This window comes from Ranitomeya imitator, chromosome 5, assembly GCF_032444005.1.
Source record: "Ranitomeya imitator isolate aRanImi1 chromosome 5, aRanImi1.pri, whole genome shotgun sequence".
Taxonomy (NCBI): Eukaryota; Metazoa; Chordata; class Amphibia; order Anura; family Dendrobatidae; genus Ranitomeya; species Ranitomeya imitator.
The window spans coordinates 299,027,699-299,171,877 of NC_091286.1; the positions used below are offsets into that span (position 1 = coordinate 299,027,699).

The window sequence follows — 144,179 nt, forward strand, 5'->3', positions numbered from 1 at the left end:
TATGTTTATATTCATTCAGCAACAAGATAAAAGTAACAATAATTGTGCTGCAATGACGAAAAGACGACCCAGTTTGCATATTTGTGGCATATCCATAGGATATGAAATGTACAGGATGGTTTATCCCCTATTCTCAAGATAGATGGAGGTTCTAGTGGATTTGCCGTAAAGATATAATAAACCTTTTAAAATCTTTTACATTTAAAAATGTTTTACTAGTGAAATGAACATAGCACTGTCCTAATGTTAGCAGTCAAAATATAGTGACACCACACAATGTAAAACACGATGCATTTCGACAACTATCACATGACTTCCTATGTTATACATAAAACCTTTTTAATTGTTCCCATTACTTCCCAAAAGTATTGCATACCGCACTTCCAGCAAAGATTCCCAACAAAATGCAGTTTCCCACATTACTTTATCTTTTAATCTTGGATAATTAACTCCAGGACCACGGACCTCAAATTGACCTGATTTTCGGGCTGTCGCCAGTTTATATGGAGTGTAGTTTATAAGTAAGCCACTTTCCTGTAAAGAAGGGAATATTCTCCACTAGTAAAAATGATCATTAGCAATTTCTTTTTTTGCCTTAAGCTGCAATTATCTATTAAGGTAAGAGGTCTGAACTATCAGGTACACAGAAATGCTGTGTGTACATACGTACATGCAAACATACACGCTTTAGAAATAAGTTCCTCTTTATACGAATACCGTCCAGAAATGTCTGGCATTGAGGACCATGAATTACTTCAACATGTCTAAACCGTTTTCTTTTTCTCTATTGCAGAGAAATTATTTTTTTTCTTTAAAAAAAAAAAAAAAAACCGTAGCCGCAGACATATTCAACTTTCTTTTCTACAGTTTGGGAAATATTTACCTCTTGGCTAATGTTTTGCAACTACATTCCACATATGCTTACATGTTGCTGTCTGATGTAGACATTCATGTCCTATAGATATTTGTAGTTAAGAAATAATAAATCCAGTGGAATATTTTGCTGAATTATGAAATATTATTTTTCTGTAAGAAGGAAGGTGGCACATGAAAGCTTTAAACATGAACACATGTATCAATTATATCAGGGAAAAGGGGAAATCACATCAAAGAAGGATGACCTTCATGTTTCCTCTGGTCTTTCATTAAGTGTCCACAAAGGTGATGGCTGGTCAGAGACAGTCAATTCAGACCATGACAAGATGAATTAGACATTGCTGCCACAAATTTATAACTACCAAGGCCTTTCCTGATTAAATCTTCAAGACTTGAAAGTCATTTCAGTGGCATTGCTGTTAATTTAGGACAGTATCAGCATCAGAGCAAATGAAGGAACGGTTTATACTTTTCCCTACAAATTATTGCAGTTTTGTTTAATTCAGAGGAAATACCGTAAATTCTTATATTTGATGTATCATGGATTCTGATAGAGAATGGGAATTTAAACGAAATGTGTGATCAGAAAATAACCTATTTAAATCAGGTTTTTGCTGTAAATGTATTTCGACAATATTTTTTTTTCCGTTTCACAATATTAAAGTTAGAAATCTTGCAATTTTTACACTGATGACTGGGGCTATTCTAGACTTTAAATAACTCCTTGTTGTTTCTGGAAATGCACATGTACATTAGCATCTATAGAATATTTCTTGTATCAAAGCATCTAATGAGCATAGGAGATTATAATAGGAGTGGGAGCTATGTCATCAACCATCGTGAACGGTGGATCCTCGGTTAACAGTTGTGCATAGCAGTGTTACCTGTCATTGTAATCTGGCCTCTGGTGATGATTAAGCCTCATGAACACTCTTCCTGAATGAAGAGGGAGCTTAAAAGGGTATTCACATCTCCAAGATCAGATCCCAATGTGTAGTAGGTGTAATAATAAGAATATTAGCAAAAACCTCCAATTAGAAATGTAGTATAGTTCTTCTGATTAGCTATGTCTCTTTACTCATGTGCAAGCATTGCAGGACCTTAGGTATCCATGGTTATGACACCTAGCAACTAACTGTCACTTTACCAGTGGTCTTTGAGAAGAGTCTGCACAGGTCGTGTGCACCAACTTACAAGTATCAGTGGTTGCTATGGATGATAGCAGTTTTCTTTGACCGATCTGGGGCTGGCTCAGTCGTGTCTGAAGTAGTCGGAGTCTATACTGTTTAGTTATCACCTGGACAAGGCTAGGGATTTATGTCTATAATTTTATTGCTTTAACAAATAAAACAGTTTAAATTAGTTTCAATGTGACTGTCTAATATTGAACAGAGCCACATCTCCAGTTATAAGTGGGTATTGACAATTATGAAACCACATTATGTTATTGTTATTATTTTCCACCTGAAACATGAATTTAGTTTGTTTCTCAATGCATTTCACCATTTGACTTTAAAGCTGGATTTGTTCCATGACAAAATCTGATATTTTAGCAGGAATGTGTAGACTTTTATATCCACTGTCTATAATAGACATAACAGGGAAGACTCACTAAGTAAAACAAGCCCTAGTTTTGTTGAAAATCATATCAAAATATTGATTACCTGGTAGATAGTCAGTTCTCTTAACTGATGGCATCCATGTCTCCTCTTTTGATTTTTTGGCCTGATGCATTGTCATCATTGCAGAATGACACACCTGTGATGCCTTGCCAGGTCAGCCAATCAAAAGATGAGCTGCAGATGCCATCAGGTAAGAGGCGGGTTTCAGGGCTCCCTTTCAGTGGCCACAGATGACTGCGATGGTCAATGCCAATGAGCTGGGTCCTGTGAATCTATTTGTATCAACTGTAATCACTGGCCTAGTTTTATATTTCAAACTTATCATGTCCTATATGATAATTTGATGTATTTTGTGAAATTTGCTTGTGGAAAATAAGAACAAACAAACCACCCAATTTACTGTATTATGGGCAATATGGTAGTTGACACCTACCAAAGGCATAATCATAAATCCAATTATTTTCAGGTCTCTAAATCTTTTTGCTGAAACTGCATTAACACTTAAGTTTTGCTTAATATCGGCACCTAAAATAAAAAGAGTATTAACCCCTTCCCGACCTGTGACACAGCGTATGCGTCATGAAAGTCGGTGCCAATCCGACCTGTGACGCATATGCTGTGTCACAGAAAGATCGCGTCCCTGCAGATCGAGTGAAAGGGTTAACTCCCATTTCACCCAATCTGCAGGGACAGGGGGAGTGGTAGTTTAGCCCAGGGGGGGTGGCTTCACCCCCTCGTGGCTACGATCGCTCTGATTGGCTGTTGAAAGTGAAACTGCCAATCAGAGCGATTTGTAATATTTCACCTAAAAAAATGGTGAAATATTACAATCCAGCCATGGCCGATGCTGCAATATCATCGGCCATGGCTGGAAATACTAATGTGCCCCCACCCCACCCCTCCGATCGCCCCCCCAGCCCCCCGATCTGTGGCCCGCTCCCCTCCGTCCTGTGCTCCGCTCCCCCGTCCTCCTGTCCGCTCCCCCCGTGCTCCAATCACACCCCCCGTGCTCCAATCAAACCCCCCCGCACTCCGATCCCCCCCCGTGCTCCAATCCACCCCCCCTGCACACCGATCCACCCCCCCTGCACACCGATCCACCCGCCCGCACACCGATCACTCTCCCCCATGCTCCGATCCCTCCCCCCCCGTGCTCCGACGCCCCCCCGTGCCCTGATCTCCCCCCCCTGTGCCCTGATCTCCCCCCCTTATACTTACCGATCCTGGCGGGGTCCGTCCGTCTTCTTCCCCGAGCGCCGCAATGTTCCAAAATGGCGGGCGCATGCGCAGTGCGCCCGCCGAATCTGCCGGCCGGCAGATTCGTTCCAATGTGAATTTTGGTCACTGTGATATAATCTATCACAGTGGTCAAAATAAAAAAACAGTAAATGACCCCCCCCATTTGTCCCCCATAGATAGGGACAATAATAAAATAAAGAATTTTTTTTTTTTTCCACTAAGGTTGGAGTTAGAACTAGGGTTAGGGTTAGGGTTAGGGGTAGGGTTAGGGGTAGGGGTAGGGTTAGGGGTAGGGTTAGGGGTAGGGTTAGGGGTAGGGGTAGGGTTAGGGGTAGGGTTAGGGGTAGGGGTAGGGTTAGGGGTAGGGGTAGGGGTAGGGGTAGGGTTAGGGGTAGGGGTAGGGTTAGGGTTAGGGGTAGGGTTAGGGGTAGGGGTAGGGGTAGGGTTTCGATATGTGCACACGTATTCTGGTCCTCTGCGGATTTTTCCGCAGCGGATTTGATAAATCCGCAGTGCTAAACCGCTGCGGATTTATGGCAGATTTACCGCGGTTTTTCTGCGCATTTCACTGCGGTTTTACAACTGCGATTTTCTATTGGAGCAGTTGTAAAACCGCTGTGGAATCCGCAGAAAGAAGTGACATGCTGCGGAATGTAAACCGCTGCGTTTCCGTGCAGTTTTTCCGCAGCATGTGTACAGCGATTTTTGTTTCCCATAGGTTTACATTGAAATGTAAACTCATGGGAAACTGCTGCGGATCCGCAGCGTTTTCCGCAGCGTGTGCACATACCTTTAGAATTAGGCTATGTGCACACGGTGCGGATTTGGCTGCGGATCCGCAGCGGATTGGCCGCTGCGGATCCGCAGCAGTGTTCCATCAGGTTTACAGTACCATGTAAACCTATGGAAAACCAAATCCGCTGTGCCCATGGTGCGGAAAATACCGCACGAAAACGCTGCGTTGTATTTTCCGCAGCATGTCAATTCTTTGTGCGGATTCCGCAGCGTTTTACACCTATTCCTCAATAGGAATCCGCAGGTGAAATCCGCAGTAAATCCGCAGGTAAAACGCAGTGCCTTTTACCCGCGGATTTTTCAAAAATGGTGCGGAAAAATCTCACACGAATCCGCAACGTGGGTACATAGCCTTAGGGTTGGGTTGGAATTAGGGTTGTGGTTAGGGTTAGGGGTGTGTTGGGGTTAGGGTTGTGGTTAGGGTTACGGCTACAGTTGGGATAAGGGTTAGGGGTGTGTTGGCGTTAGAATTGAGGGGTTTCCACTGTTTAGGCACATCAGGGGGTCTCCAAACGCAACATGGCGCCACCATTGATTCCAGCCAATCTTTTATTCAAAAAGTCAAATGGTGCTCCTTCCCTTCCGAGCCCCGACGTGTGCCCAAACAGTGGTTTACCCCCACATATGGGGTATCAGTGTACTCAGGACAAACTGGGCAACAATTACTGGGGTCCAATTTCTCCTGTTACCCTTGAGAAAATAAAAAATTGCTTGCTAAAACATCATTTTTGAGGAAAGAAAAATGATTTTTTATTTTCACGGCTCTGCGTTGTAAACGTCTGTGAAGCACTTGGGGGTTCAAAGTGCTCACCACATATCTAGATAAGTTCCTTGGGGGGTCTAGTTTCCAAAATGGGGTCACTTGTGGGGGGTTTCTACTGTTTAGGCACACCAGGGGCTCTGCAAACGCAACGTGACGCCCGCAGACCATTCCATCAAAGTCTGCATTTCAAAACGTCACTACTTGACTTCCGAGCCCCGACATGTGCCCAAACAGTGGTTTACCCCCACATATGGGGTATCAGCGTACTCAGGACAAACTGGGCAACAATTACTGGGGTCCAATTTCTCCTGTTACCCTTGAGAAAATAAAAAATTGCTTGCTAAAACATCATTTTTGAGGAAAGAAAAATGATTTTTTATTTTCACGGCTCTGCGTTGTAAACGTCTGTGAAGCACTTGGGGGTTCAAAGTGCTCACCACATATCTAGATAAGTTCCTTGGGGGGGTCTAGTTTCCAAAATGGGGTCACTTGTGGGGGGTTTCTACTGTTTAGGCACACCAGGGGCTCTGCAAACGCAACGTGACGCCCGCAGACCATTCCATCAAAGTCTGCATTTCAAAAGTCACTACTTCCCTTCTGAGCCCCGACGTGTGCCCAAACAGTGGTTTACCCCCACATATGGGGTATCAGCGTACTCAGGAGAAACTGGACAACAACTTTTGGGGTCCAATTTCTCCTGTAACCCTTGGGAAAATAAAAAATTCTGGGCTAAAAAATTATTTTTGAGGAAAGAAAACGTATTTATTATTTTCACTGCTCTGTGTTATAAACTTCTGTGAAGCACTTGGGGGTTCAAAGTGCTCACCTCACATCTAGATAAGTTCCTTTCGGGGTCTAGTTTCCAAAATGGGGTCACTTGTGGGGGGTTTCTACTGTTTAGGCACACCAGGGGCTCTGCAAACGCAACGTGACGCCCGCAGACCATTCCATCAAAGTCTGCATTTCAAAAGTCACTACTTCCCTTCTGAGCCCCGACATGTGCCCAAACTGTGGTTTACCCCCACATATGGGGTATCAGCGTACTCAGGAGAAACTGTACAACAACTTTTGGGGTCAAATTTCTCCTGTTACCCTTGGGAAAATAATAAATTGCAGGCTAAAAAATCATTTTAGAGAAAATAAAATTTTTATTTTATTTTCATGGCTCTGCGTTATAAACTTCTGTGAAGCACTTGGAAGTTCAAAGTCCTCACCACACATCTAGATTAGTTCCTTTGGGGGTCTAGTTTCCAAAATGGGGTCATATGTGGGGGATCTCCAATGTTTAGGCACACAGGGGCTCTCCAAACGTGACATGGTGTCCGCTAATGATTGGAGCTAATTTTCCATTTAAAAAGCCAATTGGCGTGCCTTCCCTTCCGAGCCCTGCCGTGCGCCCAAACAGTGGTTTACCCCCTACATATGGGGTATCAGCGTACTCAGGACAAACTGGACAACAACATTTGTGGTCCAATTTCTCCTATTACCCTTGGCAAAATAGGAAATTCCAGGCTAAAAATCATTTTTGAGGAAAGAAAAATTATTTTTTATTTTCATGGCTCTGCATTATAAACTTCTGTGAAGCACCTGGGGGTTTAAAGTGCTCAATATGCATCTAGATAAGTTCCTTGGGGGGTCTAGTTTCCAAAATGGGGTCACTTGTGGGGGAGCTCCAATGCATAGGCACACAGGGGCTCTCCAAACGCGACATGGTGTCCGCTAACAATTGGAGCTAATTTTCCATTCAAAAAGTCAAATGGCGCGCCTTCCCTTCCGAGCCCTGCCGTGTGCCCAAACAGTGGTTTACCCCCACATATGAGGTATCGGCGTACTCGGGAGAAATTGCCCAACAAATTTTAGGATTAATTTTATCCTATTGCCCATGTGAAAATGAAAAACTGAGGCGAAAATAATTTTTTTGTGAAAAAAAAAAGTACTTTTTCATTTTTACAGATCAATTTGTGAAGCACCTGAGGGTTTAAAGTGCTCAATATGCATCTAGATAAGTTCCTTGGGGGGTCTAGTTTCCAAAATGGGGTCATTTGTGGGGGAGCTCCAATGTTTAGGCACACGGGGGCTCTCCAAACACGACATGGTGTCCGCTAACGATGGAGATAATTTTTCATTCAAAAAGTCAAATGGCGCTCCTTCCCTTCCGAACCTTACCATGTGCCCAAACAGTGGTTTACCCCCACATGTGAGGTATCGGTGTACTCATGAGAAATTGCCCAACAAATTTTAGGATCCATTTTATCCTGTTGCCCATGTGAAAATGAAAAAAATTGAGGCTAAAAGAATTTTTTTGTGAAAAAAAAGTACTTTTTCATTTTTACGGATCAATTTGTGAAGCCCCCGGGGGTTCAAAGTTCTCACTATGCATCTAGATAAGTTCCTTGGGGCGTCTAGTTTCCAAAATGGGGTCACGTGTGGGGGAGCTCCAATTTTTAGGCACACGGGGGCTCTCCAAACGTGACATGGTGTCCGCTAAAGAGTGGAGCCAATTTTTCATTCAAAAAGTCAAATGGCGCTCCTTCCCTTCCAAGCCCTGCCGTGCGCCCAAACAGTGGTTTACCCCCACATATGAGGTATCAGCGTACTCAGGACAAATTGGACAACAACTTTCGTGGTTCAGTTTCTCCTTGTACCATTGGGAAAATAAAAAAAATGTTGCTAAAAGATAATTTTTGTGACTAAAAAGTTTAAATGTTCATTTTTTCCTTCCATGTTGCTTCTGCTGCTGTGAAGCACCTGAAGGGTTAAAAAACTTCTTGAATGTGGTTTTGAGCACCTTGAGGGGTGCATTTTTTAGAATGGTGTCACTTTTGGGTATTTTCAGCCATATAGACCCCTCAAACTGACTTCAAATGTGAGGTGGTCCCTAAAAAAAATGGTTTTGTAAATTTCGTTGTAAAAATGAGAAATCGCTGGTCAAATTTTAACTCTTATAACTTCCTAGCAAAAAAAAATTTTGTTTCCAAAATTGTGCTGGTGTAAAGTAGACATGTGGGAAATGTTATTTATTAACTATTTTGTGTCACATAACTCTCTGGTTTAACAGAATAAAAATTCAAAATGTGAAAATTGCGAAATTTTCAAAATTTTCGCCAAATTTCCGTTTTTATCACAAATAAACGCAGAATTTATTGACCTAAATTTACCACTAACATGAAGCCCAATATGTCACGAAAAAACAATCTCAGAACCGCTAGGATCCGTTGAAGCGTTCCTGAGTTATTACCTCATAAAGGGACACTGGTCAGAATTGCAAAAAACGGCCAGGTCATTAAGGTCAAAATAGGCTGGGTCATGAAGGGGTTAATCATACAATTTTGCAAAAATACAAAGTCTACGAAGGTACACAGTAGAGTAATACACCAAGAAAATACAAAACCTACTGAAAAAGCACAGTAATATATGAAATATATAAAAGCTGTTTGCTTGTCTCTCCCCTATTTTTATAAGGGTTTCTCTTATTAACTCTTCTTTCCCTTTTTCTTCTTTTCCTAGTTATATATGTTCCTTCCCTCCCCACTATTTTACTTTCCTCTCCCACTGTCCCCTACCCTATTTCTCTACCCGTTCAAAATTTTATAAAACCAATAAAAATTATTGGAAAAGAAACTGCATTGACAGTGTTTAGAGTATAGGTTTTTTTTTTTTTAAAGGGAAAGCCTAAGAGACATGTTTGCATTGTGAAATGTTATATTTTCCCATGAAATGTAGTTTACTGAAAATCTGGTTGTGAAATGTGTTTCTTTCCTGTGAACAAGGTGCCCTTTGGCTAGATGCACTCATTCAGTAAAAATGGTCTGGTGTCTTTAAGTACGTCAGCGTTATTCCTTTCCGCTGTCATGGATTGTAATTAAATTAATTACAATTAGTTCTTATAGGCTTAAATGTGAAATAATAACAATAATGCAATATAAATGTAGAATTGCGATACACAATATAAAACCACTGTCCTTAAAGATTATTTTCAGTTTGCTAATCTTCAAAAATGTAATAAGCCAATTATCTTCATTTGCTCATGTATATGACTGAACCAAACTGACATTAACAATTCCAATTTTTATAGCTAAAACCAGTCAAGAATGAAAAATTTGAAGAAAGGGGTTCTTTCAGCAAAGACATTTTCGGCTATGACTTTCTAATTGCTAGACTGAAGTGTATGTGACGCTAGGTAAGTACTATGCCATTTTGTCTCCTGAAGGTTCCACTTGTCACTTTCAGTCTCAGTGATATGCCACCAATGACTGTAATGAAGAAACACCTTTAACTTATTACCAAGATGTTTTGCCTTGCTCTATGCAAACATGATCTTTATCAGTGTTCAAAACATAGGATGATTTATCGGTACGTCTTATAATGTGGTTTATACATATAGTAGCTAGCGTATGCAATGAATAATTATCAATTCTGGCGTGCTTAATGACGTCCATACTGCTTCCTCACTTCATTACATCTGTAGTTGTAAGTGGCTGATTATATAAATACTTTCATTTCTGTAATTCCATGGCCAATGTGGAAATGTGTATGTAGTTTAGGACATAGTGGTAAGCATGTCTACAAGACAGGTTTAAATGTCTCAGGACATCAACTTCTTTAGTAAAGTATATCAAGGCTACATTGCCCTAGCCAAGCAAGTGTCATAACAGGGTGTCCCCGCCTGCATGTGAAAGCCCTTATTAACTTAGAAAGCATAGCACAAGCAGAGAGGACATCTTATAAGCAGGATACTTGGGATCCTCTTCAATCCCTTTACCAGACACATCAATACAATCTTCTTTTCCCTCTTCTAAAAATACAAGCTCTTGTGAACTAGTTGGACAGGGTGTGAAAGGAGAAGAGCAGGAGATATCAGTGTAGCAGGTCACCTTTCAGTCACCTATGACATCAGACTTGCTGTCCTGATTCTTATGTTAATACCTTTGAGCTAAAAGCAATAGTCCAGCCATTAAGCACCTTGCAGTCTGAGATAAGAAAGCTCTAAGAAGATAATAATCTCTGCATTTATCTGGATTGCAACCATTCAGCTCCTAATCATTTTTCTCTTGAACACAATCAAAAACATAGAGGAAGGCTTGATAGCAAGAATGCAAATGGATATCAAATAAGAGTAAATTGGACAGAGAGAGCAGAAACTATAGACATTTTAGAATAGGAAGGTAAAGGCGAGACAGGGAGAACTGGTGAAGAAGAAAGTGAGAGCTAAAGAGAAACTGAAAGAGTGAGAAAGAGAAGACTGCAGAGATCGGTGTGTCGTATACAGTGCCTTCCCCCTCCCTCCAATCCCGCAATGAAATCATGGCCAGGCCTACATGGGTTGAACCGGTCGGTCACAGTTTATTAATTACATACGCAGAGAAAGGCAATTACATTTCATAATGGGCTCATAGCCGAAAGCCCTGTCTGTGACCGACAGGCGAGCAGGCCAATGAGGTTTACGAACCTTTGCCCCTCTCTACACTTCCGCTGTGACTTAAAACAGAAAATTAATTGATTTTTATTTTATATAATATATATATTTTTTGGCAGTGCAAAATATTGATGAATATATAAGGGAGGCAGGGTGGGGCAACAGCTTCCATGGGTCAGCCAGGGAGAAAGAGAAAGGCACTGACCCCTGGCACCTGAATTTAACCCCTGTAGGTGTGGTCAGACACCACTTCCCCTTTAGCCCATTGGTCAGTTGGGGCATCCCAATTAGTACCTCACTTGAGGGGAGTAGTGGGAAGGGGGAATTAGGCACCGCACTGTATTTCTTCTAGCTTTAGTTATATGAGCTCCACAGTCAAAATCACGTTCCTTAGTACCGTGCCTGCCAGAAAAGATCCTAAGACTAGTTGCAAGGAGCTAGTGAAGACAGAGAGTCACGGATTTCTCAGACAATCCCTTCGTGAAATGAAAACATTTCTTAATTGCCATTAGGGAAATAGGTTAAATACCAGCTGTATAAGCTGCTAAATACTGGCAAACAGATTAACGCAGGGAAGACTTTCCGAGCAGACACATTTCAACTGTCAGTGTTTTCTGTCCTAATTTGTCCTTTGACTGGTATTACATTTCAGAAGGATGTATCACTTCCTAACACTTTTTTAAAGGGAAAACTAGAGATAAAGTTGTACATTCTGACAAACGTTAAAGGGGTAGTCCGAAACCAATATACACTGCTCAAAAAAATAAAGGGAACACTAAAATCCCAAATCCTAGATATCACTGAATGAAATATTCCAGTTGTAAATCTTTATTCATTACATAGTGGAATGTGTTGAGAACAATAAAACCTAAAAATTGTCAACGTAAATCACAACTAATATCCCACGGAGGTCTGGAGATGGAATAATGCTCAAAATCAAAGTGGAAAATTAAGGTACAGGCTGATCCAACTTCAGTGGAAATGCCTCAAGACAAGGAAATGATGCTCAGTAGGGTGTGTCACCTCCACGTGCCTGTATGACCTCCCTACAACTCCTGGGCATGCTCCTGATGAGGTGACGGATGATCTCCTGAGGGATCTCCTCCCAGACCTGGACTAAAGCATCTGCCAACTCCTGGACAGTCTGTGGTGCAACGTGACGTTGGTGGATGGTGCGAGACATGATATCCCAAATGTGTTCAATCGGATTCAGGTCTGGGGAATGGGTGGGCCAGTCCATAGCTTCAATGCCTTCATCTTGCAGGAACTGCTGACACACTCCAGCCACATGAGGTCTGAGGAGGATCTCAGGGCCAACTGCACCAGCGTATGGTCTCACAAGGGGTCTGAGGACCTAATCTCGCTACCTATTGGCAGTCAGGCTACCTCTGGCGAGCACATGGAGGGCTGTGTGGCCCTCCAAAGAAATGCCACCCCACACCATTACTGACCATTTAAAACCAGTCATGCTGAAGGATGTTGCAGGCAGCAGATCACGCCCCACGGTGTCTCCAGACTCTGTCACTTCTGTCACATGTGCTCTGTGTGAACCTGCTTTCATCTGTGAAGAGCACAGGGTGCCAGTGACGAATTTGCCAATCCTGGTGTTCTGTGGCAAATGCCAAGCGTCCTGCACGTGTTAGACTGTGACCACAACCCCCATCTGTGGACGTTGGGCACTCAGACCATCCTCATGGAGTCAGTTTCTAACCATTTGTGCAGACACATACACATTTGTAGCCTGCTGGAGTTCATTTTGCAGGGCTCTGGCAGTGTTCCTGTTCCTCCTTTCACAAAGGCTGAGGTAGCAGTCTTGCTTCTGGGTTGTTGCCCTCCTATGCCCCCCTCCACGTCTTCTGGTGTACTGGCCTGTCTCCTGGTAGCGCCTCCAGCCTCTGGACACTATGCTGACACAGCAAACCTTCTTGTCACAGCTCACATTGATGTGCCATCCTGGATGAGCTGCACTACCTGAGCCACTTGTGTGGGTTGTAGAGTCCGCCTCATGCTACCACGAGTGTGAAAGCACAACCAACATTCAAAAGTGACCAAAACATCAGCCAGAAAGCATTGGTACTGAGATCTGGTCTTTGGTCCCCACCTGCCGAACCACTCCTTTATTGAGTGTGTCTTGATAATTGCCAATAATTTCCATCTGTTGCTTCCCTGAGCCCCCCACAGCAAAGCGATGTGATCGCGTTGCTGCGAGGGTCTTACCTCCCTCCCTGCCTGCTCCAGACCCGGATCCAAGATGGCCGCGGATCCGGGTCCTGCAAGGAGGGAGGTGGCTTCACAGAGCCTGCTCAGAGCAGGCACTGTGAAGCCTGCAGCACTGTAAGTCAGATCGGTGATCTGACAGAGTGCTGTGCAAACTGTCAGATCACCGATCTGTGATGTCCCCCCCTGGGACAAAGTAAAAAAGTTAAAAAAAAATTTCCAAATGTGTAAAAAAAATAAAAAAAAAAAAAAATTCCTAAATAATGAAAAAAAAAATATTATTCCCATAAATACATTTCTTTATCTAAATAATAAAAAAAAAACAATAAAAGTACATATATTTGGTATCGCCGCGTCCGTAACGGCCCGACCTATAAAACTGGCCCACTAGTTAACCCCTTCAGTAAATACCGTAAGAAAAAAAGAGGCAAAAAACAACGCTTTATCATACCGCCGAACAAAAAGTGGAATAACACGTGATCAAAAAGACAGATATAAATAACCATGGTACCCCTGAAAACGTCATCTTGTCCCGCAAAAAACGAGCTGCCATACAGCATCATCAGCAAAAAAGTAAAAAAGTTATAGTCCTGAGAATAAAGCGATGCAAAAATAATTATTTTTTCTATAAAATAGTTTTTATCGTATAAAAGCGCCAAAACATAAAAAAATGATATAAATGAGGTGTAGCTGTAATCGTACTGACCCAAAGAATAAAACTGCTTTATCAATTTTACCAAATGCAGAACGGTATAAACGCCTCCCCCAAAAGAAATTCATGAATAGCTGGTTTTTGGTCATTCTGCCTCACAAAAATCGGAATAAAAAGCGATCAAAAAATGTCACGTGCCCGAAAATGTTACCAATAAAAACGCCAACTCGTCCCGCAAAAAACAAGACCTCACATGACTTTCAGCGTCTTTCAGTGTGTGACGGCTGCCAATCATAAAAATCCGCTAAAAAGCCCACTATAAAAGTAAATCAAACCGCCCTTCATCACCCCCTTAGTTAGGGAAAAATTAAAAAAATGTATTTATTTCCATTTTCCCATTAGGGCTAGGGTTAGGGCTAGGGCTAGGGTTAGGGTTAGGGCTAGGGTTAGGGCTAGGGTTAGGGCTACAGTTTGGGTTGGGGCTAAAGTTAGGGTTAGGGTTGGGGCTAAAGTTACAGTTAGGGTTTAGATTATATTTACAGTTGGGAATAGGGTTGGGATTAGGGTTAGGGGTGTGTCAGGGTTAGAGGTGTGGTTAGGGTTACTGTTGGGATTAGGGTTAGGGGTGTGTTTGGATTAGGGTTTCAGTTATAATTGGGGGGTTTCCACTGTTTAGGGACACGAGGGGCTCTCCAAACGCGACATGGCGTCCGATCTCAATTCCAGCCAATTCTGCGTTGAAAAAGTAAAACAGTGCTTCTTCCATTCCGAGCTCTCCCGTGTGCCCAAACAGGGGTTTACCCCAACATATGGGGTATCAGCGTACTCAGGACAAATAGGACAACAACTTTTGGGGTCCAATTTCTCCTGTTACCCTTGGGAAAATACAAAACTGGGGGCTAAAAAATAATTTTTGTGGGAAAAAAAAGATTTTTTATTTTCACGGCTCTGCGTTATAAACTGTAGTGAAACACTTGGGGCTTCAAAGTTCTCACAACACATCTAGATAAGTTCCCTGGGGGGTCTAGTATCCAATATGGGGTCACTTGTGGGGGGTTTCTACTGTTTAGGTACATTAGGGGTTCTGCAAACGCAATGTGACGCCTGCAGACCATTCCATCTAAGTCTGCATTCCAAATGGCACTCCCTCCCTTCCGAGCCCTCCCATGTGCCCAAACGGTGGTTCCCCCCAACATATGGGGTATCAGCGTACTCAGGACAAATTGGACAACAACTTTTGGGGTCGAATTTCTCCTCTTACCCTCGGGAAAATACAAAACTGGGGGCTAAAAAATAATTTTGGGGGGAAAGATTTTTTTTTTAAATTTTCACGGCTCTGCGTTACAAACTGTAGTGAAACACTTGGGGGTTCAAAGCTCTTATAACACATCTAGATGAGTTCCTTAGGGGGTTTAGTTTCCAAAATGGTGTCACTTGTGGGGGGTTTCAATGTTTAGGCACATCAGGGGCTCTCCAAACGAAACATGGCGTCCCATCTCAATTCCAGTCAATTTTGCATTGAAAAGTCAAATGGCGCTCCTTCGCTTCCGAGCTGTGCCATGCGCCCAAACAGTGGTTTACCCCCACATGTGGGGTATTGGCGTACTCAGTACAAATTGTACAACAATGTTTGGGGTCCATTTTCTCCTGTTACCCTCGGTAAAATAAAACAAATTGGAGCTGAATTAAATTTTTTGTGAAAAAAAGTTAAATGTTCATTTTTATTTAAACATTCAAAAAATTCCTGTTAAGCACCAGAAGGGTTAATAAACTTCTTGAATATGTTTTTGAGCACCTTGAGGGGTGTAGTTTTTAGAATGGTGTCACACTTGGGTATTTTCTATCATATAGACCCCTCAAAATGACTTCAAATGAGACGTGGTCCCTAAAAAAAAATGGTGTTGTAGAAATGAGAAATTGCTGGTCAACTTTTCACCCTTATAACTCCCTAACAAAAAAAAATGTTGGTTCCAAAATTGTGCTGATGTAAAGTAGACATGTGGAAAATGTTACTTATTAAGTATTTTGTGTGACATATCTCTGTGATTTAATTGCATAAAAATTCAAAGTTGGAAAATTGCAAAATTTTCATAATTTTCACCAAATTTCCATTTTTTTTCACAAATAAACCCATGTATTATCAAAGAATTTTTACCATTGTCATGAAGTACAGTATGTCCAGAGAAAACAATGTCAGAATCACTGGGATCCGTTGAAGCGTTCCAGAGTTATAACCTCATAAAGGGACAGTGGTCAGAATTGTAAAAATTGGCCCGGTCATTAATGTGCAAACCACCCTTGGGGGTAAAGGGGTTAATCCTAAATGTCTATATTTTATGATAATCTAATCTCTTTTCTAATATACTTCACTAAGCTTTCTAACTGCTTTTTTTACCTACTTTGTTTGATGACTCTTAGTTTGAGAACTCCCAGTGTATGCTGGGAAACTGAAACAAGGTGTCAGTGGGCAAAGGCAGCAGTCACTGCAGCAGCCTCTGCCCCCATAGAATCATAGAATGTTAGAGTTAGGGACTTCAAGGGTCATTGTGTCCAAGCTCCTGATCAATGCAGGATTCACTAAACCATCTCAGACAGATGTCTGTCCAGCCTCTGTTTGAAGACTTCCATTGAATGACAACTCACCACCTCTCATGGCAGCCTGTTCCACTCATTGATCACCCTCACTGTCAAAAAGTTTCTAATCTGTATCTACTCTTTTTCGGTTTCATTCCATTGCTTCTCCTGCCTGTTTACATGTGCAAATGAGAATAATGATGATCCCTTTACACTATGACATCCTTTCAGATATTTGAAATTAAACCTTGAAATGAAACATCATCAGTGACACCCTTTTCAGTAGCTGATATAGTCCCTGTTCTACTGAGCACACATTGGTTATCAATTCTGATGTTTGCTCAATATAACCTTGTCATTGTGCAATATTCTATTTAATGCACAATAACAGTGCACTCCCTCCCAGGTGCTGACGAAAAGTGACAAACCGGCATTATAAGGAGGTAAGCCACCACGCAGGTAGAACAGAGACCATCCACACCCCCGAAAGTGACATCACTTGCGGGTGCAAGGTTGGCATCTGCCCGCCTCATAGTCTCATTACAGTGTGCTTTGACAGTGCGCTCTCTTGTCAGCTGTCCGAGTTTGATTTTAGTCACAGATCAAAGTCACTTATTCAAGTCTGTGGGTCAGCGGAAAAAACAGACAATAGTTTAAATGCAACTAGGATGCCACCAGTGTGCTGTCTGATTGTCACTGACTGATAGGATAAGCTAGCCACCTTTTATCATTTTTCTATGTGTACTAGAAAAATTGTTGAAAGACAGAAATTGATACTCTGACCAAACACTGAAAATAAACTGATCCAAAACACTGATCAAAACGGTCCATTTTTCAGGTACTTTAAAAACCCCTTGGCACTTGTAGAAAGTTGAAAATGATTGTGTTTAATTTACATATTTTATTACAGCTCCATTTCTCCAGTGGTGACTTGCTATTCTCAAAGCGAATGTTTTAATTTTCTTCACTTTTGTCTAAAAGCAATCTATGCATCTGATGAAGGCCAGGGATATGACTGAAACATTGTGCATTGAACTATGAATTGCACATGTAAATAAAAACATTGATTTGCAACTTTCTACAAGTACCAAGTTCTTTTATATTGTTATCACATGGTATGGGATCCAACTTTAGCTCCATCCAATAAGAGGAATGCCGTGTTTCTTTACATCTCTTTCAAATTAGATGGTTTCCCCTGATGAACTGCATTCTTCAAGTCTTATCGCAGATTCTCATTTGGAATAAGGTATGGCCTTTGACTAGGACTATTTTCCCTGTCCCTGGTGCTGAAAAACATCCCGACAGCATGATATTGCCACCACCATGTTTAACTGTGGGGATGGTGTTCTTGGGGTGGTGTGCTGTGCTGGTTTGGCGCAAGACGTTGCATTTACCTCCATGTTCAAAAAGTTCAATTTTGGTCTCATCTGAACACAGCACCTTCCTCCGAACAATTGGGGATGTTTTTTGGCAAACTTAAAATGAGCTGTTCAATTTTTGTGTGTAAGTAAAGGATTTTTTTTTCTGCCCACTCTTTCAAAAAGGCCACTTCTATAGAGTGTACAGCTTATTCTCTTCGTATGGACAGATACTCAAGTCTATGCTTGGAAACTCTACAGCTCCTTCAGTGTTACCTTTGGTCTCTGTGCTGCCGCTCTGATTAGTGCCCTCTTTGTTTTCCACAAACTGTCTTTATATGGCCAGTTGAATAGCTCTAGATAATCAATATTTACAAGACACGATTATCAGCCTGATAATTATTTCTTACACGTGAATGTTCAATTTAAGCTACTAGTATGAATTATTCTTGAAGTTCACATACATGTTTTATGGAGTGTCTTTAATGTGTGACTATTTGTACTTGTACACAAGCCTTTCTGGTTGAGAAATGTATATATTTTACGATTATATAGCAAGCATTGAAAAAAAGAAAAGTGGAAGTTTGTTTTCCTACTACTGCTTTGTACTTATATATGTATTTTGATGTTTTAAGAAAAGAGTTTGCTGTATGAAAAAAAGGTCTGTCAAATGCATGGCAACTATATACACACTTTGTTTTGGCTTTAATTGTTTGACATATGTGTCAAAAAAGTCTACAGCTGGCATAATTTTTTTCATTCGTTTGATGGATCATTTTTCTAAAGGGAAGTTAAGTGTTTTTGCCTCTTTTATCCTTAGACAGATGAAAATATATATAATATACACTGCTCAAAAAAATAAAGGGAACACTGAAACAGAATATAACTCCAAGTAAATCAAACTTCTGTGAAATCACACTGTCCACTTAGGAAGCAACACTGTTTGACAATCAAATTCATATGCTGTTGTGCAAATGGAATAGGCAACAGATGGAAATTATTGGCAATTATCAAGACACACTCAATAAAGGAGTGGTTCTGCAGGTGGGGACCACAGACCACATCTCAGTACCAATGCTTTCCTGCTGATGTTTTGGTCTCTTTTGCATGTTGGTTGTGCTTTCACACTCGTGGTAGCATGAGACAGACTCTACAACCCACACAAGTGGCTCAGGTAGTGCAGCTCATCCAGGATGGTACATCAATGCGAGCGATGGCAAGAAGGTTTGCTGTGTCTGTCAGCGTAGTGTCCGGAGGCTGGAGGCGCTACCAGGAGACAGGCCAGTACACCAGGAGACGTGGAAGGGGCCGTAGGAGGGCAACAACTCAGCAGCAAGACTGCTATTTCAGCCTTTGTGCAAGGAGGAACAGGAGGAGCACTGCCAGAGCCCTGCAAAAAGACCTCCAGTAGGCCACAAATATGCATGTGTCTGCACAAACAGTTAGAAACCGACTCCATGAGGATGGTCTGAGTGCCCGACGTCCACAGATGGGGGTTGTGCTCATAGTGCAGGACGCTTGGCATTTGCCACAGAACACCAGGATTGGCAAATTTGCCACTGGTGCCCTGTGCTCTTCACAGATAAAAGCAGGTTCACACTGAGCACGTGTCAGATGTGACAGAGTCTGGAGACACCATGGAGAGCGATCTGCTGCCTGCAACATCCTTAAGCATATCCTACAACATCCAGCAGCTGGCGACACGCACTGGCACATTAATATGGGTAAGATTGACGGTTTATCCTATTTACCTAGCTATCTTCTGACTATACGTATATAGAAGTGGTTATAAACTATTACTACTACTCTTTATGGGTTACAGTTCCATACATCGTGGCACTTTATTCTACACATAGCACTTTAGGGATGTATGTTATACTGTACCCAGATATAGGTTACCCGCCTGTCATGCCTCTGCTGTTACTACAGTGTTAGTGTCTTTTGTATTTGCATCATCTTTGTACCTTGTTTTGCTGTTTTGCATATATGTTATATGTTCAATAAATTTACTATTTTTTGTCTTATACTTGTATATGGGACTTTATTACTCCTTGGTTGTTGTAGGATTGGCTAGTTCGGAGTGTCCTAGTAACTATTAGATTGTCCGTAGTAATATGGGATTGTGTCCCGGTATTTTACTGTATCAGTGGTACCAGTTCTCAACATCCTTAAGCATGACCGGTTTGACAATGGGTCAGTAATGATGTGGGGTGGCATTTCTTTGGAGGGCCACAGAGCCCTCTATGTGCTCACCAGAGGTAGCCTGACTGCCATTAGGTACCGAGATGAGATCCTCAGACCCCTTGTGAGACCATATGCTGGTGCTGTTGGCCCTGGGTTCCTCCTAATGCACAACAAAATCAGACCTCATGTGGCTGGAGTGTGTCAGCAGTTCCTGCAAGATGAAGGCATTAAAGCTATGGACTGGCCCACCCGTTCCCCAGACCTGAATCCGATTGAATACATCAGGGACATCATGTCTCGCCTCATCCTCCAACATCACATTGCACCACAGACTATCCAGGAGTTGGCGGATGCTTAAGTCCAGGTCTGGGAGTAGATCCATCAGGAGACCATCCGCAGCCTCATCAGGAGCATGCCCAGGCGTTGTAAGGAGGTCTGTTGTGAATTCTGTGGCTGAATTCACTCCTGTGGTCACAAGTGGTACTGCAGCTTCTGAGCTTCCTCCCTCAGGTGTTCTGGTGAGCTCGTTGGCTGCTTTGTTATTTAACTCCGCCTGATTCTGTCTTCCTTGCTCCTTGTCAATGTTCCAGTGTTGGACCTGAGCTTCTGGATCTTTCCTGTGGCCTGCTGCTCTGCTTAGATAAGTGCTTCTTTGCTTTTGTTGCTACTTTTTCTGTCCAGCTTGTCTATTCGTTTTGCTGGAAGCTCTGAGACGCAAAGGGTGTACCGCCGTGCCGTTAGTTCGGCACGGTGGGTCTTTTTGCCCCCTTTGCGTGGTTTTTTGCTTTAGGGTTTTTTGTAGACTGCAAAGTTCTCTTTGCTATCCTCGCTCTATCTAGAATATCGGGCCTCACTTTGCTGAATCTATTTCATCCCTACGTTTGTCTTTTCATCTTGCTTACAGTCATTATATGTGGGGTGCTGCCTTTTCCTTTGGGGTATTTCTCTGAGGCAAGTCAGGCTTGTTTTTCTATCTTCAGGCTAGTCAGCTCCTCAGGCTGTGCCGAGTTGCATAGGTAGTGACAGGCGCAATCCACAGCTGCCTTTAGTTGTGTTAGGATAGGTTCAGGTATTGCGGTCTACAGAGATTCCACGTCTCAGAGCTCGTTCTATTGTTTTTGGTTATTGTCAGATCACTGTATGTGCTCTGATTGCTGGCACACTGTGTCACTGGATTGCCTTCAGAACAGAGGTCATATGGGCACTTGGTGGCCACTCACACTACTGAGCATCATTTCCTTGTCTTGAGGCATTTCCACTGAAGTTGGATCAGCCTGTAACTTCATTTTCCACTTTGATTTTGAGTATCATTCCAAATTCAGACCTCCAAGGGATATTAATTTTGATTTACATTGATCATTTTTATGTTTTATTTTTCTCAACGTATTCCACTATGTAATGAATAAAGATTTGCAACTGGAATATTCAATTCAGTGATATTTAGGACATGGGATTTTAGTGTTCCCTTTTTTTTTGAGCAGCGTATATAACCATGCATTTGGGTATATCTGCTGCTGACTTCCATTACTAATAAATATACACTATCTTGAGAGAAGTTTTGGGACACACCTCTTTTTCATTCAGTGCTATTGCCACAGGTGTATAAAATCCATCTAGTAGCCATGCAGTCTGTATTTACAAACATTTGTGAAAGAATTGGTCATTCTAAAGAGCACAATTCATTTTTGAACAGTGCTGCATTAAGACGTCAAGTTGCAATGGATTTGGATATTGAAAGTCCTGATCTATAATTATTTAGAGCCTTCATCGGGGCAGCACGCAGCCTTGCAGCACTGGGGTCCTAGGTTCAAATCCCATCAAGGACAACATCTGCAAGGAGTTTGTATGTTCTCCCCTTGTTTGCGTGGGTCTCCTCTGGGTACTCCGGTTTCCTCCCACATTCCAAAACAACATACTGATAAGGAATTTAAATTGTGAGCCCCATCAGGGACAGTGATGATAATGTATGTAAAGCGCTGTGGAATATGATAGTGCTATATAAAAGTAAAGATTATAATTATTATTGAAAATGGGAATCACATTAGCTTCGAACCAGTCTCTAGGCACAGTACCAGTCACTAGCAAGTCTCCAAAAATTATATACAGGGGTACATTAATAACTGAGTTGAGTTCCTTCAGAATTCTTGGATGTAGCCTTTTTGAGCCGGGGCTTTATTCGCACTGACGTAGCTTGGAGAAATATCTACATTTAGCAAACTGAGTATATCAGTTGGGGTAATATGAGTAATGGGACTGGCTATGATTGTCACTCTTCTTTGCAACTGAAAAAGGGTTAAATCTGAGTTGCCAATGTATCAAGGATGGTGAATAAAAATGGTATCCAGAAATATGGTTTATTTGTCAACATGTTTCGAAATTACAATATTTTTCATCAGGACAAACCACAATGCCCTCTCTGCGTAAATTCTTTTAATACAGATTGAGCAAGATGAAACAAAGTCTGTATTGTTTGAAAGGATCAGATTCAACAGAGCTTTGCCTATTGTTGGGTCTTCTGGAAAGTTAAAAGATCCCATAACTTCTACTGTATCAACCTGTGTAGCGTGCGTCATCTAATAATGCTGTAAAGTGTTTACCACTATTTATAATCCCATCCATAAGATTTCATCATCACTTTCCCCCCCTTGTTCACACTTGCTTTCATATTATTGCTAACATAGTGGCATACTCTTCCCCTTTTTTTATTGTCCTATCTTTCTGAAAGAGTGTAAAACCAGGAAGATTTACAAACCATGTTTCAGTAACAGCTACTGTATATCTATGTTCCTACAGTACCAAGTCCTCAAGCTGTCCTGTTTTTTTTTTTTTTTGCTTGTCTCCTGGTATTTAAGATCATGCACTTTAGGTTTCCATACATTTTTTCATATTCTAATTCCTGAAATTATGTGGACACATTTGTCTTCACTGTTGGTTTGTAACTCATGTATCTCCATATCTTTAGCCCTAGTCACCCCCCACAGTCCACCCTACAATAAAATCTGACCCCTCTCTAATTTATAAACCTATTTATTTTCTGTCTTGTCCTCCACCCCCTTCCCTAGTTTAAGGGTATGTGCACACGTTCAGGTTTTTTCGCATTTTTTCCGCGTTTTTTCGCGATAAAAACGCATTACAAACTGCAGACATATACATCCTATCATTTAGAATGCATTCTGCAGTTTTTGTGCACACAATGCGTTTTTTTCTGCATCAAAACCACGAAAAAAACGCATGCGGATTTCTGTCAGAAATGTCCGGTTTTTGTCAGGAAATTTCTGCTAGAAAATCCTGACATGTGCACATACCCTAAAAACACCACGACTGTTCGAATTCTCTCCCCAAACACAGCAGGACCATTTTTATGCAGGTGCAATTTATCTGCAGAATACACATTGTATTCCAATGAAAAATCAACCCAGTGCTCGAGGAACGTAAATCCTCCCCTCTGCACAAAGGCTTACACCATGAATTTAACACCTTAATTTACCACTATTTCTCCTGTGTTGAAACATCCTTTTAAGGCTACGTTCACATTTGCATTGTTGTGTGCTGCGTCGGTGACGCAACGCACAACGCACGCAAAAACGCAGCAAAACGCTGTGTTTTGTGACGCATGCATTCATTTTTATAGCGCAAAAAAATGCAACAAGCAGTGTCCTCTGCGCCCTGACGCTTGCGCCCAAAAAACGCATGCGTCACAAAACGCAACAAAACGCATGTCCATGCGCCCCCCATGTTAAATATAGGGGCGCATGGCGCGTGCGTTGCCGCGGTTGTGCTCGACGCACCGCAAATGTGAACGTAGCCTACGCTGCCTCCATGGGCAGGGTGTCCAGTTGTTCTCACCTCAATATGGCGCAGTGCCTCCACCCAAATCTTGCTATTAGCTGTAGTGGGATGCAGGAAGATCGTCTTCTTCCGCCAGGAGTCGATTCTGGAAATACTTAACAGATTTATTTGCAGAGGAATAAATGGTGTTAAATTCAGAGTGCATAACAAGGAGCAGCAAAACCTGTAACATCACACCATCTACGATACAGCTTCGAAATGTGCTTTTGCAGTAGGTCTGAATGTTAATGATGACTCTTCCCCTTTCAGTGACAGCAAACACACTTCTAACTATTATCACTTAGCCCAGAAATGGCTGCAGCAATGCCAGTAACACTGGTCTGCAATGGAGCCCAGTTGCCGCGGATGTTGGTGTGCATAGAGGAACCGTTTTTGCACTTTAATATTATGACTGAAACAAAATTCCTTCAGTTCTTTTATTAACGTAACAGTAGAACCACAAGTCCCCCCATTCCTTGATGTAGCAGGTTTGGGGTCACACAGGAATCCAGCTTGGGGTGGCAGGGTCTGAATGCTGGAGACACAAGGCTATAGACTTGTTACTGTAGATAAGGCAAGTGGTGGTGGGCATCTCCTGGGAAACTGGCTGGTCTGTAGATGTGGTTTGGTTGCAGGATTATCTTCACCCCTCACACACTGAGTGCCTGGACTAACACTCATTCTGTGCCTCTGTACCCTGCTCTTCAGGATCGCACTCTCACACGTCTGACATGGAAGATTGCACACTTCTCTCTCCACCTTTCTTCTGCAACCTGTTCAGCCAATCAGTTCCTTCCTCTGCTGCTGCTGCTCTGCCTCTATGATTCAGAGAGGAGCAATATCTGGTGAGTGTTGTAGTCCAGGGCTGTGCAGCAAGAGAATCCTTAACCCCTTCACCCCAAAGCCTGTTTTCACCTAAGTGACAGGGCCAATTTTTACAATTCTGACCACTGTCACTTTATGAGTTCATAACTCTGAAACGCTTCAACGGATCCTGGTGATTCTGACATTGTTTTCTCATGACATATTGTACTTCATGATAGTGGTAAAACTTCTTCGATATGACTTGTATTTATTTGTGAAAAAAACAAAAATTTGTTGGAAATTATGAAAATTTAGCAATTTTCAAACTCTTAGTTTTTATGCCCTTAAATTAGAGAGTTATATCACATAATATAGTTAATAAACAACATTTCCCACATGTATGCTTTACATCAGCACAATTTTGGAAACATCATTTTTTTTTGTTAGGACGTTATAAGGGTTAAAAGTTGACCAGCGATTTCTCATTTTTGCAACAAAATTTGCAAAACCATTTTTTTACGGACCACCTCACACTTGAAGTGACTTTGAGGGGTCTATATGACAGAAAATGCCCAAAAGTGACACCATTCTAAAAACTGCACCCCTCAAGGTACTCAAAACCACATTCAAAAAGTTTATTAACCCTTCAGGTGCTTCACAGGAATTTTTTGAATGTTTAAAAAAATTGAACATTTAACTTTTTTTCACAAATTTTTTACTTCAGGTCCAATTTGTTTCATTTTACCAAGGGTAACAGGAGAAATTGGACCACAAAAGTCGTTGTACAATTTGTCCTGAGTACGCCGATACCCCATATGTGGGGGTAAACCACTGTTTGGGCACATGGCAGAGCTCGGAAGGGAAGGAGCGCCATTTGACGTTTCAATGCAAGATTTGCTGGAATTGAGATCGGAGCCCATGTCACGTTTGGAGAGCCCCTGATGTGCCTAAACAGTGGAAACCCCCAATTATAACTGAAACCCTAATCCAAACACACCCCTAACCCCAACCCTAACTCTAGCCCTAACCCTAGCCCTAACCCTAGCCCTAATGGGAAAATGGAAATAAATACATTTTTTTACATTTTATTATTTTTCCCTAACTAAGGGGGTGATGAAGGGGGGTTTGATTTACTTTTATAGCATTTTTTGGCGGATTTTTATGATTGGCAGCTGTCACACACTAAAAGACACTTTTTATTGCAAAAAATAGTTTTTGCATCACCACATTTTGAGAGCTATAATTTATCCATATTTTGGCCCACAGAGTCATGTGAGATCTTGTTTTTTGCGGGACGAGTTGACGTTTTTATTGGTAACATTTTCGGGCAGATGACATTTTTTGATCGCTTTTTATTCCGATTTTTGGGAGGCGGAATGAACAAAAACCAGCAATTCCTGAATTTCTTTTAGGGGGGGCGTTTATACCGTTCAACGTGTGGTAAAATGATAAAGCAGTTTTATTCTTCAGGTCAGTACGATTACAGCGATACCTCATTTATGTAATTTTTTTATGTTTTGGCGCTTTTATACGATAAAAACTATTTTATATAAAAAAATAATTGTTTTTGCATCGCATTATTCTGAGAGCTATAACGTTTTTATTTTTCTGCTGATGATGCTGTATGGTGGCTTTTTTTTTGCGGGACAAGATGACGTTTTCAGCGGTACCATGGTTATTTATATCCGTCGTTTTGATCGCGTGTTATTTAACTTTTTGTTCGCCTGTATGATAATAAAGCAATATTTTTTGCCTTGTTTTTTTTTTTTTTTTTTTTTGCGGTGTTCACTGAAGGGGTTAACTAGTGGGACAGTTTTATAGAGCGGGTCGTTACGGACGCGGTGATACCAAATATGTGTACATTTATTGTTTTTTTTTAAATTTACATACATACAGTGGGGCAAAAAAGTATTTAGTCAGTCAGCAATAGTGCAAGTTCCACCACTTAAAAAGATGAGAGGCGTCTGTAATTTACATCATAGGTAGACCTCAACTATGGGAGACAAACTGAGAAAAAAAAATCCAGAAAATCACATTGTCTGTTTTTTTAACATTTTATTTGCATATTATGGTGGAAAATAAGTATTTGGTCAGAAACAAAATTTCATCTCAATACTTTGTAATATATCCTTTGTTGGCAATGACAGAGGTCAAACGTTTTCTGTAAGTCTTCACAAGGTTGCCACACACTGTTGTTGGTATGTTGGCCCATTCCTCCATGCAGATCTCCTCTAGAGCAGTGATGTTTTTGGCTTTTCGCTTGGCAACACGGACTTTCAACTCCCTCCAAAGGTTTTCTATACGGTTGAGATCTGGAGACTGACTAGGCCACTCCAGAACCTTGAAATGCTTCTTACGAAGCCACTCCTTCGTTGCCCTGGCGGTGTGCTTTGGATCATTGTCATGTTGAAAGACCCAGCCACGTTTCATCTTCAATGCCCTTGCTGATGGAAGGAGGTTTGCACTCAAAATCTCACGATATATGGCCCCATTCATTCTTTCATGTACCCGGATCAGTCGTCCTGGCCCCTTTGCAGAGAAACAGCCCCAAAGCATGATGTTTCCACCACCATGCTTTACAGTAGGTATGGTGTTTGATGGATGCAACTCAGTATTCTTTTTCCTCCAAACACGACAAGTTGTGTTTCTACCAAACAGTTCCAGTTTGGTTTCATCAGACCATAGAACATTCTCCCAAAACTCCTCTGGATCATCCAAATGCTCTCTAGCAAACTTCAGACGGGCCCGGACATGTACTGGCTTAAGCAATGGGACACGTCTGGCACTGCAGCATCTGAGTCCATGGTGGCGTAGTGTGTTACTTATGGTAGGCCTTGTTACATTGGTCCCAGCTCTCTGCAGTTCATTCACTAGGTCCCCCCGCGTGGTTCTGGGATTTTTGCTCACCGTTCTTGTGATCATTCTGACCCCACTGGGTGGGATTTTGCGTGGAGCCCCAGATCGAGGGAGATTATCAGTGGTCTTGTATGTCTTCCATTTTCTAATTATTGCTCCCACTTTTGATTTCTTCACTCCAAGCTGGTTGGCTATTGCAGATTCAGTCTTCCCAGCCTGGTGCAGGGCTACAATTTTGTTTCTGGTGTCCTTTGACAGCTCTTTGGTCTTCACCATAGTGGAGTTTGGAGTCAGACTGTTTGAGGGTGTGCACAGGTGTCTTTTTATACTGATAACAAGTTTAAACAGGTGCCATTACTATAGGTAATGAGTGGAGGAAAGAGGAGACTCTTAAAGAAGAAGTTACAGGTCTGTGAGAGCCAGAAATCTTGATTGTTTGTTTCTGACCAAATACTTATTTTCCACCATAATATGCAAATAAAATGATAAAAAAAACAGACAATGTGATTTTCTGGATTTTTTTTTCTCAGTTTGTCTCCTATAGTTGAGGTCTACCTATGATGTAAATTACAGACGACTCTCATCTTTTTAAGTGGTGGAACTTGCACTATTGCTGACTGACTAAATACTTTTTTGCCCCACTGTAAATGGATTTATTGGGAAATGTTTTTTATTTTTTTATTTGGGGATTTTTTTTTTTTTTTTTTTTTACACATTCTATTTTTTTTTTTTTTACTTTTTAACATTGTCCCAGGGTGGGACATCTCTGTATTAGATCAGATCGTTGATCTGACACTGTGCATAGCACACTGTCAGATCAATGATCTGACATGCAGTTTAGCTGGCTCTCCAGCGCCTGCTCTCAGCAGGCGCCGGCTAGCCAGGTCACTTCATGACCTGGAAGGAGTCCGGCGGCCATCTTGGATCCGGGGACTCCTTCCGGGTCACCGGAGCAACGCGATCTCATTGCGTTGCTCCGGTGGGAGAGCGCAGGGAGCCCCCGTCCCTGCGCGATCCCCCTCTATGCCGCTGTCACTACTGACAGCAGCATCAGAGGGGTTAAATGCCCGCGATCGGCGATAGCGCCGATCGTGGGCATTGCTGCAGGGTGTCAGCTGTCATATACAGCTGACACCCGCACCCGATCACCGCGGCGCTCAGCGCGAGACCGCGGTGATCGGTGCGCCGTACTAGTACTGCTGCTGGCACAAATGCAGTGCCGGCAGCGCAGTACTAGTACGGCGCATGGCGCGAAGGGGTTAATATCTGCTGCTGTGAGTGTCCTTGTAATCCCAGCCGCAGCTGTAGTTTCTATACACATAGGTCTCACTGCAGATGTTACACTCTCCTCCTGGTGAGTCATTGTAGACCCTGAAGCACAAAATGATGATTAATTACCTGAAATGCAAACTTGTGGAAAAGCATCCTGACTAAAACCACAACCAGTCAAATGCATATTACTCCCATGACTTATGGGTGCAGAGGGGAAATATGGCCGCATACTATTGAAATGGGGGGATTCTACTCAGGAAATCTCAGTAATGTGACCCATCTTTTCATATGTTACCATTTGGAGGAACCTAGTGTCCCATGTAGCATTGGCAACCATGCGTGCTGCACCTCTTTCCCAGCAGGGACACCAGCTTACTCACTGTTGCAGCCCCGATCCCACACTTCCTCCGTGTCTGCTGCACGGCAGCATTGACCTGCATTATATACAACTCAGCTTAATATGTATAAGTCTGAGTTGTATGATCAACCATTTCCCTCTCATTTGCGTTCCCCTATTTTTTTCTGTTCTCCCAGCTCCATGCGAACATTTAGGTATGACTCTATAAGTCTCGGCGCTCTGCGTCCATGGTTTCTAGGCTACGCCGGGTACTCCGCTCCTGTGCGGCCGGTCATGTGACGTAGAGACCGGAACTCGCAGACCTTCGGACTGCGCATGTGCCGCAAACACCCGGGCCGCAGCGCTCGGTAAAGTTATACTATATAAAGCCCTCTGGATCAGTAATAACCACCCCCTGACGAAGGAAATATATCCGAAACGCGCGTCGGGCGCACGCAGGTTCAGGACCCAGCTTTCCCCCCCAGGTATATATAATAGCAATATCGCTGTGCTATCACACTTTTTGTGTATGGTTTATTTGTCTACAGACCTTATACAGGTCTATGCACCTGGGCACTTTAAACTAGTGAGCTGTCATTTTTACCCCCATATATTTATAAAAGCGATATCGCTGTGCTATCACATTTGTGTGTATGGTCACATGGTTATAGACCCTATACAGGGTTATGCACTTTGGGCACTTTAAAAAGTGAGTTGTTGTCTTTTATATTATTATTTATTATTTATTTTTTATTGTGCACACCTTTTTGGCAACTTTTTTTCACAATGCTATTGAGCTTTTTTGTGTAATGTTGACGTATACAGTGTTTTAATACTTGATTTTTATACACCGTTTATATATCTATTACACTGTTAGTTACAGGGGTAATCAGAAAAAAACTATTTAAATGTTATAAAAATCACATAAAACATTTACAGCTCTTTAAACTGCATATTAAAAAAAAATGTGCCTGGTCACTAATGGGGCAAAATGGCTTGGTCTTGAACTGGTTTAACCCCTTCAGAACATATGACGTATATTTACGTTATGTGTTGTGTCCCCGACTTTGATGCGGGCATTGTCGCTGAGCCCGCACATTTCCCCGCATAATTTGATTAGCTGTCATGTGCCTTTAACAGCTGTAGGCATAGAGGTGCTCCGCTCATGGCTGTTAACCTGTTAAATCCCTCTGTCAATCTCTGACAGCAGGATTTAACAAGCACCGATGGGGCTTGCGTCATTCCATGCTCCTACAGGCACACCCGTGACTTTTTCACAGTGTTCCAATGTGTTGTCAAGTCAGCGGGGGTCTACTGATGACCCCTGTGCCTATCATTATAATACTCATGAGAATGCAGCTCGTGGCTCTTATTTCTGCTATACATAGCAATGCTGAAGCACTGCAATGTATAACACAGTCAATCAGATGATTGCAGCTTCAAGTTTCCTAAGGGGACTATTAAATAAAGTAAAAAGTGAAAAAAAAGTTTTTTTAAATATAAAAAAATCACCCCCCCCCCCTTTTGCCTCATTGAAAATAAAACAATTTAAAAAAATAAATATTTGGTAGCGCTGCATTCAGAAATGTCCGGTCTATCAAAATATAAAGTAAATTAATCCGATCAGTAAACAGTGTAATGAGAAGATAAATCAGAATGCAAGAATTACATTTTTTGGTTGCCGCAACATTGCAATAAAATGCAATAAAAGGCGATAAAAACATTTCATCTACCTCAAAATTTTATCAATAAAAGCATCAGCTCATTGCACAAAAAAATAAGCAAAAGACAATACTTTTTTCATACAAATTTGGGATTTTTTTTCACCACTTAAATAAAAAATAAACTATACATGTTTGATATCTGCATACTCATACTGACCTGGAGAATAATATTGCCAGGTCAGTTTTACCATGTAGTGAAAATGGTGAATAAGAAATCCAAAAAACAGTTGTGGAATTGCACTTTTTTGCAATTTCATTGTACTTGGATTTTGTTTCCTGTTTTCCAGTACGCTATATGGTAAAATCAATGTGCCATTCAAAAGTCCAACTCGTCCATAAAAAAAAAACAAGCCCTTAAATGGCTATATTGACGGAAATATATAAAAGTAATGGCTCTTGGAAGAAGGGGAAGAAAACACGGGAAAAAAAAAAAAGGAAAATGGCCCACAGTGAAGGGGATAACAAGAAAGGTTCCAAGTGGATACAGAAATGCTTTCAAAGAAAAGTTTGGGAAATATTTTAATCCTTCCTTTATCACAGGTTATAGTTTAAAAAAAAATTAAAAGGGTGAACGTCCACTTTTTAGAAAGGTATACTTTATATATTGTGTGATGATATAATAGCTGTATCACATTTCCAATACTACTTTCATAAAACAATTTAATTTAAAGAAAGGAGAAATCATTTTTCACACCTACTGAAAATATATTTTCGATGCAAAATGTTTAATTTTTATAGTGTAAAACACAATTTTATCGTGTTAGAATTTCGATATGATTTCATGTGTTTGCCATCTGATTATACAGTTATTTTATTTGCTTAGCAGAGTAGAGAACATGTATTAAAGAGCTCTAAGTTATAACAGATTTTCTCTTGAAGTTATCTCTTCTATCAGGCAATTGTGAAAGGAATGCCCGTGATAGCAGAAGCAGAGAAGCAAAAGTCCTTGTTTTGCACATGTAGTTGTTTCATGGTTGCTGTGATTTACTGTCGTAATTAAAGCATGAAAGAAGACGAGAGAGTTTTTGCCGATGTCCCCCTCCTTTTACTCTCTAAAATGCTGAGCTCTTGGGGGCTTTCTGTGGACACTAAGCAGGATTCCCTAGCAGAAGAAAATGAAACAGATTTCATAGTACAAGCTTTTCCTTTACAAGCATCACAATAAATCTGCTGTCACTCAGTTTGTACTAGGGTGGACATTAAAGGACCTCCCACTTCTTTTCCTCTGCAGCACTTCCCCAGTTTAAGCAATATAGGCTGTGTAGAGACAGCAGGCCCCGTAAATCAATTTAATGAGAATTGATTCACTTGTAAAAAATTCCTGTGTAAAACAAATAGCGTGGTTGGGCGGTGATGAACAAACTTTAGACCTGGAAAATGCTATTAGGCAATACTGCTACCCAGTAGTGATTCTGGCAAATAACATCAACCTGTGCAACTCCAAGTTTAGAGACTTTGAGTTTGAGTGGTCTTAGGAAAGCCATAATGCACTGTGGATGAATAATAATGTTATAATTAAATCAGTAAATAACTTTTTAAATAAATTCCAAAAAAGGTTGGGAACCTTATAATATGTAAAAAAAAGTAAGAATGCAATGATTTGGAAAACTCAGGTATAGTTTATTTACAACATAACGTAGAACAGTGATCAAAAGGTGAAAGTTAGACATTTTTTCATTTCATTTGAAAAACGTAGCACATTTAAAAATTGATAGCAGCAACATATCTCAAAAAAGTAGGGATATGGCCATGTTTACCATTGTTGAGCATCCTCTCTTCTTTTTACAACATTCTGTAAATGTCTGGTAAGTGAGGACAGTTGCTAGAGTTTTGGGAGAGGAATTTTGTCCCATTCGAGTCCGATTTAGGAGTCTAGCTGCTCAACAGTCCTCGGTCTTTAATGGATTTTTTCATTTTTTAAAGCACGAAATATATTTAATTCTAACCAACTGGCCAACAGAATATCAAATATATTAGTTGGGGTCACTTGGATGATAGTCCAAACAAAATAATACGTATTCACATATACTTTAATAAGATGTATAGTAGAGGGACTACACGGAAAATGAACTTTATTAATGCTAATTTCCATTGGCTAAGAGATGGTCTTAGTGTCATATACTGGGACAACGTACTTGTAAATATAAGTACACAAAACAAACGGGACACATGCATCCTAAAATAGATCATGTGTACAATATATATCCCATGGGAATAATCAAGCTAGAAATAGAAGATATCTATGGCTAAATAGGGCTGTAAGGGGCACAAAAATTGGCAAAAGACAGAGAACTGAAGAAAGAGAGTAGTGATGTCTCATTAAAGGGAACTTGTCACATGAAAAAACACTACTAACCTGCAGATATGCGATAAATCTGCAGTTTGATACTGTTTTGAAACCGTGCAGCTGTTGCACTGAAAACCAAGCTGCTGAGGAAATAAAGTGCGGCTCTAAGTGTGGGCATTGGGCAGGTTCAGAACACTGTTAACCTGCAGATTAACCACATATCTGCAGGTTAATATCGCTTTTTCACGTGACGGGTCCCTTTTAAATAAATTAAGGAGAAAAAAACGTAAAAATATGTGAAAAACTAAGATTAAGACAGGGATGCTCATTGCCAATGTAAGTAAAAATAATCCCAAAATATTAGCTAGATGAAGGGTACCGTCACACAGTGGCATTTTGATCGCTACGACGGCACGATCCGTGACGTTCCAGCGATATATCTGTGACGTTCCAGCGATCTCGCTGTGTCTGACACGCTCCTGCGATCAGGGACCCTGCTGAGAATCGTACGTCGTAGCAGATCGTTTGAAACTTTCTTTCGTCGTCTAGTGTCCCGCTGTGGCGGCATGATCGCATGGTGTAACAAAGGTGTGCACGATATTGTATACGATGTGCGCATAGTAACCAACGGCTTCTACATCGAGTAAGAAACTAAAAAATTACAGTGTTAATGCTGTAAAAAACATTCTGGGTAAATTGTGGAAAAGTATAGGAGAAAGGTTGATCAATTAAATGCCTTCTATTTACACAAGGCAAGGAGAACATTAATCTGACAGGCAGCACAGAGGCCAAAAGTAACCCAGAAGAGTACTCAAGCAGAGACTGGAGTATCTGTCGATACCACCAGAATAAGCCATGCACTTCATAGAAGTAGCCTTTGTGGAAGATTGCCCGGAAAAAATGCCTTTACTTACACATAAAAATTGTAAATTTTGAGTTCGCCAAAAGACGTGGGAGACTCCCCAAATGTATCAAGGAAGGGGCTGTGGTCAGAGACCAAAATTTAAGTTTTTGACCACCAAGGTAAATGCTTTGACGGGTGCCAAACCAACACATCTTATCACCCCAAGAACACCATACACAATGTGAAACATGGTGGTAACAGCATGATGCTATAAGAATGTTTTTCGGCCAGCAGGGACAGGGAAAATGATTTGATTCAAGGAGAAGAAGGATGGTGTGAAATTAAGGGATATTCTTGAGCAAAACCTGTCTGTTAGTGATTTTAGACTGGGATGGAGGTTCACCTTGCAAAAGACTATGACCCAAAGCATACTACTAAGGCAATACTTGAGTGGTTTAATGAGAACCGTGTAATGGTTTTGGAGTGGCCTAGGCAAAGACAAGACCTTAATCCAACTGAGAATATGTGACCAGATTTGAAGATTGCTGTTCACCAGAGGAAACCATCTAACTTGAAAGAGTTGAAATAGTTTTGTCTTGAGGAATAATCAAAAATCCTAGTGGAAAGCTAATAGAGACTTATCCAAAGCATCTTGCAGTTGTAAGTGCCGCCAAAGGATGCTCTACAAAGTACTGACTTTAAGGGGGATGAATAGATATGCAGACTGAAGTTTTCTGTTATTTTGTCTTATTTGTTGTTTGCTTCACAATAAAAATAAAACCAAATGTTCACAGTTGGCATGTTCTATACATGAACTGATGCAAACCCTATTCCAGGTTGTGAGGTAGAAAAACATTAAAAATACCAAGGGGGTGAATGCTTTCCAAGCCACTTTATGTAAGGTCATGTATATGGGCAGAGGATATGAAATGTACAGTTATGTAGTAAATGGTAAAACACTGGGCAAAACTGTCACTCAAAAAGACTTGGGAGTGTGGATGGACAGAAAACTCAGCTTTAATGACCTGTAACAGGCAGCTGCTGCCATGGCAAATAAAATCATGAGAGGCATTAAAAGAGCCATAGATGTGTATGACAACAAAGTAGTTTTTCCTCTATATAAAGGCCCCTTCACATTAAGCGACGCTGCAGCGATACCGACAACGATCCGGATCGCTGCAGCGTCGCTGTTTGGTCGCTGGAGAGCTGTCACACAGACCGCTCTCCAGCGACCAACGATGCCCATAACCAGGGTAAACATCGTGTAACTAAGCGCAGGGCCGCGCTTAGTAACCCGATGTTTACCCTGGTTACCATCCTAAAAGTAAAAAAAACAAACAGTACATACTTACCTAACGCTGTCTGTCCCCGGCGCTCTGCTTCTCTGCACTCCTACTGTACTGTCTGTGTGAGCACAGCGGCCGGAAAGCAGAGCGGTGACGTCACCGCTCTGCTTTCCGGCTGACCGACGCTGACACAGACAGTACAGGAGGAGTGCAGAGCACAGCGCCGGGGACAGACAGCGGTAGGTAAGTATGTAGTGTTTGTTTTTTTACTTTTAGGATGGTAACCAGGGTAAACATCGGGTTACTAAGCGCGGCCCTGCGCTTAGTTACCCGATGTTTACCCTGGTTACCAGTGAAGACATCGCTGGATCGGTGTCACACACGCCGATCCAGCGATGTCCACGGGAGATCCAGCGACGAAATAAAGTTCTGGACTTTGTTCAGCGACCAACGATCTCCCAGCAGGGGCCTGATCGTTGGTCGCTGTCACACATAACAATTTCATTAACGATATCGTTGCTACGTCACAAAATGCAACGATATCGTTAACAATATTGTTATGTGTGAAGGTACCTTTAGTCACTATTACACTATATAGATCTTTCTAATGATCTATTAACACTCAAGCCTGCAACGATTAGAAGGAGTATTCACTACTTCTAGAGGAAAAAAGGCTTGATCATTATCACAGACAATTATTTACTTTAAGAGCAATGAAATTAGGGAACTCTCTGTCACATAATGTTGCAATGGTTGTGTAGAGTTTCACAGTCTCAGGTAGGCATTTAGTAGTGTTCACACACCCACTGGATTCTTTTATCAAAACAATGTGGCGTTTATTTTCCACTGGTTGCACAGTGCCAAGCAAAAACCATAAGAATAAATCCCTAGCATTGTCCAGGTGCTATCTAAACAACACAGAACCTGGCTACTCATACACTGCTGAGCTAGTCCCACTCCGGTCAAACAAAACCGTTATTGACCATTGCAACCAGTTATACTTGCAGTTGGGTGCATACAGTCTTTGCAGACTCTTCTCAAAGATAGATGCTGTCTAGTTTCTCTTTTCATCCCCAACACAAATCCACACTGGTCAGGTTCTCCCAGCTGACTGACTTAGGTGATCACCTAGCCTGGTTTTATGCAGAGCTAGCCAGGTGTTAAAAAACAGAACATGTAGAGCTAGGATTTAACCATAGCCTACCTGCATTTGCTACAGTTGTTTCACTAAAAAAGTTCATGGAGGGCCTAGATGCCTTTTTTGAAAAACATATAACATATTACAGATAATAGGTATTTCACTCTGTAATGGAATGTTGTTCCAATAAACTAGTCTCATTGCCCTTTGTTAAAGCCCATAAAAATTAGCACCAAATAAAAAAAGGCCTATATCTCGGTATAGGCCATACAGACTGCCTAATGGGGGTGCATTATACCATACAGACTGCCCAATGGGGGTGCAATATACTATACAGACTGCCTAATGGGGGTGCATTATACTATACAGGCTGCCTAATGGAGGTGCATTATACTATACAAGCTGCCTAATGGGGCTGCATTATACTATACAGGCTGCCTAATGGTGGTGCATTATACTATACAGTCTGCCTAATGTGGCTGCAATATACTGTACAGGCTGCCTAATGGGAGTACATTATACTATACAGGCCTATGGGGGTGCATTATACTGTACTGGCCTGTGGGGGGTACATTATACTATACAGGCCTATGGGGAATGTATTATACTATACAGGCCTATGGGGAGTGCATTATACTATACAGGCCTATAGGGAGTGCATTATACTATACAGGCTTATGGGGAATGTATTATACAGGCCTATGGGAGTGCATTATACTATACAGGCCTATGAGGAGTGCATTACACTATACAGGCTTACAGGGAGTGCATTACACTATACAGGCCTATGGGGAATGCATTATACTATAAAAGTCAATAGGGAGTGCATTATACTATACAGGTCTATGGGGAGTGCATTATACTATGCAGGCCTATGGGGAATGCATTATACTATACAGGCCTATGGGGAATGTATTATACTATATTGAGGACTATTTATCACATTATACTATATGGAGGCTATCCAGGAGGCCATCATACAGTGTGGGGATTACAGTGAAGGCCATCACACAGTGTTGGGGCCATCAAGCAGTTTGGGGGCTACTAAGGGGTCAGTATACTGTGTGGGGGTACATTATAGTGAGGAGGCATCATGTATAAGAGAGGATCATGCTGTGTATAGGAGAGCTGTAAACAGGAGAGACTCTGGACATTATTCAATTTCAATGTTAAGTGGGCACTTAATGTTATACGGGAACACAGGTTACTGTGACTATCAAAGGGACACACAGGGCAATATTACTTTCTAGGGAGCAAAATGTGGGCACTGTTTTCTAGGGCACTTGCACCTGGCATTACTATATTCTGGAGGGTTGCTTTAGAATTTAGAGGGCACAGAGAATCACATAGCAGGTGCAGTAATAGGGACACATACGGCAGCAGCATTGGGGTATTAGTAGGATGATAAGTTTGTGCAGATTGGGAATAGATGTTGACGTGTTGAAAATATGAGAAGTGAAATCTGTTTTTGTTTTATTCTCTGCAGACGAGTCCTGGGTGGAATAGGTTGTCATGTCGGTCTGAGCCAGATGGAAAAGATCGAAAAAATGGACAACTCCATCAGAAAGAACGTCAGCGGTAAGATACCATCTGTAACTGTGCTGTAATCTCATATATGTTCTGCAGGGCTGGTATTTACCACTGACCATAAGGCAGTAATATCCATGTTGGTCTTTATATAGAGACTAGATGGTGGCCCGATTCTAACGCATCGGGTATTCTAGAATATGTATGTATGTATGTACGTCGCGCTTAGCACAGCCACATAGTATATAGCACAGCCACGTAGTATATAACAGCCACGTAGCATATAACACAGACAGCCAAGTAGTATATAGCACAGCCACTAATATATAGCACAACCACGTAGTATATAGCAGCCACATAGTACATAGCAGCCACATATTATATAGCACCGCCCACATAACACAGACAGCCACATAGTATATAGCACAGCCACATAGTATATAGCAGCCACGTAATATATAGCACAGCCCATGTAGTATATAACACAGCCCACATAGTATATAGCACAGTCACGTAGTATATAACAGCCCACGTAGTATATAACACAGCCCATGCAGTATATAACACTGCCCACGTAGTATGTAGCAGCCACGCAGTATATAACACAGCCTGCGTAGTATATAACAAAGCCCACATAGTAGATAACCGCCCACGTAGTATATAATCACTGCGTTGAGAAACACGTGATGGTGTCTCCGCAGTGTTGGATGTTTTGGTCTCCCCAAGGCCAATCATCTGTGCCTTTATAGCCTTTTTACTAGGCACTGCTCCTAATAGCCAGATTCCTACTCCACACTGATGAGGGGCAAAAACCCCGAAACAGCTGTCTGTGGATGGACACCATGCTTGGCATAGGTGGCTTTCCTTCATAGGATGCTGCCCTTCCCGTGGTTGTTCCTTCCCGGGGAAAGGCCTGGCTATTCACTGCTTGCGTCGAGAAACACGTGATGGTGTCTCCGCAGCTTCTTTACATGCATCTGCATATTTCCCATAAGGGATGGGGGCAGTGTTCTGGAATCACTGCGTTGAGAAACACGTGATGGTGTCTCCGCAGTGTTGGATGTTTTGGTCTCCCCAAGGCCAATCATCTGTGCCTTTATAGCCTTTTTACTAGGCACTGCTCCTAATAGCCAGATTCCTACTCCACACTGATGAGGGGCAAAAACCCCGAAACAGCTGTCTGTGGATGGATACCATGCTTGGCATAGGTGGCTTTCCTTCATAGGATGCTGCCCTTCCCGTGGTTGTTCCTTCCCGGGGAAAGGCCTGGCTATTCACTGCTTGCGTCGAGAAACACGTGATGGTGTCTCCGCAGCTTCTTTACATGCATCTGCATATTTCCCATAAGGGATGGGGGCAGTGTTCTGGAATCACTGCGTTGAGAAACACGTGATGGTGTCTCCGCAGTGTTGGATGTTTTGGTCTCCCCAAGGCCAATCATCTGTGCCTTTATACACGTAGTATATAATACAGCCCGCGTAGTATATAGCAGCCAGGAAGTATATAGCACAGCCCACGTAGTATATAGCAGCCAGGCAGTATATAACACAGCCCACATAGTATATAGCAGCCACGCAGTATATAACACAGCCCACGTAGTATATAGCAGTGTGGGCACCATATCCCTGTTAAAAAATAAAAATAAAAAATAGTTATATACTCACCCTCCGGCGTCCACCGAAGCTGTCCCGATGCGCGCGATGCTGCCGCCAGCTTCCATTCCCAGTGATGGATTTCGAAATTACCAAGATGACTGTCATCTGGGTAATTTTGCAATGCATCACTGGGCACGGAAGCTGGCGGCAGCATCGCGCGCATCGGTGGACGGTGGAAGGTTAGAATAGCACAATTTTTTTTTATTTTTAATATATCTTTTTACTATTGATGCTGCATAGGCAGCATCAATAATAAAAAGTTGGTCCGGGATGGGGCGACACACTGGCACTGACTGGAGGGGAGTAAGGATGGGGCACTGACTTGAGGAGAGTGGGGAGGGGCCAATTCGCGTCCGGACTAAGCCTGTCGCTGATTGGTTGCGGCCGGCCGGCTGCGACCAATCAGCGACGCTGGATTTCCGTTACAGATAGACAAACAGACGGAAGTACCCCTTAGATAATTATATATATAGATTATCTTCAGTAATAGTGTGGTCATCTGCTGAGGTTCTCCACTATAAGGGTGCGTCACCCAGTTGTAATCAAGGTTACCTGGTTAGGGACCCACTCAGAAGCTTTCCCCCCCTGAACCAAAACCCTAGCTACGCCTCTGCATACAAACCATTTTTTCAATGTTTGTACAAAAACTGAACTACATTGCATAGAATGACCTTCAATCTTATATTTAAGTTATATGGTATGCTTAAGGGCTCATACTCACCTGCAAGAAACTCGGATGAGTCTCGCATGTTAATACCCGATGCTGCTGCCTGCACTCGGAGCGGAGCGTGCGGCCGCGTAGCAATACATGCAGCCGCACGCTCCGCTCTTGAGTGCCGGGTTCAGTGCCGGGCATTGACGTGCGAGACTGATCCTAGTTTGTCACAGGTGAGTATGAGCCCTTAGAGGCAGAATAGTGGCAAAAATAACAAACTACAAAATCAGCCGCAGGTGTGTGTATACGTAGTTTTAGTAGGTGATCGAATACTGTACTTCAGTTGTGTTGGGAATAATTGGATTGTTTCATTTTCCATTGATAGAGTTAAATATTAATTTCTATTGTTTCAATTTCCATTGGTAAATTTAAATATGAATTTGTATTAGTACTTCATCAGCCTAATTTTTAAGTAAATGCTTAACTTCCTGTTTTACTAGATATATTTACTGTATATAATCCATATATAATGATTAAGTATTTCTAATACTTAAGCTAAAAACATTTTTTTCTGTAAGATTAACAAATTAGAATACAAGAAATGATTTTTCAGTTATATTGTGACAGTGATCATGTTTCAAAAACAAGAAAGCAGATGCCTATTGCATGGTGCTTCAAATGGGTACAGTCTGTAGATGCTTCTGTCAACTGTGAACTAGAAGGTGCTGATGACCGTGTAGAAATGTGATGTCTTCTGTTGGATTTGTTACATTGTCCTTTGTGTACAGTTCAGATAACCTACATTCATCAGCCAAACTGAAGAATTTGCAACAGATATTCTTTAAATGACAATGACAAGGACTGCATAAGTCAGCCAAAAGGAAGAGCTCGAACAAGAGTAAAAATGGCCTGTCCCATTTGGCAGAGGTCAGTAATGTCATCTCTTGAAGACAGAAAATAAAAGCAAAAGGAGCAAGCTCAAACTCTTGGAATACCTTCTTGGTGGTTTCATGTCAAGTGGTTATAAGTGTTGAAGTTTTTTTCCAAGAAAGGTCAACAGTATTTCCAGAACTCTCAAACTAAATAAGAGATCTATGAGTGCAGCAGAGTTTTATAGTTAAGTGAAATACTTTGAAGTTGCAATCCTAATGCTACTATGACTGTTAGTTATAAATCTACCATGTAACACTTGTCAATTTAAACTGATCTCTTTTACAATATCAGTTGCCAAGTTATGTTAGCTATTCACTCCATCAGGACACTGGTCTTCCTAAAGTGTAGTTGATGCTTAAGGCGGATATCAGCAGTTGCATTACAAATGTCAAAAGTTGTTGAGTAGATGGACCAATTTTTTCTGTTAATGTTATTGTGTTTTTGTCTTCATTTTTTGTACTTTACATTGGGCAGTATATACTGTATACTGTAAGGGCCCCCATACACATTTTAAGGATATTGGCTAAACAATCATTCTTCTCATCGCTATCTGTCCTCAAATCCTCATACACAGGACTTCTCAGCTGCCGAGAAAGAGTCAGGAAGCTCCCCCATAAGCATTAGGTTTTTGTAATGATTTGCCACTAACGAAGAGTTGTTTCCCTATAGTTGAGAATTTTCTTGAGTGTCAGTGAACTTAAAGATAATATGTAATCAGATTTCACAACAAAAACTACATACATTAATAAAGAAAATATTTTACACCTGATTATGTTGATAAACTTACTTTGAAAATTCATGTCGGAATGACTGCTATTTTTTTTTTTTACGTTTTCTTGAAATAATCAAAGGAAAACAAGTTAGACCTGTATATTTACTTATAATTACTTTTATTTCCAGTGTAATAAAGCAAGCTATTCAAAACCTATCCAGCTTATTTGAATAATCTGGTTAATGGCACACTGGTATAGATGGCTATGGAGCTGCTTGTGATTTAGCAGTGCTTCTTACATAGTGTTTACATTATTTGAGATATATATTTAAATAAAAATAATAAGAGACCTGTCAATTAGACTTGTCATCACGTTATAATAATAATAATCTTTATTTTTATATAGCGCTAACATATTCCGCAGCGCTTTACAGTTTTGCACACATTATCATCACTGTCCCTGATGGGGCTCACAATCTAGAATCCCTATCAGTATGTCTTTGGAATGTGGGAGGAAACCGGAGTGCCCGGAGGAAACCCACGCAAACACGGAGAGAACATACAAACTCTTTGCAGATGTTGTCCTAGGTGGGATTAGAACCCAGGACCCCAGCGCTGCAAGGCTGTAGTGCTAACCACTGCGCCACCGTGCTGCCCACGTTACGGTCATGAAGGCTCAATCTCTTGAGCCCCAATGCATGATCACTCTTAACTGTAATGTATTCTGTAGAGAGTTATGAAAAGTTTAATTTGAAAATTACCTTTAAAGGGGCAAATACATTGTCACTCTAAGACCTCAATTCATCAAGATTGACATTTTGTACCCCAGTCTTGATGTAGAATGCACTGGAGAAAGCGGCACCAAATTTATTAGTTGCGGTGTTTCATCTGCTGTGTGCCACTGCAGAAATGTACTGTGCTGACTGGAGTACCTTTCTGTCCTAATCTACTCCATTTTTTTTTTTGGTGCAAGTTATGATGAATTTATTGGTTATAGTCGACCACTCCTTTCCCATTTAAGCTTCGTCCACTTTTCAAAATCTTCACGGCAAAAGTGAGTTGTGCAAAAATAAAGCTATGTTTTACGTCATTTTACCAGAAAACTGTCAAAAACTTCTACATGAATTAGGCTGGGTTCACATTGCATTGCTGGCGTCCGTTAGACGGACTACGTTACACCGCGGCATAACGCGGTGTAACGCAGTCTGTTAACGCCGCCATTAATTCCTATGTCGGACGCATCGCTAGCGTATGCCCACAATGGGCATGCGCTAGCCATGTGCCGTTATTGAGTGATGGACCCTGAGACGCAGGCTGCAGCGTTTCCGGGTCCGTCACTGCTAGCGCAGATAGAGCTAGCAGATGCTCTATCTGCGCTAGCGCAATGGAATGTCAGCACTTGTGTTAACAGCAGCCCATTAACGTATGTGTTTGTCTTAAATGAAAAAACACAAAAAGAATTGTCCTAAAGCCAAATTGGATATAATTCCACACCAAACATAAAAAAGGGGGTGGACAAATGTATTGGCACTGTTCGAAAAATCATGTGATGCTTCTCTAATTTGTGTAATTAACAGCACCTGTAACTTACCTGTGGCACCTAACAGGTGTTGGCAATTACTAAATCACACTTGCAGCCAGTTGACATGGATTAAAGTTGACTCAACCTCTGTCATGTGTCCTTGTGTGTACCACATTGTGCATGGAGAAAAGAAAGAAGACCAAAGAACTGTCTGAGGACTTGAGAAACCAAATTGTGAGGAAGCATGAGCAATCTCAAGGCTACAAGTCCATCTCCAAAGACCTGAATGTTCCTGTGTCTACCGTGCGCAGTGTCATCAAGAAGTTTAAAGCCCTTGGCCCTGTGGCTAACCTCCCTAGATGTGGACGGAAAAGAAAAATTGACTAGAGATTTCAATGCAAGATTGTGCGGATGTTGGATAAAGAACCTCGACTAACATCCAAACAAGTTCAAGCTGCCCTGCAGTCTGAGGGTACAACAGTGTCAACCCATACTATCCGTCGGCATCTGAATGAAAAGGGACTGTATGGTAGGAGACCCAGAAAGACCCCACTTCTTACCTCGAGACATAAAAAAGACAGGCTGGAGTTTGCCAAAACTTACCTGAAAACACCTAAAACGTTTTGAAAGAATGTTCTCTGGTCACATGAGACAAAAGTAGAGCTTTTTGGGCAAAGGCATCAACATAAAGTTTACAGGAGAAAAAAAGAGGCATTCAAAGAAAAGAACACGGTCCCTACAGTCAAACATGGCAGAGGTTTTGGGGTTGCTTTGCTGCCTCTGGCACTGCACTGCTTGACCGTGTGCATGGCATTATGAAGTCTAAAGACTACCAACAAATTTTGCAGCATAATGTAGGGCCCAGTGTGAGAAAGCTGGGTCTCCCTCAGAGGTCATGGGTCTTCCAGCAAGACAATGACCCAAGACACACTTCAAAAAGCACTAGAAAATGGTTTGAGAGAAAGCACTGGAGACTTCTAAGGTGGACAGCAATGAGTCCAGACCTGAATCCCATAGAACACCTGTGGAGAGATCTAAAAATGGCAGTTTGGAAAAGGCACCCTTCAAATATCAGGGACCTGAAGCAGTTTGCCATAGAAGAATGGTCTAAAATTCCAGCAGAGCTTTGTAAGAAACTCATTGATGGTTACCGGAAGCGGTTGGTCGCAGTTATTTTGGCTAAAGGTTGTGCAACCAAGTATTAGGCTGAGGGTGCCAATACTTTTGTCTGGCCCATTTTTGGAGTTTTGTGTGAAATGATCAATGTTTTGCTTTTTGCTTCATTCTCTTTTGTGTTTTTTCATTTAAGACAAATTAAATGAAGATAGTAATACTAACGAATTTGTGATTGCAATTATTTTCAGGAAGAAACTGAGTATTATCTGACAGAATTGAAGGGGTGTCAATACTTTTGGCCACAACTGTATATGTCTCATGCCCACTGAGTTTTTTTTTGAAATGCTGAATGAACTGGCCTGTAAAACATTTTTTTAATTCACAACATGTTAATTCCGTTACCGATAAATGTGTCTCTTTCATATGCAAATTTTCCTCATATGGATGAAATGAGGAAAATGCACAAATAATGAATGCATAATTATATACAAAAAAGTCCTTCCATATAGAAATCCTATCTCGTATATTGGATTGCATTTGAAAAATTAGACAAACTCAAAAGTCCAGGTCTACGTAAAGCGCAAAATAATTGAACACTGAATTTTTTAAAAATGACTAAAGTTTATTGAATACAAAAAATATAAAGGTAGGATACATGTAAAGTTAAAAAACATTGATGCCTCAGAAGAAAGTGACACAGAAAATAGTTAAGTTATTAAGTTCTAATCCTGTTTTGGACAGTGTAAAGGTACCGTCACATTAAGCGACGCTGCAGCGATATAGACAACGATGCTGATCGCTGCAGCGTCGCTGTTTAGGTCGCTAGGAGACGTCAAACACTGTAACAGCTGAACGATGCAGGAGCGATCCAGTGACATAACGGCGACTCGCTTATCGTTCTCGCTGGTTGTTCGCTCCATGAAAAACCATTGCAGGCATTGTTGCTTTTGCTGTCAAACATGACGAATCACACCGACCTGACGACCAAATAAAGTTCTGGACTTTCAGCTACGACCAGCGATGTCACAGCGGGATCCTGATCGCTGCTGCGTGTCAAACACAACGAGATCGCTATCCAGGACGCTGCAACGTCATGGATCGTTGTCGTTCTCGTTGGTAAGTTGCTCAGTGTAAAGGTACCTTAACAGTCTAGTGCTTGTGATATATCCACCAGTAATAGGTTTAGATGTGGTGATAGTACCTTGTACTGAAAAAGTGCCTAGGTCATAAAGCCGAGTCAGGTCCAGTGTCCCTTCACCCCAGGAAATATCCAAAACAAAGCAGTTTATTTAAAACATGATGTGTCAGATAGAAGCTGGCACTGTTGATTTAGAATCATGTAGCAACTATAGGGGTTAAAATGTTTATAGCAGACAGGGTGTGGTTAGCTCAGCCCCAGAGGATCCTGGGAAAGTTGTTAATGTGTCCCGGACATCCAAGAGCCCTGTGTGTGCTAGAGCGTTTCCTGTCAGACTGAAATCAGATAAGCTGGAAACATGATGAAAGAAACCGAAACCAAGTCCAAGATAAAGTATAAATAACAATATTTATTAAAATATGCAATATAGTGGAACGGTTGAAAAAATACCATAAAAAGCACAAAACCAGGGACATATAAATGGCACTAAGAATAAATTAAATATGTAACCACAGTGGAAGTTCAATATCTATGTGCATACCTGTGTATGTAAGCCATATAGGTATAAATAGCAGATATACCAAATCAATATTATAAAGTGCATGTGCAAAATAGGTTCATAGGTGGCAAAAGAAGGCCAAATAAAATTGCTGACGCAAGATACTGGCGCTAAATGCGGCCGATATTTGACATAAGGAACATGGTGACCAGTAAGGTATAGAGCACCAAGCGGGCAAAACACTAACTGAAATAGAGGCCAAAGCCACCTGGTATTTACCTGCTAAGTGGAGTGAACGTCCCTGGGATGTGCCGAGCCCCGACGCGCGTTTTGGCATCTGCCTTCGTCAGTCTAGTGCTTGTGATATATCCACCAGTAATAGGTTTAGATGTGGTGATAGTACCTTGTACTGAAAAAGTGCCTAGGTCATAAAGCCGAGTCAGGTCCAGTGTCCCTCCACCCCAGGAAATATCCAAAACAAAGCAGTTTATTTAAAACATGATGTGTCAGATAGAAGCTGCCACTGTTGATTTAGAATTATGTAGCAACTATAGGGGTTAAAATGTTTATAGCAGACAGGGTGTGATTAGCTCAGCCCCAGAGGATCCTGGGAAAGTTGTTAATGTGTCCCGGACATCCAAGAGCACTGTGTGTGCTAGAGCGTTTCCTGTCAGACTGAAATCAGATAAGCTGTATAGATCAGTTCTTCCTGAGAAGTGATTGCTGTAATCATGGAAGCAGTTAGAACAACCAGGAGCATCTTTATTACCTAAAGATGGAAGTGAGAGACCTACAGAACCAGACTCATCCCCCCTCCACCCACCTCACTGCCTGAGCAAGGTATAGTTCTGCTTAGGTTAAGAAACTGTGAAGAGAAGTTATCTGTAAAGAGACTTTCATACATGTTGATGAAGCATTGCATGAAGAGAAGTGATTCTGTGTCATGAAAAGAAGCTTGAATAAAAGCCTGTGATCAACTTAATCTCAGAACTGTGTGATAGCTGTGTTCCTGTAAACCGTTACCACCCCTCTACTGTGAAGAATTATAATTAATGGTCGCCCTGTGTGAGATTTCCCCAGGATTCCAACAAGAACTCATGTTTCCTTTGTATCGCCCTCATATCCTGAGTGGCATGCATGCAACAATGACAAAATAAAAAGAGACAAAAATTGTACCAGAAAAAACATGCTAAAAATGCATGTAAACAAATACACTCAAAAACACCATGAAAAAATAACAGTAATCTTTTTTAGCTTAATTGGTGCTGAAATGCTGCAGAAAGTCTGTAACATCAAAAACGCACCAAATATTTATCGTGGGAACTTAACCTTACTGCTTGGTTTACTTACTGATTACAGTAGTTACTGGGGGTGCCAGACAACCCATGTAAGGTAAAATGAGCATTTCTATTATGTGCCCCCACTGACAGGTTGAAGGTTTGTCACATGTGTAACAACTAAATAGTTTATAACTAAAAAATGCAGCAGTAACGGTGTTCAAATACTTTGTATTTCATTTGTCACTTTAGCAGGTGCAGCTGAATAAGTTATTTTTATGCCAGTATCCTTGTGCACACAACTTGTGAATTTACAACTTTCCAGCAGATCAAATGGTTACACTCATTATGGTACTACCGGAATTGCTTTCAAGAAAAAAGGTCTGGTCACTGTAGTCCACAGAGTGCACTCAGAAGTCAAAAGGGCAAACAGCACCATGAACTCAGTTCAATGGGACTTAGCTTGGAATATTTTCTTGAAGTAAGAAGCAGCCAGCAAAGTCCACTTTGTATACTGTAAAAGTCCCAGGCCAGTCACTGGTTCATCAGCAACACTTCAGCGGTTTTAGGCTATGTGCACATGTTGCGGAATGGGGTGCAGAATTTTCTGCACAAAATCCGCATCTCCTGGCAGAAAACGCAGGTGCAGATTTGCCGCGGATTTTATGCGGATTGTGTGCTTTTTTATGCGGAATTGATGCGGATTTTGTGCGAATTTTCTGCGGTTTTTACCACTGCGGATTTTTATAATGGAAGGGTGCAGAAACGCTGCAGATCCGCACAAAAGAAGTGACATGCACTTCTTTTAAATCTGCAGCGTTTCCGCGCAGATTTTTCCGCACCATCTGCACAGCTTTTTTTTCACATTGATTTACATTGTACTGTAAATCACAGTGCGGATCTGCACTAAATCTGCATCGTGTGCACATAGCCTAAAGGGAAGCGTGTAAATGTTTTGGGGCGGTCTAGTCAAAGCCCAGACCTTAAGGGTATGTGCACACGCTGCGGATTTTGCTGCGGATCTGCAGCGATTCCGTAGCTGCGGGTCAGCAGCGGTTTCCCATGCGTTTACAGTACAATGTAAACCTATGGGAAACGCAATCCGCAGTGCGCATGCTGCGAAAAAAACGCGCGGAAACGCAGCGGTTTACATTCCGCAGCATGTCAATTCTTTGTGCGGAATCCGCAGCGGTTTTACACCAGCTCCATAATAGAAAACCGCAGGTGTAAAACCGCAGTGGAAACTGCACAAAATTTGCGGTAAATCCGGGATAAATCCGCAGTATAAACGCAGTGTTTTTGCACTGCGGATTTATCAAATCCACTGCGGAAAAATCTGTAGTGGACCACTTCTACGTGTGCACATACCCTAATCAAATTGAGAATCTGTGCTCAGACTTGAAGATTGCTGTTCAGAGGAAACCTCCGCCTTGAAGGAGCTGGAGCAGTTTTTCCATGAAGAATGGGCAAAAATGACAGTGGCAAGATGTGGAAAGCTCTTAAAGATTTATCAAAAGCAACTTACAGCTTCAACTGCTGCAGAAGGAGGCTCTACAAAGTACTGACTTTAGGGGAGTTATGCACATTGAACTTTTTAGTTATTTTGTCCTATTTGTTGTTTACTTCACAATGAAAAGAAAAACAAATGTTCACAGATGTAGGTATGTTCTTTACATGAAATGATGCAAACCTTCAAAAAAAAACATTTTTTTTGTGAAGCAAACAACAAACAGGACAAAATAACTGAAAACAGTGTGCATAACTATTCACCTCCCTAAAGTCAGTACTTTGTAGAGCCTCCTTTTGTTGCAATTACAGCTGCAAGTCATTTTGGATAAGTCTCCATGAGCTTTCCACATCTGGTCACTGGGATTATTTCAATTTCTCAAGGTAAAACTGCTCTAGTGCCTTCAAGTTAGATGGCTTTCTCACTTACTCTCAATTGGATTAAGGTCTGGGCTTTGACTAGTCCACTCAAACCATTTATATGTTTCCCCTTAAGGTACCGTCACACTCAGCAATGCTGCAGCGATATAGACAACGATCCGACCTAAACTAGATCGCTGGAGCGTCGCTGTTTAGGTCGCTGTAGAGATGTCAAACACAGCAACTCCAGAACAATGCAGGAGCGATCCAGTGACGTAACGGCGACTCACTTATCGTTCTCGCTCCATGTAAAAACATTGCTGGCGTCGTTGCTTTTGATGTCAAACATGACGATACACGCCGATCTAGCGACCAAATAAAGTTCTGGACTTCTAGCTCCGACCAGCGATATAACAGCGGGATCCAGATCGCTGCTGCGTGTCAAACACAACGAGATCGCTATCCAGGACACTGCAACGTCACAGATTGTTGTCGTTCTCGTTGCAAAGTTGCTGAGTGTGACGGTACCTTTAAACCACTGTAGTGTTGCTTTTTTTTTACTGAATCATATTTACAATCTGCTTTGGGCCATTCTCTTGATCGAAGGTGAACCTCTGTCCTAGTCTCAAATCAGACAGTCTGAAACAGGTTTTGCGTTAGAACACACCTGTATTTTGCACCATCAATCTTCCCCATGACTTGGAAAATTTTCCCTATCCCTGCTGCTGAAAAACATCCGCACAACATGATGCTGCCACCACCATGTATTACTGTGGGGATGGCGTTCTTGGGGTGATGAGCTGTTTTGGTTTGGTGCCAGACATAGCGTATACCTTGGTGGCCAAAAAGTTACATTTTTTTCTCATCGGTCAGCACCTTCCTTCATACATTTGGAGAGTCTCCCACATGTATTTTGACAAATTCAAAACAAGCCTTACAATTTTTTTGTGTAATCAAAGACTTTTTATTGCCACTTTTCCTATAAAGGCCACCTCTATGGAGTGTATGACTTATTGTGGTCATATGGACAGATACTCCAGTCTCTCATTGGGAACTCTGCAGCTCCTTCGGAGTTACCTTTGGTCTCTGTGCTGCCTCTCTGATTAATGCCCTCCTTGACTTGGCTGCGAGTTTTGGTGGGCGGCCCTCTCTTGTCAGGTTTGTTGTGGTACCATGTTCTTTCCACTTGATGATAATGGATTTGATGGTGCTTCGGGGGATCATCAAAGATTGTTTTTTTTTTATATCCCAACCCTGACTTGTACTTCTCAACAACTTTGTACTTCACTTGTTTGGAGATCTCCTTGGTCTTCATGGTGTTATTTGGTTAGTGGTGCCCCTTGCTTAATGGTGTTGCAGCCTCTGTGGCCTTTCAGAAAAGGTGTGTATCTGCTAGCAGACCATGTGACTTAGATTGCACACAAGGGGACTTCCTTTCACTAAGCACGTGACTTAGGGTACCGTCACACTGAAACGACGCTGCAGCGATACGACAACGATGTCGATCGCTGCAGCGTCGCTGTTTGGTCGCTGGAGAGCTGTCACACAGACAGCTCTCCAGCGACCAACGATCCCGAGGTCCCCGGTAACCAGGGTAAACATCGGGTTACTAAGCGCAGGGCCGCGCTTAGTAACCCGATGTTTACCCTGGTTACCAGCGTAAACGTTAAAAAAACAAACATTACATACTTACCTTCAGCTGTCTGTCCTCCGGCGCTCTGCTTTCCTCTGCACTGTCAGCGCCGGTCAGCCGGAAAGCAGAGCGGTGACGTCACAGCTCTGCTTTCCAGCTGACCGGCGTTGACATAGGATGCAGGAGGAGTGCAGAGAAGCATAGCGCCGGGGACAGACAGCTGAATGTAAGTATGTAGTGTTTGTTTTTTTAACGTTTACGCTGGTAACCAGGGTAAACATCGGGTTACTAAGCGCGGCCCTGCGCTTAGTAACCCGATGTTTACCCTGGTTCGGCGTCACACACGCCGATTCAGCGATGTCAGCGGGAGATCCAGCGACGAAATAAAGTTTCAAACGATCTGCTACGACGTACGATTCTCAGCAGGGTCCCTGATCGCAGTAGCGTGTCAGACACAGCGAGATCGTAAGGATATCGCTGGAACGTCACGGATCGTGCCATCCTAGCGATCAAAGTGCCACTGTGTGACGGTACCCTTAGGAAGGGAATTGCTTGCACAAGAAATTTTTAGGGGCTTCATTACAAAAGGGGTGAATACATATGCACATTCCAATATTTAATTGTTTGATCCCATTAATTTAATTTATGCCTATATTTTTCTCGCTTCACCAACTGAGACAATTAAGTGCTGATTAGGGTTGAGCGAAACGGGTCGAACATTTTCAAAAGTCGCCGACTTTTGGCGAAGTCGAGTTTCATGAAACCCGATCCGACCCCTGTGCGTGGTCGGCCATGCGGTACGCGACTTTCGCGCCAAAGTCGCGTTTCAATGACGCGAAAAGCGCCATTTCTCAGCCAATGAAGGTAAACGCAGAGTGTGGGCAGCATGATGACATAGGTCCTGGTCCCCACCATCTTAGAGAAGGGCATTGCAGTGATTGGCTTGCTGTCTGCGGCGTCACAGGGGCTATAAAGGGGAGTTCCCGCCGACCGCCATGTTACTGCTGCTGATCTGAGCTTAGGGAGAGGTTGCTGCCGCTTCGTCAGAAGCAGGGATAGCGTTAGGCAGGGTCCATTAACCACAAAACCGCTTGTGCTGTAGCGATTTCCACTGCCCAACACCACCTTCGGTGTGCAGGGACAGTGGAAGCTCCTTTTTTTTTTTTTTCCTCAGCGCTGTAGCTCATTGGGCTGCCCTAGAAGGCTCCCTGATAGCTGCATTGCTGTGTGTACGCCGCTGTGCAAACCAACTGCTTTTTTCAAAGCACAAATCCTCTTGTTCCTTCCTTTCTGCACAGCTATCTTGTTTGTTTGTCCACACTTTTTATTTAATTTGTGCATCAGTCCACTCCTTATTGCTGCCTGCCATACCTGGCTGAGATTACTGCAGGGAGATAGTAATTGAAGGACAGTTCCTTTTTTTTTTTTTTTTTTTTTTTTTTTGTGGGAGATTAAGATTGACATTTCTGCTAGAGTGCCATCTCTGTCTGTGTCATCTCTCACTCAGTGGGCCATAGAAAGCCTATTTATTTTTTTGCTTGATTTGGGTTCCAAAATCTACCAGAAAAAATCACAACATCAATCAGTGGGAGAAAAATATTGGCCTCAGGGCTTGTGTGCCACTCCTTACTCCTGTGTGTGCCATCTCTCACTCAGTGGGCCATAGAAAGCCTATTAATTTTTTTGCTTGATTTGGGTTCTAAATTCTACCTGAAAAAATCAATAAATCAATCAGTGGGAGATTAATATTGGCCTTTGGGCTTGTGTGCCAGTCCTAAGCGTGCCATCTCTCTCTCTCAGATAGTGGGCCATAGAAAGCCTATTTATTATTATTTTTTTTATTGGGTTTATAAATTTTCCCTGGAAAAAAAAAAAAATGGGAGATTAATATTGGCCTCTGGGCTTGTGTGCCAGTCCTGAGCGTGCCATCTCTCTCACAAATAGTGGGCCATAGAAAGCCTATTAATTTTTTTGCTTGATTTGGGTTCCAAAATCTACCAAAAAAAATCACTAAATCAATCAGTGGGAGATTAATATTGGCCTCTGGGCTTGTGTGCCACTCCTGACTCCTATGAGCGTCATCTGTCACTCAGTGGGCCCTAGAAAGCCTATTTTTTGTTTTATTTGTTTTCTAAATTCTCCCTGAAAAAATCATTTTATTTTCTTTGGTTTCTAAATTATTCCTGAAAAAAATCATTTTTTTGTATTTTTTTTTCTCTAAAGTCTCCCTGAAAAAAAAAAAAATCTGTGGGAGATTCATATTGCCCCTTCTGCTTGTGTGCCAGTCTTGACTCCTGGGTGTGCCATCTCTCTCTCTCTCTCCCCAATTGTGGGCCATAGAAAGCCTATTAATTTTTTTGCTTGATTTGGGTTCCAAAATCTACCAAAAAAAATAACTAAATCAATCGGTGGGAGATTAATATTGGCCTCTGGGCTTGTGTGCCACTCCTGACTCCTGTGTGCGTCCTCTCTCACTCAGTGGGCCCTACAAAGCCTTTTTTTTTTTTTTTTTCTAAATTCTCCCTGAAACAATCATTTCATTTTATTTGTTTTATAAATTCTTCTGTAAAAAATAATTTTTTTTTAATTTTTTTTTTTTCTGAAGTCTCCCTTTTAAAAAAAACAAACACAAATCAGTGGGAGATAAATATTTACATTTGCGCTTCAGTGACAGTCCTGCGTGTGTGCCATCTCATTTGTTGCCAACAACAACAGAGTGTGTAACATTGTGGCTGATTTTCGTTGTGGTCTCACCCACCTGTAAAGGGGTAGCTAAATCATACTGAAGTTATAGCTCACCGTGTAAGTTGTGTGACAGCAACAAATACCGTTCGTTTGGTAACGTTTTTAAAACAATGAGGAAGTCTGGTGGAAGAGGTCGTGGCCGGGGGCGTTCATTGTCAGCTGGTAATGAGGGTAGTGGTAGTGGTGGAGCATCAGGTGGTCGTGGGAAAAAAAATATTGCACCTAAGTCTGGAGCTGTGGAGCCAGGTTCGTCGTCTGGCTACACAAGGCCTCGAACCCTCCCTTTTCTGGGAGTAGGAAAACCGCTTTTAAAGCCGGAGCATCAAGAGCAAGTTTTGGCTTATCTTGCTGACTCAGCCTCTAGCTCTTTTGCCTCCTCTCGTGAAACTGGTAAAAGTAAAAGCAGCGCGTCGTTAGTGGATGTTCACGGTCAGGGACAAGTCGCTTCCTTGTCCTCTTCAGCAAAAACAACAACAGAGAAGAATGCAGCAGGCGACACAACGGGTTACTCCATGGAGCTCTTTACACATACCGTCCCTGGCTTAGAAAGTGAAGCAGTTAACAGTCCATGCCCATTACAAGTTGAATCTGACATGGAGTGCACTGATGCACAGCCACAGCCAGACTACTATGCTGGTCCTTTGACTCAGACCACAACATTGCCCTCGCAGGGTGCTGATCAAGAATCAGACCCTGATGAGACTATGTTGCCCCATCACGAACGCTATACCACCGACCGACACTGTGACACAGACGAAGTTGCACACGAGCTACAAGAAGAGGTAATAGATGACCCAGTTCTTGACCCCGATTGGCAGCCATTGGGGGAACAGGGTGCAGGCGGCAGCAGTTCTGAAGCGGAGGAGGAGGGGCCGCAGCAGGCATCAACATCGCAACAGGTTCCATCTGCCGGGCTCGTATCTTGGCCAAAACGCGTGGCAAAGTCAAAACCTGTTGGAGGACAGCGTGGCCATCCGGTTAAAGCTCAGTCTGCAATGCCTGAAAAGGTATCCGATGCTAGAAAGAGTGCAGTCTGGCATTTTTTTAAACAACATCCAATTGATCAGCACAAAGTAATCTGTCAAAAATGTTCAACTACCTTAAGCAGAGGGCAGAATCTGAAAAGTCTCAATACAAGTTGCATGCATAGACATTTAACCACCATGCATTTGCAAGCTTGGACTAACTACCAAACATCCCTTAAGGTTGTAGCACCCTCGGCCAATGAAGCTACTCATCAACGCAACATCCCTTCCGGCAGTGTAGGGCCACCATTTTCTGCACCACCTGCAGTATCTGTGCAGGTTTCTTTGGCAGGCCAAAGCAGTCAGGGTCAGGGAATCTCCAGTTTCGTAGTAGGAAACACTGCATCTAGGGCACCGGCGGCAACAATACCATCTCCCACCGTCTCTGTCTGCCATGTCCACCGGCACCCCCGCTAGTTCCACGATCTCCAGCTCTCCAGTCCAGCTCACCCTACATGAGACTATGGTTAGAAAAAGGAAGTACTTAGCCTCGCATCCGCGTACACAGGGTTTGAACGCCCACATAGCTAGACTAATCTCGTTAGAGATGATGCCCTACCGGTTAGTTGAAAGCGAAGCTTTCAAAGACCTGATGGACTACACTGTACCACGCTACGAGCTACCCAGTCGACACTTTTTTTCCAGAAAAGCCATCCCAGCCCTCCACCAGCATGTTAAAGAGCGCATCGTCCATGCACTCAGGCAATCTGTGAGCACAAAGGTGCACCTGACAACAGATGCATGGACCAGTAGGCATGGCCAGGGACGTTACGTGTCCATCACGGCACACTGGGTAAATGTGGTGGATTCAGGGTCCACAGGGGACAGCAAGTTTGGGACAGTTCTGCCTAGCCCACGGTCTAGGAAACAGTTGGATGTAGCCGTTCGCACCCCCTCCTCCTCCTTCTCCTCCTCGTCCTCCTGCAGAAGCGAGAGCTCGTCCACAGACCGCAGTCGCACAACCACTCCATCCGCAGCTGCCACTGTTGCACACCAGGTCTCCCATTATGGGGCAGCTACTGGCAAACGTCAGCAGGCTGTATTGGCTATGAAGTGTTTGGGCGACAACAGACACACCGCGGAAGTTCTGTCCGAGTTCTTGCAGCAAGAAACGCAGTCGTGGCTGGGCACTGTAGATCTTGAGGCAGGCAAGGTAGTGAGTGATAACGGAAGGAATTTCATGGCTGCCATCTCCCTTTCCCAACTGAAACACATTCCTTGCCTGGCTCACACCTTAAACCTGGTGGTGCAGTGCTTCCTGAAAAGTTATCCGGGGTTATCCGACCTGCTCCTCAAAGTGCGTGGACTTTGCGCACATATCCGCCGTTTGCCTGTACACTCCAGCCGTATGCAGACCTATCAGCGTTCTTTGAACCTTCCCCAGCATCGCCTAATCATAGACGTTGTTACAAGGTGGAACTCAACACTGCACATGCTTCAGAGACTGTGCGAACAGAGGCGGGCTGTTATGTTTTTGTGGGAGGATACACATACACGGGCAGGCAGTAGGATGGCAGACATGGAGTTGTCAGGTGTGCAGTGGTCGAAGATTCAAGACATGTGTCAAGTCCTTCAGTGTTTTGAGGAATGCACACGGCTGGTTAGTGCAGACAACGCCATAATAAGCATGAGCATCCCCCTAATGTGTCTGCTGATGCAAAGTTTGACGCACATAAAGGATCAGGCGTCTGCACCAGAGGAAGAGGAAAGCCTTGATGACAGTCAGCCATTGTCTGGTCAGGGCAGTGTACAGGACGAGGTAGCGGGCGAAGAGGAGGTGGAGGATGAGGAGGATGATGGGGATGAGTATATTTTTAATGAGGAAGCTTTCCCGGGGTCATTGGAAATTGGTGGCGTGGCAAGGGCGGGTTCTGGTTTTTTGAGGGACACAAGTGACGTAGATTTGCCTGCAACTGCCCCTCAACCAAGCACAACCGCAGATTTGACAACTGGAACTTTGGCCCACATGGCGGATTATGCCTTGCGTATCCTCAAAAGGGACACACGCATTACAAAAATGATGAACGATGACGATTACTGGTTGGCCTGCCTCCTTGATCCTCGCTATAAAGGCAAATTGCAAAATATTATGCCACATGAGAACTTGGAACTAATATTAGCAACAAAACAATCAACTCTTGTTGACTGTTTGCTTCTGGCATTCCCTGCACACAGCGCCCGTGATCGTTCTCACACGAGCTCCAGGGACCAGCAGACCAGAGGTGTTAGAGGGGCAGAAATCAGAAGTGGTGTTGGCCAGAGGGGTTTTCTGACCAGGTTGTGGAGTGATTTTGCTATGACCGCAGACAGGACAGGTACTGCAGCATCAATTCAAAGTGACAGGAGACAACATTTGTCCAGTATGGTTACAAACTATTTTTCATCCCTTATCGACGTTCTCCCTCAACCGTCATTCCCATTTGATTACTGGGCATCCAAATTAGACACCTGGCCAGAATTGGCAGAATATGCATTGCAGGAGCTTGCTTGCCCGGCAGCTAGTGTCCTATCAGAAAGAGTATTCAGTGCTGCAGGTTCAATACTAACAGAAAAAAGGACTCGTCTGGCTACCCAAAATGTAGATGATCTAACCTTCATTAAAATGAACCACAACTGGATTTCGAAATCTTTTGCCCCACCTTGCCCGGCTGACACCTAACTTTCCTATGAAAAGGTCTTGCCTGTGGACTCTTCTGAATGACTTTTCCAATCTCGTAATTTTCTGCACCTGATTGTCCAGCATACGACATGTTTACTCCTAACAAAATGGCCAAACTCCCCACACGGGGCCGTGGTATCGCCACTTTGCGCCAGCACCCGTGAGAGTGCTGTTTGTCTGAAGAGGTGGGTGTGCCCGCTTTTGGTCGACGGCACTGCCACTGGGTCCCTCATAGTACAATAAAGTGTCTCTGGCGGTGGTGGTGCGCACCCAACGTCAGACACACCATTGTAATATGAGGGGCCCTGGGCCTGTACCGCCGGCCACAAGACAGTTCCCCCCCCCAGCTCAAACAGTGCTCTACCACTAGCAAAATTATCTCTCACAGCTTCACCAATGTTTAGTCTATGCGCTGACATCCTTCAATGCCTGGCACTGACAATACCATTGTTTTGACATTTTTGTTATGTTAGGCCTTCGAAGCCTGTCTGCGGTCCGTTCTTTCTACAACTACACTGACCAGGCCACTGCTGGCCGTGTTCCCCTGGAACCAATTTAAACTTGCCTACAGCCAGCCCAATTTTGTTATGTTAGGCCTTCTTAGCCTGTCTGCCGTCACTCCTTCCACTAGACTTCCACTGACCAGACCACTGTTGCCCGTGTACCCCTGGAACCAATTTTAAATTGCCAACAGCCAAATGTTATTATGTTAGGCCTTTGATGCCTGTCTGCCGTCACTCCTTCCACTAGACTTCCACTGACCAGACCACTGTTGCCCGTGTACCCCTGGAACCAATTTTAAATTGCCAACAGCCCAATGTTATGATGTTAGGCCTTTGATGCCTGTCTGCCGTCACTCCTTCCACTAGGCCTCCACTGACCTGTCTACTGCTGCCCGTGTTCCCATGGAACCAATTGTAAATTGCCTACAGCCAGCCCATTTTATTACGTTAGGCCTTCGAAGCCTGTCTGCGGTCCCTCCTTCCACTAGGCCTCCACTTACCTGTCTACTGCTGCCCGTGTTCCCCTGGAACCAATTTTAAATTGCCACCAGGCAGCCCAATTTATTATGTTAGGCCTTCGAAGCCTGTCTGCGGTCCCTCCTTCCACTAGGCCTCCACTTACCTGTCTACTGCTGCCCGTGTTCCCCTGGAACCAATTTTAAATTGCCTACAGCCAGCCCATTTTATTATGTTAGGCCTTCGAAGCCTGTCTGCGGTCCCTCCTTCCACTAGGCCTCCACTGACCTGTCTACTGCTGCCCGTGTTCCCCTGGAACCAATTTTAAATTGCCTACAGCCAGCCCATTTTATTATGTTAGGCCTTCGAAGCCTGTCTGCGGTCCCTCCTTCCACTAGGCCTCCACTTACCTGTCTACTGCTGCCCGTGTTCCCCTGGAACCAATTTTAAATTGCCTACAGGCAGCCCAATTTATTATGTTAGGGCTTCGAAGCCTGTCTGCGGTCCCTCCTTCCACTAGGCCTCCACTGACCTGTCTACTGCTGCCCGTGTTCCCCTGGAACCAATTTTAAACTGCCTACAGGCAGCCCAATTTATTATGTTAGGGCTTCGAAGCCTGTCTGCGGTCCCTCCTTCCACTAGGCCTCCACTGACCTGTCTACTGCTGCCCGTGTACCCCTTGAACGAACATCATAAAATAAAAAAAAAAGTATTTTGCTTATAAAAAAGAAAATACTGGTGAGATATCAAATGCAGACATTTTAACATTAAAAACAAACACACAACTAAAATCTGGTACAGTACTAAAAATGGCCACCAGCTACAATTACTTTATCCTGCAAGTATTTAACTGAAAGGTTTTTTAAATTGAAAACACAGATATGGCATCCACCGAGTGTTGTCCTGTCGCGTCTTCTTTATATTATTGCCGAGAAGATGCAAAACAATGAAAATAATAAAATCATTAATTACCAAAATAATAGAGAAAGTCAACACCACATTGCAAATAAACATTCATTCCAAATAAAGAAGCAGGGCGCGTCCGAGGGTGAGTATATACCTAATAAGAATATAATCACCCTCGGACGCGCAATGCTTATTTCCAACAGCCTTCCTTCCTAAGAATCAGCCCTTCCGTGGTGTAGAGAGACGTTGTGTTACACTTCAAGGTGTTCCCCAGGTTGTCTTTCCTGAGCTTCGATCTTCCGGCTCTCGTTTAGTAGTTCTTGGAAACTACTGCATTAGGCCTTCAAATTGGGTATGGGGTGTAGAGAGAGGGTGTGTTACACTCCAAGGTGTTCCCCAGGTTGCCTTTCCTGAGCTTCGATCTTCCGGCTCTCGTTTAGTAGTTGTTGGAAACTACGCTGCATTAGGCCTTCAAATTGGGTATGGGGTGTAGAGAGAGGGTGTGTTACACTCCAAGGTGTTCCCCAGGTTGCCTTTCCTGAGCTTCGATCTTCCGGCTCTCGTTTAGTAGTTCTTGGAAACTACACTGCATTAGGCCTTCAAATTGGGTATGGGGTGTAGAGAGAGGGTGTGTTACACTCCAAGGTGTTCCCCAGGTTGCCTTTCCTGAGCTTCGATCTTCATGCTCTCGTTTAGTAGTTGTCGGAAACTACGCTGCATTAGGCCTACAAATTGGGTATGGGGTGTAGAGAGAGGGTTTGTTACACTCCAAGGTGTTCCCCAGGTTGCCTTTCCTGAGCTTCGATCTTCCGGCTCTCGTTTAGTAGTTGTTGGAAACTACGCTGCATTAGGCCTTCAAATTGGGTATGGGGTGTAGAGAGAGGGTGTGTTACACTCCAAGGTGTTCCCCAGGTTGCCTTTCCTGAGCTTCGATCTTCCGGCTCTCGTTTAGTAGTTCTTGGAAACTACACTGCATTAGGCCTTCAAATTGGGTATGGGGTGTAGAGAGAGGGTGTGTTACACTCCAAGGTGTTCCCCAGGTTGCCTTTCCTGAGCTTCGATATTCCGGCTCTCGTTTAGTAGTTGTTGGAAACTACACTGCATTAGGCCTACAAATTTGGTATGGGGGAAACATTGGCGCATCTGCGGTCCCTCCTTCCTCTAGGCCTCCACTGACCTGTCTACTGCTGCCCGTGTTCCCCTGGAACCAATTTTAAATTGCCTACAGGCAGCCCAATTTATTATGTTAGGGCTTCGAAGCCTGTCTGCGGTCCCTCCTTCCACTAGGCCTCCACTGACCTGTCTACTGCTGCCCGTGTACCCCTTGAACCAACATCATAAAATAAAAAAAAAAGTATTTTGCTTATAAAAAAGAAAATACTGGTGAGATATCAAATGCAGACATTTTAACATTAAAAACAAACACACAACTAAAATCTGGTACAGTACTAAAAATGGCCACCAGCTACAATTACTTTCTCCTGCAAGTAGTTAACTGAAAGGTTTTTTAAATTGAAAACACAGATATGGCATCCACCGAGTGTTGTCCTGTCGCGTCTTCTTTATATTATTGTCGAGAAGATGCAAAACAATGAAAATAATAAAATCATTAATTACCAAAATAATAGAGAAAGTCAACACCACATTGCAAATAAACATTCATTCCAAATAAAGAAGCAGGGCGCGTCCGAGGGTGAGTATATACCTAATAAGAATATAATCACCCTTGGACGCGCAATGCTTATTTCCAACAGCCTTCCTTCCTAAGAATCAGCCCTTCCGTGGTGTAGAGAGACGTTGTGTTACACTCCAAGGTGTTCCCCAGGTTGCCTTTCCTGAGCTTCGATCTTCCGGCTCTCGTTTAGTAGTTGTTGGAAACTACGCTGCATTAGGCCTTCAAATTGGGTATGGGGTGTAGAGAGATGGTGTGTTCCACTCCAAGGTGTTCCCCAGGTTGCCTTTCCTGAGCTTCGATCTTCCGGCTCTCGTTTAGTAGTTCTTGGAAACTACACTGCATTAGGCCTTCAAATTGGGTATGGGGTGTAGAGAGAGGGTGTGTTACACTCCAAGGTGTTCCCCAGGTTGCCTTTCCTGAGCTTCGATCTTCATGCTCTCGTTTAGTAGTTGTCGGAAACTACGCTGCATTAGGCCTACAAATTGGGTATGGGGTGTAGAGAGAGGGTTTGTTACACTCCAAGGTGTTCCCCAGGTTGCCTTTCCTGAGCTTCGATCTTCCGGCTCTCGTTTAGTAGTTGTTGGAAACTACGCTGCATTAGGCCTTCAAATTGGGTATGGGGTGTAGAGAGAGGGTGTGTTACACTCCAAGGTGTTCCCCAGGTTGCCTTTCCTGAGCTTCGATCTTCCGGCTCTCGTTTAGTAGTTCTTGGAAACTACACTGCATTAGGCCTTCAAATTGGGTATGGGGTGTAGAGAGAGGGTGTGTTACACTCCAAGGTGTTCCCCAGGTTGCCTTTCCTGAGCTTCGATCTTCCGGCTCTCGTTTAGTAGTTCTTGGAAACTACACTGCATTAGGCCTACAAATTGGGTATGGGGTGGAGAGAGATGGTGTGTTACACTCCAAGGTGTTCCCCAGGTTTCCTTGCCATTGCTTCGGTCTTCCGACTCTCGTTTAGTAGTTGTAGAAAAGTACACTGCATTAGGCCTACAAAATGGGTATGGGGTGGAGAGAGATGGTGTGTTACACTCCAAGGTGTTCCCCAGGTTGCCTTTCCTGAGCTTCTATCTTCAGGCTCTCATTAAATTGTGGTTAAATGGAACAACTGCATTTGGCGTACTAGTTGGTTTGGGGCCTACTATCGGTGTCTGCCACTCCTTGCTGTTCTCCTGGTTTCCTGTCCTGAAATTCCATTTTCAGGCTCTCGTTAAGTAGTTGTTAATGTTAGACTGCATTTGGCCTACTAGTTGGGTTGGGGCCTACTATCGGTGTCTGCCACTCCTTGCTGTTCTCCTCCACTGAACAAAGCTGTGCCGCCTGTTTACTACGGTTGCCAATTTTGAACTGCATTTCGACTACTTACTGATTTGGCCCTACTCTCTGTGTCAGCCTCTCATTCCAGTTGTCCTCCACTGCAATGCCCCCTGGTTATTCCTGTGTTACCAATTTTGAACTGCATTTAGCCCACTTTATTCTTTGGGCCTATATCTGTGTTTCCACTTCATCGTGCCCATTGCCCAGCCAGTGATAGATGAGTCTGCTGGTACATTGACCCATAACGCAACATTCCCCGTGCATGCTACACAACAACATTGTGACCCTGCTGAAAGTCAGGTTGCTCTTCCCGCATACCATACCACCTTACACGGGGACAAAGAGGAAGGTGCAGATGAAAGTGCAGGTTCCTTCATCAGGTGGGGGGAGGAATACTAGTTGGCGACGTCACTGGCACAGGGCCTCTCATAGTACGCAAAAGTGTTGCTGCTGGTGGGAGGCGCCCCCGCCGTGCAAACACACCGCTGTACTTTGAGGGGCCCTGTGCCAGTGCCAATGCCAACAAGTGGCCCCCCCCTGCTTGCTCAGGATCACAGCACTTGCAAAGTTGAAATACTTACCTCTCCCTGCTCCACTGCCGTGACGTGGTCCAGATTTCCTGGGCCCACTAATTACTTGAACCAGCCCTACCCCACACAACTTTAGCCAAATGACCCCCAATTTCAAATGCCTTCCAATTATTATAAGGTAAATTACGCTTGACAAGCTTCATTAAGAAGAATGGATGGTTTTGACATTAAAATGGGCACTCTAGGTGTTTTCCTGGCCCCCACTCACTGCCGACTATGCTGCCCCATTGACTTGCATTGGGTTTCGTGTTTCGGTCGATCCCGACTTTTCGCCATAATCGGCCGATTTCACTCGACCCGACTTTTGAGATAGTCGGGTTTCGCGAAACCCGGCTCGACTCTAAAAAGGTCAAGGTCGCTCAACTCTAGTGCTGATACATCACACATAAATCGGATTCCAAAAATATTTAAACACAGGTTGCAATGTAACAAAATGGGTATAAAGCCAAGGGTTATGAATACTTTATCAAGCCTCTGTATATGCTTACCCCCTTGGTAGGCGCTGGTCTTATTTGTGTATCCTTTTTTTTCAGTTTCATTTTGTATGAATCTAGCAGAAAAAAATGTGACATGTTCCAGCATAAATTGTCTAACTGACGTATTCTTTTCTAGACATATTGATTTTAAAGGGAACCTGTCAGCAAGTTTTTGCTATTTAATCTGAGGTCAGCATGATGTAGGTGTTAAAACACTGAACTCATGGATGGTCACTTGTCAGGCTGTTTGCTGTTTACTTACAATAAAGGTTTTTATCATTAGGACTAGGGTTGAGCGAAACGGGTCGGCCACTTTCAGAAGTCGCCGACTTTTGGCAAAGTCGGGTTTCATGAAACCCGACCCGACCCCTGTGTGGGGTCGGCCATGAAGTTGGCGATCTTCTGAATCTGGAATCAGAATTCCGATACCGATTCCCGATATGTTTAAGATATTGGGAATTGGTATCGGAATTCAGATTTAAGTGTAAAATAAGGGTGAGTATATTCCTATTCCTATATACTCACCCTCGGACGCGCCCTGCTTCTTTCCGGCAGCCTTCCTTCCTAAGATTCAGCGCTTCCAGGACCTTCGGTGACGTCGCGGTGACGTCACGGCTTCTGATTGGTCGCGTGGCGGTCACATGGGCGGTCGCGCGACCAATCACAAGCCGCGACGTCACCGCAAGGTCCTGAAAGCGCTGATTCAAAGGAAGGAAGGCTCCCGGTTAGTACCAGGGCGCGTCAGAGGGTAAGTATAGCGATATTTTTTATTTTTATTCTTTATTTTACACTTAAATATGGATAGCAGGGCCTGAAGGAGAGTTTCCTCTCCTTCAGACCCTGGGAACCATTGGAAAGCCAATGCACTGCATTGGGTTTCGAGTTTCGGCCGACCCCGAAACCCGACCCGATCCTATAAAAGTAAAGGTCGCTCAACCCTAATTAGGACATTATCACTTCTGGGACCAACACCCTCTTGTCAAATCATCCAACCAAGCCCCCTTTTCTGATAAGTAGGTTACTGTAAATAGATAATGTACTTAGAAAACTGTGGTATGGGCTGGTTTAGCTTTCTCAGCTCTGCTGCACTTTACATCTGCAAACTCTGATTGCGTGTCACAAGCAACTACTGCACACAGTAATCTAAGTTATTCATGGTTGGAATCAGGATCTCTTTTCCTACATTATGCTGATCTCAGATGAGATAGCAAAAACCTGGTGATTATTTCCCTTTAAAAGAGAATCTCTCCATAATACAGTACAATACGCAGGCACCAAACAGCATCACAAGGGTTGCCTATGTTTGCATAGTACTTACCATCAGGAATCCTGTGTGCCTCTGAACAGGCACCATGCACCCATCTCTGTTGTGTCCATGGAGCATACAGAAGATTATTTATAAAATTAACGATCATCTTGAAATAATAGTATTGGCATGACTAACAGGCTGTTACCCAGTGTGGAAAACTATGCATAAACTTGTCACTGGCATCTTTTATGAACCTTAAAGAGTCTCTGTCAGCATGGAATGACTGTTCAAACCAAGAACAGGCGCTCGGTGCTTCACAGCGGGGCAATCCTTTATATACACCTTCCCTCCTGCTTGGTTTCCATCTATCTTCACCCTTCTCTGGCTATATGAAGCCTGAGCTGTCAATCAAAGATGAGGGGGCAGATATTGAGGGAAAACAAGCAGATGGGAAGGTGTGTTTAAATTATTAGCTCTGCCATGAAGTTCTGAGCTGCAGTACTTGTACAGAGCCTCTTTAAGATTTATTTGTTCAAGATTACCATGAACATAAATGTTCCTTGGAATGCTTGTTTCACTATGATGTCTAAACAGGCTACTGATCACCCAACAAATAAAAAATGCTTGTTTTTTGGGTGAAATTATTGATTTGCCCAAGATATCATAATTTTTTTATTTTTGATATGTGGTCCTATAGAAGGACCACATATAAATAAGATCATCTGCTACAAGGATCTACTACAAGGATCCACTACGTTTTTGTCCTAATGAAGAGGTCCTGCACTGACCTCAAAATGCATTGACTTTGTAAATAAAGTCAAAGTTTTCAAGGAAAATATTTGTTGGATATAATTATCAGCAGCGCATCCAGTGACACTTCAACTGGATATGCTCATTCTTAGTCCTTTGGACTTGTGTCTTGCAGCAGCTGATCTATGAGTTTGTTACATGTTGCTTTGTTGCAACACCACCAGGTGAGCAGATCCATTTTGGTTCTGTGTTGTTTAACATTTAAAACCCTATTGTGCGCTCTTCCTTTTCCCAGTTTTCCTTACTACTACATGATTTTTGGAGGCACATCATCCTGTGTAAATAAGATTGGTGCTGCCAAGAATAATGGCAGTCATGTGCTCTCAACAATCTACAACAGTGCAGCTTTCCTTGTGAAAACTGCCTATTAAAGGGTCCGTGTCAGCACAGAATGACTGTTCAAGCCAAATACAGGCGCTCAATTCACCATGGCTTGGCCAATTATTTATATACACCTTTCCACCTGCTTGGCATCCATTTATCTTCTTCCTTCTCTGGCTCTATTAAGCCAGAGCTGTCAAACAAAGAAGAGGGGGCAATAGAGAAGGAGGGAAAACAAGCAGGTGGGGAGATGCTTTATAATGTTTGGCCCCGCTGGGAAGCACCAAGAGGCGGCACTTAGTTTGAATAGTCATTCTGTGCTGACAGAGTCAATTTAAATGGCTGCTAATCAGTAGATATTTACCTATCGTAGGTCATTTAATGTTGCAAAATGGAGTAATGTAAACTTTCCTGTAGGTTTCATTCACACACAAGTCCTTATGCTATTAAGATGTAAATCCAGTAGTAGTGCACCAACTGAAGAATGGACAAGGGTGCCCAAAGATAACTGCAAAAATATACCCATATACCAAAAATTCTAGAGAAAATATTATACCTGAATCACTTTAATGCAGAGTGTGGAAACACAGGGTAGTTTTATTTCTGGATTGCTGAAGGGAATAAAGAGATAATATAAGTCATATACAGTAGATGGAGAATCTCCAATTAATGAAAAGTACGCAATCCTAATCAGTAGAAAGTATAACCCGACTATACCTTAAATGATCCGTTAGTCTGAGTTCAGTGGTAATGCAATGTGTGCTGAGCTTGGAGGTGGGGCGGTTTATACATTGTGATCAGTCAGTGTATCCAGAGTTAAAGGTCGGAGTCCCGGTCATGTGATGTGTCACAGAGGGCGTGTCTCTATTGTTTTTAATAATTTTAGGGGATTTGTACCTGTGATTATTGGATTTCTTGTTCTGTATGCTGCAGTACCACAGGCTGGGTTCAATAGGAGTACCAAGATGTCAGTACCGGGGCCTCCAACAAGCCTCTGGCTGACATGTCAAACCTTGACACCCTGTGATTGCAGAGGGAAGGTTTGAGGGCAACACAAATACAGACAGTTTGTGCTTCAAGGTGGGGCCAATCATTTAAATACACCTTCCCACCAGCTTAGTTTCTATCTATCGCCACACTTCTATGGCTCTATGAAACCAAAACTGTCACTCAAAGAAGAGAGGGATGGAGATTAAGGGGACACAAGGGTGTGTTTTGAGGGCCTCTGTCAGCACAGAACGACTGCTCAAACCAAGTACAGGCGCTTGGTGCTTCATGGTGGAGCCTATTATTTAAATACACCATCCCACAGGCTAGCTTTCCATCTGTATCTGCCCTTCTCTGCTCCATGAAGCCAGAGCTTTTAATCAAATAAGGGGGATTGGAGATAGAAGGGAAACAAGCCGGTGGGAAGGTGTATTTAAATGATTGGCACCATCATGAAACACCGAACAGTGGGACTTAGTTTGAACAGTCGTCCTTTGCTGACTTGCATTTTAAGTGCTGCAGTCAGAATTTGACTTAGGCATTTAAATGGCTAAACACTAGCAATCGAAGTTCTCACTGGTTGCTGCTTTTACAAGCAGATGCCGGCTGTATATATATATATATGTGCTCGCTTCACACTGTCACACCTAATGTACGTACTACTTTGTCCTACATTTGGAAACAGTTATATCAGGATAAGTCTTCAATACAGGAATGGTGGGGGCAGACACTCTCAACCCAATGATCAGCTGTCATTGCCTTTAGCGGCTGCCAGATATGCAAAGTAATTGGGTTGTAAAGCACAGATCTGCTCAATGTGTAGCAGCAGTCTCTGAGTACTGCAGATCAGTTTCTATTTCTCTGGTTAAGGGCACGTGCAGATGACTGTCTTTTTGGTCCAAGTCCCATCTGACAAAAGATCTGATCGCACTTGGACCAATGTTATTCTATTGACACGTATGATTTTTTCTTGACATCTGAGTGCGGTGTAGTTCTCATGGACTGACAGAATGGAAAAGATGGAGAATTTTTTTCTTCTCATTCGAGAAAATTGGATCACACGCTGATTAGCATAGTGGACCCGATTCTCTCGGATGAGAGAAAATACGATAGGGTGACTCTAGCCTAACGATGAATCAGACTTGTCCAAATCTATCAGCCTTGGATTCTATTAACATACAGAAAGTTTTAATGGTAAATTCCATATGTTATATTATTTTCCTTCTCAGAAAATGGCTAGCTTGATTCTTGATGGCGATGCTACATAACGAGAAAGCAATGTACAATACAGTGATTTAATGGTTGAATTATAAATATTTCTTAACTTATAAAATTTATATTACGTGCACATCAAACATGGGTGAAAACAAATAGAAAAACATGACAAAGAACAAAAACCCATTCTATGCTTTATTTCTTCTGTCTTGATCCGTTCCCTCCAGGCAACATCTTCGCTTGTCACTTTTTCCAAACAACATCCTGTGTGACTCAGCCTGTAGTGCTAGAAAGATCCAGCTGCCACAAGCTAAAACCTAGTGGAACCCCTGCAAGTAGCCCTCAAGCCTATTCCGCCTTCTCATTAACCCCTTGATGTAAAATAGTATATAAAATAAACTTTAACAAATTTTCACCATGGTTTTGTAATTTTTTATATATGTTGATAGCTAGACTTTTGTATATCCTATCTCCTTTTTCTGCCCACATAGCCATATGTGGGTTTGTTTTTTGCTGGACGAGTTGTACTATTGAATGACACCATCCATTTTGCAATGTGACTTGCTGGAAGACAGGAAAAAATATTCAAAATGCAGTGAAATTACACAAACCAAACAATTTTGAATTTTTTTTGAAGAAGTGTGTGTGGGAGGTGTTTTTATGGCCTTCATTGTTCCTTAAAAATTACCTGGTCAGTATCATTATAACAATACCTTGCAATTTTTTTTTTAAATTTGGGTGGTGTTGTAACGTGGCACTGGGTGGTTGCCATGGGTGAGGTACTCGTATTTCACGTCCTAGCACATTATATAAAAATGAGGATCCCGGCTGGGTGTGTGGACTTTAGCTATGTTGGCGATACTCCCTTGCAGACCACACGGTGCCATTGTTTGGCTGCCCAGCACCAGATGTTAAAGAGTTTAGTAATGAAGACATAAATAAACATATTTTTACTGAATAGTAACTTGTGTACTGCAGATAGTAGGCTTTCATCTTCATAGACATTTCTGTTTTGAAAAGGAAAAGTATTACACACTTAACCTTCTCTTTCTTTCTTCCTTCTCTTTCCTGGAGTCACTCTCCCTTTCTACTTCATTTAGCCCTTCTGCCTCAACACAGCCCAGCACAGTATTCCGGGAGCCTCCTCGTCCCCAAAAACAACACTACAGTCCAGAAAGCAAGAGACCTATACTTCCACCAGCAGGTTTGCATCCTTCTCCCCTTCGGGGAGTTTTCTATGTGAATATGGCAACTGGACCCCAACTGCTTCTGGGGCATTTCCTCTTCATCTCGCTTATCTTTCCTCTTCCATCCCATTACCCAACTGACAGACAACTCAGTACTGTCCCGGTAGGCTTCCTGCCCCAGACCCCGATACTTCTTCCTTTTCTCCCTTTTGCACTGGCCTGACTCTGGACACTAACCTCCTTGGTCTCGTTGATGCATCTTCTGTAGAAGCTTACTACCTGCCTCGTTTGTCTATCTCTTGCCACAAAAGCACCCGCTGCCTGTGTTTCTGCTACTCAGCCAGACCTGAGGCTTGTGCCTTTCTGACATTCTGACAGAAAAATCTCCACTGTCTTCCCACTTAGCCCCTCTCACTTTGGGCTAGTCCCAACTATTAACTCTGACTATCTATGTCAACTACCTGTGGCTGGACAGAACACACCCCTATCACTGGCAATGTAAAGCATTAAACATTCCAAACACCATAATAGATTACATCATTTCACAAATCTTCAAGGGGGAGTGTGGGAAACACCCCTACTTCTTGTGAGGCAGTGAGGGGGATCATATACGAGGGCCCGGTATGTGTCCTTCAGGATGCATAAAGAGACATATTAAACCCTGATGGAGCGCATTGTGATTACAGCAAAATGTCTGATTACAAGGCAAAATAAAAGTGAGTATGGATTTGGTCTAAGTAGTTGACCAAGTCCGATTTTAGGAAAACCCGACATGGCTGTAACATAAAAAAACCTTGAAAACAATTACTTTATTTTATATCTATTAAAAAGAATTGCCAAACAGAAACACACATGTAATATACGTATAAAAACTAAAGCTGAACCCTATTGAGATACTGATACACCCCTATCCTTATATCTATTTAACAGCAGAGGTTGGCACCCTAGATAGAAACGAGAAATGGTACCCCCGCTCCACGGTGGCTGTCCCTACACTGTACCTAATGATAACCAGGAGTTAAACAATCATTCAGTATATAGGTATTGTAAACTATTGCTTATATTGACTGAAAAGATAGGAAAGGAGGATGGAAATATCTGCATATATACAGCTAGGTCCTAAAGAGGATCATTGAATAACAGTATACAGTAGTCTGGTTATAAATGTTAAAGAAACACTAGAGACAAGGGGAAGTAAGAAGTGACCAGATGTCTGATGTAGGCCCTGATCTGTGATGGTAGAGATGTTATGTCCTTACACTATGATCAATATAGCATGAGTTTTGGTTTTGCTTATATGGTCGCAGAATAAATGCTCTGCAAGTGGTCAAGATGTTGTCCCCCAGACTCAATCACAAACAGCATATCCAAACATCTAATCACATAAATGCTGTTTAGTTCCAATACCTGCACACAACCCTATAAAGTGCTAGTGCTCTGTGCCAAGAATTCATAGATAACGCTCTCAGGACAGTTGGTACATGAGACTCATCCTGTCTGCACATATACACAGGCCAAATGAGCTAGGTAAGAGATGGCAAAAAAGAATGATAAACATGCTATAGCATTAGCCATGGACCCAGCATTTGTATAGTGATAATCTCAAGAAAATAATGATAATGGGTTCACTTATCCCCTAAGAGCATGCCTTGATGCGTTTCCCCAAATGTGGTTTGTCAGGGGTCCAGATGCATATTGTCATATGGTCATAATTTTGATCCATGATGCTGTCAAACCTGACATGGGCTTTTATTTTTGGAGGGATTTCAGTTTTGGTGGGATTTGCAAGTTTGGTAGTGGGGCAAATCCCTCCCTCCAATCTGGGTTTTGGGAGTGGCTCTATATTCACGATTTAAACTCTGTTTTGTCTTGCGTGTGTCAGTTCTGTTTTACAAGCTGCAGAAGGCTCTGTGCAACCCAGGCCTGTGGGAAGCTAACACAGAGCCAGGGATTTCAAAGCTGCTGATGCACCCAAGAGATATGGTGGTGCCATTGCCCATGGCAACGGGTTTGAACCCTGACTGTTTGGAGGACCCAGCTGCAAACCGGGGGAGTCTCAAACAGGATATTGCAGGATGCCGGGACTGCACTTACTACCCTGCAGCATCCATCACCCCTCCTGGAACATGACAATACTAGGGGGTGCTGCTGAAGTTATTACACTTTCTTGCATTCTGAAAATCTCCTGGATCAATGCCGGCAACAACTGTCCCTGATGTTGATTAGTTTGAGGGTGGTGCAAGAAGCCGTGGGACGACAATGATGTCACTCACTGCTTCTATCTTCAACCCCTGATGATGTCTTGTATCACAATTCAAAGCAGTGGCGGAGACAGAAGCAAAATGTACATGATGCACTCCTCCTGGATTGTATCAGCAAGGATCCAGGACATCTTCATAGGGCGGTGATTGCAAGGCACTGTAGTAAGTGTAGCTCTGCTCTCTCCAATTCAAGGAGATGCAAAAAGGGAATAGCTGCAGAGAGAAGGGCACAGATAAATAGACCCTGCTGCTGCTAGTAAGTGTTCTATCTCTCCTTAGTGCTGGACTCACAGAACCATTGCTCAGTGCTGCCATACAATGACCTAATTGTTGCTGCTTCTGTGATTATGTGAGAAAGAAATAAAGAGAGGGGAACAGGATCTCTTTTCCATCTGTTCAATGGGGTCTGAAAATTCAGAGAACTGTTGACAAATACCAGATACAAGTCATAGAAATGTCAGATACCGCATTATTTCTCATATAAACATACATGATGGCTGATTTTGAAATGACAGTGGTTGTGGTTTTGTAATTATAGCTGAGTGGGTATTCAATATTCTATTGCTAATAAATTAACCCTGATAACATCTTGTAACTACCTTACATAACCTTTAACAGCTTTATTGATTAACGGAGATATTTCACAGTTATTATTGGTCTTTAATTGTTAGGATTTCCTTGTTCCCTTGTAATTGTAAACACAGTGGCGTAGGAAGTGGGGTGCGGGGGGGGGCGGACCGCCCCGGGCGGCACAATGTGGGGGCGGCTATCAGCACGGCTGCGCGCACTCATTCTCTGCTCCTTCCTCCCAGCTTTATGAGGACTGGAGCAGAGCGCTGGCAGTGCGCGCGGCCGTGCAGAGTTGCTGGCTGCAGTGTAGCAGGGGCACACAGTCACACACGCTGTGACTCACCCCCGCACCTGCAGTCAGCAGCAGAAGCTCCGATCCCGCCCCTCCAGCAGCGTCACAGCTCTCACAATGTGAAGAGCCATGGAGGGGCGGGGCTAAATGTCGGGGGCGGAGCCACGGACAAGCAGGAAGAAGAGGCAGAAGGAAATATGAAAATCAGAGCGGGAGACAGAAAAGATATGAGAACAGAGACAGAAAACAACAGAGAGGCAAGACACAGGTGAGAAGTATATATGTATGTATATATATATATATATATATATATATATATATTACATCATTGTCTAAGGGTCACACTTCCGTCTTTCTGTCTGTCCTTCTGTCTTTCTTTCTTTCACGGATATTCATTGGTCGCGGCCTCTGTCTGTCGTCGCTGATTGGTCTCGGCAGCTGCCTGTCATGGCTGCCGCGACCAATCAGCGACGGGCACAGTCCGATTAGTCCCTCCGCTGCAGTCAGTGCCCGGCGCCTGCTCTATACTCCCCACAATCAGCGCCCGCTCCATAATCCCCTCCAGTCACCACTCACACAGGGTTAATAGCAGCGGTAACGGGCCGCGGTGTAACGCACTGCGTTACCGCTGCTATTAACCCTGTGTGTCCCCAACTATTTACTATTGATGCTGCCTATGCAGCATCAATAGTAAAAATATGGCATGTTAAAAATAATAAAAAAATGAAAAAACCTGCTATACTCACCCTCCATCGCCTTTCCCGCTCCTCGCAACGCTCCAGTGCCCGCTCCATGCAAGCGGCAGCTTCCGGTGCCAAGGATGGTATGTGAGAAGGACCTGCCATGACGTCACGGTCATGTGACCGCAACGTCATCACAGGTCCTGCGCTCATACCAACCCTGGGACTGGAAGCTGCCTCGTGCGATACAGGGCCAGAATTCATCGGAGGGTGAGTATATGTTTATTTTTTATTTTAAGTCTGTATACTACGTGGCTCTGTGCTGTATACTCCATCACTGGGCAATATACTACGTGGCTGGGCACTATACTACGTGACTGGGCAATATACTACGTGGCTGGGCAATATACTACGTGGCTGGGCAATATACTACGTGGCTGGGCAATATACTACGTGGCTGGGCAATATGCTACGTGGGCTGTGCAATATACTACATGGCTGTGTTATATACTACGTGGCTGGGCAATATGCTACGTGGGCTGTGCAATATACTACATGGCTGTGTTAAATACTACGTGGCTGTGTTATATACTACGTGGCTGTGCTATACGCTATGTGGGCTGTGCTATATACTGCGTGGGCTGTGTTATACACTACGTGGCTGTGCTATATGCTACGTGGGCTGTGTTATATGCTATGTGGCTATGCTATATTTCTCTGCTGTATCTGCATCATGAATCATGCTATGTGTTAAAGGGGGGGCCCACTGAGACTCTTTCGCCCGGGGCCCTCTAAAACCGCGGCCGGCGCTGCAGCTGTTTAACGCTATTGACGTGCGGGCCCGCGCCCGTACGTCAATAGTTAACAACAGCCACCAGCCATTTGGAGGCTGGCAGCTGAAATCGGCCGCAGCGCACACGTCGACGGCTTCTGACGTCATTGTCAGTCGCCGGCGAGTGCACGCTTCAGCTGCGTGGAGAGAGCAGGAGCGCGGTCAGGTAAGCAGAACTTGTTTTTTTTTTTTTGCAGACCCTATCATGTGTGTTGCCCTATTTTTGGTAACCTTTGTGTGTATTGAGCCGAGGGGGGGGGGGGGGCGCCAAACTCGGGAGCAGCCCCGGGCGGCAAAAGCTCTAGCTACGCCCCTGTGTAAACACAGTACAAATCTTGATCCAGATTAATTGTTCTACTGCAAAAAATGGCCACAAATTCAGACAATTTCTGCTGCATTTAACTGTGCAAGCAAAGTGGAAGTGATTTCAAGAAATCTGCGCCCACTATGCATCAAAGTTTTTCTATACCATAAAAAACACATTAAAAACTCGGCTTCAAATCTACACCAAAAACACATCAAGTAAGGAAGAAAAGGCCTAAAAAATTCAGCATTAATCAGAGAAGATTCTTACTATGTATTTTGGTGCGGATACTGCGGAAAACAAAAACCACAGTATTTATGAAATCTGTGAACACAGTCTTAGAGACACACACAAAAAAATAGTCACGCAACATAAAAATGAGAAAGTTCTGGCTGAAATGACTGTGAATGAATGAACTAAAAATAAATCCAGAGGTTCCAACTAGAGATGAGCAGGACGCACAGATGACGTGTGCCAGCTCTGGCTAATCAAGAGCCGTGCAGGGACATTGGAAGCAAAAAAAGAAGAAAAAACCGAACAACACAGGTCAAAAGGAAAAGATAAATATAAATGAACATATAATACATAAAGTAGTAAAAGTATAATCTTTATTGGTAATAAATAGGGACAAAGAAAGAAAGAAAAATATGGCAATGTGGTACCAACCACACATAGTGTGTATCAGCCCACAAAAAACACACCTCACAAAAAGATCACATAAGTATATGAACTACATGTATATGATACAGATAAACTGACATCCATCAATAATACAGCCCATAAGAAAATATTAAATATATATGTATAAAGTAAAAGGGCATATAAATGACCATATAGATGTCCATATAACATGAAATAATATACCGTAGGTATGTAAATAAATGAACAGGCAACCAATACAACACAAGAAAAAGGCAGAATAGTATCTGCTAGATACATTGGAAGGTAAGAGGTTCAGATCTACCTGTCCAGCTACCAGGTAGCTCTGACCTGGACTCTGGGCCAGAGACCCATGAATTAATCCCCTCATCTCTAGTCCCAACTGTCCCGGATACAGATTTGGTTACCATCATAAAATTAAGTGCTAAGTCTCATAAAATATGCAGTTTATTGAAAATATTCAAACAAATACATAAGAAATAACAATATGAAGTAAAGCAGAGTGCCAAAGAAATAGGCGATAACACTGTCAAAGTAAATGTAGGTAGTAAAAAACATATAAAAAAGTACAGAGACCACAGTGTGTCTGCCTGCAGCACACAGCTATGCTAAGTGAAGTAGTAGGTGCAAATAGCAAATGTACTCAAAGAGCAGGCATAGTATTTACATCAAGTGATGCATTTTAGTCAAATTACAGTATAGTGTTGAATCCCCAGCCCCAACGCGCGTTTCACTCAAGCTTCGCGTAATAAGTGGTTTGAAATAAATAGGAAGACCACTGATCAGCCTAGGTCATAGCGACTTCAAAATTTGTTGATATATGGCTGCCAGTATGCAAATCGCATACTGTCAGTCATGTGACAAACTCTGGAAATGGCAATTGGAACTGAATGCTATTGTGTGTGCTACACACCATTAGGATTGGGCAAGTCGTACAAGACTTGAACATTTCCATTAAGGTACTGTCACACTAGACGATATCGCTAGCGATCCGTGACGTTGCAGCGTCCTCGCTAGCGATATCGTCCAGTGTGACAGGCAGCAGCGATCAGGCCCCTGCTGGGAGATTGCTGGTCGGGGAAGAAAGTCCAGAACTTTATTTCGTCGCTGGACTCCCCGTAGACATCGCTGAATCGGCGTGTGTGACACCGATTCAGCGATGTCTTCACTGGTAACCAGGGTAAACATCGGGTAACTAAGCGCAGGGCCGCGCTTAGTAACCCGATGTTTACCCTGGTTACCAGCGTAAAAAAACAAACAGTACATACTTACATTCAGCTGTCTGTCCCTTGCCGTCTGGTTCCTGCACTGACTGCTGGCCGTAAAGTGAAAGCAGAGCACAGCCACAGCGGTGAGTCACCGCTGTGTGAGTCACCGCTGTGTGACTCACCGCTGTGCTGTGCTTTCACTTTCACTTTACGGCCAGCAGTCAGTGCAGGAACCAGACGGCAAGGGACAGACAGCTGAATGTAAGTATGTACTGTTTGTTTTTTTACGCTGGTAACCAGGGTAAACATCGGGTTACTAAGCGCGGCCCTGCGCTTAGTTACCCGATGTTTACCCTGGTTACCGGGGACCTCGGGATCGTTGGTCGCTGGAGAGCTGTCTGTGTGACAGCTCTCCAGCGACCAAACAGCGACGCTGCAGCGATCCGGATCGTTGTCGGTATTGCTGCAGCGTCGCTAAGTGTGACGGTACCTTTACAGATCAGTATAATGGCATTATCTTGTCACTATGTGGCCCTACTTTGTAACTATAGCATGACAGTAATAAATTGGTTGTGCAGTAAATCTTGATTTCCTCAAATGTTAAGCAGGGTAATATTTGTACTAGAGATGCTATCTGGTGAAGCGGGTGTAGGTGGGGAAATGGGGGCAGAAAGGGCCTGTGTGCTTTCAAATGACAGTTGTGAATTTGAGTCCCATACCAGCCCTGCTAGTATTACTTCAACTTTACCTAGTTTGTGCTTTTTCTGAGACTTTCCTACAGTCAATGATGTCACAGGTGCTGCTACTGTCTCCACACAGGCTCAGGGTACTGTAGGGGAGCAAGGAGAAATATAATGTAGTCATTTATTATATTGCAATGTGTAATCAAGCACTGTGGAGTCACAGCCCCGTCCCCTCTGCCCAGTAGTTGCTGACTTTTCCCTGCAACACTTCTGTGGCTTCTTCTCTCTATCCCTCCCTGTAAAACTTGCTGAGGACCACTGGCCCTGCTCACCTATGTTATCACCATTCAGCATGCTGACTGAGCCTCGCCACCTGCCTGCTGACCTGTGCTTGACTGACAGACTTATTTCTAGTCAAAGCACAGACAGGACATTTCTGTACTCTGTGCTCTAATTAGCAGTACGTAAGAAGCTATAGGTCACATGACCACGTGACAGCTCAGGAACAGCAGAATTATAACCTCTTATGGACTGGCCAATTATTCATCTTAGCACTTTAGTTTTTTCTTCCTCTTGTTCCGAGAGAATAATTTTTTTTCCCGTCGACATAGCCATGTAAGGGCATCCATTTTATCTTGTGACACCGGGAAATAGGAAACAAATACCAAGTGTGGCAAAATAGCAAAAAAAGCACAATCTCACAATAGTTTTTTTTACAGCGTTTTACGGTAGAAATGACCTGGCAATATGATTCTCCAGGCCAATACCATTATGCAGATACCAAACATACATAGTTTTCTTATTTAGTTAATTATAAATTAAAAAATCAGAAATTTGTAAAAAATAAGAAAAATTACTTGTGAACCCATTTTTAACCCCTTTACCCCCAAGGGTGGTTTGCACGTTAATGACCGGGCCAATTTTTACAATTCTGACCACTGTCCCTTTGTGAGGTTATAACTCTGGAACGCTTCAACGGATCCCAGTGATTCTGACATTGTTTTCTCGTGACATATTGTACTTCATGAAAATGGTAAAATTTCTTTGATATTACCTGCGTTTATTTGTGAAAAAAACGGAAATATGGCGAAAATTTTGAAAATTTCGCAATTTTCCAACTTTGAATTTTTATGCAATTAAATCACAGAGATATGTCACACAAAATACTTAATAAGTAACATTTCCCATGTCTACTTTACATCAGCACAATTTTGGAAACAAAATTTTTTTTTGTTAGGGAGTTATAAGGGTTAAAAGTTGACCAGCAATTTCTCATTTCTACAACACCATTTTATTTTAGGGACCACATCTCATTTGAAGTCATTTTGAGGGGTCTATATGATAGAAAATACCCAAGTGTGACACCATTCTAAAAACTACACCCCTCAAGGTGCTCAAAACCATATTCAAGAAGTTTATTAACCCTTCTGGTGCTTCACAGGAATTTTTTGAATGTTTAAATAAAAATGAACATTTAACTTTTTTTCCCAAAAAATTTAATTCAGCTCCAATTTGTTTAATTTTACCAAGGGTAACAGGAGAAAATAGACCCCAAACATTGTTGTACAATTTGTCCTGAGCACGACAATACCCCACATGTGGGGGTAAACCACTGTTTGGGCGCATGGCAGAGCTCGGAAGCGAAGGAGCGCCATTTGACTTTTCAATGCAAACTTCACTGGAATTGAGATGGGACGCCATGTTTCGTTTGGAGAGCCCCTGATGTGCCTAAACATTGAAACCCACCACAAGTGACACCATTTTGGAAAGTAGACCCCTTAAGGAACTTATCTAGATGTGTGGTGAGCACTTTGACCCACCAAGTGCTTCACAGAAGTTTATAATGTAGAACCGTAAAAATAAAAAATCATATTTTTTCACAAAAATTAATTTTCCGCCCCCAATTTTTTATTTTCCCAAGGGTAAGAGAAGAAAATAGACCCCAAACATTGTTGTACAATTTGTCCTGAGCACGACAATACCCCACATGTGGGGGTAAACCACTGTTTGGGCGCATGGCAGAGCTCGGAAGGGAAGGAGCGCCGTTTGACTTTTCAATGCAAAATTGACAGGAATTGAGATGGGACGCCATGTTGCGTTTGGAGAGCCACTGATGTGCCTAAACATTGAAACCCCCCACAAGTGACACCATTTTGGAAAGTAGACCCCCTAAGGAACTTCTCTAGATGTGTGGTGAGCACTTTGACCCACCAAGTGCTTCACAGAAGTTTATAATGCAGAGCCGTAAAAATAAAACAAAAAATTTTTCCCACAAAAATTATTTTTTTAGCCCCCAATTTGTCCTGAGTGCGATGATACACCATATGTGGGGGGAACCACTGTTTGGGCGCATGGGAGGGTTCGGTAGGGAAGGAGTGCCATTTGAATGCAGACTTAGATGGAATGGTCTGCAGGTGTCACATTGCGTTTGCAGAGCCCCTAATGTACCTAAACAGTAGAAACCCCCCACAAGTGACACCATTTTGGAAAGTAGACCCCCTAAGGAACTCATCTAGATGTGTTGTGAGAGCTTTGAACCCCCAAGTGTTTCACTACAGTTTGTAACGCAGAGCCGTGAAAATTGAAAAAAAAAATCTTTCCCCCAAAAATAATTTTTTAGCCCCCAGTTTTGTATTTTCCCGAGGGTAAGAGGAGAAATTTGACCCCAAAAGTTGTTGTCCAATTTGTCCTGAGTACGCTGATACCCCATATGTTGGGGGGAACCACCGTTTGGGCGCATGGGAGGGCTCGGAAGGGAAGGAGTGCCATTTGGAATGCAGACTTAGATGGAATGGTCTGCAGGCGTCACATTGCGTTTGCAGAACCCCTAATGTACCTAAACAGTAGAAATCCCCCACAAGTGACCCCATATTGGAAACTAGACCCCCATGGAACTTATCTAGATGTGTTGTGAGAACTTTGAACCCCCAAGTGTTTCACTACAGTTTATAATGCAGAGCCGTGAAAATAAAAAATCTTTTTTTTCCCACAAAAATTATTTTTTAGCCCCCAGTTTTGTATTTTCCCAAGGGTAACAGGAGAAATTGGACCCCAAAAGTTGTTGTCCTATTTTTCCTGAGTACGCTGATACCCCATATGTTGCGGTAAACCCCTGTTTGGGCACACGGGAGAGCTCGGAAGGGAAGGAGCACTGTTTTACTTTTTCAACGCAGAATTGGCTGGAATTGAGATCGGACGCCATGTCGCGTTTGGAGAGCCCCTGATGTGCCTAAACAGTGGAAACCCCCCAATTATAACTGAAACCCTAATCCAAACACACCCCTAACCCTAATCCCAACAGTAACCCTAACCACACCTCTAACCCTGACACACACCTAACCCTAATCCCAACCCTATTCCCAACTGTAAATGTAATCTAAACCCTAACCGTAACTTTAGCCCCAACCCTCACTGTAGCCTTAACCCTAGCCCCAACCCTAACTTTAGCCCCAACCCAAACTGTAGCCCTAACCCTAGCCCTAACCATAGCCCTAACCCTAACTTTAGCCCCAACCCTAACTGTAGCCTTAACCCTAGCCCTAACCCTAGCCCTAGCCCTAACCCTAGCCCTAACACTAACCCTAGCCCTAACCCTAGCCCTAGCCCAAACCCTAACCCTAGCCCTAACCCTAGCGGAAAAATGGAAATAAATACATTTTTTTAATTTTTCCTTAACTAAGGGGGTGATGAAGGGGGGTTTGATTTACTTTTATAGCGGGTTTTTTAGCGGATTTTTATGATTGGCAGCCGTCACACACTGAAAGACGCTTTTTATTGCAAAAAATATTTTTTGCGTTACCACATTTTGAGAGCTATAATTTTTCCATATTTTGGTTCACAGAGTCATGTGAGGTCTTGTTTTTTGCGGGACAAGTTGACGTTTTTATTGGTAACATTTTCGGGCACGTTACATTTTTTGATCGCTTTTTATTCCGATTTTTGTGAGGCAGAATGACCAAAAACCAGCTATTCATGAATTTCTTTTGGGGGAGGCGTTTATACCGTTCCGCGTTTGGTAAAATTGATAAAGCAGTTTTATTCTTTGGGTCAGTACGATTACAGCGACACCTCATTTATATCATTTTTTTATGTTTTGGCGCTTTTATACGATAAAAACTATTTTATAGTAAAAATAATTATTTTTGCATCGCTTTATTCTCAGGACTATAACTTTTTTTTTTGCTGATGATGCTGTATGGCGGCTCGTTTTTTGCGGGACAAGATGACGCTTTCAGCGGTAACATGGTTATTTATATCTGTCTTTTTGATCGCGTGTTATTCCACTTTTTGTTCGGCGGTATGATAATAAAGCGTTGTTTTTTGCCTCGTTTTTTTTTTTTTTTCCTTACGGTGTTTACTGAAGGGGTTAATTAGTGGGCCAGTTTTATAGGTCGGGTCGTTACGGACGCGGCGATACTAAATATGTGTACTTTTATTATTTTTTTTTTTATTTAGATAAAGAAATGTATTTAGGGGAATAATATATATATTTTTTTTCATTATTTAGGAATATTTTTTTTTATTTTTTTTTTACACATTTTGAAAATTTTTTTTTTACTTTCTTACATTGTCCCAGGGGGGGACATCACAGATCAGTGATCTGACAGTGTGCACAGCACTCTGTCAGATCACTGATGTGACATGCAGCGCTGCAGCCTTCACAGTGCCTGCTCTAAGCAGGCTCTGTGAAGCCACCTCCCTCCCTGCAGGCCCCGGATCCGCGGCCATCTTGGATCCGGGGCTGGAGGAAGCAGGGAGGGAGGGAGGTGAGACCCTCGCAGCAACGCGATCACATCGCGTTGCTGCGGGGGGCTCAGGGAAGCCCGCAGGGAGCCCCCTCCCTGCGGGAAGCTTCCCTATACCGCCGGCACATCGCGATCATCTTTGATCGCGGTGTGCCAGGGGTTAATGTGCCGGGGGCGGTCCGTGACCGCTCCTGGCACATAGTGCCGGATGTCAGCTGCGATAAACAGCTGACACCCGGCCGCGATCGGCGGCGCTCCCCCCGTGAGCGCCGCCGATCGCGCTGGACGTACTATCCTGTCCGTGGTCATGGGGGCCCACCCCACCTCGACGGGATAGTACGTCCCATGTCAGAAAGGGGTTAAAGTCGTAACATTTTAACATAGTAACATAGTAACATAGTTAGTAAGGCCGAAAAAAGACATTTGTCCATCCAGTTCAGCCTATATTCCATCATAATAAATCCCCAGATCTACGTCCTTCTACAGAACCTAATAATTGTATGATACAATATTGTTCTGCTCCAGGAAGACATCCAGGCCTCTCTTGAACCCCTCGACTGAGTTCGCCATCACCACCTCCTCAGGCAAGCAATTCCAGATTCTCACTGCCCTAACAGTAAAGAATCCTCTTCTATGTTGGTGGAAAAACCTTCTCTCCTCCAGAAGCAAAGAATGCCCTCTTGTGCCCGTCACCTTCCTTGGTATAAACAGATCCTCAGCGAGATATTTGTATTGTCCCCTTATATACTTATACATGGTTATTAGATCGCCCCTCAGTCGTCTTTTTTCTAGACTAAATAATCCTAATTTCGCTAATCTATCTGGGTATTGTAGTTCTCCCATCCCCTTTATTCATTTTGTTGCCCTCCTTTGTACTCTCTCTAGTTCCATTATATCCTTCCGTAGCACCGGTGCCCAAAACTGGACACAGTACTCCATGTGCGGTCTAACTAGGGATTTGTACAGAGGCAGTATAATGCTCTCATCATGTGTATCCAGACCTCTTTTAATGCACCCCATGATCCTGTTTGCCTTGGCAGCTGCTGCCTGGCACTGGCTGCTCCAGGTAAGTTTATCATTAACTAGGATCCCCAAGTCCTTCTCCCTGTCAGATTTACCCAGTGGTTTCCCGTTCAGTGTGTAATGGTGATATTGATTCCTTCTTCCCATGTGTATAACCTTACATTTATCATTGTTAAACCTCATCTGCCACCTTTCAGCCCAAGTTTCCAACTTATCCAGATCCATCTGTAGCAGAATACTATCTTCTCTTGTATTAACTGCTTTACATAGTTTTGTATCATCTGCAAATATCGATATTTTACTGTGTAAACCTTCTACCAGATCATTAATGAATATGTTGAAGAGAACAGGTCCCAATACCGACCCCTGCGGTACCCCACTGGTCACAGCGACCCAGTTAGAGACTATACCATTTATAACCACCCTCTGCTTTCTATCACTAAGCCAGTTACTAACCCATTTACACACATTTTCCCCCAGACCAAGCATTCTCATTTTGTGTACCAACCTCTTGTGCGGCACGGTATCAAACGCTTTGGAAAAATCGAGATATACCACGTCCAATGCCTCCCCGTGGTCCAGCCTATAGCTTACCTCTTCATAAAAACTGATTAGATTGGTTTGACAGGAGCGATTTTTCATAAACCCATGCTGATATGGAGTTAAACAGTTATTCTCATTGAGATAATCCAGAATAACATCCCTCAGAAACCCTTCAAATATTTTACCAACAATAGAGGTTAGACTTACTGGCCTATAATTTCCAGGTTCACTTTTAGAGCCCTTTTTGAATATTGGCACCACATTTGCTATGCGCCAGTCCTGCGGAACAGACCCTGTCGCAATAGAGTCCCTAAAAATAAGAAATAATGGTTTATCTATTACATTACTTAGTTCTCTTAGTACTCATGGGTGTATGCCATCCGGACCCGGAGATTTATCTATTTTAATCTTATTTAGCCGGTTTCGCACCTCTTCTTGGGTTAGATTGGTGACCCTTAATATAGGGTTTTCATTGTTTCTTGGGATTTCACCTAGCATTTCATTTTCCACCGTGAATACCGTGGAGAAGAAGGTGTTTAATATGTTAGCTTTTTCCTCGTCATCTACAACCATTCTTTCCTCACTATTTTTTAAGGGGCCTACATTTTCAGTTTTTATTCTTTTACTATTGATATAGTTGAAGAACAGTTTGGGATTAGTTTTACTCTCCTTAGCAATGTGCTTCTCTGTTTCCTTTTTGGCAGCTTTAATTAGTTTTTTAGATAAAGTATTTTTCTCCCTATAGTTTTTTAGAGCTTCAATGGTGCCATCCTGCTTTAGTAGTGCAAATGCTTTCTTTTTACTGTTAATTGCCTGTCTTACTTCTTTGTTTAGCCACATTGGGTTTTTCCTATTTCTAGTCCTTTTATTCCCACAAGGTATAAACCGCTTACACTGCCTATTTAGGATGTTCTTAAACATTTCCCATTTATTATCTGTATTCTTATTTCTGAGGATATTGTCCCAGTCTACCAGATTAAGGGCATCTCTAAGCTGGTCAAACTTTGCCTTCCTAAAGTTCAGTGTTTTTGTGACTCCCTGACAAGTCCCCCTAGTGAAAGACAGGTGAAACTGTACAATATTGTGGTCGCTATTTCCTAGATGCCCGACCACCTGCAGATTTGTTATTCTGTCAGGTCTATTAGATAGTATTAGGTCTAAAAGTGCTGCTCCTCTGGTTGGATTCTGCACCAATTGTGAAAGATAATTTTTTTTGGTTATTAGCAGAAACCTGTTGCCTTTATGGGTTTCACAGGTTTCTGTTTCCCAGTTAATATCCGGGTAGTTAAAGTCCCCCATAACCAGGACCTCATTATGGGTTGCAGCTTCATCTATCTGCTTTAGAAGTAGACTTTCCATGGTTTCTGTTATATTTGGGGGTTTGTAACAGACCCCAATGAGAATTTTGTTACCATTTTTCCCTCCATGAATTTCGACCCATATGGACTCGACATCCTCATTTCCTTCGCTAATATCCTCCCTTAAAGTGGACTTTAGACAAGACTTTACATAGAGACAAACCCCTCCTCCTCTCCGATTTTTACGATCCTTTCTAAACAGACTGTAACCCTGTAAGTTAACTGCCCAGTCATAGCTTTCATCTAACCATGTCTCGGTTATTCCCACTATGTCAAAGTTACCTGTAGATATTTCTGCTTCTAGTTCTTCCATCTTGTTTGTCAGGCTTCTGGCGTTCGCGAGCATGCAGTTTAGAGGATTTTGTTTTGTTCCAATCTCCTTGCTGTGGATTGTTTTAGAAATGTTCTTACCTCCCTTCTGAGTATGTTTTCCTGGGTCTTCTTTGTTCGAGTCTAATGTTTTTCTTCCCGTCCCCTCTTCTTCTAGTTTAACGCCCTCCTGATGAGTGTAGCGAGACTTCTGGCAAATGTGTGTTTCCCAGGTTTGTTGAGGTGTAGTCCGTCTCTGGCGAGGAGTCCATCGTACAAGTAATTCACACCGTGGTCCAGGAATCCGAATCCTTGTTGTCTGCACCATCGTCTTAGCCAGTTGTTTGCATCAAGGATCCTGTTCCATCTCCTGGTGCCATGCCCGTCTACTGGAAGGATAGAAGAAAAAACTACCTGTGCATCCAGTTCTTTTACTTTCTTCCCCAACTCTTCAAAGTCTTTGCAGATTGTCGGTAGGTCCTTCCTTGCCGTGTCATTGGTGCCAACATGTATCAGAAGAAATGGGTGGACGTCCTTGGAGCTGAAGAGCTTTGGTATCCTATCGGTCACATCCTTGATCATCGCACCTGGAAGGCAGCATACTTCTCTTGCAGTTATGTCCGGTCTGCAGATGGCTGCTTCTGTGCCTCTCAGTAGTGAGTCTCCCACCACCACCACTCTTCGTTGCTTCTTGGCTGTACTTTTTGCTGTCACTTGTTGCTGTGTGCCCTTTTCTTTTTTGCTTGCTGGTATTGCTTCATCCTTAGGTGTGCCATCTTCATCCTCTACAAAGATTTGATATCGGTTCTTCAGTTGTGTGGTTGGTGATTTCTCCATGGTCTTCTTGTTTCTTTTGGTCACATGCTTCCACTCATCTGCTTTTGGAGGTTATCTGACACTTTTTTCACCTTCTGTGACCAGTAGAGATGCTTCTGTTCTGTCAAGGAAGTCTTCATTCTCTTTGATGAGTTTCAAAGTTGCTATTCTTTCTTCCAGACCCCGCACCTTTTCTTCTAAAAGGGCCACTAGTCTACACTTCTGACAGGTGAATTTGGATTCTTCTTCTGGTCGATCTGTGAACATGTAGCACATGCTGCAACTCACCATGTAGGTTGTCACATCTGCCATGTTGCTCCTAGATCCTGCTGACTTGCTGTGTTTTCCTTCTTGGGTAATCTACTCAGCCAAGCTTTCTTGCAATAATGTCCTACAGGCAAAAATTTGATGATGCTTTCCAAGCAGCTGGTCCCGGCTGTACCCAACGATCTTCTAGCTTAGGGAGACTCCTTGCCTTTCCCAGAAGGCACCTGGAATATGCAAATTAGCCTCCTCTAGCTTGAATCCCTGGTGATTTTCGGTGATATGGAGCTGTATAAGGTTTATTTTTTGTGCCTTGAACCAATGATTTTATTGATATAATTTTAGGGTGCATGCAATGTTTTGATCACCTCTTACTACATTTATTTGTAATGTTGTGGCAGCCAAAAAAACGCAATTCTGATGTTTTGATTTTTTTCCTTGTTTGCCATTTACCAATCGGATTAATTTATTTTGTAAATTGATAAATCAGACGTTTACAAATGCAGCAATATCAAATATGTGTATTTTTAATTTCTTAATTATTAATGGGGGTGATTTGAACTTTTCTATTTATTCATTTTTTATTATTTTTTTTAACTTTTTACTGTATTTGTTAATCTCAGGGAATTTGAACCTGTGATTGTTTGTTCTATATACAGCAATAGAGAGATCGTTTTTTTTCTACTGACCCGATCTTTCATTCTCAATTTCTCAATTCCTGGGTAAAATCTGTATTCAGTGAATGCAGATTTTTACATTACTAAGATAAGATCTTATCAGTAGCCACTGTCATCTCCTATGTAGACGGGAGTAGTTAAGTGGTTAGTGGAGTGGGAGGCAGAGATCCTTTCCCCTCCGGTCTTCATAGAATTTTATCAGTCGCAACTGCCATCTCTTATTTCAGTTATGTAAAAATCTATTGTCACTGAATACAAAATTTACCCATGAATTGAAAATAGTCCTGGTGGATGAAGATGCTGATCTCTCTGATAAGATATATTACAAAGTTGCTGATTTTTACATGTACTATTGATTTACGATATAAAAATTAAAATGATGGTTACACTTTAGCTACTTTGATGAAAGACACTTATGAATATTAGCTCACATATATTGAATGTTCCTGTTCTTGATGCAACTAATGCTTATGGATTTGTAGGATGTGGATACATTCATAGACTTGAAACATAGAATGTCATGGTGATAATGCAGTAACTTTATATCTACTAATTCTTTGTATACTTAGATGTTGCAACTAATAATTATTTAAATTAACTTATATCTCTTGCAGGAAGACACATCTAGAGGAAGAGGTGGTCAGGTTGCATATCCAGTGGTAGAATGCTTAGGGTAAAGCTTCTGTCAACTTTGCAAACTAAAATGGCCGCTATCCTGTCTTGTTTCCTATAGTCAAGGCAAGTGATTGTCGTACGGCAGGTGGAGGTTGCGGGCGACCTGTATTTTTGCTGCGCACACTTTACTTCCGGTACAGTTCATTATTGCTTATGAATATTTGTGACGTCACCGGAAGTGAACAGTGCGGCACTGAAAATATAGGCAGCCCACAACCTCCACCTGCCGTACGACTACCGCTTGCCTCCACGACTGCTACTGCTGCTCCATATGTTACCGGCACACTGCTACTTCCGGGACTCCATACATGACAGGATTGCGCTGCTCCGCCACTGCTGCTGTGAAGGAGGGGGTAAGAAACACCCTCGGGGAAGAGAGATGGACCGGGGGAGAGTAGAGACAGGCTAGTGAGGTGACGAGAGACAGACCGGTGGGGGTGACTGGAGTATAAGCCGAGAGGGGCACTTTCAGCCTAAAAAAATGGGCTGAAAATCTCTGCTTATACCCGAGTATATACGGTAATTCAATTTTTTTTCTACTGTATTAAGGTATATGGCAAAAATTACAATCTTCTATTGAGCTCAGCTTCACAGGAGTACCGACATGACATCCATGGGGGCATTTAGCAGACCCCAGCAGACATAGCAACCAATAGGCACCACGTTACCACTTTGTATGTGGATAATGGGTGACTGAATGTGCATTTGAGCTGAATTAATTATAATAATTTTTATTTCTATAGCGCCAACATATTCCGCAGCACATCACAATTCAGAGGGTACTTTTACATATAATGTAAGACATTAGAGAATAAACCTAAGAGGAATGAGGGACGACCCTTCTCACATGCTTACAATCTATGAGGAAATAGGAGTGACACAAAAGATAAAAAAAAATATGCTTATTATGTAAAGTCCGGCCAAAGGGGCATTCAAATAACACTGCATGAACCAGTCACCAACCAGTATCTGTACAAGTACAGATTCAAAGTGCTATCGAGGCCGTTGGAGAGGGAACAGAGAATAGTTAGATTAGTGAGGTAAGTTTATATGCCTGTCTGAAGAATGTGTATTTAGGGTACACTTGAAACTGTGGATACTGGGAACTAACTGGATTGTGGTATGATCAGACCAAGTCCCTGTACGGTCAGACACAGCCATTACACAGCACACTGCAGGGGCACATTTATAAGATTATCTCAGCACAGGGACATTTTATTTAAACACATCAAATTGTGGAGTTTATTTTTATTTCAAGATTTATTGATGAAAAGATACTTTTGTTTATGGTAAAACCCCTGGCACATTAAGTGCTGCTCTAGGAGATTGACACCTCCATTTAAGGAGGGGGGGGGTATAATGCATGCTCAGCTCCTGAGTCTGTTCAATATATCTGCACCAGACGTGGGACATATTATTACATTTGTGATGTAATAATATGATTCAAAATGATTAAAACTAGGATAATTCTGTATAGGAAAGCCATTTTATATTGTCCACAAAATGCTAATTTCTCGCCCAAGAACACTTGCAATTAAAATCCCAATGTTATCTGAGTCAAGATGAAAGTCTGATCTTAATTTCAAAGAGTTGAAGGGTATAGATTTCATCCAAAAATATTCTTACACCTGGTTAGTAAAGGGTAGGCTTGAATATTTGTTACATTGCCCTTTGGTGCTTTAAAGCAAGTGACCCTATGTTGCTCTCTAGCTCTGCTGTGAGGCCTTATGGGGTCAATCCTCTGTAGATGTCACTAAACTAACATGTCTTTTAAGGAATGGCTTAAGCTTCCGCAGCTGACCTTCAAAGTTCATACTCTACTGCATTCAAACTGCTTGAACATTTATCATTGTGAAACCAGTGGACATTTTAGCTGGGTGAGGATGACAGAGGACTGCCATGAACTTTACAACATCACCTCCTGACTCAACTAAGTTTGTCAAGAGCTAATCTTAGAGGATTCTTAAACACTACATGGTGACCCAACAGTAGACACAAGGTAGCCAACCATGTGATGAGGTCAAGTCATCAGGGAAAGAAATCCTATATAGAAAAGAAATACCAAATAATATTGAAAAATATTCAAAAAAGTAAATATTTGTATGTTTTTCTATTTTAGATTATACAAATTCCAAACATATGGATATATTTTAATAAAAATGCTATTGATTGTGCTATGTCTGTTTTATAATAATAAAAATCTATTGAATTTCTAAAAAATTGTCTTGGTATTTGTGGTTAGTAAATATTTTCTTTTGGGTATTTGCTTAGTGTGGAATATTTACTTTTTTGAATATTTTTCAATATTATTTGGTATTTCTTTTCTATATAGGATTTCTTTGCTTGTTTTGTTGAAAAGACCAACTGATATGGATTATAAGAATCGAGACACCAATTGGCTGTCACAATTAAATACCATTTTTAAGGAAGTGGGAAGGAACACATGTGATGGGATACCTGATAATATTCAGGAGGACAAGACGCACCTGAAGGAATTATTATACAAAAGGACCAAATCCTGGTGGAACAAAAGTTCACTTGAACAGTATGTACAGCGGAATTTGATACCACGCGGTCTTCGCATACAGGTATTCCCGTCATTCTCATTGGATGATGAAGCACTTTTGAAAAAATGGGAAGATGCGTGTAACACTTGTTCACGTACTTTTATGGAAATATTGATTGAAATAGATAAGAGAACTGTGGATAGACTAGAGGTGGACATTAAGTCCATTCAAGAGAAGATTCAGAAAAATTTATCTGTTGAACAACTTACGAATTTTGATAATGACCTTAATGCATCTTTTACAAAATGGGAGTCAGAAGTCCAAAAACTCAAGGTGACAAAGTTCCAGAGAGATTTAAATGACTATCAGAATGGGAGAATATACAAATGGCGTGTCAAACCGGGGGTTAAAAGGTCTGGATCAACTGCATCATTGGCAAGTATTAGCTCGTCAAGTGCAACGAACACTTCAATTGGAGACTCATCAGAGGCATTTAGTGGATACAATACTAGATTTATGGGCGTTAAAAGGAAGAACCATCGAGATCAAGATTTTGCTAATGAGGGCACGTTAAAGGTAATTAATTTATCAGAAATACAACTAACATCTGCACAAGTCTCTGTATTATCTTTGGGATTAAGTTTTTGCCCCACAGCAAAACTGGAACAATTCTCGGTTATTAAAGATACCTTCTTATTCGCCCGTAAGATTCTTTTAAAAAAATTCCATACTGATAAATTGATGTCCAATACTTTCTCCACAGAAGAGGAATTGGAAGCCTTACAGGCGCTTGAAGCCTTAATTGCAGAACAGGAGGATACACCAGGTAAATTTCCTGATTTTATTAAGAAAAAATCAAAAACTTTTCCTCCACTGTCACAAAGTTCCTCAATTGAAGTGTTTGTTAAGATGGTATGCGATGAGGTTACTAAAATATCTGCAAAAAGACCATATGATAACCTTCAATATGAACAGAGGAGGGCACTTGATGAGCTGACTAAGATGAAGGAGATTGTATTTAAGCCATCCGATAAGGGTGGCAATATTGTTGTATGGCCATGTACACAATATGAAAAAGAAGCATTCAGACAATTAAATGACCCCTTATGTTACGAACGTTTGCCACAGGATCCTACTTCTTTATATCAGAAGAAGTTATTTGATATCTTAGATTCCGCATTGGAGGATGGTATAATCCCCAAGTCAATTTGGGAGGGGTTAAGGACCGAGTCACCAACAGTCCCAACGCTATATTTATTACCAAAAATCCACAAAAGTATGGTTGACCCTCCTGGACGCCCTATAATATCTGGGAATGGGAGCTTGTTGGAACCAATTTCCAAATTTTTGGACTTCTATTTGAAACCGATTGTGGCAGAGTTACCATCATATATTAGGGACACTACTGAGGCCCTTCAGAGGTTAGACGGTGTACATATGAATCCTGACATGCACATTATTACATGTGATGTCGAATCATTATACACGTCAATACCACATAAATTTGGCCTAATAGCAGCAAGACGATATTTGTCTAGTCGCAATCTTGATAGATCACTTATTGAATTTTTGATGGAACTCTTAGAGTACGCATTATTTTATAACTATTTCGTCTTCAAAGACCGATTCTATCTACAAAAAAGAGGCGTGGCTATGGGGGCAGCTTTTGCGCCGTCATACGCAAATCTCTTTATGGGATCGTGGGAACATGATTATGTTCAGAATGAAGATTATACTATGACTGGTGCAGTGATACTGTGGATGAGATTTATAGATGACATCTTGTTTATTTGGCAGGGTCCACGAGATGAACTGGACAAGTACCTTCAATACTTGAACAGGAATGATAACAATATAAGACTTACCTGGATGGTGAAGCAGGATTCCATCAATTTCTTGGACCTGGGAATCAGAATTGATGAATTTGGTCATCTTCATACCTCTATATATCGAAAAGAAACCAGTGTTAATGCACTACTTCATGCTCAATCTGCCCATCCTGCGCATGTCATCCGTGCAATTCCTACGGGACAATTTCTCAGAACAAGGCGTATTTGTGATCAAGATACAATGTTTGAACAACAAGCCAAAGATCTTACTAATAGATTTTTGAAACGGGGATATAAGAATGATGTTGTACATAGAGCTTATATTAGAGCAAAAAATACTGATCGACAGACCTTAGTTACGTCCCGGAAGAAAATCAAGGAAACAGATGGACAAATACGCTTTGTTACTGACTATCATTCAAGATGGAAAGAAATGACTGGTATATTTACAAAGTTTTGGCCTATCCTTTTGCAGGACCCAACCATATCTAAATTGATACCCAATAAACCTCTTATCGTTGCAAGACGTTGCAAGACTCTGGGTGAGTCATTGGTACACAGTCATTATGTTCCTCCAGTGTCCAATTTCATATTCAATTCGAAAGGTCCGAAATGGGGTTCATTTAGTTGTGGTTCCTGCAAGGCCTGTAAATATATAACAAAAACAGACGTTTTTCATAATTCAACGAGATCTCGTGAATATAAAATCTTACATCATTTAAATTGTCGTACGTCAATGGTGATCTATCAAGCCACTTGTCCTTGTGACCGCATATATGTGGGTATGACGACAAGAGAACTGCGTGTCCGAGTTTTGGAGCATATTAAGGATATCAAAGCAGCAGAAAAGATTGAGATGAGTGATATTAATGCTATATCAAAATTAAAACCTTTAGCAAGACATTTTCGCAAATATCACCCCAACCAATCCCATTTACTTCAAGTTAAGGGGATAGATCGGTTACATTTAGGCAATAGAAAGGGGGGATGCCAGTAAGAGACTCGCACAGAAGGAGTGTAAATGGATCACCTTATTACAGAGTATGAATCCCATAGGCCTTAATGAACAATGGGGTTTTTCCAGCTTTCTATAGCCTTCTTATGACTCTCCTAACATTTTTTTGTTTAGATCCCGTATAGCTCTTATTGGTCTCCATGGATTTATTTCCATATCAGTTAGATGGATGATTTTTTAGGATTTTCTGGCTTTGATCCATCAGTAACCGGCTATTATCATTAGTATATAGTGCTCCCACATATTACCTTCATGGGTCTCTTCGGTTTGTGGACCTTCTCCCATGTCATTTAACTTATTTTCTGGTTAGATAAATTTTCTAATAATCTCTTCTTTTGGATCCCCTTAATATCGAGAATATTGTATATTATTATATATACTAGTGCCCTTATGGGTTTCTAGGGATAGTAGAGTTTCTCCCATCATCTATATACCTCTTGGTTTGGATTTTCTTCTCCGCCTTCTCTACTCATCTATTTACACTATTGATTGCTTTTTATTTAATTATTTTTTACTCATTCAATTTATTCAGTATCAATATTAATTAATTGTTTATTTTTTATTTTTTATTTTTTGTTCTCTTATTTCCCTTATTATTATTTATTATCATTAATTTCTATTATATTATATTTTATTTTTTTTTTTTTTTTTTTGATTTTTGATTTTATTATTTTTGTATATATATTTGTATTTTTTATTTTTTATTTATTTTTCATTTCTTATTTCCTTCTTAATACAAATAAAAATCTTTCCCCCCTTTTTTTCTTTTTTTCTTTTTTTCTTTTTTCATATTTCTTTTAATTTTTATTTTTAATAAATTGCTAATATTTTCTGTGTTCTTCCTATGTTTGTAGGGTCAATTTTTGCTTTTTATCGCATTAATACAACATTTATTTACAGATTTTTTTCTTGTGATCTCTGGATATTATTTTATAATAAATACAGTTATTTAGGATTTTTTTGGCTGAAATTAATAATACAAAAATAAAAAAAAATTTTTCTTTATATTTTTTTGTTCCCTCCTTTTCTGATTTATTTCTCATATATCTTGTTTCTTTTTTCCTTTTTTCTTTTTTGTCTCCATTTTTACTTTCATATTTATATTTTTTTAAATTTTTTTCAATATATACATTTTTTATTATAAAACTCTATATACATAAATTAAGTGCTAAAATATTTTGTATTGTTTTTTATTTTCAGTATTTGTTTTTAATACTTTCTATTTTATTGATAGTAGATTAATTATATATGAATGGCGGCATTAAATATTATTCTTAAATATGTTTTTGTATATATATATATATAAATTGTGTTTGTATAAGTTATTTATTATTAATTATTTCATATATTATTCATGTTGTGTTGTAATTTTTTTGGAGTTTTTTACAGCACAATATGTTTATTATGAAAGTATGTTTTAGATAGGTGGGGTACCAACAGGTTTTGCAGTCAATATTATTATTTCACTGTGCCCGGAGTTGTTCCCTATACTAACATGGCTGCGGGTTCGTCGAGCGCCGAACTGCGCATGCGTGCGCTCCGTCCTGAAGCTGGTGACTCGGTGCGTCGCTGACTGTGACCTTACGGTCGCACTCGGTGACGCACTTCCGGTCTCCGGCTTTGGTGATGGAAGCGGACGTGTGCCTTGTCTCGGCGCCATGTAATTATGGCGTCCCGGATTATGGAATAGTCTGCAGCTGTGAGCACACTATATAATGCGGTCGCACCCTACACACACCACTCCCTGACGAAGCGGTTGCGAAACGTGCGTTGGAGTGGTGTGTGGGGGAGCTGAGGCGCGCACTCCTGGTCGGTATTCACGGTTTAGTATTAGTTTATTTATTTATTTATTATTTTTTCTCTGAGCATTATCCATCACTTATCCCTTTGGATACCTATGTGCAATTCCATTGTGACACTTATGTCAAAGTGAATTAAAACCGTTTGTCACATGTTTTGTGTTTGATGCATGGTTGATGAGTGATATAATCCATATATATTTTCCCACATTTTAATTCTGTTTATATGCATATTGTTCATTTTATCAAATTTATCACTGTAATATACAATATATATACAGATATTAAATACTAATACATACATCTCACGTTTTGATTATTAACTTTTCTTCAATTAGTTGACATATTTTTTGACACTTATTTATATATATATATTTTTTGCACATTAATTAATTCATATACCGTAGTTTGTAATATATATATTTTATAAAATCACGTTAATTAATTACACATATCACTGTTTTATATTTATTTTTCATATATTTGTATTTTCTGTCAATTCGTCAATCATGCATCGGATACAGACTCATTTCATATGGATATGCGCATAGTTATAATTGGATAATCTTTATTGATTTTTTTATTAAAATTATTTAATTCATTATTTATTTATACCAACACATGAAATGTTACTTATTTAATATTAATTATATATATATAGTGCTTATACATTTCAATGTGAATGGTTGCTTTTTTCTTTAAGCCGTGATATTATTTATACTGTTTTATTTCTACCGATCAGGTGTTGTATGCCCTGGCCCCCCCACATGCTGATCTATATTGCACATGCATATGTATGTTTTTCTATTTTAGATTATACAAGTCATCAGGGAGTCTGAGTACACATAAGAGGAGAGTGTTTTCTATTAGCATAATAGTAGGGTGACCTTTTGGAACTTTGCAGTGAGATAGGTTAAAGTAGTGTATTTTTATCAATATTTATTTTTAAAAAATATTGATTTTTAGATCAATATACTTATAGAGAATTCCACACCAGTGTTCTACTAAAATTCTAATTTTATTCTAAAAAATGTTAAATGCAAGCTAAAGAAAATATTTAAAAATCTTATATCATATTTCTAGAACCTTAGCCAGCACCTGTATACAAGGGAATTTTTATCCCAAGTGTAGATATCAGTACATATTAATTAATCAGATCTCAAGGTGTTAGCCATAGTTTACATGCTATAATTGTTTTGCTTAAAGTGGAATTGGGATTTTTTGTGTGTTTCGTACTACGTACACAGAATGGCTGGGGTGAGAAGGCCGTCAATTTCCTCATGCGAGAGAATTGGTCCGATTATATCACTCGGATCAAACTCTACCAGAGTTTCAGCCGAGTGTCTTATTAGTATGATACGATTCTCTTATATGATAGAATCGCATCACAGTTGTGGAGAAGATGAATAGCTTAATTTCTGTGTTTAAACACGGACATGTGAATGAGGCCTAAGAGCTTACACTCTACAGTAGAGGACTTAAACTCTATAGCGCCACCTGTTGGAAGTAGCGATCCTACAAGTCACAATCAACCCTTTAACGAGTCGTGCAATATGACTTCGGATAAAAGCCAAATCAGTATCTCAATTCGCAAACACGGTGTTTCGGGCTGTTGGCCCTCGTCTGTGCGAAGCATGACAACTGATTTGGCTAGGTGAGAGGCTCTGGACTGGGATATAAGGGGTATCGTTTCTCCTTATGGAGAGTGACATACCATCTCTGGCTTGTCAAGGCAAGGAGGCTTATTTGCCGTGCAATGCTCCTCTGGGAAATATAATATGCAAATTGCCTCTTCTGAGAAAAAGAGGACTTAAACTCTATATGTTATACGCTCTTGTGTTGTGAATTCAGCTTTTGGGCTCCCTCCGGTGGTTGTAGAGGGTAATGCAGTTGTGCCTGGACTGCAGGATTGGACAGGTGTATCTACTAATTGCAAAACTGACTGGGGTATATAGCTTTGCAGGACTCTTTGGTCCCTGCCAGTTGTCCATTGTTTTTGGAGGATTCACATCCCTTCTGGTCTCTCCTGTTCGCTGTGCTTTTCTTCAAAGATAAGTCCTGGCTTTGTTTTTGCTGTCCACCTGCTGTGGACCTTATTGTTCTGTGCATTTTCATGTTTTGTCTTGTCCAGCTTGGTCTGTGAAGTATTTTTTGCAGCCTTGCTGTGTCTCTGGAGATGCAGATATACCCTCCATGTCTTTAGTCAGATGTGGTGTTTTGTATTTTCTGTGATGGATATTTTCTAGTGTTTTAATACTGACCGCATAGTACTCTGTTCTATTCTTTCTATTTAGCTAGTATGGCCTCCTATGCTAAATCCTGATTTCATGTCTGCGTATGTTTTTTCCCTCTCCTCTCCCAGTCAATATTTGTGGGGGGCTGTCTGTCCTTTGGGGATTTTCTCTGAGGCAAGATAGGTTTCCTGTTTCTGTCTTTAGGGGTAGTTAGTTTCTTAGGCTGTGTCGAGGGGTCTAGGGAGTGTTAGGTACCCCCCACAGCTACTTCTAGTTGCGCTGCTAGGTTCAGGGTTTGCGGTCAGTACAGGGGCCACCTTTTCCAGAGTACGTCTCATGCTGCTCCAAGGCCACCAGATCATAACACTCTTGTGAGCAAGCCCAAACTGGCATTCTTCAGTTTTGTCATGTTTGCCATTTTTGCAAAAGATACACAAAGTGCAGACATATTCATTGTCAGTGTTAAATTAACTGCTGGGAAACTCATTTTGATCATAATGTTCCATAAATTGGTATAATTGTGCTGGCTGACAATAAGACAGTATCAGTTTCCTGACAAACTGTTTAAAAAGTGACATATGTCTCCAGTTCCTGTTTTTACTTTTGTAAAACTTATAAGAATATGGACAGTGACAATGAACCTTTTATTCACCCGTGCGACATTTCAGCACAAATGAGCTTTTCTCAAGCAATTGTAAAAAGTATGAATCCTTAGCCTGTGGTATGACACCCCTGTTGCGCCTCCGTATGACCCCTACTTAGCCCATTTTGGCAGAGTCGGGGGTAACTGGCGTGAAAACGCCAAAATTTGCAACATTTTCAAAGCAATTTATGCTACATATCTAGCAAAATTGCTTTTATGAATTGGAGCCCTGATGTGTATAACAACCTCCCAACTGCCCAATTTTTATGTTCTCAAGAAAATATGTTGAAACAAGCAATGGCTTACTCATCTCTTCCTATTAAGAACACATGTATGCTCAACCAAACCAAGCATACATCAGCATGGTCAGGAGTGAAACCCTCCTTTAGCCAACAACTATTTAATGTAAATGGCCAGCCTAGGCCTCCCCTGCTGACCATAGATCAGCTGAGTTTATAGTGAATGTGTCCCTGTCCACGCAATTCAAGATGGTGGCAGTCATGTGATTTAACAATGTGAATGCCTTGTTGAGCTAAGGCCAGAAAATGGAGAAACAGTGAGAAAAAAAGAAGCACAAAACTATTCATGTTCATAGCAATGGTTGATTTCATGTTCTGGCTTGAAGACACAACACAATGTAACCAATTTATTGTGAGGTGTATTCTGATAAATGAATTTGGTATATTTCATGGTCCATATACAGACTGCTGTGATTAGACTGACCTGGGATCTCCCAACCTGAGCTTACAACCTCAGACACATATGAGAGTTTGGGTCATGAGACCCAGGGACAGACTGTCATTGCGGTCCATATATTTACCATGAAATACATCCATCTCAAAACTAGCACGTGAAACTCTAAATTTACTAAGTCATCCTTATATCTCCTATGACTAAGGAGATGACAGTATTTTTTGTTTTTGTGCTGTCCTCTATCTTTGTAGACTAGTGACTCGCATAAAAGAGTGCTACTTTTTATTGATTTGCTGAGCAAACTTGCTCTATCATCAATCACATGAATGAATGAATGAATGAGAAATTATGCAGCACATGGATGGCATTAATATTTTAGTGGCTTGAAGATGCTTGGTAAACTTCCCTCTTGGTAACAATGGAATAATAACAGGTAATTCCCAGATTACAATATATTAATTTCTTGTAGGTTCAGAATGGCCTTTCATGTGTGAATAAGACCTACAGATATCTTTTCAGTTCTCATCTCTCTTTGTTTTTTTTTTCTCTTCTAATGAAGACGTCATGTTTCTGAAGCTACACCAAATCAGTTTCAGCAGACACCGACAGCAATAGACACTGGAGACATGTCAGTAGAGATGAACCTAAGCTAGATCCATGAAGATCCAGCTTGTACTGTATACAGAGCACTCTTCTTAGGTGTGTAAAGTTCATCATCAGAGTGTTATACGTTCCAAGGGCAGAATACCTTATATGCAAAGCAGTGGAAAAATGCAACCTTGCAACCTTTAGGGTATCTGTGCAAACAAAACCATTTGGAAACAACTGCTGTTCAGAAGACAACTGGTAAGTAATAGAGAGGTGCTCTTTTGTTTTCTTCACAGTTTTGTTGCTGGGATGTTCTCCAAGGAGTAGAACATTTTGGTTATTTGTTATAAGTCTTTGAGCAGGTTGGACACTAGAAAATATTAAGAAAATGTAAGTCGGATTCTTGCCCCTTGACGTCCCTGGACAATTCCTTTACTATTTTGGAAATGTTTACTAGCTCAGCTGTGCAGCATGTTTGAGGTAAAATCACATCTGCTAGGAAGCGTGCTGATTGAAGTGCAAAGTCAGACATATTACCTTGATATTGATGCCCATAGCCATGTTGCATATAGCTTTTCCCTTCCTTTTACTGCTAAAGAAATATTAATTTGTTTACAGTGACTTGCAGGTATACCACCACATAAGATAGCTATTGGCTTGAGATTACAGGGCCACCCAAGGTTAGGAAAAAAGTCAATTTTATTTCACAGGGACCGTACCAGTATAGTCCAAGGGCTAGGTCTGATGTGACCACTCAGTCCAATTCAAAAATTCATTGAGATTATAGCTTAAACCCAACATTTTTCTGAAAAACGCCACTTTTTCTAGCATTTTTTGCTCATTTTTCGGTGATGTTTATCGGCTCATTGCCATTGCTTTCAAAACCCAACATTCTCTCGTTATGCTATTACTTGCACTATTTTTTGACATTTTTCCATGGACTGTCCTGTAGAAGTTAAAAATGCCATGTAAAACACATAAAAATTGTAAATGACATAATTGAAATTCACAGTGTTTTTTTTACGAGGAATAATAAACTTAAAAAAAAGCGTGTGGGAGGACACCTAAATCACACATGTCACTTTTTAGCATACAAGGAGTCTTTAAAAGGAACTTATCATATCCCAAATGCTATTTACCTGCAGATATAAGGTTAATATGTAGGATAATAGCATTCCAATGCTGTCTGGCCACTTTATTGAAAGAGCGGCTACCATGAGAAAATGAACTTTATTCCTCACGGGAGCCACCAGCTTTCAGTTATAGAGTCGTGCATGGAGCGGCTTCAGTCAACACCCGAAACTCTGAGCGGCAACTGCAAGCATGCCAAGGCACTTTGACTGAAAACTTGAGCCACAGTGGATCTGTTCAGAGCGAGCTGTCAATCAGTGACGGGACGTGCTTACAGCCGAGGCTCCAGTGCGGTCAACGGTGACCGTAGCTGCTCCAGTAGCTTCTGAGGTCAATAAAGTGAATTCTCTCCCAGTAGCCACACTTTCTGTAAGGTGGCCAAGCAATATTGCATTTCTGTTAACCTGCAGATTAACCCATTATCTGCAGGTTAACAGCATTTGGGGTCCTCCTGTTATCACATAAGAGGTGGCTAGTATTTGCTTTTATTTGATTTCTGCTGCTCTCCTGAGTAATCATGAGTAGGCCCATATCTCATTAACCATACGGTATACAGGAATAGAGTAAGAACAAATGCTGGCCACTTTTTACTTGGTGACAGGTCTTTTTCAATGGAGAGTTATTGAACATCACGGGCGTTCACTGCACCATACAAAGCTGATCCATTGAGATGAGACAAACATCCTTTACAATGCATTAGAAAGTGTGTGATGTAGTTACTAATGACTTCGTGAATTTGGCAAACAGGAGACATTTATTGTTTTGTTACATTTTTACTAGACTGCGAAGACTATCCAAGGATTTAGGTAGTAAAAAGCTGATACTTATCTGTAGAAAGATCTTTCTTATACATTGTATCCTTCATAGTAAGGTATGTAATTAGTGCTGTTTCCCACGCTTTTGTGTCTCAATCTTTAGGTAGCCATTGTACCATAATTGTAGGCATGCCTAGGTGAAATGGGTAAGGAAAATGTAATTTGAATATGTTATGAGAATTAGTGGGTCAACCACATGAGATGTGATCATCTATGGCTGTTTAGCACTAAGACAAAACTAAACAATTCCAAGAATGAGCAGTGAATCAGCAATAACACTGTGACCTAGACAGGCCTTTAGTCTGCACCGTCAAACATCTCCATATCTAAATTGAATACACATGTACCTGTAAAGCAGACAACTAAAAGACAACCATGCTTTACTCATTCTTGAGTAAGCTCAACCCACACAGTGAGATTTAGACTGAGCTATTACCATGCACTTGGTCACTTCTTCTCAGCATATGGTAGCAGTTTGGAGGAAATCTTAACAGTGGTGTATCCAGCTGTCTGGTGACAACTCTACTTTCCAAAATATATTGCAACAAAATGCACAACTTTCTACATGAGAACAACTACAGTCATAAGAATTTTCCCCGTAGAGAAATTTTTAGGTTATCCAGAGAACCCTATTCAGCCAGATGAGAATGGTCTTAGGGAAGACTAAATATGAAGGAAACCTTGCAGCTTCTTTCAGGTTCCTGAAGTGGGGCATCCACATATGACATATGTAATGGTTTATACACTTGAAAAAGATGCTACTCCAGAATTGAAACGCGTTGTGGAAATAAAAAACATTCAACTCATCTTGGTCCTAAGGATTCTTCATTACAGCAGCGCAGCCTGATATTGTGTTATCACCCAAAGTGCTCACATATGAAACATGGCATATCCCGTGTATATCATTAAGGTGTATATGCTAAGAAAATGATAGAAAGGAAATCCGTCATCAGGTTTTTGGGTACCTCATCTGAGAACGGCATGATGGCAGTGACCCTGATTCCAGCGATGTGTCACTTACTAGACTGCATGGTGTCGATATGATAAAATCTGTTTTATCTGCTGCACATTTAGCAGTTCTCTGAATGCTGAGCTGTGTAAAACCCCACCCACACCACTGATTGGCAGATTTCTGTGTACACTGTGCATAGGCAGGAAGCTTCCAATCACTTTTGAGGCAGGGTTATACAGAGCTTATGAATTCAAAGACTACGTGACAGCAAGTTTACTAGTCTAGTGATAATCTCTTGCTGATAAAACAGTGATTTCAACTAAGCTACAGCAAGCAGCCCAGTAAGTGACACAGCTTTTTCTCTACATTATGCTGCTCTCAGCTTAGGTACCAAAACCTGGTGACAGATTCTCCTTAAACAATTGCAGATACTACACTAATTAAACTTCTATTTGCTAATTTTGAATTTTTGCATTTGGTGCCAGAACATCAAGATAAGCCTTAGGCATGAACGAAATAAACATTGTAGGCAAAAAGTAGAGAGGTTGTTTATAGCAATAAGTCTAATCCTCATTTCTTTTCTTTTCATTTTTCTAGCGCACGTTAGAGAATGTTAGAAGGAATCTGATTGTCTACCATATGCACTTTCTTTATTTTTTGTGCTTTGGTTTTAAAGCATAAAAAACTCCATGAGTTACATAAGGCACTATAGGAAAATATTTTTGCATATGTCATAACTGCAAATTGAATGTGTTTACTTCTGTGTAATTTTCAATACAATTTTTTTTATAACGCTTTAGATGGATGACCTACTGGAAAGATGCATGGTTCATACAGGTGCTTCTCACAAATTTAGAATATCAGCAAAAAGTTCATTTATTTCAGTTCTTCAATGCAAAAAGTGAAAATCATATATTATATAGAGGCATTACAAACAGATTGATCTATATCTAGTGTTTATTTCTATTAATGTTGATGATTATGGCTTACAGCCAATGAAAGCCCAAAAGTAGTTAGATCAGTAAATTAGAATACTTTATAACACCAGCTTGAAAAATGATTTTAAAATCTAAAATGTTGCTGAAATGTATGTTGAGTAAATGCATTAAATACTTGGTCGGGGCTCCTTTTGCATCAATTACTGCATCAACGCAGCGTGGCATGGAGGCGATCAGCCTGTTGCACTGCTGAGGTGTTATGGAAGCCCAGGTTGCTTTGATAGCAGCCTTCAGCTCTTCTGCATTGTTGGGTCTGGTGTCTCTCATCTTCCTCTTGACAATACCCCATAGATTCTCTAGGGCAGTGTTTCCCAACTCCAGTCCTCAAGAGCCACCAACAGGTCATGTTTTCAGGATTTCCTTAGTATTGCACAGGTGATGGAATTATTGTCTGTGCAGGTACTGCAAATATCACCTGAGCAATACTATGGAAATCCTGAACACACGATCTGCTGGTGGCTCTTGAGGACTGGAGTTGGGGAACACTGCTCTAGGGGGTTAAGGTCAGGTGAGTTTGCTGACCAATCAAGCACAGTGATACTGTTGTTCTTAAACCAGGTATTGGTACTTTTCGCAGTGTGGACAGGTGCCAAGTCCTGCTGGAGAATGAAATTTCCATCTCCAAAAAAGCTTGTCAGCAGAGGGAAGCATGAAGTGCTCCAAAATGTCCTGGTAGACGGCTGCGCTGACTTTGGTCTTGATAAAACACAGTGGACCTACACCAGCAGATGACATGGCTGCCCAAACCATCACTGATTGTGGAAACTTCACACTAGACCTCAAGCAGCTTGGATTGTGTGCCTCTCCACTCTTCTTCCAGATTCTTGGACCTTGATTTCCAAATGAAATGCAAAATTTACTTTAATCTGAAAACAACACCTCGGACCACTGAGCAACAGACCAGTTCTTTTTCTCTTTGGCCCTGGTAAGATGCTTCTGGCATTGTCTATTGGTCATGAGTGGCTTGACACAAGGAATGCGACACTTGTAGCCCATGTCCTGGATACGTCTGTATGTGGTGTCTCTTGAAGCAATGACTCCAGCAGCAGTCCACTCCTTATGAATCTCCCCCAAATTTTAGTATGGCCTTTTCTTAACAATCGTTTCAAGGCTGTGATTATCCCAGTTGCTTGTGCACCTTTTTCTACCACATTTTTCCATCCACTCAACTTTCCATTAATATGCTTGGATACAGCACTCTGTGTACACCCAGATTCTTCAGCAATTACCTTTTGTGGCTAACCGTCCTTGTGGAGTGTGTCAATGACTGCCTTCTGGACATATGTCAAGTCAGCAGTCTTGCTCATGATTGTGGAGCCTACTGGAACAGACTAAGGGACCTTTTTAAAAGCTTAGGAAGCCTTTGCAGGTGTTTTTGTTAATTATTCTAATTTACTGAGATAATGACTTTTGGGTTTTCATTGGCTGTAAGCCATAATCATCAACATTAACAGAAATAAACACTTGAAATAGATCACTCTCTTTGTAATGACTCTATATAATGAGTTTCACTTTTTGTATTGAAGAACTGAAATAAATTTTTTGCTGATATTCTAGAGAAGCACCTGTATATCTTCTTTCTGACCTCGGACGGGATAGTATGCCGCGATATGTCAGCTGTTTTGGACAGCTGACACGTGCGCACAATAGCGGCGAGTGGAATCGCGATTCACCCGCCTCTATTAACTAGTTAAATGCCGCTGACAGTGGCATTTAACTACCGCTTCTGGCCGCGCGGCCGGAAATGTGCTTATCTACCGCTTCTGGCTGCGTCGGCATAGTAACCAGATGCTGATGCCGTCCTGCTGTGAGCGCCACCCTGTGGTCAGCACTCATAGCAAGCCTGTAATTAAGCTATATAGGAGCGATCTGATGATCGCTGCTATGTAGGCTATTGAAGCATGGCAAAAGTAAAAAAAAAAATGTTTAAAAAAATATGAAATAAATCAAAAAATATAAAAGTTTAAATCACCCCCATTTCGCCCCATTCAAAATAAAACAATAAAAATAAAATCAAACCTACACATATTTGGTATTGCCACGCTCAGAATCGCCTGATCTATCAATAAAAAAAGGATTAACCTGATCTCTAAAAGACGTAGAGAGAAAAAAATTCGAAACACCAAAATTACGTTTTTTTTGGTCTCTGCGGCATTGCATTAAAATGTAATAATGGGCAATAAAAAGAACATATCTGCACCAAAATAGTATCACTAAAAACATCAGCTCGGCATGCAAAAAATAAGCCCTCACCTGACCCCAGATCACAAAAAATCGAGACGCTACGGGTATCAGAAAATGGCACAACTTTTTTTTTTTTTTAGTAAAGTTTGGAATTTTTTTTCACCACTTAGATAAAAAAATAGCCCAGACATGTTTGGTGTCTATGAACTCGTAATGACCTGGAAAATCATAATGGCAGGTTAGTTTTGGCATTTAGTGTAGCTAGCAAAAAAGCCAAACAAAAAACACGCATGGGTTGCACTTTTTTTTTGCAATTTCACCGCACTTGGAATTTTTTTCCCATGTACTAGTACACGACATAGTAAAACCAATGATGTAATTCAAAAGTACAACTCGTCCCGCAAAAAATAAGCCCTCACATGGCCATAATGATGAAAAAATAAAAAAGTTATGGCTCTGGGAAGGAGGGGAGCAAAAAACGAACACGGAAAAATGGAAAATCCCAAGGTCATGAAGGGGTTTTCATTGGCTGTAAGCCATAATCATCAACATTAACAGAAATAAACACTTGAAATGGATTACTCTCTTTGTAATGACTCTATATAGTATATGAGTTTCACTTTTTGTATTGGAGAACTGAAATAAATTAACTTTTTGCTGATATTCTAATTTTGTGAGAAGCACCTGTATATTATTATTGAATCTTATGCAAATTTAAGGTTCTGTAATAATTTGTACAAATACCTGTACTCAAAGAGTAACTGTCTTTAATTGTTATATCATAAATTAATAGTGCAAGTGAAAATAAGAAACTTTGTAATATATTTCATCAGAGAAATCTGCTCTTTTCTCCACAAGGACTGATCTTTCATTCTCCAAATTCCCAATTCACTGGTAAAATCTGTATTCAGTGAAAACAAATGTTTTACATTTCTAAGGGTACCGTCACACAGTGGCATTTTGATCGCTACGACGGCACGATTTGTGACGTTCCAGCGATATATCCGTGACGTTCCAGCGATCTCGCTGTGTCTGACACACTCCTGCGATCAGGGACCCCGCTGAGAATCGTACGTCGTAGCAGATCGTTTGAAACTTTCTTTCGTCGTCTAGTGTCCCGCTGGGGCGGCATGATCGCATGGTGTAACAAAGGTGTGCACGATATTGTATACGATGTGCGCATAGTAACCAACGGCTTCTACATCGCACATACGTCATGAAATTATCGCTCCAGCGTCATACATTGCAAAGTGTGACAGCAGTCTATGACGCTGGAGCGATATTGTTACGATGCTGGAGCGTCACGGATCGTGCCGTCGTAGCGATCAAAATGCCACTGTGTGACGGTACCCTTAGACAGTGCTGGAATAAAGAGAAGAGGGGGAGGATTCAGGAGCTCTGCTGCCAGCTCCTTCCCCCTCATTGTCTCCTTACTATATAGATGACAGTGGCTACTGATAAGATTCTATCTCCGTAATGTAAGGGTACCGTCACACTATACCATTTCGATCGCTACGACGGTACGATTCGTGACGTTCCAGCGATATCGTTACGATATCGCTGTGTCTGACACGCAGCAGCGATCAGGGATCCTGCTGAGAATCGCTGGATCTCCCGCGGTCATCGCTAGATCGGTGTGTGTGACACCGATCTAGCGATCTAGCGATGCGATCCAGCGATGCGTTCGCTTGTACCCAGGGTAAACATCGGGTAACTAAGCACAGGACCGCGCTTAGTAACCCGATGTTTACCCTGGTTACAAGCGTAAAACTAAAAAAAAACAAACAGCACATACTTACATTCTGGTGTCCATCAGGTCCCTTGCCGTCTGCTTCCCGCACTGTGACTGCCGGCCGTAAAGTGAAAGAGCACAGCGGCTGTGCTTTCACTTTCACTTTACGGCCGGCAGTCACAGTGCGGGAAGCAGAGACGGCAAGGGACCTGACGGACACCAGAATGTAAGTATGTGCTGTTTGTTTTTTTTTTAGTTTTACGCTTGTAACCAGGGTAAACATCGGGTTACTAAGCGCGGTCCTGCGCTTAGTTACCCGATGTTTACCCTGGTTACCCAGGGACCTCGGCATCGTTGGTCGCTGGAGAGCTGTCTGTGTGACAGCTCCCCAGCGACCACACTACGATTTACCTACGATCACAGCCAGGTCATATCGCTGGTCGTGATCGTAGGTAAATCGTATAGTGTGACGGTACCCTAACAATCCGTCTTCACTGTAAATTAAGAATTTTGAAAATGAAAATTATAGTTACATTTTAACCCCTTCACAACATATGACATACATTTACGTCTTATCTCACGTCCATGATTTAATCAGCTCTCATGTGCCTTTAGCAGCTGCGGGTAGATCTGAGCTCTACCTGCGGCTGTTAACCAGTTAAATCCTGCTACCAATCTCTTGACAGCAGGATTTTTAAATCTATCTATCTATCACATATTTATCTATCTATCTAATATCTATCTATCACATATCTATCTATCTATCTATCTATCTATCTATCTATCTATCTATCTATCTATCTATCCCATATCTATCTCATCTATCTCTATCACATATTTATCTTTCTATCACATATCTATCTATCTATCTATCTATCTATCTATCTATCTATCTATCCCATACCTATCTATCCCATATCTATCTATTTATCCCATATCTATCTATCTATCTATCTATCTATCTATCTATCTATCTATCTATCTATCTATCTCATATCTATCTATCTATCTCATATCTATCTATCTCATATCTATCTATCTATCTATCTATCTATCTATCTATCTATCTATCTATCTATCACATAAGAAAAGAATAAATAAGAGCAGCACAAAACATTGCAATAAGGATAATACAGCATACAAGTAATTGAATGTGCTTAATAATAATCTATATATATAATTGCTAAGGGTTTTTCCGTCTGTCTGTCTTTCTGTCTGTCTGTCTGTCCTGGAAATCCCACGTCTCTGATTGGTCGAGGCCGCCAGGCCTCGACCAATCAGCGACGGGCACAGCGACGATGATGTCATAAAGGACGTAGACATCCCGCGTCTCTGATTGGTCGAGGCCGCCAGGCCTCGACCAATCAGAGACGGGCACAGCGACGATGATGTCATAATGGTTGCCATGGCGACGATGATGTCATAAAGGTTGCCTCGACCAATCAGCGACGGGCACAGTCTGCCGCGAATTCTGGAATCATCATTGTCCATATACTACAGGGACATGCATATTCTAGAATACCCGATGCGTTAGAATCGGGCCACAGTCTAGTTATATATAAAAGAGTATAACAGCTCATATACAAGTGACATACATAAAGTGCATAGATAGTCCATATGAACACAAATGTGTTAAAGTGCAATATAGTGACATACATGTAAACAGTACTGTACAGTAGCAGATGAAATATTAGCAATTTGCACACAGCTGTATATTATAAATCAATGTTATGGCTCAACCCATTCTATACATATACGTGCGCGCCAATACCGGTGTCCTGCTTAATACAATGCGCATGTCGACAAAGAAAAAAGATCAGATTGTGTTGCCAGAAATTAGCATCACCGCGCATGCGCGGAAGCCAGCTCCTCCAACCGTGCCATTTCAGTTACTGGAAAAACACAATTGCGCATGACAGAAATTTCTGTATGCCGGAGTGGATAACAGCCTGCGCATGGGTAATAGAAAATCCACAATCCCCGCGCCATTTTTACCAAGGGCAATGCTGCTCCGAAGCCAATAAAGAATGGACTTATTACATATAATTTTATAAGGAACACATCACGGTTCTCCATATTATCATAAAACCAAGCAAGTCCTTCTATTGGCTCAGATGTTAACATTCAAAACCATTACTTCATAAGCTGGCTAAGGTTAAACCCATAATGGTGTATACACCCCTCATTAGCTGGGGCTGGTTACTCAAAATATAAGGAAAAGGGGGAGACATATGCCCTGTGACAGGCACAATCTCTACCCCAATACCAAGCGGGTATAATACATCTTATTTGCCATAGTGCATCAAAGTGTGGGAACCTCATTGCTCAGTGAAATATACCCATACAATTCAGTTTTACTAATGTACGTACATAAAAAATAAAATATAATAAAAAACAAAAAAATGAGATGGCCACAAAGTATTAAATTTATGAAAACTTCATGAATAGGGTAAGTCATGAACCATGATTCTTGAAATATTCTACCTTTCACAGCTTATCTAGAAAAAAATAAAAAATAAAATAGTTAATACCATCATAATTACTACACTTATGAAAAGAGACAAAATCCAAAAAGAAACGAAAAAAGAAAAAAAAACATTTAATATCAAATAGTTAAAGTGTTACTTGTAATTTGAAATCCACATTCAACCCATGTGGTCTTAATGTATTCAATTTCCGAATCCATATGTTTCCTAATTTTTAAAAACTTTATCCTGTCTCCCTCCCCCCGCCACAGTGGAGGCTTGTGACCTATGATACGCATCAACTTCTCGGTATAGCCATATTCCACAAAATGTTTAGAAACCATTTTTTTCTTTCTTATTGTGTATCTGTGGTAATTCACATGGGTTTTAAAATCCCATGTGGTTTCACCCACATACCACAATTTACAAGGACATTCCAATAGATAAATTGCAAAAGCACTGGAACAGGTTAAATAATGTTTAATAAAGAACTTTTCATTAGTAACTGGAGGAAAAAAAATCGCCTTTCAACATATTATGATCTCTGAACTAATCTCCCAATATCTTCCCTCACATAATCTTCGATCCTCCCAAGACCTCCTACTCTCCTCCACAGTTATTCGTTCCTCACACAACCGCCTCCAAGATTTCTCCCGAATATCCCCCATCCTCTGGAATTCCATGCCTCAACACGTCTGACTATCCACCACCCTCGGATCTTTCAGACGGAACCTAAAAACCACTCTCTTCAGGAAAGCTTACAGCCTGCAGCAACCATTCTGCCATGTCACCAACCGCCGGAGCTGCCTGGTCACCAACCGCCGGAACTGCCGCATCACAAACCTCCAGAGCTGCCGCCTCACCACCGCCAGAGCTGCCCGACCTTCTGTCTCCTCCCCATAATCCCGTAGAATGTAAGTCCGCAAGGACAGGGTCCTCTCCCCTCTGCACCAGTTTGTCATTGTAAATTTGTTTACTGTAAACATTATCTGTATCCCCTTTTCTCATTTACAGCACCATGAAATTAATGGCGCTTTTTAAATAATAATAATAATAATAATAATAAATAATATTATTACAATTTATACATCCAAGGCATGGAAAACATCCCACGTGACTTTTACCAGTGAGAGAAGGCTGAAAGGAGGATTACTGGGGACCTATATCTGAATGGACCAGTCTATCCTTGATGTTATTTGAACATTCAGGCTGTGTGCACATGTTGCAGTTTTTTCGCTATAAAAACGCATAGATATGCATCCCATCAATTATAATGCATTCTGCAATTTTTGTGCACATGATGTGTTTTTTTCCGCAAAAAACTCATTGCGGTAAAAAATGCTGCATGTTCATTAATTTTGCGGATTTTTCGCGTTTTTCCTGCTATTTAATGCATTGGGAAGCTCCGGAAAAAAACGCATCAAAAACGTGCAAAAAAACGTCAAAAACGCAAGAAAAATGCGAAAAAAATTCATGCGGATTTCTTGCAGAAAATGTCCGGTTTTCTTCAGGAATTTTCTGCAAGAAATCCTGACGTGTGCACATAGCCTCATAAGAAATAAGAGGTGGATTTTTATATTCATTTACTTCCGGAAGGCACCGGCCTAACATTGGCCAATGCCATTTGACAATCCCCACCACTTCATTACTTTCTTCACAAAAGGAAGTAATTAATGGAATTCTATCCAAAAGTTTTTTCTTTTTTTCTTTTACATAGAAGACTCTCCCTATCAATTCCCCTCACTTTATCTTCCCATTTTTTTAAACCTCTAGTGCAGAGGTCTCAAATTGCATTCCTCAAGGAACAGGTCATGTTTTCAGGATTTCCTTGTACTGCACAGGTGATAATTTAATCACCTACACACATAATGATTACAGCACCTTTTGCAATGCTAAGGAAATCTTGAAAACATGCATGGTTTGAGGCCTTCGAGGAATCCAGTTTGAGACCCCTGCTCTAGTGGGATAATTTCTCTGTTTAAATTTTTTTGTCATCATTTTAAGGGAGGTTTCCAATGCTTCATCCTCACTAACTATTCTCTTAACTTGCAAGTATTGCGAGTTAGTTCTCTGGACTTCAGACTTGGACGAAGGTTCACCTTCCAACAAGACAATGACCTTAAGGCCGGGAGTCACACTACAGCGAGATACGGCCGAGTCTCGCAGGTTAAAACCAAGTTTTGGCACTGGCACTCCGTAGCGGAGCGTGCAGCTCCATGTATTGCTATGCGGCCGCACGCTCCTCTCTGGAGTGCTGGTGCCAGAGCTTGGTTTTAACCTGCGAGACTCGGCCGTATCTCGCTGTGTGTGATCCCGGCCTAAGCACACAGCAAAAATAACAAAGGAGTGGCTTCAGAACAACTCTGTGACCATTCTTGACTGGCCCAGCCAGAGCCCTGACCTAAACCTATTGAGAATCTCTGGAGAGACCTGAAAATGGCTGTCCACCAACGTTCAACATCCAACCTGAAGGAACTGGAGAGGATCTGCAAGGAGGAATAGCAGAGGATCCCCAAATCCAGGTGTGAAAAACTTGTTGCATCATTCCCAAGAAGACTCATGACTGTACTAGCTCAAAAGGTGCTTCTACTCAATACTGAGCAAAGGGTCTGAATACTTATGACCATGTGATATTTAAGGTTTTTTTTTTTTAATAAATTTGCAAAAATTTCTATATTTCTGTTTGTTTCAGTCAAGATGGGGTGCAGAGTGTACATTAAATGAACTTTTTAGAATTTACTAAATGGCTGCAATGAAACAAAAGAGTGAAAAATGTAAAGGGGTCTGAATACTTTCCATACCCACTGTATCTGTCCATCTATTTATCTTTCCCATATCCATTTATCTAATCCACTGTTACAAATTTTCACTAATTTTCTTATCTTTGCAGTTTCTGCAGTTTCATTCTGCGGCTTGAGGCTGAATTGAGTTTTTGAATTAGAAAGCAGACTGCATGGCTCTTATAATTAAAGGGTAGCAGTGCTCCCCGCTGAGCAGTGAGCGCCATGGCCTGCCTACTGTCAGTAAGATAAAAATGGTCTTCCATTCAGACCACCATTCGAGTGTAGACAGAAGCATGCAGAGAAGCATAAGGGGAAATCTGCTGAGTAGCCAAAAAGGCAGTAACCTTCATTTGCACATGAATATGCAACAACTGAATCTTCTTCTGGCAGAAAGATTACAAGGTCAAAAGTAACTGTCTTCATCCCTATACAGCTTTTACTTTTAGAATTGGAGAAAAATCCTCCACATTCTGAAACTGCAATGTCCATTGCCAGCTTTAGACAAATCTGGTAGCAGACCCAGAATAGTTACATTACTATGGATGGAATGTATGGAACAGCTGGTTACATATCATATGCTGTATCAATTACCATTGTGAGCAATAATATTAGAATAAAAAAATAAATCATTACAATATTTTATATATTTTAAAGGGTTTGTCTAAGACTGAAGGATGTCCTTTGCGTATACAGCATCAGTAATCAAATAATTATGGAGAGATCTAGATGTATGCCCTGTACAGTGACATGATGTCTAAAAGTATTTGACCTTTACTAGAAAGAAAAACTGGTAACACGGGATCCTTGTTTTGAGGTATAACAGTTACATTGAAAAGCAAGTGTATACTGATAGCGTACAGGCCAAACATATGACCAATAGGCGCATTGGGCAAAATAGCTTTTCCCAACTTTTAAGCAAAATGTAATCAAAGTCTACAATGTAAAAATTGCAAAATTTCAAATTTTTTATACACATTGTGATATGGGAAATAAACATTGACAAAACAAACCCCCAAAAGGCAAAAACCTGATTTAAATGGAACCTGTCACTGATACATGCTGCCTAAACAGATGACATCTGAGTGCGGTTTGATTTTCACAGACTGACAGAATGAAGATGGAGAATTTTTTTCCCTTCTTCTCCTCATCCGAGAAAATCGGGACACACTATGATCATACTCTGATCAAGCGTTAATCAGAAGAGTGTGTTTAGCATAATCGACCTGATTTTATTGAATGATAGAAAATAGGCTCATCTGCACCTGCCCAGAAGGTGACTAATGTTTTAAAGAATTCTAATCAAGAGTACTGAAGGGGTGTTAGTGAGTTTAACCTCTTGAGGGTATGTGAACACGCTGTGGAGCGGATTCTATGCTGCAGATTGGCAGCAGTTTTCCACATAGCCTGACACTCCACAGTGAAAGTATCAGTCATGGTGCGGGTTGGGGTGTGTGGATTGAATAAAAAAAAAAGTCGTACTCACTCATATAAGCTAATTAGTGGATGGAAATCATCGGGCTGCACGTGCATGATATCCGAGGGCAGTCCGAATTCTGCTCATTGGCACAATGGAGAAGATGGAGGATTTTTGCTCTCCATCTTCTTCTCACAGCATGTTCCGATTCTCTCATCCAAGAGTCAGATCACACTGTGCTGACACTCTAATCAAACTTTAATCAAAATTTGATCAGATTTGCATAATCTGCCCGATTCTTTTGAATGAAATTAAGGAGAGAGCGCACATAGGGCGATAAAAGTGATAATTTGGATGACAATACACGGTAGGTGCACTCACCTTTAGAGGTTGTGAAAAGTCACAACCTCTTGCAGAATATGAGAAGAAACAGTGGTCGCTGCAGACTCCCGTGGATACCAATACAGTGGGGCAAAAAAGTATTTAGTCAGTCAGCAATAGTGCAAGTTCCACCACTTAAAAAGATGAGAGGCGTCTGTAATTTACATCATAGGTAGACCTCAACTATGGGAGACAAACTGAGAAAAAAAAATCCAGAAAATCACATTGTCTGTTTTTTTAACATTTTATTTGCATATTATGGTGGAAAATAAGTATTTGGTCAGAAACAAAATTTCATCTCAATACTTTGTAATATATCCTTTGTTGGCAATGACAGAGGTCAAACGTTTTCTGTAAGTCTTCACAAGGTTGCCACACACTGTTGTTGGTATGTTGGCCCATTCCTCCATTCAGATCTCCTCTAGAGCAGTGATGTTTTTGGCTTTTCTCTTGGCAACACGGACTTTCAACTCCCTCCAAAGGTTTTCTATAGGGTTGAGATCTGGAGACTGGCTAGGCCACTCCAGGACCTTGAAATGCTTCTTACGAAGCCACTCCTTCTTTGCCCTGGTGGTGTGCTTTGGATCATTGTCATGTTGAAGACCCAGCCACGTTTCATCTTCAATGCCCTTGCTGATGGAAGGAGGTTTGCACTCAAAATCTCACGATACATGGCCCCATTCATTCTTTCATGTACCCGGATCAGTCGTCCTGGCCCCTTTGCAGAGAAACAGCCCCAAAGCATGATGTTTCCACCACCATGCTTTACAGTAGGTATGGTGTTTGATGGATGCAACTCAGTATTCTTTTTCCTCCAAACACGACAAGTTGTGTTTCTACCAAACAGTTCCAGTTTGGTTTCATCAGACCATAGGACATTCTCCCAAAACTCCTCTGGATCATCCAAATGCTCTCTAGCAAACTTCAGACGGGCCTGGACATGTACTGGCTTAAGCAGTGGGACACGTCTGGCACTGCAGGAACTGAGTCCATGGTGGCGTAGTGTGTTACTTATCGTAGGCCTTGTTACATTGGTCCCAGCTCTCTGCAGTTCATTCACTAGGTCCCCCCGCGTGGTTCTGGGATTTTTGCTCACCGTTCTTGTGATCATTCTGACCCCACGGGGTGGGATTTTGCGTGGAGCCCCAGATCGAGGGAGATTATCAGTGGTCTTGTATGTCTTCCATTTTCTAATTATTCCTCCCACTGTTGATTTCTTCACTCCAAGCTGGTTGGCTATTGCAGATTCAGTCTTCCCAGCCTGGTGCAGGGCTACAATTTTGTTTCTGGTGTCCTTTGACAGCTCTTTGGTCTTCACCATAGTGGAGTTTGGAGTCAGACTGTTTGAGGGTGTGCACAGGTGTCTTTTTATACTGATAACAAGTTTAAACAGGTGCCATTACTACAGGTAATGAGTGAAGGAAAGAGGAGACTCTTAAAGAAGAAGTTACAGGTCTGTGAGAGCCAGAAATCTTGATTGTTTGTTTCTGACCAAATACTTATTTTCCACCATAATATGCAAAAAAAAATGATAAAAAAACAGACAATGTGATTTTCTGGATTTTTTTCTCTCAGTTTGTCTCCCATAGTTGAGGTCTACCTATGATGTAAATTACAGACGCCTCTCATCTTTTTAAGTGGTGGAACTTGCACTATTGCTGACTGACTAAATACTTTTTTGCCCCACTGTATGACAAAGAAGGAAGGAGAAGCGGGTTTCTCAATGTATCCGCGCTGACCACACATGATGGAAATGTTCTTGAAAGCTTTATTGTGCCGATGTGTTTCATGGCAATCTGCCACTTCCTCAGGGCCAAAGATTTTCAAGAACATTTCCATCGTGTATGGTCAGCGCGGATACATTGAAAAACCCGGTGTTCTTCCTTCTGTCACATGGATTCTTTTGAATGAGAGAATATACGGCCTTCTGCAAGAGTTCTTAGGCTATTTACCAGTGATGGGCGAGCACTAAAATGCTCGGGTGCTCATTGCTCGGGTCGAGCAAATTGGAATACTCGGGTACTCGGCCAGAACAACGAGCCCAATGTAAGTCTATGGGAGGCCCGAGTATTTTTACAGCGATCCCTCAGGGGGTCCTTTTAAGGTCTAAAAACGTCTGAAAATGATGGAAACACTGCTCAAATGACACAGGGACATCATGGGGATTGCCCCTGGAAGCATTCCTGACTCCTAGTTCACAGCTTTAAAGGGACTCTGTCACCTCAATTTGGCGGGATATTAAAATGAGTTGTTACCGGTCAGATGGGTGGCGTATCCTCGTAATTTCTCCACCCCGTCCGTCCCTTTTTCCACAATAGTTTAGTGCATAAGAGTATGCGTGCGCCATAGTTGGAGCGTGCGCCTGCAGTCTTCGGTGGCACATGCGCAGTATGCTTTGCCCGAAATACTTCCGGAACATAGTGCACAGGCACATGCGGAGCCAAGAGCGGAGACGCTGGAGGCAGAGCCAAGAGCGGAGATGCTGGAGGCGGAGCCAAGAGCCAGAACTGCAGGAGGTAACGCCAAGAGCAAAAGAGTGCAGAACCACAGGTTGTGGCGAGGAAAGCCAAGAGGCACAGAACCACCTGGTCTCTTATACTCGGGATGATGCTGTACGGCCCAGCCAATCACTGCACAACCACAACAAAGATGGCTACGGCATTTCATGGCCTGGCAGACAATCCCTGCACCATGATTGGGTCTCTAAAGTCCGCCAAAATTGCTGGGTGGAGACTCCAGTTACCGCCGAATAATCCCAGAAATGCTCGCTGCTCAGCGAGAACACCGAGTACCCCGATACTCGGGCGAGTAACGAGTAGTGGCGAGCACGTTCGCTCTTCACTACTATTTACCCATAAACTAAATATATATTTCATTCCAAACCAGAAGTACCTGCTTCTTTTATTGTTCTATATGGGTAAGCTAATTTCTTTTAACCCCTTTCTGACATATGAAGTACTATCCCGTCGAGGTGGGGTGGGCCCCTATGACCACCGACGGGATAGTACGTCATAGCGATCAGCCGCGCTCATGGGGGGAGCACGGCCGATTGCGGCCGGGTGTCAGCTGACTATCGCAGCTGACATCCGGCACTATGTGCCAGGAGCGGTCACGGACCGCCCCCGACACATTAACCCTCGGCACACCGCAATCAAACATGATCGCGGTGTGCCAGCAGTATAGGGAAGCATCGCGCAGGGAAGGGGCTCCCTGCAGGCTTCCCTGAGACCCCCGGAGCAACGCGATGTCATCGCGTTGCTGAGAGGGTCTCTTACCTCCTCCTCCTCCTTGCAGGCCCGGATCCAAGATGGCCACGGCATCCGGGTCCTGCAGGGAGGTGGCTTCACTGCGCCTGCTCAGAGCAGGCGCCGGGAAGCCAGAAGAAGTGCACGTCAGATCGCTGATTTGACACAGTGCACAGCAAAGTGTCAGATCAGCGATCTTACACTATAACATGATGCCCCCCACTGGGGCAATGTTATAGTGTAAAAAAAAAAAATATTCACATGTGTAAAAAAAATTAAAAAAATTCCCCCCAAAATTCCCCCCCCCAAAAAAATATTCTTCCTATAAATACATTTCTTTATCTAAATAAAAAAAAACATTAAAGTACACATATTTAGTATCACCGCGTCCGTAACGACCCCACCTATAAAACTATATCACTAGTTAACCCCTTCAGTGAACAAAAAAAAAAAAAAAAGGCATAAAACGCTTTATTCTCATACTGCCAAACAAAAAGTGGAATAACACGTGATCAAAAAGACTGATATAAATATCCATGGTACCGCTGAAAACATCATCTTGTCCCGAAAAAACGAGCTGCCATACAGCATCATCAGCAAAAAAATAAAAAAGTTATAGTCCTCAATCAAAAATAAAAACTATTTTATAGAAAAAATAATTATCGTATAAAAGCGCCAAAACATAAAAAAATGATATAAATGAGGTATCGCTGTAATCGTGCTGACCCGAAGAATAAAACTGCTTTATCAATTTTACCAAACGCGGAACGGTATAAACGCCTCCCCCAAAAGAAATTCATGAATAGCTGGTTTTTGATCATTCTGCCTCACAAAAGTCGGAATAAAAAGTGATCAAAAAAAGTCACATGCCCTAAAATGTTACCAATAACAGCGTCAACTCGTCCCGCAAAAAACAAGGCCTCACATGACTCTGTGGACCCAAATATGGAAAAATTATAGCTCTCAAAATGTGGTAACGCAAAAAATTTTTTTTGCAATTAAAAGCGTCTTTCAGTGTGTGTGACGGCTGCCAATCATAAAAATCCACTAAAAAACCCACTATAAAAGTAAATCAAGTTCCCCTTCATCACCCCCTTAGTTAGGGAAAAATTAAAAAATTTAAAAAATGTATTTATTTCCATTTTCCCATTAGGGTTAGGGCTTGGGTTAGGGCTAGGGATAGGGCTATGGTTGGGGCTAGGGTTAAGGCTACAGTTAGGGTTGGGGCTAAAGTTAGGGTTAGGGTTGGGGCTACATTTACGGTTGGGATTAGGGTTAAGGGTGTGTCAGGGTTAGAGGTGTGGTTAGGGTTACCGTTGGGATTAGGGTTAGGGGTGTGTTTGGATTAGGGTTTCAGTTGTAATTGGGGGGTTTCCACTGTTTAGGCACATTAGGAGCTCTCCAAACGCGACATGGCGTCCGATCTCATTCTGCGTTGAAAAAGTAAACATCGAACAAAGTCCAGCTCACCATGATCGACATCCTTGGAGACTCGGAGCACGGAGCCGCTGTGTCAGGGCGTAGACAATCAAGGAAGAAATGAGAAATCCAGCTCATGATATCATGATTAAGGGTGCTTTGTCACCAGAAACGCGTTGATATCGCTTTTTATCCTTTGTATTGCTGATGTTTTTATCCTCCACTGAATATATTTCCAAGTGAATAAAGAAAGAAGTTTTTTTCACTACCTCGTTGAGCTGGATTTCTCATTTCTTCTTTGGTTGAAAAAGTAAAACAATGCTCCTTCCCTTCTGAGCTCTTCCGTGTGCCCAAACAGAGGTTTACCCCAACATATGGGGTATCAGCGTACTCAGGACAAATTGGACAACAACGTTTGGGGTCCAATTTCTCCTGTTACCCTTGGGAAAATACAAAACTAGGGGCTAAAAAATAATTTTTGTGGGAAAACTTTTTTTTTAATTTTCACGGCTTTGCGTTATAAACTGTAGTGAAACACTTGGGGGTTCAAAATTCTCACAACACATCTAGATAAGTTCCTTGGGGGATCTAGCTTCCAATATGGGGTCACTTGTGGGGGGTTTCTACTGTTTAGGTACATTAGGGGCTCTGCAAATGCAATGTGACGCCTGCAGACGAATCCATTTAAGTCTGCATTCCAAATGATGCTCCTTCCCTTCCGAGCTCTGCCATGCGCTCAAACGGTGGTTCCCCCCCCCCACATATTGGGTATCAGCGTACTCAGGACAAATTGGACAAAAATTTTTAGGGTCCAATTTCTCCTGTTACCCTTGGGAAAATAAAAAATTGGGGGCGAAAAGATCATTTTTGTGAAAAAATATGATTTTTTATTTTTACGGCTCTGCATTATAAACCTCTGTAAAGCACTTGGTGGGTCAAAGTGCTCACCACATATCTAGATAAGTTCCTTAGGGGGTTTACTTTCCAAAATGGTGTCACTTGTGGGGGATTTCAATGTTTAGGTACATCAGTGGCTCTCCAAACACAACATGGCGTCCTGTTGTGAATTCTGTTATCGAACTCCCTCCTGTGGTCATGAATGGTACTTCGGCGAGTTCTGTCCATGGACTCACTCTGGTGGCTGTGAGTGCTGCTGCTGCTTCTGAGGTTCCTTCCACAGGTGACGTAGTTTATTCTTTGGCTGGCTGTTCTATTTAACTCCACTCAGATCGTTACTCCATGCCAGCTGTCAGTGTCTTTGTACTGGTTCAGTTCGCTCTTGGATCTTTCTGGTGACCTGTCTACTCCAGCAGAAGCTAAGTCCCTGCTAGTTAATTATTTGTTCATTGTTTCCTTGTCCAGTTGGCTATCATGATTTTGCCTTGCTAGCTGGAAGCTCTGGGATGCAGAGTGCACCTCCGCACCGTGAGTCGGTGCGGAGGTCTTTTTGCACACTTTGCGTGGTCTTTTGTAGTTTAGTAAGTCTGGCCTCCCTTTGCTGAAACCTGTTTCATTTCTGTGTTTGTGACTTTCATCTTTACTCACAGTCAATATATGTGGGGGGCTGCCTTTTCCTTTGGGGAATTTCTCTGAGGCAAGGTAGGCTTTATTTTCTATCTTTAGGGCTAGTTAGCTCTTAGGCTGTGAAGAGGCGTCTAAGTCGTGTTAGGTACGCTCCACGGCTATTTCTAGTTGTGTGATAGGATTAGGGGTTGCGGTCAGCAGCGCTCCCACTTCCCAGAGCTTGACCTGTGTGAGTTTAACCATCAGGTCGTTCCGGGTGCTCCTAACCACCAGGTCCATAACAGTACAGCTGGCTCAAAGTATTAATGCATCTCAATAGAGGGATAAGAGAAGTTCTGAGACCATTTTTTTTTCTCTGCAGTGTTTTTTGTCTTTCTTTTCCCCTTAACCTCTGGGTGGTTCAGGACACAGGTGTAGATATGGACATTCAAGGTCTGTCCTCTTGTGTGGATCATCTCACTGCAAGGGTACAAAACATTCAAGATTTTGTGGTTCAGAATCCAATGTTAGAGCCTAGAATTCAAATTCCTGATTTGTTTTCTGGGGATAGATCTAAGTTCCTGAATTTCAAAAATAATTGTAAACTGTTTCTAGCTTTGAAACCCTGCTCCTCTGGTGACCCCGTTCAACAAGTAAAAATCATTATTTCTTTGTTGCGTCGTGACCCTCAAGACTGGGCATTTTCCCTTGCGCCAGGAGATCCTGCATTGCGTGATGTAGATGCGTTTTTTCTGGCGCTTGGATTGCTTTATGATGAACCAAATTCAGTGGATCAGGCAGAGAAAATCTTGCTGGCTTTGTGTCAGGGTCAGGATGAAGCGGAGGTGTACTGTCAGAAGTTTAGAAAGTGGTCTGTGCTTACTCAGTGGAATGAGTGTGCCCTGGCGGCAATTTTCAGAAAGGGTCTTTCTGAAGCCCTTAAGGATGTCATGGTGGGATTTCCCACGCCTGCTGGTCTGAATGAGTCTATGTCCTTGGCCATTCAGATCGATCGGCGCTTGCGTGAGCGCAAAGCTGTGCACCATTTGGCGGTATTCTCTGAGCATAGGCCTGAGCTTATGCAATGTGATAGGACTTTGACTAGAGCTGAACGGCAAGAACACAGACGTCGGAATGGGCTGTGTTTTTACTGTGGTGATTCCACTCATGCTATCTCCGATTGTCCTAAGTGCACTAAGCGGTTCGCTAGGTCTGCCACCATTGGTACGGTACAGTCTAAATTTCTTTTGTCCGTTACTCTGATTTGCTCTCTGTCGTCCTATTCTGTTATGGCATTTGTGGATTCAGGCGCTGCCCTGAATTTGATGGACTTGGAGTTTGCCAGGCGCTGTGGTTTTTTCTTGGAGCCCTTGCAGTATCCTATTCCATTGAGAGGAATTGATGCTACGCCTTTGGCCAAGAATAAGCCTCAGTACTGGACTCAATTGACCATGTGCATGGCTCCTGCACATCAGGAGGATATTCGCTTTTTGGTGTTGCATAATCTGCATGATGTGGTCGTTTTGGGGTTGCCATGGCTACAGGTCCATAATCCAGTATTGGATTGGAAGTCTATGTCTGTGTCCGGCTGGGGTTGTCAGGGGGTACATGGTGATGTTCCATTGCTGTCAATTTCGCCTTCCACTCCTTCTGAAGTCCCTGAGTTTTTGTCAGATTACCGGGATGTATTTGAAGAGCCCAAATCCGGTGCCTTACCTCCTCATAGGGATTGCGATTGTGCTATTAATTTGATTCCTGGTAGTAAGTTTCCTAAGGGCCGACTGTTTAATTTATCTGTGCCAGAGCACGCTGCTATGCGGAGTTATATAAAGGAATCCTTGGAGAAAGGTCATATTCGCCCGTCGTCATCACCGTTGGGAGCAGGGTTCTTTTTTGTGGCCAAGAAGGATGGCTCTTTGAGACCTTGTATTGATTACCACCTTCTTAATAAGATTACAGTCAAATTTCAGTACCCTTTGCCGCTGCTGTCTGATTTGTTTGCTCGGATTAAGGGGGCTAGTTGGTTCACCAAGATAGATCTTCGAGGGGCGTATAATCTTGTGCGAATTAAACAGGGCGATGAATGAAAAACAGCATTTAATACGCCCGAGGGCCATTTTGAGTACCTGGTTATGCCATTCGGGCTTTCTAATGCTCTATCTGTGTTTCAGTCCTTTATGCATGACATCTTCCGAAAGTACCTGGATAGATTCATGATTGTATATTTGGATGATATTTTGGTCTTTTCGGATGATTGGGAGTCTCATGTGAAGCACGTCAGAATGGTGTTCCAGGTCCTTCGTGTGAATTCCTTGTTTGTGAAGGGGTCGAAATGTCTCTTTGGGGTTTAGAAGGTTTCATTTTTGGGTTTCATTTTTTCCCCTTCTATTATCGAGATGGACCCTGTTAAAGTTCAGGCCATTTACAATTGGACTCAGCCGACATCTGTGAAGAGCCTGCAGAAGTTCCTGGGCTTTGCTAATTTTTACCGTCGCTTCATCGCTAATTTTTCTAGTGTTGCTAAACCATTGACTGATTTGACCAAGAAAGGTGCTGATGTGGTCAATTGGTCCTCTGCGGCTGTAGAGGCTTTTCAAGAGTTGAAGCGTCGTTTTTCTTCTGCCCCTGTGTTGTGCCAGCCAGATGTTTCGCTCCCGTTTCAGGTTGAGGTTGATGCTTCTGAGATTGGAGCAGGGGCTGTTTTGTGGCAAAGAAGTTCTGATGGCTCGGTGATGAAACCATGTGCCTTCTTTTCTAGAAAATTCTCGCCTGCTGAGCGCAATTATGATGTTGGCAATCGAGAGTTGTTGGCCATGAAGTGGGCATTCGAGGAGTGGCGACATTGGCTTGAAGGAGCCAAGCATCGCGTGGTGGTCTTGACGGATCACAAGAATTTGACTTATCTTGAGTCTGCCAAACGGTTGAATCCTAGACAGGCTCGATGGTCGCTGTTTTTCTCCCGTTTTGATTTTGTGGTTTCGTACCTTCCGGGCTCTAAGAATGTGAAGGCTGATGCCCTGTCAAGGAGTTTTGTGCCTGACTCTCCGGGTGTTCCTGAGCCGGCGGGTATTCTCAAAGAGGGGGTAATTTTGTCTGCCATCTCCCCTGATTTGCGGCGCGTGCTGCAGAAGTTTCAGGCTGATAGACCTGACCGTTGTCCAGCGGAGAAACTGTTTGTCCCTGATAGATGGACTAGTAGAGTTATCTCTGAGGTTCATTGTTTGGTGTTGGCGGGTCATCCTGGAATCTTTGGTACCAGAGATTTGGTGGCTAGATCCTTTTGGTGGCCTTCTTTGTCACGGGATGTGCGTTCTTTTGTGCAGTCCTGATGTGCTCGGGCTAAGCCCTGCTGTTCTCGTGCCAGTGGGTTGCTTTTGCCCTTGCCGGTCCCGAAGAGGCCCTGGACGCATATTTCCATGGATTTTATTTCAGATCTCCCTGTCTCTCAAAGGATGTCGGTCATTTGGGTGGTTTGTGATCACTTCTCTAAGATGGTCCATTTGGTACCCTTGTCTAAATTGCCTTCCTCCTCTGATTTGGTGCCATTGTTTTTCCAGCATGTGGTTCGTTTGCATGGCATTCCGGAGAACATCGTCTCGGACAGAGGTTCCCAGTTTGTTTTGAGGTTTTGGCGGTCCTTTTGTGCTAAGATGGGCATTGATTTGTCTTTTTCTTCGGCTTTCCATCCTCAGACAAATGGCCAAACCGAACGAACTAATCAGACTTTGGAGACATATCTGAGATGCTTTGTTTCTGCTGATCAGGATTATTGGGGGTCTTTCTTGCCTTTGGCTGAGTTCGCCCTTAATAATCGGGCCAGCTCGGCTACTTTGATTTTGCCTTTTTTCTGTAATTCTGGTTTCCATCCTCATTTCTCTTAAGGGCAGGTTGAGCCTTCGGACTGTCCTGGTGTGGATACGGTGGTGGACAGGTTGCAGCAGATTTGGACTCATGTGGTGGACAATTTGACATTGTCCCAGGAGAAGGCTCAACGTTTCGCTAACCGCCGGCGCCGTGTTGGTCCCCGACTTCGTGTTGGGGATTTGGTTTGGTTGTCATCTCGTCATGTTCCTATGAAGGTTTCCTCTCCTAAGTTTAAGCCTCGTTTCATTGGTCCGTATAAGATTTCTGAAGTTCTCAATCCTGTGTCATTTCGTTTGGCCCTTCCAGCTTCTTTTGCCATCCATAATGTGTTCCATAGGTCGTTATTGTGGAGATACGTGGCGCCTATGGTTCCCTCCGTTGATCCTCCTGCCCCGTTGTTGGTCGAGGGGGAGTTGGAGTATGTGGTGGAGAAGATTTTGGATTCTCGTATTTCAAGACGGAAACTCCAGTACCTGGTCAAGTGGAAGGGTTATGGTCAGGAAGATAATTCCTGGGTTTTTGCCTCTGATGTTCATGCTGTCGATCTAGTTCGTGTTTTTCATTTGGCTCGTCCTGATCGGCCTGGGGGTTCTGGTGAGGGTTCGGTGACCCCTCCTCAAGGGGGGGGTACTGTTGTGAATTCTGTTATCGAACTCCCTCCTGTGGTCATGAATGGTACTTCGGCGAGTTCTGTCCATGGACTCCCTCTGGTGGCTGTGAGTGCTGCTGCTGCTTCTGAGGTTCCTTCCACAGGTGACGTAGTTTATTCTTTGGCTAGCTGTTCTATTTAACTCCACTCAGATCGTTACTCCATGCCAGCTGTCAATGTTTTTGTACTGGTTCAGTTCGCTCTTGGATCTTTCTGGTGACCTGTCTACTCCAGCAGAAGCTAAGTCCCTGCTAGTCAATTATTTGTTCATTGTTTCCTTGTCCAGTTGGCTATCATGATTTTGCCTTGCTAGCTGGAAGCTCTGGGATGCAGAGTGGCACCTCCGCACCGTGAGTCGGTGCGGAGGTCTTTTTGCACACTTTGCGTGGTCTTTTGTAGTTTTTTGTGCAGACCGCAAAGATACCTTTCCTATCCTCAGTCTGTTTAGTAAGTCTGGCCTCCCTTTACTGAAACCTGTTTCATTTCTGTGTTTGTGACTTTCATCTTTACTCACAGTCAATATATGTGGGGGGCTGCCTTTTCCTTTGGGGAATTTCTCTGAGACAAGGTAGGCTTTATTTTCTATCTTTAGGGCTAGTTAGCTCTTAGGCTGTGAAGAGGCATCTAGGTCATGTTAGGTACGCTCCACGGCTATTTCTAGTTGTGTGATAGGATTAGGGGTTGCGGTCAGCAGAGCTCCCACTTCCCAGAGCTTGTCCTGTGTGAGTTTAACCATCAGGTCGTTCCGGGTGCTCCTAGCCACCAGGTCCATAACAGCGTCCCATCTCAATTCCTGTCAATTTTGCATTGAAAAGTCAAACGGCGCTCCTTCCTTTCCGAGCTCTCCCATGCGCCCAAACAGTGGTTTACCCCCACATATGGGGTATCAGCATACTCAGGACAAATTGTACAACAACTTTTGGGGTCCAATTTCTTCTCTTACCCTTGGGAAAATAAAAAATTGGGGGCGAAAAGATAATTTTTGTGAAAAAATATGATTTTTTATTTTTACGGCGCTGCATTATAAACTTCTGTAAAGCACTTGGTGGGTCAAAGTGCCCACCACATATCTAGATAAGTTCCTTAGGGGTCTACTTTCCAAAATGGTGTCACTTTTGGGGGGTTTCAATGTTTAGGCACATCAGTGGCTCTCCAAACGCAAAATGGCGTCCCATCTCAATTCCTGTCAATTTTGCATTGAAAAGTCAAACGACGCTCCTTCCCTTCCGAGCTCTCCCATGCGCCCAAACAGTGGTTTACCTCCACATATGGGGTATCGGTGTACTCAGGACAAATTGTACAACAACGTTTGGGGTCCATTTTCTCCTGTTACCCTTGGTAAAATAAAACAAATTGGAGCTGAAGTAAATTTTTTGTGAAAAAAGTTAAATGTTCATTTTTATTTAAACATTCAAAAAATTCCTGTGAAACACCTGAAGGGTTAATAAACTTCTTAAATGTGGTTTTGAGCACCTTGAGGGGTGCAGTTTTTAGAATGGTGTCACACTTGGTTATTTTCTATCATATTGACCCCTCAAAATGACTTCAAATGTGATGTGGTTCCTAAAAAAAAATGGTGTTGTAAAAATGAGAAATTGCTGGTCAATTTTTAACCCTTATAACTCCCTAACAACCAAAAAATTTTGGTTCCAAAATTGTGCTGATGTAAAGAAGACATGTGGAAAATGTTACTTATTAAGTATTTTGTGTGACATATCCCTGTGATTTAATTGCATAAAAATTCAAAGTTGAAAAATTGCAAAATTTTCAAAATTTTTGCCAAATTTCCATTTTTTTCACAAATAAACGCAGGTAATATCAAAGAAATTTTACCACTATCATGAAGTACAATATGTCTCGAGAAAACCATGTCAGAATCGCCAAGATCCGTTGAAGCGTTCCAGAGTTATAACCTCATAAAGGGACATTGGTCAGAATTGTAAAAAATGGCCTGGTCATTAACGTGCAAGGGGTTAAAGATGAAATGTAAGGATCCATTGCCATGCTAAGTTCTTGTTTTCGTGAACCAGAATTAAACAATGACTTAACACATCCTAATAAAATTATCACCATGTTTTGACGCCCCTTGCAGACAGGGATTACTACAATAAGGAAATGATGGCTAAACATTCCCAATAAACACAGGGCCCAATTCATCATTGTATTTGTGCCTTTTTTTGCCTAGTTTTGTGCTATTTTACATATCTTTTTCATTTACACCTTATTCTTCTTGTATCTTGTGACTTTTTTATATTTGTTCACCTGTTTCTTTTTGTGTTAATCGTTGTGGATGTGTTTTGGGGTGTTCAAATGTTTTCAGCTGATTCACCAGCATGGTGGATCAGTGGTTAGCACTGCAGCCCTGTAGCCCTGGAGTCCTGTCTTCAAATACCACCAAGGACAACATCTGCAAGGAGTTTGTATGTTCTCTCCATGTTTGTGTGAGTATCCTCCAGGTACTCCAATTTCCTCCCACACTTAAAAGCAGGGGAACACAGAGACCAAGCTGATAAAGGGGCCAGCACTGTAGAATTTTCCATTATAATGAGCTAGTGTACTACAAAGGGCTTATATATTGTACTAGCATGGAGGCCTTTTTCTGTCTGTTTCTGCCACTTTTCCAAAGACATACTGATATTGATGGGAATCTAGCTGTCAGCCCCATTGGGGAAAAAAGAGATGTGATGTCTGTGAAGTACTGTGGAATTAATAGTTCTATACAGTGCCTTGAAAAAGAATTCATACCCCGTGAACTTTTTGCCATTTCTCATGTTACTCACACAATACGAATGTATTTTATTGGGATATTAATTGTAAGGAGTAAAGGAAATGAAACATGGTTTTATAATAATTTTAAAAATATAAATCTGAAAATTATGACATGTACCTGTACAGTATTCAGCCCCGCTGTAGTCTGATACACCTAAATAGATTGCTGAATAACCAATTGTCTCCAGAAGGCACATTATTTGTAAATTGAGTCCACCTGTGTGTAATTTATTCTCAGTGTAACTATTGTCATTCTGTAAAGGCTTCAGAGGCTTGTTTGAGAACAGTGTTGATCAAACAGCATCATGAAAAGGAACACACCAGACATGTAAGGGATAAAGTTGTGAAGAAGACTAAAGCAGGGTTAGGTTATAGAAAAAATAGCTCTGAAGATCTCACAAAACACTGTTCAATCCAACATCCAAAAATAGAAGTATGGCACAACTGCAAACCTAGTAAAACATTGCCGTCAGCATAAACTGACAACTCAATCAAGGAAGAACTAATTAGAGAAGCAGCCAAGATGCCCATGGTCATTCTGGAGGAGCTGCAAAGATCCACAATGCTGGTGGAAGAATTTGTCCAAAGGACAACTATTAGGATTCGCTCACACGAGCTTATAACATGGACGATTGCTATTTGATGTTTTATTGGATTGCACTCAGACCAATTTTATACTATGGGGCAGTGTTGAGTAACCCTTTTTTTCTCATGCTGATTGTGCATGAGAAAAAATCCCTAAATCCCATTGAGAGTCTGGCAAGACTTGAAAATTGCTGTTCACAGATTCTCTGCATCCAATCTCACTGAGTTAGAGCTAGTTTACAAAGATAAATGGGCAAAAATTTCAGCCTCTAGATGTGCAAAGCTGGTAGAGACAGACCCCAGAAGACTTACAGCAGTAATGGCAGCAAAAGGTGATCCTACAAATTATTTACTAAGGAAGGGCTGAATTCAAGTGCACGTCACAATTTTCAGATTTATATTTTTAAAATATTTAGAAAACCATGTTTTATTTCCTTTATCCTTCACAAATACTTGCTACATTGTATTATATTACTCCTGTAATACCGTAATTTCCCCCGGGATCAATAAAGTGTATCGTCGTCGTATCGTATTGGTACATCACATAAAAATATATATATACATTTAAGTTTGTGGGTATAACATTAAAAAATGTGTTAAAATGCACATGATATGAATACTTTTTCAATGCAATGCATAAGCGGGTAAAATAAATAAATAAAGGAGAATGTACCATTTGGACGCCATGCATAGCTTTGGATAGAACATCATTGATGGCGGCTAGATAACTTAGACAATTTAGACACCTGTTTGCTGACTGCTCTTTCAAGCCACTGCTATTCCTTTCAATCCCCCCCCCACAAAGACTTTTTTGGGGTTAAACTTTGCATATGTTGTGGTGTTATTTAACCGCCATGGTGGATTTTCATGATGGAGTGTGGTGGTCATCTCACTTGCATGAACCTTTTATACCTCACCATCATCTTCCATCAGAGAAGAGTAGGCATTAGGCTTGTGTCCAACTAGCGTATCATGGACTCATAGAATGTTAGTGTTGGAAGGGACCTCGAGGGTCATCATGTCTAACCCCCTGCTCAATGCAGTGCATGATTCAGATGACTGTCCAATCTCTGTTTGAAGTCTTCCATTGATGGAGAACTCACCACCTCTCATGGCAGCCTGTTTCACTCATTAATCACCCTCACTTTCAAATGTTTTTTCTCATTTCTAATCTGTATATTCTCCATTTCAGTTTCATTCCATTGCTTCTTGTGTTTCTATTTGCAAATGAGAATAAGGATGATCCCTGTACACTCTGACATTCCTTCATATATTTGTAGACAGTCTCCTCTTAGGCTTGTTTTTTGCAAGCTAAACATTATCAGATGTTTAACTGTTCCTCATAGGACATACTTTGCAGTCCACTCACCATCCTGGTAGGTCTTCTCTGTACTTGCTCCAGTTTTTCAATGTCTTTTTCAAAATATTGTACCCACAATTGTTCACAGTATTCCAGATGAGGCCTTGAAACACTGAAAATATTCTTCTGCTCTTTCAAGGAAATCCTCATCTTCTTTGATGAGCTTCAGTGTAGGTATTCTCTCCTGAAAACTTTGCACTTTTTCCTCTAACAGAGTCATGAGCTTGCATTTCAGGCACGTAAAGTTTGTCTTTTCCTCTGGCAAGTCTATAAACATACTGTATAATAGAAAAATAAAGGTATTAGATAGCAACATTACGATAGTCTATATGAATATAAATATATATGTTGCCGTATGGTGGATAAATTCATAACCCAGTCGTATACAGCTAAATAGAAAGGGAGTGTGGAAACCACAAGAAAAACTACCAATATTGGGTAATTTACGCATAGAAATCTTTATTCACAAAAAATGTTACAATCATAAAAAGCCATAGTAGACTTAGGACAACAAAGGTACAAGGTGAAACAATGGTGGCGATTGCCCCAACCAGTCGCCACTATACAAAAGTGACGTGCGGACCGGAGAAACTCAGGCTACCACAAAGGACGTTAGTAAAAATGTGACCTATGCTTGAATACACTGGTGTGTAAGATCGCTACATACATTATAGGATGTCAAAGTCCATATTCACAAAAATATATACCACAATGGGGTGCTAACATAAGATATTACAGCAACATCGATGGTAATACAGCCGTATGTAGCCAGCAGCATCGCTCTAGATGTGCATTAGGGTTGTCACATATATATGTCACTCCCCCATGGTCACATGAGACCGTACGACCCCCAATAAGACTGCCCGGTAAGTACCAGGGCTGGCCGCCGCAAATGCGGCTAAGAGTTACCTGTCACGTCCACGCCCCCTGACAAAGGAGCTCCCGCTCCGAAACGCGCGTCGGGCGCATGTGCAGGACCGGACCTGGCTATCTCTTACCCCCCTGTGACAGGTAACTCTTAGCCGCATTTGCGGCGGCCAGCCCTGGTACTTACCGGGCAGTCTTATTGGGGGTCGTACGGTCTCATGTGACCATGGGGGAGTGACATATATATGTGACAGCCCTAATGCACATCTAGAGCGATGCTGCTGGCTACATACGGCTGTATTACCATCGATGTTGCTGTAATATCTTATGTTAGCACCCCACTGTGGTATATATTTTTGTGAATATGGACTTTGACATCCTATAATGTATGTAGCGAACTAGCGATCTTACGCACCAGTGTATTCAAGCATAGGTCACATTTTTACTAACGTCCTTTGTGGTAGCCTGAGTTTCTCCGGTCCGCACATCCCTTTTGTATAGTGGCGACTGGTTGGGGCAATCGCCACCATTGTTTCACCTTGTACCTTTGTTGTCCTAAGTCTACTATGGCTTTTTATGATTGTAACATTTTTTGTGAATAAAGTTTGCATCTCGGCTTTGGGAAAATGGCCGCCGCGATCTCTTCTGTGCACGCGCGGCATCCCGCGGCCATTTTCCTGAAGCCCCGTGCAGCAGAGCACTCCATCTGCGCATGCGCGGCCCCAGGAAGATGGCCGCCCCCACCGATGAAAGGGATAACAGCGCAGATCGCGCACTGTTTCTTCACGTGCGCACAGGGAATTCGGAACTTGGACATGCGCACACCACTACGCCACCAACGGAAAGCTGGGGAAGAAAAGAGCGATGTCACCACGCCCACCTGACCTCACCAGCCTGATTGACAGGCGAAAACTGCGACTTTGGTAATGTATTTCTCAGCATAGGTGGGGAATCAGGGTACACTACATACACTATAGTAACGCACAGCGCAGGCCCTATTTAACAGTATTTATATCTCAATCTGAAAAAACGGGGTGACAGGTTCCCTTTAAGTTGCCTGGATGCCTTGAAATGTCCTGAGCGCCAAGTTCTTTTCTATTTTTGGACTATTTTGGGCTGGGCGCCCTACTTGAGCACCTCCCATCCTATATTGTATGAGTGCCGTGTTTTCACTACCTCAACCTGTGATTCAATCAGAGCAGGAAAAAAGAACGACACTGAAAACACAATCATTGAATTAAATTGGTATGAATGCAATCCAATTTTATATGGAATTGCATTAGTCCAATTTAATTGCAAGTGGGAGCGAGCCCTTAGTCTGTGTTCCATAAATCTGTATCCCTACAGTAGTTTTATGCTTCAACTGGATGCAACTCATGAGAAAGTTGAACATTTTTTGTAGTAGTCCAATGTCCATAGGCAAATAAAAAAATGATAGGAAATGTACCATATGGATACCATGCACAGCTTTGGATAAAGCATCATTGATGATGGCTATACAACCAAGATACCCAGGATGACTGTTCGTCAGGTACGGACTGGGGATGAAATTCAGTCCTGGCATTTGAAATTACACAGGCCCATGTCATCCCTGTCCCCATGAACCAGATGGGATTTATTACTAATATTACCCTGGATGGAGGAAAGGAAGATTTACTACAAGACCAATATTTCTAATGATACCGGAGGCCTGCTGGGGTAAGTGTCGGAGTCAGCAACTTTGTGTTCCGTCACAACTCTTAACAGTATGGATGTCTTGAGAACACCGATTCTGTTAACAACGTAGCAGACAAGGCAGCCCAAAACCAGACAGGCCCTTCTGGCATTTGCCAGATGGCCAGTCCGGCCCTGCTGTTCGTTGAACACTTTCAACCACTGCTATTCCTTTCCACACTACAGCATGCAACATTTTTGATCAGGCTTCTTGTAGTGATCTGATTTTACTACTATATGAAAGGGTAAAACAACAGATGCTAGATATATGGAGACAAAGCTTTATATGGTCTGAAGGTCCTGACAAAAACATTAGGTTCAGTCATCATTGAACTTATGTGTATGGCCAACTTTGCTCTCTACGGCAGACAAATTGTGGTTTGGAAAATCAGTGGATCGTCATTGCCAGTGGTAAAACTTTTCCTAGCTTGATGGGAAACATCATTGTTGCATAGTAATGACTTTTGTGAGAGCCATGAGCATATCAGGTTTTTCTATGGTAAATGTCTCTACATGCAGCATTAATCTTTAAGTAATGACTTCTTTTATTGGCACAAAGACTATCAGTGATAAAAAAAAATGGTTTATTTGATGGTTTATCTCTGCCTACATTTAAACTTGTGAATTATTGTTGTTACTTGAAAACTAGATAAGAATGACAATAATTGCTAGGTGTAAACAGGCCTAAACAGCCACAGACAATGAGGAAGACGAAAAGGAAGCGGAACAGACAGAACACATAGTTCCTGTGGCTATAATGATATTTTGTGAAGTACAAAGCCTTTATTAAGTTTAGGCATAGTTACCTTAGCATTATATTTAGTTTAGTGCACACTTGTCATTTTTTACTGAAACATATACGTCAGCTATGTAATACAAAGACACAGAAGTGCGGTAAATAGTGTTGAAAAACATTCTGAAATGAATGACACATTAAAACAATTTGAAAGCTAAGTTGACACCCTAACATGTTGATGACCTATGAAGGGTGTGGCTGAATGGCGCACAATTCTTGTTTATGGTCAGTCTTAGCTATAAAAAAAAACCTTTGGGAAATTGAAGGTATTTTTATGACTTAAATTTTATTTCTTTAAGCCTCAAGGTGGAAACACTCAGGTCAACAGGTAGACTGTGGATGTAATCTTTTCACAAAAGAGGAAATGTACAGTATTCATAATGCTGTAAACTACATGACTCAGGAAGTCTTTCAGGTGAGCCTGGGAAATTTCATAGCTTAACCATTTAAAGACCAGGGAATTTTTCATTTTTGCACTTTCATTTTTTTCAACCTAGGAGTCATAACTTTTTATTTTTCGACATAGACGTGTGTGAGTTTGTTTTTTGTGCAAGACAAGTTGTAATTTTTGAATGGCACCATATATTTTTCCTGATAATGTACTGAAACACAGGAAAAAATTCCAAGTGTGATGAAATGGTGAAAAAAAAAATGAAATTCTGTCATTGTTTTCTGGGTTTTGTTTGTACGTCATTCATTGTGCGGTAAAATGTCCTGGAAACAAGATTACATTATATGGTAAAATGAATGGTTTCATTCAAAATTACCCAAAAAAGAGTGCCTATGTAGCCATTTTGACAGAAAAATAAAAAAGGTATGGCTCTTGGAATGAGAGGAAAAAATAAAAGCGCAAACATGGAAATAGCTCTGTTTTTAAGGGGGTACAAGGAGTGTTTTTTTTTCCACAAATTTGTCATGAAATCAGCTGTTAATAATCCTTCCCAGGCCCAACACTGTGTCTCTGTTGCTGCTCCGTTAATTGCTTGCAGGCTGCAACGGTAACCGTACATGATCAGAGCTGCAGCCAATCACTGGACTCAGGTCTCATGACGTCTATTCATGCCATGTAGCTGAGATCTCATCTCCCGAGATCTTGGTGCCGAGATCTCCATCTGCGCATGCAGCCATTTTCCCGGAGTCCACCGTACAGGAAACCATGGAACTGCGGGAGCTCTGGCCTTTCACAAAATGTCAGCAGGGCCCATGCAGCACCGGAGGCCCTCGCAGCAAGAATGCAAAAGATGAAATACCTGTGAAAATATAAGCTGTGTTTTACCTGCTGCAGATTACACTGCAGATATTCTGCTTTTAATTATCTAAAAAAACATTAATTTCTGATTTATATGACCAGTTTTTCTGAACTGGTTTGGTAAATATTTGGTGGTAACAGAGAAAAGCACTGAGATGGCACTTACTTCTTTTCTTCACCTGCACACCTTAACCCCTTTTAGTGGCATTAGCCCCTGAGTAACATTCATTAACTCAGACAAAGGTTGTCTAATTCCCTTTGACAAGCAGTCGGAATGGTTTGCTGAAAGATTAGACATCAGGTTCAATATTTGCCCGTTTCTGCATTTGTTATTCCTTTTCTTGTAGCTTAGTAGAGTCTAAATCTGCAACATCTTGAATAAGTACATAGGTGGATACCATTCAACTCTAAAGTTTCTCAATGAAAGAAAGTCCTCCTAACCAAACATATCGATATGACTTGGTTTCCAGTCAAATAACAGGCTAACAATGAGAAAGTTCAAAGGTCTAGGTGGCTATATCATGGTAACCCCCTTTCCCTTTTCTCAGTGCCTGGAGGTTTGCTGTAGTAACACCTTGTGGACCTTTGATCTAAATTTCAACGGTGGAAATATACAAACACACACTCCCATATTAAATACTCACAGGTGTACATTCCTAAAAGAACGCCTTCCCCTTGCTACTTTTTTCACAAGTAAAAACTAGTAATTCTCAGAGGATAGCTTTGCATTGTGAATTGCATGTTTTTTGGTTCACCAAAACAAGACCAATATATTATAATTATTAATTCCTTTATTTAACTAGAGAGTGAGGCATTTTACACATTTGCATCAGTCAAAAAAGGCTCTCATGACTTTAGACACAAGCATGCGGGATACCCCATACTGCCATATAGCTATCACATCGCATGGCATAGTGCAGTCAATCAGAAGGGTCTATCACAGCCTGTATAAAATCTGAGGCAGGGAATGCAGTAGCTATTTCACAGTGATTCAAAATTGTGAAAGGACATCAGAGCTCACAGCTCGGCAATATACATAAGGAAAGAAAGCCCTAAAATATTTGCCAAATATGCCAGGCAGTGCTGTACAACTGTGGCAAAGAAGGGAATGAGTATAGCAGTATGCAAATAATACAGAGATTCAAATAATAGTAGGAAGGAGAAAAAGTAGAAGTACCAGCAGCTGTGTTAGTGTGATTGATCAGTTATATAGCATAATATACATTTTTTTTTCTTAATTCTTTATGAGAACCTGTCAGCACACTTTTGGAATGTAAAATACTGGCATGGCTGTAATGGTTCTGTAACACTGATTACATTGATATCTGTTGATCTGTTGTAATCAGCATTTGACATTTTCTACTAAAGTAGGACTTCTTCCCCCTGTCTGTGATTCCTCAGCCCGCATGCTTTCCTTGGTCTTTGAATGACAGGTCACTGCAGGTGGAGGGGCCTGGAAATCACAGACAGGGAGGAGAAGACCGTACCCACAGTCCGGCCCTTGTGCACTGAAATCTGATTAGCAGAAAGCTTCAAATGGTGATTAAAGAACCACAAAGCGGATTTCTTCACCAAAAGTACCAATGCAATCAGTATTACAGCACCGTCACAGCCATGTCTTTACTGTACATTACACAACTGTGCTGTAGGTTCTCTTTAATGCACAGGAAAGCTGCAAGTCAAAACAATTATTTTTCAAAGAAAAAAATAAATTGAACTCGTCTATCAGAGAAAATGTCCTTGTCACATGCGAGACACGGTACTGAGCTTTTATATTTAATGCGCAATCCTTTTTGTGATTGGGGAATAGTTGTATTTTAAAATGACTAAACACAATTCCCCAAAATTCAGCCATTTAAAGAGGTGGTCTGAAACTAATATTGATTTTAATTCTAAATGTCTATGCATTTTAATAATCTAATCTTTTTTCTAACATATTTCCAATACAGTTAAAAAGTCCCAACCATTTCCTCTGCAATCTTTCTAATTGCTTTCTTTCTTTCTTTTTTTACCTACTTCTGTTTTGATGACATTTAATTTGAGAAACCTGCCACAACTTCTTTCCCACCATGGAATGAAGTGACGTCTGTTTCAAGGGCTGGCTAGTCCCTGCTCTGCTGAGCATGCGCTGTGTGCATAGTACGAGCTCCCTTGTCATTGTGCAATATTCTTTTCAGTGCACATTGACAGTGCACTCCCTTGCTGGCTCTAATGAAAAGTGGCAAGACTGGGTATCTACAGCTCTCCATCAGCACATGAAGCAACATCACCTGCTCATTTGGAGAAAGCAAACTCACAATCAATACGAACAAAGCTCAACCTGTCTTCTTATCTTGCTACCACACCTCTTCATTCTCATCTTTCTGGTTGTCAGGCCCTATCCTCAAGTAGTGACTGTTAATTGTCATAATCACGATTATTATCCACATCTACTGCTTCCTGTACTCTTCCTCTGTCGCGTTGTCAGATGTCCACGTTTATCTCAAACTGTGGTGTACCACATGGCTTGTGATGGCTTTTGAAAAATGATAGCGTGTGCTTAGCCTTGATGGTAAATACCTTATACAATATTTCTTAAATAAAGCTGTCGCTTAATTATACTCACAAGTCTAAGAGACTATTGGCCATTCCTTGGGATAGATGTTGTTTTGCAAAGTGCACTCCACAGTTGATAGCAGCAATTAAGATCTCGTACTTTACATTTCTTCCATGGTCTACTGAGTCAGTATCGTTAACAGCTGCGATGAAAAAATCAACAAAGCTGGAGTATTTGATTTTCAAAAGATTTGATCATCAGTTGTTGGAATTTGAATACTGATCACGAGAACTCGGGGACGGAGGGGGGTGCCTGCTTGATTGTAACAGCAGCAGACCTGGGCACATCCGCCCCCCTGGCTATGCCAGACTGGCTCATGAACCAAGACAGCCTAGATGCTGAAAATACTGAGGGCTAATGTATAAAGGGGTACTGTGTGAGGGCTCAAACTGTATATGTGATGGCTCACTGTATATAGGGGGCTGTGTGTGAACTCATACTGTGTATAGTAGGTTGTGTGGGTTCATACTATATATAGGGGAACTGTGTGTGGGCTTATACAGCATATAGGGGTGCTGTGTGTTCATGCTGTATATAGGGGACAGGGTGGCTGGGTGTGGACTCAAACTGCATATAGAGGGGGTGTCAGGATACAAAATTCTGCTCAATATTTAGTGATACAATTCATATTAATATAAAATATTTATAATGAATACGTTAATATTAATATTGAGCAGAATTCATTTCAGTCTATTGGTTTAGCCCTCCTCAACAGTCACAGTCTCATATAAATTAATTAATGGTATGTTCTCTCGAACTTTATTCACACAGGAGAATTTCAGATCCCCATTCTCGTGATCACTGGGAATACAAATGTCAGACCGTCAGTGATAAATGAATAACCCCCAATCTTATGAATAGGGAATAAAGTAAATATGACTGACTGAATCATAACTTTGGGTAAAAGAAATTTGACTTTGAAAATGTAGTGGACTAATTAGTAACAAACAGCTGACAAGATACTACATCATAAAATATTGTTAATGAACTCAAATATAAACTGTCGCTGACATATGAAAAATAACTGAATAAACTAATATTAAAAATAATGATACAATCCAACTATAGACTTACCTATTTATATTGTACTAGATGGTGGCCCGATTCTAACGCATCGGGTATTCTAGAATATGTATGTAGTTTACTTATGAAGTTTTCAGAATAATGCAATTTATACACAGGATTCGGTCGGCCGGTCACGACCAATTAGCGAAGCGTGGTTCAAATTCCATGCCAATTCACGGCCGAACTGTGGCTGTCGCTGATTGTTTGTGGTCGGCCAGGCATGACCAATCAGTGAAGCCAAGGCTGGCTCCAGGTTTTTGAGGGCCCCGGGTGAAAGAGTCTTAGTGGGCCCCCCTCTTTAACACATGCCATGATTCATGATGCACAGATACAGCAGAGAAATATACCAAAGCCAAGTAGCATATAACACAGCCCATGTAGCATATAACACAGCCAAGGTAGCATATAGCACAGCCACGTAGCATATAGCACAGGCCATGTAGTATATAGCACAGGCCACATAGTGTATAACACAGCCCACGTAGCATATAGCACAGCCCTCGTAGCATATAGCACAGCCATATAGCATTTAACACAGCCATGTAGCAAATAGCACAGCCACGTAGTATATAGCAGAGCCCAAGTAGTATATAGCACAGCCCACGCAGTATATAGCACAGCCCACTCAGTGTATAACAGCCCACGTAGTGTATAACACAGCCCACATAGTATATAGCACAGCCCACGTAGTATATAACAGCCCATGCAGTGTATAACAGCCCAAGTAGTATATAGCACAGCCCACTCAGTGTATAACACAGCCCACACAGTATATAGCACAGCCCACATAGTATATGACACAGCCACGTAGTATATAGCACAGCCACGTAGTATATTGCCCAGCCATGTATATTGCACAGCTACGTAGTATATAGCACAGCCCACGTAGCATATAACACAGCCACGTAGTATATAGCACTGCCCACATAGTATATAACACAGTCCACGCAGTGTATAACAGCCCACGTAGTATATAGCACAGCCCACGCAGTGTATAACACAGCCCACGCAGTATATAGCACAGCCCACGTAGTATATAACACAGCCCATGTAGTATATAACACAGGCCACGTAGTATATAACACAGCCCAAGTAGTATATAACACAGCCACGTAGTATATAGCACAGCCACATAGTATATTGCCCAGCCATGTATATTGCACAGCTACATAGTATATCACACTGCCCACGTAGTATATAACACAGCCACATAGTATATAGCACAGCTCACGTAGTATATAGCACAGCTCACGCAGTATATAACACAGCCGCATAGTATATTGCCCAGCCACATAATATATTGCACAGCTACGTAGTATATAGCAAAGCTCACGTAGTATATAGCTCAGCTCATGTAGTATATAGCACAGCTCACACAGTATATAACACAGCCACGTAGTATATTGCCCAGCCATGTAATATATCGCACAGCCCATGTAGTATATAGCACCAAAACGCAGTATATAACACAGCCCACGTAGTATATAGCACTGCGATGTAGTATATAGCACAGCCCACGTAGTATATAGCACAGAGATGTAGTATATAACACAGCCCACGCAGTATATAACACAGCCCACATAGTATATAACACAGCCCACATAGTATATAACACAGCCCACGTAGTATATAGCAATGTGGGCACCATATCCCTGTTAAAAAAAGAGAATTAAAATAAAAAATAGTTATATACTCACCTTCCATCGGCACCCGGATCCAGGCGAGGCGTTTAGCGATGCTCCTCTTGGTCCCAAGAATGCTTTGCAGTCTCGCGAGATGATGACGTAGCAGTCTCGCGAGCGTCGCGAGGAGCGGGAAAGGCGCTGGAAAGTGAGTATATAATGATTTTTTATTTTTTATTATTATTTTTAACATTAGATCTTTTTACTATTGATGCTACATAGGCAGCATCAATAGTAAAAAGTTGGTCACACAGGATTAATAGCAGCGTTAACAGACTGCGTTACACCACGGTGTAACGCAGCCATTAACTTTGTGTGAGCGCTGACTGGAGGGGGCACTGACAGAGAGCAGGAAAGGGCGAATTCGCGGCTGGCCGCGACCAATCAGCGGCGCGGGATTTCCATGACAGACAGACAAACAGACAGACAAACAGACGGAAGTGCCCCTTAGACGATTATATATATAGATAGGGACTTTTAGAACCAAGTAGAAATATGGAGCATTCCGCCAACTACATAGACATGTAAGGGACAATTAATACTCTACAGTGTTACTGACTTTAGGCAGGGAACTTGGGTGATATAATTAGTTTAAATAATCTCATGAGCATCTTCTGCAGTCACAACAGCTAAAATGTGTAAAGTATTAATGGATACTATACTATTTTATTAAATCTAATATATTACATGGCATAAAATGCCCAGCAGAATCATTCAGAACATTTGTTAGATGTAGGCTTCTTGTCTGCACGCACAGTGCGATATATGGGCTCATAGACAGAGCAGTGTATAGGGTCATAGTCACTCATGAGCAGTGTATAGGGTCATAGTCCAAGCATAGTACGACCTCATAGACTTTCTCTTAGCTTACCGGGCTGTCTGCGCACTCATGCGGGAGCAATGTGCTACTGCTTCCCAAGCTGCGTACACCTTTCAAGTGTTTTGAGCGATCTGTGGGAACCGGATTCCAACCTATCTAGAGGGCATCTTGTGCCCTATATTATATATTGGAAAAGATAAAACAGTGTGGCTTTCAAAAATCAATAAACGTAATTGTGAACGAGATAATACACACAATCTATAATTTTCTAGACTGAAAAGCCCCACACTTCCGTTCGGCGCCTTGAGCCATGTTTGTGTTCTTCCTCACTTTCACTTTTCATCATTTGTGTGAGGTGTAGCAGCAAATATTACATGGGTAATGAGAAAGGGTACAAGGCTCAGTTTGTGTATTCCTACAGAACACAAAATATCAGCCAAGACAATAAAAACAAGCTTGAGCCATCTGCTAACCTGAAGGCATTTTTAGATTAGTAAAGGTTGGAAGGGCAGTTCCAGAATCCAAACAACACCTATTGTTGCTACCCGCCTTTGAATGATTAAAGGAGGAAGCTGTTACCTGGTATTACCTGAGTAATATATCCAACATAACCAGCTTCAAAAGAATGTGGGACTTTTCGTGAAGGGACAGATATTTCTCCACGGCTAATTATAATAATAAAACATAAAGGATTTTTTTTCTATAATATTTCTTTCAGATTTTATGTAATACTTGTTTTACCAATTAGGATTGTCAAGAAGGAATTTTTTCGATTGTGCTATTTTGTTTTGTATTCACCCTCTTCCAATAGCCTTATTTTTTTTCCATATAAAAATGAGGACTTGTTTTTTTTTTTGAAGAACGAGCTTTAGTTTTGAATGGCACCATTCATATTGCCATACAATATACTTACAAATGGGAAATAAATTCAATGGAGATTAAAAGGAAAAAATGCAATTCCACAATCATTTTTAGGGTTTTGTTTTTACGCAGTTCATTATGCGGTAAGAATGACTAGGAAACATGTTTACTCAGGTCCGTGTGAGATTACCTTGTGGATATTTCTACAATTCTAGATATAAATCCTGATCTATGTCTGTATGAGTATCTTACTTGTGAAATGTCCTTTTACCCCGTCAATTTCATGATTCTACCGTAATACTTTTGTTGCTTAAATTTGATAACTGTCTTCTTCCTCTTTCCCTTGAAAACGTTTCTAATGTTAGCATAGCTATTAGAGGTCTGCTCTTCTATTCTAATGATTTCCTCAAAAGCTCCTTTTGGGATTTAAATAGAAAAGACATGTTTAAAGAATTACACAAATTAATATCTGTCTTTTAGTAACTTGAAAAAATGTTTGCAGTCGTTTCTACTTCAAAGCTATATTGTGGGCCAGTGAAATTTGACTTTGGCTTCTGATATTATAAGTGTAAACTGAACTGTGCTGTTAATATTTGAGATGCATTATTTCACGTGCTTCTGAGAGCTGCGATGTAGTAAATCTAGTTTTAAAAACAATGCCAGTGTAACTTGAAACAGATTATATGTGTTGCATATCTGTACTACGTAACTCTGCATACACGTGTATTACATTTGAAATACATCTACACTAAATATAGCCAAGTCATGACAAATCTCCCTAGAGGCCCTTGTCAAGGATATGTTTTTCCAGGCTAGCACCCATGCGTGTGTCAAGCACAGGGTACACCTTATGCACTCAGTATGCAGTCCGAGTCCTGAATAATTGCCGAAGCAAATGTTTGTCTAGCTTTCAAAGTCCTTAGAAAGCAAGCAGGAGGGAGAATGCCAGTTCCAGGACAGCTGCCAGGGCAGAGGAATCGGTTACATCGTATAAAAAGAATACAAGGATGATTTGTAACAGTCTGAGACATAATTAATTATTAATGAACGTTACATTTTTTGTGGTTTAAAAAAGGATATACATATAATATATACACATACCTATATCTTTATCTAATATATACAGTTATATGAAAAAGTTTGGGCACCCCTATTAATCTTAAGATTAATGTTTTATAAAAATTGTTTTTTTTGCAACAGCTATTTCAGTTTCATATATCTAATAACTGTTGGACACAATAATGTTTCTGCCTTGAAATGAGGTTTATTGTACTAACAGAAAATGTGCAATCTGCATTCAAACAAAATTTGACAGGTGCATAAGTATGGGCACCCTTATCATTTGCTTGTTTTAAATACTCCTAACTACTTTTTACTGGCTTACTAAAGCACTTTTTTTTGTTTTCTAACCTCATTGAGCTTTGAACTTCATAGCCAGCTGTATGCAATGATGAGAAAAGCTACTTAAAGTGGCCACTTGCAAGTTGTTCTCCTGTTTGAATCTCCTCTGAAGAGTGGCATCATGGGCTCCTTAAAACAACTGTCTAATGATCTGAAAACAAAGATTATTCAACATAGTTGTTCAGCGGAAGGATACAAAAAGCTATCTCAGAGATTTAACCTGTCAATTTCCACTGTGAGGAACATAGTAAGGAAATGGAAGAACACAGGTACAGTTTTTGTTAAGGCCAGAAGTGGCAGGCCAAGAAAAACATCAGAAAGGCAGAGAAGAAGAATGGTGAGATCAGTCAAGGACAATCCTCAGACCACCTCCAGAGAGCTGCAGCATCAACTTGCTGCAGATGGTGTCACTGTGCATCGGTCAACTATACAACGCACTTTGCACAAGAAGAAGCTGTATGGGAGAGTGATGCGAAAGAAGCCATTTTTGCAAGCACGCCACAAACAGAGTCGGCTGAGGTATGCAAAAGCACATTTGGAGAAGCCAATTTCTTTTTGGAAGAAGGTCCTGTGGACTGATGAAACCAAGATTGAGTTGTTTGGTCATACAAAAAGGCGTTATGCATGGCAGCCCAAAAACACAGCATTCCAAGAAAAACACTTGCTGCCCACAGTAAAATTTGGTGGAGGTTCCATCATGCTTTGGGGCTGTTTGGCCAATGCCGGCACCGGGAATCTTGTTAACATTGAGGGACGCATGGATTCCTCTCAGTATCAGCAGATTCTTGACAATAATGTTCATGAATCAGTGACAAAGTTCAGGTTACGCAGGGGATGGATCTTTCAATGATCCAAAACACCGCTCCAAATCTACTCAGGCATTCATGCAGAGGAACAATTACACTGTTCTGGAATGGCCATCCCAGTCCCCAGACCTGAATATCATTGAACATCTGTGGGATCATTTGAAGAGGGCTGTCCATGCTCGGCGACCATCAAACTTAACTGAACTGGAATTGTTTTGTAAAGAGGAATGGTCAAAAATACCTTCATCCAGGATCCAGGAAATCATTAAAAGCTACAGGAAGCGACTAGAGGCTGTTATTTTTGCAAAAGGAGGATCTACTAAATATTAATGTCACTTTTCTGGTGGGGTGCCCATACTTATGCACCTGTCAAATTTTGTTTGAATGCAGATTGCACATTTTCTGTTAGTACAATAAACCTCATTTCAAGGCAGAAACATTACTGTGTCCAACAGTTATTAGATATATGAAACTGAAATAGCTGTTGCAAAAAAAACAATTTTTATAAAACATTAGGCTTAAGATTAATAGGGGTGCCCAAACTTTTTCATATAACTGTACATATGCATACACCCTTTGCCTACAAAACATCAAATTCTTCTAGGTACATTTGCACAAAGTCAGGATTTTTTAAGTATAATAGTCAGGTGTATGAGTAACCAAATATACCAAACAGGTGATAGTAATCATCACTGGCATATGTAGGTTCAAATAGAGTCATTAGCTCAAACAGAAAAAAGTTGTGTAGAAGGCTTAAAACTAGGTGGGGGAGAGCCAAACTCTGCTGCAAAGATGAGGTTGTTGGAGCCACAGATCAACGGTCAGAAGCGTATATAGAAATGATATGGCTCCATTGCAAGTCTTAATTGCCCCCTCTCTACCTCCCCCCAAAAAAATTAAATGGGGTCACGGAAGAGCATATCTCACAACTTTGTAGCCCTTACAAACTAATTTTGCTCCTGTTGAAGCCCTTTAGTGTTGCCATGCACGAAGATAACCCTTTCAAGGACCTCATAAATTATGATGATTGCCAACTAAAGTGCTCTCAGAAACAGTATGATACTTCCACAGGGAATTCTTCTACAATGCCCTGGACATGACAGTATGATCACCCCATAGTACATCCTCCGCAAAGTATGATACTACTACAGTGACTCCAGCACAATATGATTCCTTCTTAGTGACCCTAATACAGTATGATGGCCCAAAGAGTACCCCACACACAGTATGAGTGCCATGATATGGTCCTTCCGCACAGAATGAGGCCAATCACACAATATGATTGCCCCAGCACAGCCCTCCATACAGTATGATGTACACATAGTATAATGGCAGTTCATACAGTATTATGGACCCCCAGACAGTATAATGGTCCTCTATACTGTATCATGGATATCACACAGCCCTCAAAATAGTATAATTGCTCCAAAACAACCCTCCACAGAGTATGATGACCCCCGCACAGTATAATGGCTCGCATACATCCCTCCAAATAGTATAACAGCCTCTACATAGCTTTCCAAACAGCATAATGGTCCTATATAGCCCTCCAAACAGTACAATGCAAGCTTGCAAGACTGATCATAGCAACAAGACACAAGGTAAATATACTACATCAGCAAGGCCTCTCCCAGGCATAGGTTTCAAAGGAGACTGATATTTCAGATGTGTTGTTCAGGTTTTTTTAAATAAGCAATAAGAAATGGACAATGTTGAATGCTTACTTCCCTTTAAAATCAGAGGATGTCCAGCAATGCCATCAACTCAGAACCAGTAACAACCAGTGAGACCCAACTACACCAATCTACAGTTCTGAAAAGTCTTGCCAGAAGTGGTCTTCATGGATGAATGTCAAGTCAAACCTTCAACATGGAAACAAGGCAGAAAATGTCTATGCATAAAAACATAGTAACTAGGGTGCAGAAAAATAGCAGCAAGTGCTTTGGACTGATGAGTCAAAATGTGAAATACATGGCTGTATCAGGTGAATAGTAAAAGAGTGTCTGTAGGCAACAGTGAAGCATGGTGGGGGTTCCTGTCAAGTTTGGGACTGCAATTCAGCAAATGAGGTTGGAGATTTGGTCAGAATTAATGGCGTCCCCAATGCTGAGAAATAAAAGGAAATATTATCTATCATGTGGTA

At 41.8% G+C, this 144,179-nt stretch overlaps 1 protein-coding gene across 1 annotated transcript; it reads left to right on the forward strand.

The window, feature by feature from the left end:
* Nucleotides 1-19,149: 19,149 nt before the first annotated feature.
* Nucleotides 19,150-91,049, forward strand: LOC138637738 (uncharacterized). Its single transcript, XM_069726650.1, has 5 exons — nt 19,150-19,236; nt 86,563-86,621; nt 88,956-89,706; nt 89,894-89,956; nt 90,928-91,049. The coding sequence occupies exons 1-4, from the start codon at nt 19,150-19,152 to the stop codon at nt 89,930-89,932; spliced, it is 936 nt and encodes a 311-aa protein (XP_069582751.1). The 3' UTR covers nt 89,933-89,956; nt 90,928-91,049.
* Nucleotides 91,050-144,179: the final 53,130 nt, after the last annotated feature.

What these genes read in the sequence shown, in the direction of transcription:
- LOC138637738 (XM_069726650.1), top strand. Translation starts at nt 19,150, where the DNA reads ATGGAGAGCGATCTGCTGCCTGCAACATCCTTAAGCATATCCTACAAC. An exon ending in GCACTGGCACATTAATATGG is followed by an intron (nt 19,237 to 86,562) that starts GTAAGATTGACG and finishes TATCTCTTGCAG; the next exon opens with GAAGACACATCTAGAGGAAG. An exon ending in CCAGTGGTAGAATGCTTAGG is followed by an intron (nt 86,622 to 88,955) that starts GTAAAGCTTCTG and finishes TTTTCTATATAG; the next exon opens with GATTTCTTTGCTTGTTTTGT.